Raw genomic sequence first — 143,496 nt, 5'->3', positions numbered from 1 at the left:
TTAGCCTTGTCATGAGAACCTGAAATTTGTCTGATTTAGCATTCCACCACATAGTTTCATGTCATATATTGAGAAAGCAATCTCTAAGTATGAAATTTTTTTTGTTATGTTTCTTCTCATATTAGACTATAGTAATCACCATTAGTTGCTTTACCATTCACTTCATTTTGAAATCAATATTATTTGCTTATTTGAGTCATCACAATGATCTCTTTTCAATTCAAAAGTATTTATGTAATTACATATGTTTTGTATTAATGTCACAACTAGTAAATAAACAATATTATATATATATATAATATATATAGTAAGTACTTATTAACTTGGCAGATCTTCTAAACAAATTCAAACAACTTTACACAACTATCAGATCTCTCTATGTCCATATAAATGTTGAAAATATTTCCACAAATCAGGTCATCGAACGATAAGAAACATCGGTTAAATATTTTAAATTACTAAATTTATAGTACCACAATAAATCAAGAAAATGCAGAATTCAGTCAACAAGTTTGCACGCAGAAGACCATGTTCATTCAGCTAATGGCTAATTGGCTCATTTAAGCAAAATTGGCCATCAAATTAGAGAAACTGTGAGATTTTGTTTCAGAACTTGGGAAGACAAGAAATCTTGAAATGATATCAACAACAGACAATGAGAAGGATAGTTGTCAGAATTATGTTATGGACTATAGAAATCAATGTGAATTGAGGGACATGATGGAAATAACAAATATCTTCATTCAACCTAGTTCACTTATTCAGACACCTTTCACATTTTAGTTTTTCCAAAGAAAGAATTAAAACAACCAATATCTTATAGACAAAAAGTGGATATATTATTGTATGTTTTCCATAATTATATGCCTAACGATGATGATAATTATGATTGTTAGCAATAAGAAAATATATATATATATATATTTGTATATATATATACACACACATACATATATATATATATATATATATATATATATATATATATATATATAAAAGAAATCCTGATTCTTCAGCACTAGGAAAAAAAGAAAAACTTGATCCAGAAAAATGTAAGCTAGTAAAGTGACTTGAACCTCCAGGCAATTTATAAGACAATTATATAGTTGATGCACAAAATGATTCATTCTTCATCTGACATTATTTGTATGTGAGAGAGAGAGAGAGAGAGAGAGAGAGAGAGAGAGAGAGAGATCAAAGTAAGAGAGGTGAAATGGGGAGAGGCAAAATTTCAAGAAGGCATTATGGATGTCAAAGACCACAAGAAGAAGCATCCTACTGGAGGTAAGCTTAGACAGTCTTCATAAAGCCATGTCCAAGAGAAAAGACTGATTTGAGCTTGGAAATTAGACTAGTAAAGGAAAAGGAGAAACACTAAGTTGAGCGATGGAGTAGTGTAGTCACACTCAATGTTGCACTCATGCAAGACAAAGGATTCAGTTATCTACAGCCGAGTGATCTCTTTTGTCCAACAAACACACTGTGATGGGCCACAAAAATGGGGATGTTGCATCAAAGCCATGCAAACAAAAGGGGAAAATATTGAAGCACAGCAGAAGTTGGACTGCTCATTCACCTATCCATATCCAAAGAAAAAGCTTTGGTAGGGAGGACAAGCACACCCCTTAAAGGCAATAGGGAGGTAGCACACCCCCCCACCCCTCACTAGATGTTGACAACCCTACTAGCAGCATTCATAGAAGCTATAGTTGCTAACAGTCATGATTAGCTCTGCAAGTAATTAAGAGAAGTCAATTCTTCACTCTAGAGAGAAGAAAACAACAGTATCATAACATAATGAAATAGTAAACATGTAGACACAAAAGTTGTAATAGATTAATAAAGAGAGAAAAGAAAAAAAATTTGACCTGCATCTCCTCCACCATTCACAGCTTACTTAGATTCTTGTTGTCTCCACCTCTTCAGATCACCCACATGCTGAGGCAGTAAACCAGAAGAAAAAGAAGGTACCAAAGACCCAACAATCCAAAACAAATCAACAACACAATGAAAGTTATGAAGACACCTTGTTGGTCTGTGTCTGGATGCACCTCTCCCTGTTCCTTCAAGAACAAAATCTCTGGAAGAAGAAGAAGAAGAAGAAGAAGATACAGCAGTTCCATTCTATTCTGTGAATCCATGACTCTTTCGCCTTGCGCTGGGGATTGATTACATCGGATGTAGAATGATGTCACTAATGCGATATGGATGGCGACCAGAGACAAGCAGGTGGTCCTCCGGATCATACGGAGTTGGAGTCACGGGAAGCCATGAGAAGGGTAGATGGATGATGGGCCAACGCCGCCGCCGCCGCCGCCGCCACCTTGAGGTCTACTGCTGAGGCTCTCGTCCCCGCCTCCATCGTTCATCTTGCTCCCGAATTGTGCCGCCATGCCAAGATTCAGATACACCATTCTTGAATCCAGGCTGAGGCTGCACGCAGCTATTTCGGGATTCATCCGTGGGTAGATGGCCGCTCTCGGGCTGTTTCCGGCGCCACCATTACCTCCACCGCTATTGGCTTCCTCTCGGGACATCACCAGTGCCGCGGACTGGACTAGCTCGAGACACAGCCTCAGCTTGTTGGGTTCTATGTGCGACAGGCCCGGCACGGCGCCCTTGAAGAGGAAGTCGGAGGTGAGGGTGCGAAGAATCTCCAGCGGGGTCACGCCGTCGACGGTGCGAACGTTGGGATCGGCGTGGTGATCGAGTAGGACGGCGACCATGTCGGGGCTCACCATCTCGGCGGCGATGTGGAGCGGCGTCTTCCCGGTTGGGCCGGCGGGGCAGTTGACGTCGGCCGCGCCCAGCTCGAGAAGAGCCTTGACCACCTCTCGGGTACAGTTCTCGACGGCGTAGTGGAGGGCGAGCGCATCGTCGAGGTTCAGCCCCTCCCCCATGACCATCAGCTTGACAAGCTCGACGTCGGAGGAGTCGAGGGCGCGGCGCATGCGGCGGATCTTGTGGTGGTGGTCTTCGAGGTCAGCGGCTGGGCCAGCGACATCGATCTGGTGAGGGTGGCGTGCGACGAAGGAGGGCCGGCGGGCGAAGGAGGACTTGAGACGGAGCTCCTCGATCCTGGCGACCACGTCGATGGGGAGGTGCTTCGCGAGCACCTCCGCCGGAAGGCCCGACTTGGCGACCAGGTGGGAGCAGGTGGCCCAGAGCTGCTGCATGTCTTGCTGCCGCGACGCCATCAGGACCTTCATCACGTCCTCGATCGACGCTTTCTCCACCATGCTGGCCAATTGCTTCTGCACCCACCCACCAAAACTAAGACTCTGCCACAAGCAGCTCTCCATCAACGTATGATTGGATTGTGAGTAAGGAAATTTTGGCTGATCGCCTTCATAAAATATAGGAAGAGAAGGACGGGGGACTGATGGAGCTGTTTATTGCGTTGTAAGAGAGCAAAACGGCACCCAATTCAAGAAATCGGGAATGATGCATGAAATGAAATGTGACAGCAAAGGAGGTTGATGCATGGGGAAAGGGGGAAACCCTAGTTCACCCGATGGGTGATAGATGGTCGGATTCGTGAAAGAGGCGCTCATGGCAGTCTCTGTAGAGGGCGTCTTTCGTACAGTAAAGAGAAGCAGGACTTTGTAGCAGCAGCAGCAGCAGAAGAAGAAGAAGAAGAAGAAGCAACAGTCCATAGAGACAGCCACATGATCGAGGAGGAGAAGTGAACCGTGATTTAGACATGATCGATAAGGTATTTGGGAGGATACCTCGGTGATCTGCTCCAGCTGCTTGACACCGAAGGAGCGGGCGGCGGCGAGGGTGTCGAGGGCGAGGTCGACAGCGGCGGCGCAGTGGGTGTGCCAGCAGCCGCGGTCGCCGCAGTTGGGGCGGGGCTCGTGCTTCTGCGGCACCACCGACACCTGCCCACTGTACAGGAACTGCAGCATCAGCAGGAACACCTCGTAGCTGACCGAATTCACCGGGACGACGGCCCCGCCCGACGCCCCGGGGGACGCCCCGCCGCCGCCGCCCCTCGGCGACGACAGGAGGCCCGGCGGCGGCGAGTCGGTGCCGCAGAAGAAGCTGCGGAAGAAGAGGCTGCGGGCGGCCAGGATGCAGCGGTGGGCGTGGACGAGGCGGCCCTCGACGCTGAAGGTGACGTCGCTGAAGGCCTGGCCATTGATGAGGAGGTTGAGGTAGTCCAAGGAGAGGGACTTGAGTGTCTCCTCCATCACCGACTCCCTTCCTTCCTTTTCTCCCCTTTGTCCTGTCCTCTTTGGTGTCTCCTTGATCTCTCCCGTTCTCTAGCTCAAGGTTCAGATCATATATCTGCTTATGATTCCGAAAGAGAGACTAAGATCTACGGGGATGAATATGAAAGATGAGAACAACGAAAGCGGTGGTACCAAGCGAGAGATAGAGAGAGAGAGAGAGAGAGGGCTTCTCCTTCTGACCTCTTAAATCTTTTCACATCACCTGCTCCTGCTCCTGCTGCTGCTACTTCTGCTCTCTTTCCATCTGCCTATTTGTGTGCTTCTGATGGGATGAGATGAGGTTTTTGTTCCTTGGGAGAGAGAGAGAGAGAGAGAGAGAGAGAGGGAGAGGGGAAGAAACTAAAGAGAGCAATTTGGATGGTTGTGCTGGGTGGCTGGAGAATATAAAATAATGGAGGTGGTAAAAAGAGGAACTTTGAGAGATAGATATATATGATGGCAACTCCTGCATGATCACATGTGATGGAAGAAGGCATATATGTTAAAAGCATCTTATTTTACTTAGAATCATTGATCAGATTAATCTACTCACATCAAAACAACTCTCCTCAGTACTATATCCCAAAAAAATATTCATGTCAAACCAATCAATCCCACTAATTAATTTACACGTTTGTCCGTATCCTTAGTTGGGCAATCTGATGCATCTTGTCAATATTTAACCCCCATTTTATATGAGTTGATCATCCTTTAATCATTAGACTCACAAACTAAACATGTCGATGGTTGTTTATGACAGCAGCATTCCTTGTTCACAGTAAACTAAAGCAGTAACTGTGGGAGATGATTCATGTGAGGAAGACTGGCACAGACATGTTGATGATAAGTAGATCAGATCAATCAGGGCTAGAATAAGCTACAAAACAACACAAAGATGGGCCAATCAGACCCCCAAGATTTGCATCCTGCACCGAGCTCAGCTATCCGCCCTCGGATGTGCACCGGGGAACCTTTCCCATTGAAGGGTCGACATCAAGCATGCCCCCACAAACCCAACAGTCGAGAGATATTCTCAGCTCCAAACACTGCATTGTCTGCCCCACTCCGAGATGGATCTGTCCATCAAGCCTCGCCCATTCTCCTCCGACTCGTTGAAGTCGCCTTCCGCGCCACCGCCTCCCACTGACTGCAACAGCCGATGGACCATGTCGGATCTCTCATCCACTGCATGTGAAGCGAAGAGTTACCCCGGCTTCGGCTTGCAACCTTGTTCCAAGCCCCCAATTCCTTTCGGCAGACACTGTAGCGGCTGTTGTTCGAGTCGAAGGGTTAGAGTCGGGAAGGAGGGAGGGAGGGATGGAGGGAAAAGACTGGATCTTACTGAGAGGAGCTCGGCATCGTGTTTCGCGACGGGCCGGCTGTCGTTTAATTGCCACTACAGTTATGGGGACTCGTGCAGACAGGACAGGGAAAGGGACAGCGGCCACGGCGATGGCGTTTGCCACGACACCATGCACGCCTTGACCCTGCGCCAGCGCCGCTCGCGTGCCGAGGACTCGCACCCCCTCGTGCGAGGCTACGCCATGGGAAACCAACGGTTGTGCTACGCGTTGGAGAAGACTCGTGCAACGAGAACTGATCGAGGAGAGAGGAGAGAGGAGAGAGGAGATATGAGGAAGGCAGTGATTGACGTATCGCTGACAGTCTTATGATTCGAGGTCTGGGAAGTGACAACTTGACTTGTCATTCCTCTCTTCTCCACCATCTCATGCTTTGTTGCTTACTGCTACGGGCTGGTCTGTGTGGTGGAGGCGTTTCTTCTCTTTCTCTTCTTCCCGCCGCGTATATACGAGGAAAGCTGCATGTCTCCTATTTCGTACGTGCATGTGAGATACACACACGTACGCCGGTACGTGCAGGGTTATCTTTAAGCATTAAGCATTATAGGAATTGTTGGGAAAATATGAAGTGCAGTGACAAATTTTAGTGGTCTATAAAACAAGATTTATGCAAAAAAAAAAAAAAATCTTCACCACGAAGAATTTAATTATGGATAAATCAGATTAATTCTTCCATTATAAAATAACTAGAGGATAACACAAGAAAATTGAGTAAAAAAAAAACCTCAAATATCATCGATCAATTCATAGAGCATGGTGTTCAAATCAACATACGTAACGATCGATATATCGAACAATCGTCCAATCTTTTTTTCTCCCCTATTCATCCTTTTTTTCTCTTCTCATCTAACACGTGTATTAGGGTTAGGGTTATGTATTTAATTAACCCTATGGGTCCCATTACTAAGAATTGGAGATAAAATCCCATTTACATGTAAAGATGATATTTTATTGGAGGTAGATTTATTCTTCCACCATTAGCTTTAAATTTTCTTCTTTGATATTAAGATATGATAGCTATGGTTGACTATTTAATTCTCTACCCAAACTATTCACTAACAAAAAGCATTCATATTGATGTTGAATGACATCGATATGTGTTACTGATACGGTGATAATGTTGCCAACTTGCAACCAATCATCTTCGATTTGTCACATCATCCCCATATGAACTGTTAAGATACACGTAGCTGCTACATCAATCCACATAAATGACACTTCAATGAGTACCTACGAGCATAATATGGTCGGTCTGTTGATCATTCACCCATTAATCCTGATGAAGATAGGCCAACCTAGATTGAGAATATCTGAAGCTTCAGTGAACACGACTGAAACCTGCAACTTTGGAGAGCCTAATGAGAGGAAGATACATGGAAAATTAAGCTGAGCAAGTGGCTATTATATTAAGCTTTAATGAGATCCAACTTTGATCGACAAGGAAAGATCGTCGAAAACTAGCTCGTGACAAAGAATTACTTGGAAAAACTTTCATGTTAAAGAAAGAAACCGTAAGAATTAGGATTTGATTATCGTATACATAAATCTCTATGCTTTAATTTGGGGGAGGAGATGAAAAAATAATTGAGTTCTCAATGAATGAGAGAAAATTATGTGATAGGAAGAAGTATAAGTAAATTTGTGCTTGGTTTTAGATTAATTTAAAAAACTAATAATGTGAAGAATTTGATGTTTCTTATGAATATTAAAAAAAAATCAAATCTATATCGACATTTTAATCTACCAACACGTTTTTAGTGGAGTTTCTATTTGACTTAACACGTCGCATGGAAAAGTCAGCATTTTATTCATTCATCAACTACTCTATCATCAAAGTCAAATTCGATGTGATCAGTCCAATAAAATTGGTGATGATTGGTTTACCGACATGTACTGCCGTTTTGTTCACGCCAGAGGATGTGAAATCTTTATCCATCTATCTATCTGTCTATGTACTTGGAAATGAGACAAGCCAGTGGTTTCCTTGTCTCGAGGAGGAAGAAGAAGATGAGAAGTGGGTTGCAGGTACCTTCGAAACGAAGGCATCTTGAGAAGATAACACGATCTAACATCCGAGCTGTGATCCAAAAGTAGAGATGCAGATAGCAGTAGGGCGATGGAGGATGCTGCTAAAACTGAGGTAATATGTCGGGGAGTTATCTGTGCATGAAAAGGGAAAGGAAACAAGTGCCATCTTTCGGTGCTGTTCTGGCCATTCCATCAATAGGACCTTTTGGTTGACAGAAACTAATGAGGAATCCATAAGATAAAAAATGGCAGTAGCTCTGATGTTTCATATAACACAATTCTATGGGTCTTAAATCTGAACAGGCACAAGGAATCAATGAGGATGATAAGATGGTTTGAGAGCCAACCAAAGTGAGAGTTCCAACACTTCAATTGGAGCATCTTTTTAGGGAATAGTATTCCACTGCACCCACAGTGTTCTTTGCTTGCATAAAGATTAACCTAACATTAATTTGCATTTGGTCACAGCATTGAAGTTGTGAGTACTTTATTGTTTTTTATTTTTTTTTCAAGTTAGGATATTTGATACAATGTTCAGTTGTCTTCAAACTATCAAACCACAAGCTCATCATCTCCAAGTTCTTCTTTCCTATGGATAAATATCAGATGTGGCAAACACAATTTCTTGAGCTGTCATTATCAAACAGCACTCAGGAAATAGTGTTTTCACTTGGTGACACTCAAAGCAACACAGTGTCGATGGGATTCGTGGACAAAAGAACGACTATTGTTGATGCAAATTGCCAATCCCACTTGACGAGCATTTAATAATACATATATAGATATATTAGAAAAGACCATCAGCTCTTTGCATAGATACCTCATTTAGGAGGGATTGCCATGTCATCCAGAAGCTTCCATTTAAGCGCATTGCAGTTCAGCACAATGTCTGTAAACAACTGGGATGATGCACACAAGCAGCCTTCTTGCTCACTGATGCTTGTACTAATTCAAGCACATTAATCCTTTCCATCTTTGATGTCGACACTTGGTTGCCAATGATGTTGCTGGTGATGGAACAACCTGAGCTACCGTCCTCACACAAGCAATATTTGCTCATGGATGTAAGCCAGTAGCTGCTGCGATGAATGCAATGGATCTGAGACGTGGCATTTCGATGGCTGTCGATGCTGTGGTGACTCCTTTGAAGAGCAGAACATGAATGATTAGTACCTCAGAAGAGATAGATCGCACAATATCAGCTAATGGAGAAAGAGAAATTAGTGAACGAATTACAAAAGATATATATATGTATCTATAATCTAACTTTTTAATATTTATCAATATAGAATTATCCTCTTACTTCTTTTTTTCAATATTTCTTCGCACAAATATTTTTTAACATTCTTCCGCGATTAATACGGGGCTTAATTGTTTTTCTCTTACTCGTAAAAATAAGTAGTATGATCAATTTTATTCGTACCGTAGTGTGACACACCTTAAGCTTGACCTTTGTTACATATGTTGGCTCAAATTTTTGGATACCATGTTAGAAAGCAATTTGTTATAGTAGCCTTCTCCTTGCTTTCTTCTATTATCCTACTACTTTAAAACCCTAACCAATACTTTGTTTATTTTCTAAACTGCCCCTGATATTTCTTAAAATATCACATATTAATATCAACCATTTCTTCCCCTTAATGTGTTGTTCGATAACACCCATAGTGTCTCTAAAATACTCCAACTTATCGCTTTGATACTGCCCTAGTGAAGATGTTTACTACTTCGATGGAGTTACAATATTTCACTTGAATTTTACCTTCTCAGAAGTGATGCTTGAGTGCAAAATGTTTGGTGTGATTGTGGCTTATTATCACAAAAGATCTCTGTTCCTTTAATTTGCTTTTCTTCAAGATCTTCAAGAATTCTTCTCAATCAAATTGCTTGAAAAGTAGCCATAGATGTTTAAGCTCCAAGAAAATACACTTGCACACAAGAAAAAAATCCAATTGTATATCTACCTAATCACTATCATAAAATCCGATTAGCTTCAGGTCTTCTTGCTTAAAATTTTAGCTCCAAAATAAATTCGACTAGGATTATTCATGAATCTAAAAATCATACTTACAGTAAATATAATGTCTAGCTTGTAGCTGTGAGGTATAACAAATTACCAATCAAATTTCCATAAAAAGGTCATCGATCTTCTTTCCTCCATCTTCTTTCTTTCTTTAGTTTTTTACTTACTAGTAAGTAATGGTGTTGTAACATGATGATGTTCAAAATATTAAGCTTCATGAGAATCTTGTCCACATAATTTTTAAAAAAAATAAATATATTATTTTCCTCTCGATATATCTCAATGCCAAGAAAATGTTTTTATCATTCTCATGTCACTCACTTATTTCATATTTATTCACCGTATCATTTTAGTTTATTGCTTCCTGTAAACTCTAAATCATCAACATGAAGTAAAATAATGATTATACCTGAATTTTTTTATATTTTGGTGTATAAAGTAGGTTCACTTTTACTTTTATTGAAGTAGTGACAATCTCACTGTACTTATGAAATTACAGATAGTCAAGAAAATAAACTAAGTATTAGTTAGAATTTTAAAATAATGAGATTATGAAAGAAAACAAGAAGATATTATAATTTTATATCGAATAAGAATAATTATACGTTCGTATGTCTTTTTCCTTCTCTTCTCTTAGAAATCAAACCTAATATATTAGTCCTATAAATTTAATATTCTTCATCAACACTAATCACTGGAATCAGTTGGGGATGAAAGTTAAACTATAAGTATTATGATTCCTATAATTGCTTTTAGCCATTAAATCTGTGTGGTTCTGTAGCATCATTACTATCTGATCAACAGAAGCATTGTCCATTGCTTAACAGCTGTGCACTCAACTCACCAGAGTACACTAAAATGAATGAAGAATGGCTATCTGAACTAACTAGAATGTGACTTTTGTCCACGATATTTTTTCCAGCAAGTTTAATCTTTTCTGAAATGAGTGATTAAGGTTAAATAATCCTTTTTATTTGTAAGAGTATGGCTGGACACATTAACCTTCTTCAACCTCAATATCAAATATGCATGAAAAGAATTTGAAAGATGACATTACAATTGATGTCAGATTAGAATAGAGGAGTTAAAAAGAGAATATTCAGAATCTGCAAGTGTTACTGTAAAACTTTTCCAACAATCACTAACATATTTTTTAAACTCTAATAACTTTTTATTTGGAAAAAAAGGTAAGAAGTGCATTAAGACAAAGATAGTTTAATGGTAGAATAGAAAACCCCATAGTTTGAGAATGCAGATAGAAACAACAATCATCTCATGACTAAAACTCATATTGATGGAACATTAAGATCTTCTTCTCTCTCTCTCTCTCTCTTTTAATTTTGAACTTTTAGTTTATTGTGAACCTTTTCTTTTTGATTTGTGCAAGAATCTAAATTTGGCAAGCTATCAGCGTACAGGTTGCTACTATTGAAGCACAAGGAGCTGTCCCCCATACAGCCAATCACAGTGCAACAGACACAGTAACAGGGCACAGCTGAGACATTAAATTGCAAATAAGGATAAGGAGAGGGAGCCCCTCCCTTTTTTTCAAGCAGTTCGACAATCATTTACCAGCAAAATCGAGAATGGCTGCTGCTCCCAGTGTTCCAGACACTGTAGCACTAACCTTTTCTTGCATATATATTTGTCAGGGGTCTCAAGGCAATGGGGTACGGTGGGGGACAAGACGGACTCATTATTAATGGCAATTGCATGGGGTTCACAAGCCTATGAGGAGGACACTGCACCAAACCTAGTCTTTGCCCATATCATTTTGGATTGGAAACACTTCATCTCCTTCTGCCTCACTAGGCTTCGACGCAATTCGAGCTGCAAAAGCCATTAGGGTTGGGCGGAGACATCATCTCCTCTTCAGATCAAAGTGTCCAGCTGATGGTTCAAATGGCCTCCACCTGCTGTCCACATTTCCAATGCCCATGCACCTCAGTGTTGTACCAGGAGGAGGACTACACAAGAACCAAATACACATTCTCTTTGAAATGTATGATTAATTTAGCATGATTTTACTATTGGTTGTAGCTTAGGTTCATCGAGATTTTTCAAAATATTTTTGGTACTCGAAGAAGTATGATAAATAAATATTAGTCTGAATACCCCCTTTAATTAGTTTCCGATGAATTCAATAGATACTCAAATCCAAGTTCAATTACATAAATAATTAATTATACTAGTTTGAATTTTAGCTTAAATGAGCAAAATAATTAGCCTTTCTAAATATATAGATACATTTATATATTGAAATATATATATATATATAAGAAAATAGTAACCCATTAATTCTCACGACATGTTGTGCCTCTATCTACATAATGTATAACAAGTTGAATGTGGACCACATATGCTCTTTAGCATGTTTTAAGGAGAAAATTGGATAAGACTAAGTAGTCTAAATCAAAGACGAGACTGAAGATTCTACTTACTTTGTTGACGCACTTGATATTTTATAAACAATTATATTGTCACTTTTTTATATAAATATTACATAATTTTAGACTATCTTTTTGCATGAAATAGTATGTTATTGTGCTACTATTTTTCATACATGCTTGGGCAAGCATATATATGACCGACCTAATGAGTTGATTCCACTTGTGCAATTTGGTGGGGACATGACTTGACCTAAAGTTCCAAAGTGTGATGATTTCTTGCCCCAACTTTAGTGTCCACTATGAGAAAAATTAATGAATACAAGAAGTTGTGAAAAAGCATTGAATTTGTTTTCTTCTTTTTTTAGGACAACAACAAAAATGTTTATAATGTTGTTTTGTATATATATATATATATATATATATATATATATATATATATATATATATATATATATATATATATATATATATATATATATATATATATATATATATATATATATGCACAATGCAAGAGCATCTCATCAACACAGACTATTTTGAACGTTCACTTATAATAGTTGCTGGCTTCTTAGCCATTACAAAATGATGTTAGGGATTTATTGTTTTAACTTTAAACTAATCATAAGTTTCTTTCCGAAAGAGTTGATGGATAGTTTGCTTTATCAATATTTTGTCTTTGTTTTGTTTGAAGAAAAGAACTGTTAAATTTAACGACGGTATGATTTACAAATTTTTAGGGGTTTTGGGTGTTTTTTTTTTTGCTTTTGTGCATCTAGAAAGATTTGGTTTATGGAGATTGTGGATACTGATTTGAGTCAACTCAGTAGATGATGATCTAACTTTCTTATTTAGTAATTATTTTCACATAATGAGCAATTTGGTTATCTCTTTATGAACCTAAATAAAAGTCAAACCGCTTAATTATTATGATCATGTTTTCCACTCTAATAGCATTAGAGATTTCTTATCTATGCAAAAGACGTTACATAATCATATCTTTTTATTTTTCATAATATTTTTTTGGTACAGAGTACTAAAAGAAATAATATTTGTTGTTTCTGTAATAAGATTAACATAGTTTTTGATATATTATTGCTATTATTATGGAAGAAAAGAACTCATAAATCTGAAGAATGAGTTGAACATAGAAAAATCCGATGAATCAATTAATGTTGGTTAATATATATCAATGAAACATTATGATGGTATGGTTTTATAAGAATGAGTTGGACAAATAATTAATGAATGAAGAATTAGTTCTTTTCTTCCAATAAATCAAAGAATGAGTTGGACTAATCTTTGTGCTTGTTATTTTTTATATTTTTGGATGTGTACAAAATATGCTCAAATCGATAATTTTTTTTAAAATCAATTGTAATAATCAATTAATCCGGAGTGGTCAATTTTATTTAAATTTAGATCCTATTAATTTTCAACATTTAATTTACTCAAGCTGACATTTTTCTTTTTCGACTTAGCTTCCCATTTTCCGCATTCGAGAAAAATAAACTTATTTGCACAGCCAAATGAAATTTATTTCTCTTTTTTCACCATTTTTTTTCCAAATTAAATGTATCATATGGAAATAGAAAATCTCTCAGAAAGTGAGGCAAATCCACTATATTTGGTTGCTTTTGTCCCTTTTTTATGCATGTAATTGTTTATGATGTTAGTATTTTTGCCATTTAACTCTCCCAATCACTTAAACCATTGCTGAATTTTATTTATTTATTTATTACTAGATTTTAAATAAAAATACAAGGAATTTTTTATTAAAAAAAAAAAGATAAATGATAAAGACGAGATTTAAACTTACAATAAATTGTCAAAATCTAGTCTGAGTTCTTTGTCATTGAACTGTTGATTGAAACTCTAGCTGCCATTAATATCCTTTAAAATTATGTTATCTGAAAAGAACATCAAGAATTTAATTATTTTTAATTCAAACTCCTTCATATTTCAGGATCTTACTCCCAAGTTCTCTGTCATTGAACTGTTGGTTGAAACTCCAGCTGCCATTAATATCCTCTGAAATTGTGTTGTCTGAAAAGAATGTTAAGAATTTAGTTACTTTGAATTCAAACTAGCCAAAGTATATCACAATTAAAAAGGGTCAACCTAAGTCTTGGGATGGTTATTAATGAGTGGTATATGTGGTGAATCTTATTTTATAAGAAATATATACATGTCAAGGATGAATATAACATTACAAACATACGTTAATAAAAGACATTACCACAACGAAATTCCAAAATGTATCCTTGAGAGTATGACCATTGCGATATCTAAAATGAAAAATGACATTTCAAGATCTGTGAATTATTTACAGAGTTTCGTGATTGGATATTTAACCATAAAATAAGTTACAGCTAAGGGAAAAAGGAAACAGAAGAGGGAAGTGAAATATATAGAATTATGCATTGGACATGAAGATTTGCTTGTCTACCATATAGAATTTATAGCCTCAAGATGTGCTAGCACATTTTAAACAAGTTTGAGCATCAATGGAGCAAAGGGATTTGCTTCTAATAACGCATAATGACACCTACAAAATCATAATCATCCAAAGACTAGGGAGGTACTCAGTACTCCAGCCCATGAAGTGAGCAAAGAGGAAAAAAGAGCCATATTTCAACTTGGATAATGTGTCCATTGTAACCTGTCTCTCACCTTCCAATGACTGTCTCTTATACTTCGGGGAACTCCTTGCCATGTTATCTTCCTTAACCTCCAACCTCGAGGCTATAGCTGTAGCATTTAGCTTCATCATCATATCCCAGTGTCATACCTAGCTGAAATGCCACGAAGTGAAGGCAGAAGTACTGTCCAAAGCAACTGAAAACCTAAACAAAACACCATACTGTTTCTTTCAGCCCATCACAAGTGGGTTATATAAACAATAGATACAGAACAGTCGAACAAACATATGCTATAGATAACCAAGAAGACAATTATCTCCATCTTTTACTAGATTAGATAGAGAAATGCATATAGACGAGCGATCCCATATACACATCCAATTAGCTTTTAAATAATGACAAGTAAAAATGTAATAAGCTGATTTCATAAAACACCGGGCAACCTTAGAAAATGGTAATATGCAATTCAGATCTTGTGGTTAGATGCAGAAAACTTACGTACAATGGAACCCATAAGAATATAATTATGAGAAACAACCTGACCATCTAACAGCATCGGCATAAGCAGAGCAAAGCTCCAAGTTTATGACAATGCCAAATGTACTGAAAGCAGAAGCACAGATGCTGGCAAGGAGAAAGGTGGAGTTTGTTGGAGGTTCTTCAAGTGAAAAGGGGAGGAAAGACAAAATAAAAGGTTAACTTGGCTCGTACAGCCCCCACCATAAACCAACATGAAGTAGTGAGCATGTAATAATAGTCCTAGAGAGTCAAGACATCAGAAGAACATTTAAAGAACTTTACGTCATACACATCTAAAAAATGGCCCATTAACCCAAAAGCACAAAATGGACCAAGCAGATGTTATTGTAAAATCTTTTTCGTAAAATTCAAAGGATGGCATCGCACTAATCCATGAGCACCACAGGAGAATACAGCAATGCTAATTCATTTCCAACATAACCAAGCAAACAATTTCCTAATAGTAATAAAACATAGAACAAGACGAATTGTAGACAAAACAAGCTGACAGCTTTTTCAGTAATATAAAAATAATCAAAGAACGATAAATACCATCAGCATCCAGGTTGCATTCTCAACCTCGTATGGTTTGGATTTAATAAATCTATAATTGAAGGAGCCCCCAATGTGCATGTCAACCTTGTGATCATCTTTTAGATGAGTCACCAGATAAGGAATGTCACCGGCAACTGTGCACTCAGATCCAGCGTACGGACAAGTGTAGGGTCTGAATGTGCATTGTGATTCATGTTTTAGTTTGCAGTACTATGGATATATACCCAAACAACCAAAGTTTTGGTACTTGCAAGGCAGTTCAAGAGAAGATGCAACCTTCTCCAATGCAAGACACCTTATATTGCCTAGCTCATGCCTGCAAGTGGGGCATCGACTGTGAACTCTAGGTTTGCATCCAGAACATAGAGTATGGCCATTTGAGCACTGCATACAACCACAAAAGAAGATAGCATTATAGGAGAAAATCCAGGTCACATCATTTTTATCATCTTGTAACTCAAATGCCAAGTTTGTCTTTTACATGAATGCTGAGTGTGAACACAAATGAGCAAAATCAACATATATAAAAAACAGAAAGTAGCAAGAAAATATTTCACAATTTTTAAATACAATTACGAGTTCCATTATGTGTTATTTCACATAATGCCTTCTAAATATAGATTTTACCCCCTGGATTAAGTAAAATAAAGAAGAGAAAATTCCAAATTTGGAAAAACGGAGACCAGTACATTAGGTTCTCACTAATGCAGTCAATGGAGGGTCAGGCATAAATCTTATGTTGTGATGCACAGGCTTTCTATGACTTAAATCATTGACACGATGCTCAAGGTCTAGAGGTATTTTTGTCACCTTTAATGCAAAAAGACCAAAATATTAGTATAACTGTAATCAACTCATTTCCCCATTATCTAAAAATCTCTTCTCCAAGACACTACCCACCATCATCAATGGCAACAAGAACTTGGAGTTGTTATACTGAAAGGTTGGTGTGTGAATTGTAGATGACAAATTAAGAGGTCATTGTAGTCACATAGTCAGGATCATCCAGAATGATTGGATCCCATTGATTTTCATTCAGGTCAATCCATCCAGACAGATTCAAGAACCAAAAATTGAGGATATTGTGCTACCAATCTCGGCCCCGAATGACCAGATCCAAAGAAACTTTTCATTTAGACTGTGTTTTATATATTTCCTCATCAAGATATTAGTCATCTTGAAATACATGTGCACCCAACTCCTGCAACCATCACCACACAATATTAGACATCCTCAAATATTTAGTACAAATTCTAGTAGTACCTCATTGGTCTCCAAAAAGCTTGGCTGTTCACTAATCTGAAATCTACAATTAACCTGCTCTATGATTGTTATTATCAACTATTCTCATCTGAAACCTACAATTCACCTAACTTGTGTTAGTTTCTATGTGCTACACTAAGCTTATAATCGACATTCAGTACCAAATATGTGCCAAGCACAAGCTCCCATGCTACTTACACAATAGTAAGTTTTCCCATGTACTACCAATCTACCAGACCATATAGATTACACACCAAGAATCAGTTGCAAAAAGTTTAGACATGATTGGTAGGCACAACACGGGTAGCACAGCTCGACTCATGGTACAAGTGCAAGCATTCCATTTCTAAGCCAATATCTTGGACACAAACATATACCAGTCAAGCAATACAACCATCCCCAACTGAGCTATATAAAACATGAAAATCAAGGTTATCTCTAATATGTTAATCATATATGTAAAACTAATCTATGTTTTCTGCTACTGCTTTATGTACCATGGAAACAAATGAGTCAGCTTAGACATTGATCCCAGCACATTCCTGAACAGAGATGACATTTTTTTTTTATCTTATAGATGTACAGATGAATTAATCATCATCAACATTAGGATCAAGTTACTCAGTCTGATGCTCTAGTTAATCTGAGAGTGCGAGAGAGTCTCCGTACAGTATGAATGTGACAAAAGTAATTGATGACCACAATACAGTTCCCACACTTTAGAAGCCGCGACCACAAAATTCAAAAGAATTCTCACTCAAGTGAAGCTTAGCAATGCCAGAAAACTAGGACATTCATGATTCAATTAGAACGATATAAGAGTATACTACACCAAAAGGGTGAAATTTGATTCATACAGAACATATATTCAAAATAGCATGCTCAATCTACTTCATTCAGCTTGACAATACGAACGACTAATTTTTTTTAGAACAATGAAAGAAATTTCTGTTACATCAAATGGCATACATAATGCTAGACTCAAAAATGAGACCCATTGTTTGTGCAATAATGCACTGATCAACCCGAATGTCTCAATGAAGACATAAGAACGACTAATTGAAGTTGTTCGACTACCTTCTTGTCTGTACACAACCTTTTCACCTAGGTCGTTTGGGGGTGTATAACAAAGCCAAGCGGGCAAACAAAGCAAGCTCTTAATTTCACTTTTATCGCTACAGAAAAATAGTCCATCTCACCTCTGTTATTACAGATAAAGAAACGTATGGCATTTTGAATTAAAAAAAAACAAATTATATGTTGAGAATAACGTATGTCCAATTTGATGATTAGCTAGTGATCAGCAAGAAAACGGCAAGCATCAAATTAGAAGACTCCAACAAGAATCAAATGAGGCATCTGGAAAGCGGCAAGCAAGTGATCGAGTAGTACAACCATGGAGACGGTCCACGTCCCCCTAGGTTTCTTGAAAATGAAGCATGAAACGAAACGGATTGGCGTTTCTTTACGCTATAAACATCAAAGAAAGAGAACAGACATCAGATCCAATCAATAAATAAGGGGGAAAAAGAGCATACAGCAGGACATGAGCATGTACCTACGAACTCAACTACTGCGCCGTCGACAATAAGTCCTTTGAACAAAGACTAAGTTTGATAAATGAAGCATCAAAACCCACAAAATCCAAAACGTTTCCTTCGAGAAATTGCAAAAGAAGCTCCAATACCAACAACGAAACATGAGAAATCTTCGGAATCGAACACGAAACCCTAACAGCTCACAACTTTGGCCCCAAAAAAACCTGACTTTTGAACTCATGAGCTTACCTCTTAAAGAAAAAGAAGAAGGACGAAATCAAGAACAGCGACGACGACGACGACGTCGAAGCCAATCTTCCCTTCCCCTACCGATGAACTCAATGCCAGCCGCTAAAGCATTTCCTTCACCCCACCGCACCATCTCTCACCCACACCGTCTCGAAGAGCACATATACCTCGCGAAGCGAAGACTGGCGGTCTGCTGTCCCATTCTCTTAACCGGTACCGGTGAAGACCTTCGAATACGTTTAGCGGCAAAATCCACGTGTTGCGTTGGTGGTGCGGGACCCTACCTGTGATGAGCGTTAGATCTCGATCCGACGGCTAGGATGCCCATTGGTTCAGCTAAGTGTAAATTGATGCTTCATTGCACTCAACCCCCCACGCGTGCAACTTGTTTCGTCCTCGCTTATCCGTTGTCGCATGCATCGGCAAATCTGGACTTATCATTCTGACAGCCATCGCTATTAGCAGTCCAGCAAGAAGAACACAGCAGGCACAGAATGCATGCATGCATGCACGCATCCTCCTGCGATCACAAGGCTGTCGCTCAGCTCTTATATCGAACTCATACTAAATATTTAATTTAATCGATGATTTAAAAATTTTCATTGATGAACCATATATTTTTATATCAACATCATTATAATTGATAAGGATAAAATCGTATGAATATGCTCATCATCTAAGACAGATTCTAATTCTTCACGACTCTACAAGTGTACCAATCGTCGATCGATTAAATTATCCCTTATCAATAATTAAATAATAATATATTTAATTTATATTTATATTTAATATTTAAAATTATATTATTAAAAAATTATTTGAAGAAAAAATATAATATTGATTGAAAACATGAAACATGGGAGATTATCTAGCATGATTAAATATGTTCAAATTTTGAAGTGCATGAGAGGAAAATAAAGTTGTTAATTTGATTGATACAATTTGCAAGAATATTTAAATCTGATGTCACATAGGTAACTAATAATTATATTTTGTTTTGTGCTCCGTTCTATATTTATATCTTGTTAGATTTATGTGAAATAGTATTTTTTTTCAAAAAAAAAAAGTCTAACATAAATGTCTAGTATGTATTTAATGTACATTAAAAAAATATTTTTTAAAAAAAATTACAAGGTCGTAATTTCTTTAATGATATGCTAAGTTCACTCATTCGAGAGTCAAATATCATTCTACAAATTTATACAAAAATATTAGTATGATGATCACTTATCAATTAATAAAGGTTTGATACCTCTTACTTACCTTATGATCGATTGACTATGATAAGCATAAATAATATCCTTAATAATTTCATCCATTCCCGAGTTTCTCTTCGATATATAAAAATATTGTTAGGGTTTTGTTTGATTTATTTTTATTAATTTCATATTCGTTCACTAATTAATTTACTTATTTGTTTAGTTTAGCAGAGAAATAAGAGTAGAGTTATGCCAATAAGTTAGTTCTTTTAGTGAATTATAAATTTCTTTGTTGGGGTTAATATTATTTTCTTTTTTTCTTTCAGCTATAGAGAATATGAATATTGACACTTTAAATTAACGTAGGTCAATTGGCCTTTGTCATACATAACAATGTGTCTAAATAATAACAAGCCATAACCTCCCAACTAATCTGCCTTAAAATATGTATTACTATTTCCCCTTGCCTAATTATGATATTTATATCAAACTTATTATATATCAAAGATTTTATTTTAATGGCTAAATACCACCAACTAAATTTCCAAATCTAAGATTAGATATCAAGAAAGATATGAATAGCTACAAACAAGACATGTGAATAATGCATTCCCATTGATAGAGAGTTAAGTAGTAATTAATTCAATCCATGGCCAAAAATATCAAACAAAAAAAAAAAAATTTTTGGGATAAGTGACAAATATGTGTTAGTAATGAGTCGGCACTAATAGGGAGGGAGGGGTGAATTAGTACAGCGGTAAAAATATCGATTTCAGAAAATCTCTTTCGTACGATTAAAACCAATCTCGGAAGATGTTAACTTGAAAGCATATGCGAGTGTAAGCGTAGTAAAAACATAGTAGGGAGGAGAGGTAGTTTGCTATAAAAGTAAATTGCTCAAAGTAAATGCAAACCAAATTTATAGTGGTTCAGTCATCGTGACCTACATCCACTCCTAATTCCTCCTCCGTTGAGGCCACTAACATCCACTATCGGTCTTCTTTCAATAAGCAAAGATCAACCACTTTTTACAACTCTTTTTTCTTTTCCTGGGTTTAGGAGATAACCCTTATACCCCCACCTACTCGTCTCCCTGCACCGTGCACCCTGCATTGAGTGGTACCACTACTCAGACTAATGGCACCATCGCTTGACAGCCTCTCGGAGACTATGTCTGGGCGATACCACCACCTGACATAGTCTCAGAGACTATGCCACGACGGTGCCATCTATTGGGTCACTGTTTGAGCCTTTCATTAGGCCCAACACAATTTATACATGGGCCCAACTAGCCCCTAATTGGGTTGGCCCAATTCCAATTTCAATTATATGCTAACTACGAAATTTAAGACATTTACTAAGCTAAACAAGTCTGAAAGTTTAGGTTTCTTCCGGTGAGCTTCCGACGATCTCTCGACAATATTCCAGCGGACTCATAGCAAGCTCCTAAACTTCACAACAATCTTTTTTGCGAGTTCCGATGAGCTTCTTTAGCAAGCTCCTGGACTTATCGATCAATTCTAGTAGAACTTCCGACGAACATTTGGACATCCGATAAACTCTCGAACTCCCAACGAAATCACATTCTTGACTCTGGGACTTCATTTACTTTATGCCTTGCTTTCGTAGTTAATCTTGTATACATAAAACCTACTTTGATCTAGATAATTAATACTAAGCTAATCAAATATTATCCGGTATATCATTGGTTTATCGACGCCTCGTCCGATTGTTCGACGCATCGTCCTCTCTCGTAGCCTATTGCCCAATCTGCTAGTTGACCTCCACAACTTCGATTTCCTTAACGCAATATCCGTTCTTTTTGGCCCGATGTGCGAACTCATGGCCCGAAGCCTTCTATCAATATGTCGACCGATCATTCGGCTCGATATCCAATTTTCTGACATGTTTTTCTCCGATCCAACATGATTCTTCCTACTTTAATTGTCTCTCTCTGATCAAAAGCATCCAGCGTCACTCAAAACACATATTAAATCATAAACACTATCAATTTATTTCATTATAAAAATTTAAGATTTAATAATATAAATTTCGAATAAGTGGGATTCGAGCTAATAATTTTTTAATGATCTATCATAATTTTTACTATCTAATTTAGTTGACATATTCTAAAATATATCAAATGAAATCTTAAGCTGTTAATAGTATTTAGTGAGTGAGTTTGGTACTGTCTCATTCCACCCTTTCCCTTTGACATATACAATCATGAAAACCATGTGAATTGAAAAACAAAACTTATAATAAAATTACAGAACTTAAAAATATGATTATAAGTAGAAAAATAATTGTTTAAACTTACACAAAACTAGCATTAAGTCTTCTGGATATTAAATAAAAATAATAAATATGAATCTAAATGTTCTTCAATACCATTGAATTAAAAATGTTATATTGCCATTTTCTATTCCAACTTGGATTGAGTCATGTTGCCAAAATAAGAAGCTTTAATTGCTATTAAATTAAATCAGGCGGATTATTGAGCAAGATTGACAATTACAAAGATTGTGATACCATTGAAGGCATTGATTGGGTATTAAGATGCAATATTGAGTCCACCAAAGTGTTATGGGGTTATTAGCTATCAAAACTCCAGTAATGTGGGTTATAAGCCAAGGAAAGAATACTTGAAGTGTGTAAATCATATAATGTCATCAATGTCACACCATCTCAGCTATTATTGTGATTGATCATAGAAAACTATATCATATTATTTTTATGCCAAGCTATATCATACCATGATATGCCATCTAAAATGACAACATCAACAACAACAGTTAATGTAATGAAAACTCAAGTGTATGTTGATTTTGATCACTTAATAAAATAAAAGCCACCATAGAAACAATTATCTGAGAAGATTAAATCCATTTGCATTAAACCTATTGCCAAATAAATATTCATGATAGAAAAACAAAAAAAGGAAATCCATATGAGACCAAAGAACTTCACCTCATTTCCTCCTTTGTTCGTTTGGGCATGGAAATTGGATCATGGATTTTATCATCACTATCATAGTCAGTATTGCCTTTGCAAATGGAGCAAAAATATATAGAAGAATAAAAAATCATAATTAAAGTTTTGGAGAAGAAATTTGAAACTAATTTAATGGCAACATCTGTCCTAAGCCCCAATAAAAAAGATGAAGCATTAAGCATAAGACCCCTCAAATTGATCACTAAAACACTATTAATTAAACTAAGAATATTGTTTACTTCACTTCTCTTTCATCATTTTGTTGTTATTTTTTCCATTGCAGAAATAATTTTGCAATAATGGGACATCAATAAGATGTGATTTATTGTAATATCCATGCTTCATTAGAACTATTTTATATAACAATAGCAAATACAAAAGAATAATCAGACACTAACATAAAAAATATTCAATAACCACATCTACTTTTAGATCAGAAGACAATAATAATTTCTTATTTACCGCTGATTTGAAGTAGTTTAATTAAGCTATAATTCGCCGAATAATTTGATACATGAAATATAATATTAAAAAGTTGTGCCGAAATATAGTTAATAATAAGATAAAAAAAATCCCGTCATTATGCAATTGAATATTAAGGCTAAATTATTAAATAACGTCAAATTAATTTTACATGCAACATTTTTGGTAACCATTTCGATTTCTTAATTCAATTTATCGTAAGATAACAATATTAATTCTCACAAATATGGTATTTTTTTATACTTCACATATACGTATTATATACGACGTATATTTATGAGACATACAGACAAGACATACGCATACTGTACAAAATGTTGGATTACCAATCGAACGGCGGTGACTTCGTACCCCTTAGTAGTGTTTTGGTGGGCCCCTGGTGGGTCCCAGATAATGTACGGTAATAAGCCAGGTATTGTTGTGGTAGGGGAGGCGAGAGTAACTCAATGTGAAAATGGACCTCAAAACCCTAATTCTCCAACGTGCCGTCCTCCCTCTTAAAACCCCGACGAAGAGTCCCTCCCCGCTCGCAGCTGCTCCTCTCTCGCCTCCAATAACGCTCGAGGCGAGGAAACCCTGCGGGTTTTGATCCGTGGCAGCATTGGAAGAACCCTGGTCGGATCTATCGGGCCATGGCGCTCTTCCTCCTCTTCGAGTCGGCCTCCGGTTACTCGCTGTTCCACGCCTACGGCCTCGACGAGATCGGTCAGAACACGGAGGCCGTCCGCAACTCCGTCCTCGATCTCACCCGCTTCGGTAAGGTCGTCAAGCTCGTCGCTTTCCACCCCTTCTCCTCCGCCCTCGACGCCCTCAACCAATGCAACGCTGTCTCTGAAGGTGAGCTGAAACAGAATCCAATGTTTTCGTTATTATTTTTTATGTTTATAGTAATATATGGAGATTATTTGTGCGATTTTAGGGCTTATGACCGACGAGCTTAGGAACTTCTTGGAGATGAATCTTCCCAAGGTAAAAGAAGGGAAGAAGGCGAAGTTCAGCCTCGGCGTTGCGGAGCCGAAGGTTGGGTCTCAGATATTTGAGGTGACCAAGATTCCCTGCCAGAGCAACGAGTTTGTTCTCGAGCTCCTTCGTGGTGTGCGGTTGCACTTCGATCGGTTTATTAAGGACTTAAAGGTTGGATCTTGTTTCTGAGTCAGGGATGTCTTCCGGTTGTAGCTTGAAGCTCGTTCTGATGGAGTCTTGTTTCTTGTTCTTTCTGTGTTCTCAGCCATCGGACTTGGAGAAGGCTCAACTCGGGTTGGGGCATCGTTATAGCAGAGCCAAGGTGAAGTTCAATGTTAATCGGGTGGATAACATGGTCATTCAGGCTATTTTTCTCCTTGATACGTTGGACAAGGATATTAACTCCTTCTCAATGAGAGTCAGGTGTGTTTTATTTCTCTTTTTGTGTATAGGAGTTTCTACTTCGATGCAATATCGTCAATATACAGAGGTCACTGTTCTATTTATTGTTCTGGAAATCTCCGTTAAAAAATGGGCTCAATTGATAGGCTGGTTGCTGAATATAGATAGACATAAGGTCATCAGACGACTTTCTCATGATTTTAAAATAGCCAATCAGGATGTTAATCTTCTCTCACAGCAGTGCCAAGCTTTGTCATGTGTCACCTTATGTTGAAGCTTATTTTGTTTAGTATCCTGAAAGGAAAATCCTGATATCTAATTGCAACGACATCTCTTAAAAAAATGTTCTGATTGCAGTAATATAAATAAAAGTAGAATTTACGTGACTTAAGTTGTAGCTACATTGGGCCATGTTTCCAACCAATGGTGGATTCCTAAACTCACTGGAAAGATATGATTCAGATGATGAGTTGGCTAGCAATTTCTTTAAATATTATTGTACTAGAAATTTTGCCAGAAATTGTGGGACTTCTATGAATTTTCACTTCACATGGTCCTAAACTTGAGCTGCTTCAGTGTTCTGGCTGAAACAATAGAATTGGACATGGTTGTTAATTATCTGGAATTGAAGCACTTTTGGACCACATATATTTGTTTTTTTATATTATATTTTATCCTTGAGTTTTCTTGTTTAACCAAATTTGTTGTCATTCATTGTGAAACGGCCCCAATTTTATGCTGTTGATTCAGTTTTATCCTTCATGCAAGCACATCCTTTTGCTTTCTGGTGAACTGCTTCAATGTTACCACAGTATGTTTTTTTTTTCGTAGAACATGTACAAGTTGTTGGGACCTTCATGCCTGGCATTCCTTTGTACACCCATCATCTTTCAAGAATTAGATGCCTTGTCATCATCTGTATGATAAGATATATGAATTACCATAGGTTTTAACATTTTTAAGTCAAGCAATTGCTAACGGCTAATGGTGAACTTGTCATGGTTGTTGAGTTAAAGCATTTAGGGACATTGTTTCTTTTGGCTCGATCTGGTGTCTCCTTCCCACAATCAGGTATGGGTGGATGTTGCTGAGTTTCAATATGAAAACACTCCAAGTTGATCCTAATACCATAAATCTTTTGTACAAAATCTTCTATACACTAATTTATTCTATTCAAAACTTTTAATGTAAAAAAAATGTCAATATTGTTTCATGAGTGGTGATTGTAAAAACTCGACTCAAAATTGAAAAAATGACTTGTCAAACTACTGAAAACAAGGTCCTTTGCAGAGTATCAAATGAAAAATCATTTGTGAAATTATTTGAAGTCAATTTTTTGACGTTACCATGATTGATAAGAACATTTTGTACATCATTTTTGGCATGTTATTTGCATGCTGAGCCTTTGATTAAATTGTGCCTTGTATAAAACTGTGCTTTTCTATCAGTCTAAGTTATGTATTTTAGATGACACTAGCATTCAGGAATTGAGGAGTTCCATTCCTCGTGCTTCTATGGTTGGGACAATTTGCGAGGTGTCAGATCGTGCTTTGACCTCACTAATTGATTTTAGTCGCAAAATGGCTCTGTAACTATTTACCATTTTGAGTTTAGATTCTCTTCCGTTATCTTGATTTTGCTGTTTCAAACATAAGCAGGTTACTTCCAACTTCATGAGATCAAACTTTCTGTCTTTAGTTCCTGAAGTCAGCTATATGCTACTTGGTTTGCTTAGGTCAGCAAGTTGCTGCCTCATGTAACTTAGAGGCACTTTTTGTAATGCACTTGAGGGCTCAAGTCATTGGTTTAGTTCAGACAATCTGCAGCAGTATGCATGAGAAAAAAAAGGGGAAAAAGCAGAACTTTGATCAATTTCAATTAAAAATTTAGTGAATGTTAAATTTTAAGATCACCAAGTAGACAGTGCTGGTAGAACACTGATTCATTAGAGAGAAGAGAAGTTGAAGGATAAGTAGAAGTACTAGCGAAATTGGAGTAAGCGGCTTGTAGCTAAAAAAAGTTGTTTTATGAATATGACTCGAAGATTCCTTCACTCTTTAGACAATCTTATAAAAAAAAGTCCACCGGGTCCTAGTTAGAGTCCTCAAGCAACTGGCATTCTTTTAACAGAGATAAACCCTTTTTCTGACATCCTTTAAAGAAGCTGTAGAATATCAAGCCATATGCTAGTTGTAATTGGCAACTTGTGATGATATATGATAATTCTTTGAAACTAGTGCTTATCATATTTCTTATCAAGTCCTTTTTGGGAACATCCTTCCGGCCCATGGAGGTTTATAAAACATGAAAGATGACTGCCCAAGTCAGATGTGAAGATATTAATGCACTAGCGTATTTTTAGATGAAAATTCTTTTCCAAATGTTGGAGGCCTTGATGAGGTTCTTTAACCAACCTTTCCAAGTGTGGGAAAGGTATCATACTAAGATGAGAATCACTTCAGATATAACTAAGATATCATAATTATTTGATCTTCAGCTAAACTCGCTTCTGGCAACCTTTGAGCTCAAGTTGTTAGAACTCTGGACTTCAATTGGCTGGACCTACTTCAATTTTTTGTTCCAGAGTAATTATGGAAACTCAGGTGGGAGCAAATACTGCAACAAAAATAAGTATACCTGTGGCATTTCAAGAACTTTCTCTCTTTAAATTTGCCCGTAGAAGAGAGATGATATGATGAAAGACAATGTTAAAATTGTTCAGAAAAATTAAATCTGGAATGTTGAAGAAAGCAGAAATAAATTGACAATAGCATGCTAGTGTCTGACTGCCTTTTGTTTTTAGCATAAACAACGTGAACTTCGTGGCATCGTATATCTTTAAGGGTCTAATTCTCCCTTAATGGTAGCAAGATTCCAGGACACCTCCTCTTGACTGGCTTCTGTTTCTTATTTACAGGTTTATGACTATATTAACTAAACTACATTTTGCAGAGAATGGTACTCATGGCATTTCCCAGAGCTCATGAAGATCATTAATGACAATTACCTGTATGCCAAAATTGCAAAGTCTGTGGAGAACAAATCAGACCTGACCGAGGATCATATTCCAGAATTAGCTGACATTGTTGGTGATGAGGACAAAGCAAAAGAAATTGTAGAAGCAGCTAAAGCATCCATGGGTAAGAATCAAGATTGATTTTCTTTTCTAATTGGTGTTATGCTTATTTAATAGTTATGGTACCTATGCAGGGCAGGATCTGTCTCCGATTGATTTGATTAATGTCCAGCAATTTGCTCAGAGAGTTATCAATCTTTCTGAATACCGGAAAAACCTGTACGAGTATCTTGTTACAAAAATGAATGACATTGCACCAAATCTGGCTTCTCTTATTGGTGAAGTTGTTGGGGCCCGTTTAATATCTCATGCAGGAAGTCTTTCCAATCTAGCCAAGTGTCCTTCATCTACTCTCCAAATCCTTGGTGCAGAGAAAGCACTTTTCAGGTTCAAATTCTCTTCTTTTTGCCTTATTATCCCCTTCAGAAGGCTAGCACCAGCCTCTTATCTTCTAAATAAATGCATCTCATAGTTAATACAATTTGGCCATTATCTCTATGAAAATTATTGAGGCGAGTGAACTTCTTAAAATTTGGTTGGAATGATAATGATCATCTTATGTCTAACTATTTTCTATATTAAATTGACATGTTTTTAATGGTAATGTTGTAGATGAGCATGATCAGCAGTCATGCTGCAGTCTAAAAAATCACCTATTTTTCCCTCATATTACAGAGCCCTTAAAACTCGAGGAAACACTCCAAAGTATGGTCTTATCTTCCATTCTTCTTTTATTGGCCGAGCATCTACAAAGAACAAAGGTCGTATAGCTCGCTATCTTGCAAACAAATGCTCAATTGCATCCCGCATTGATTGCTTCTCCGGTGAGTCTTAAGTTGGAATATCTACTTTTTCACTGTAGTCTGGCGTGCTGTTATTCTAACATTAAAGAAATGCATTTAGAGGTGAATACCTCTATTTTTGGACAGAAGCTCCGAGAGCAGGTTGAGGAGAGACTGGACTTTTATGACAAAGGCGTTGCACCTCGCAAGAATGTTGATGTGATGAAAGCTGCCATTGAGAGTACATTGAACAATACCTCTCAGGAGGATGCTGGTGAGTATCCTTTGTTGCAATAATATTGTGCATCCTGTCAAGTAGGTACCACATCTGGTAAAGGAGAATTCATGCTGTAAAAGTTTATTCCTTTTTGTGATGGGAAAATCTCGGCATTGTTGCAGTAACATCTATCTTAATTATGGGGTTAGTTATGAATACCAAATATTCGAAATTTGGGTGGAATCTTATTGTGGGAATTGGATTTGCATTTTAGTAGTGTTTATCGTGTGCTTGGTCTGATGCATTCATGACTACTAAATTCTGTGTATGAATGCAGATGGACTACAGAAAGATGAAGCTTCCACGAAGAAAAGTAAGAAGAAGAAATCTAAACGTGAAAATGTGGATGGTGAATCCATGGCCGAGGATAAATCTCTTGAGGTTGCTGCTGATGGAGATGCTCCTATTGAGCCTGAAACTGAAAAAAGGAAGAAAAAGAAGCATAAGTTAGAGGAGCAACAACAGGAAGAGGTGCCACCTAAGGTGAATGGTCATGATACAGAACAAAATGGAACTCCCAAAAAAAATAAAAAGAAGAGTCATGAAGACTTGGATAATGATGGTGATGTCCAAATGAGGAGTGAAGGAACCAAGAAAAAGAAAAAGAAAGTGAAAGCCCAAGGTGACTAGTTGCTGTTAGAAGAAGCTGGTAAAATCTGTGTTTTATTTTCTGATCTAATAAGCCCTCATTTTTCTTAAGAACACTTTATTCTTGTTCATTTGGCTTCTTCAAGTGTGTCCACTCTCTTTGCACCATGATGAGCTGTTGAACCTGGTGGGCTTATGCGTCAAAACAATCTGAGATTCATGTAGTTTTCAGTTTCTATACATCTAGCTGCGCCCATGGGTGTGGCTTGGTGCAATCAAGTTGTTACTGCTATTGGAATCACATTGGTTTTGCTTCAGCCATACTTTGCATGTTTCTTTGAGTTGATTTGGACAGGTTCAATCTGATGATGGAACCACTTCAGTGAACATGTTCCTCGCAAATTTCCTCGGCAATCGAGTCCTCAAACATTGTTGATTATGTTTATGCCATCTGAAAGTCTAGCGATAAAGGAGTCCTTTATGAATATGATTGTATGTGATTCTAAATGCCTGTGATTTAGACCTTCTCTTATTTTATCCCTGATGTCTTTGGTTATACATGTAGTTCTAGTTATTTTATCTGCAAGACCAAATTTGCATTGCTTTTAAATTGATTTTGTAAATGAATGTAATGATTTCCATTTTTATTAGTGTAATTTCAAAATGTCCATTGCACATCAAATTTTCACCAGGTGGATAACAACATGTCAATTAAATTTGTATATTTTTGTAAATTTAGGATCTTTGAAGTATAATTTGACACGTTCTCTGGTTGATTTTGTGAATGTAACCATGAACTTTCAGCACACATGGTAAGTAATGTTTTCATGTCAAATCTATATGTATTTTTATTTGTTGATGATTTTAGGAATTTTTGAAGTCCAATTTGATATGTATTTTTGGATGAAGTTCTCAAATTGATTCTATAAACGGTCTGTCATGTTCGTTCGATTATTAGTGCAATTGCTGAAATGAAGTCCATTTCACTTCTCATGCTTACTAAATGTGGGTAATAACCTATCAACGATTAATTTATACTTTTCTATAATTTGTAATTATTTTAGACATCTTTAATCATAATTCTATACTTTTATGCAATCTCATTCGTTTATAGTGTAAATGACTTACGACCATTGACACATCTGCTTGAATTTGCTAAGGTAACATTAAAAAAAAGAAGAAGATATTTATTTTTATTAATTTAAATTTTGAATGAAAAATATTGAAGAATATTTTAGGTATTTATATGTGCAATATCTAAATTTTGTGAGGGATATATGCAATATTAAAATTACAAGGATAAAATATGATATTTATAAACTTTGAAGGAGTAAATTTAATACAAAGTAGAGCTTGCAGTTAGTTTACTATCCAAATATATAAGAATAAAGGGACTAAAATGATATCCTAACGCCGAAAAGTAAACTACAAAGTACAGTTTGCAGCCCACTATGCAAATAACAAAGGATAAAGGGACTAAAATGAAAAATAGAAACCAATGGTCGACCCTTTGCTACTTATCGTCTTCCCGCTTCTTTTTCCCCAAATCGCTTCGCCAATTTCAAATCCCACCAGAAACCCTTCCCCCCTCCTCTCTCTCTCTCTCTCTCTGACAGAGTTCCAATGGCTCCCCCCTTCGTCTTCCCCTCCGATCTCAAGGACCTAGAAGATGACTCTGACGGCCTCTCGCTCCGCGTCCAGTTCCCCGTCGACGTCGCCTCCCTCCGTCCTTCGCAACTGGAAGAGCTCGTCAAAGGTCAGCCGTCCTGTCCACCAGCTCTCTCTGCTCCCTCGATAAAAAATTCGCAGTCTTGTTGATTTCCTTTTCGATTTCGTGCCCAAAGGCGTCGCCTTCGACCTATCCGATAGGGAGCTCTTCTGCATCGAGGAGCAGGACGTATTCGACCGCGTCTACTCTCTCGTCCGCAGCTTCGCCGTCCTCCCCCCTTCCTCCAAGTTCAACCTCGTCGAGACCCTGCGCTCTAACCTCAGTGTTCTTCTCCCCAACGTCGACTCTCTCTCCCGCGCCCCCCATTTCTTGCCTCCGTCTCCGTCCTCCCCAGGAGCCGCTGCCGACGCTGTCCCGGACATCGCCACCCGCATTGCCTCCCACCGGAATGCCCTCAAGATCTACAGTTTCTTCCTCCTCAACATCGCCCTCCTCGAGGAGTCCTCCAGCTCTTACTCCTCTGGTGCCAGCTCCAAGGTACGAACTTGCTCCCAACCCTAATTTCTCTTGTGCTCGTTTTGCTGTTTACTGTGGGAAAAAAATCGATTTTTTCCGTTACTGGATCAGGTTGTGCAAGGTCGGAAGAAGAATCCTACGTATGCATGGAATTGGGAGGCGCAGAGGAGTCGAATCATCAATTTGGTTGCGAACTCTCTGGAGATTAATCTCACTTTGCTCTTTGGATCAAACGATATTGATGAGAGCTATCTCTCATTTATCTCCAAGTAGTCACTTTTTTCCAAATTAGAAGTAGAAAAAGGGTGATGATTTCTATTTTAAAGAATTAGATCATTTTTGTAATTATAATGAGAACGTTCCATCATCGTAGGTGCACTTTCAGTTTATATGAGAATCAGGCTTTGTTGAAGGATGCAGACACCAGAGAAGGCCTTGGACGTATAATAGGTACTATTGCAACGAAGCATCAGAGAACTGCACAATCATGCGCATCAATCCTCCACTTGATCCATAAGTTTGACTACACCGTTCCCCACCTTGCGGAGTTGGTTGCTGCAGCTGAGAAGAAGTATGGCGATGGATGCCTAGCTGTTGCCCTTATTAGGGAGGTTGGTCGCACTGATCCGAAGGACTATGTGAGGGATGGTGTTGGGGCCGAGAATATAGGGAGGTTCCTGGTTGAGCTTGCTGACCAATCTCCGAAGCTTATGTCCACCAATGTTGGGGTTCTAGTTCCTCATTTTGGTGGGGAATCTTTTAAGATTAGAAATGCTCTTGTTGGTGTCTTGGGTAGGTTGGTTGCAAAGGCCTATAAAGATGTGGAAGGTGATGTTAGTTCCAAGTGTCTAAGGTTGAGGGGAAAGCAGGCTATGTTGGAGATACTGCTAGAACGATGCAGGGATGTGTCGGCGTACACGAGAAGCCGGGTGCTTCAAGTTTGGGCAGAGTTATGCGAAGAACATGCCATTTCAATTGGCCTTTGGAATGAGGTGGCAGTGGTGGCTTCAGGAAGATTGGAGGATAAGACTGCTATGGTTAGGAAATCAGCACTCAATCTGCTTATCACCATGTTGCAGCATAACCCATTTGGACCACAGCTCCGTGTTGCAGTCTACGAAGCGACATTGGAGAAATTCAAAGAAAAATTGCTTGTAATGGAGCCGTCCAACACTTCAGACGATACTTCTGAGGCTGACAATTTGCATGCTGGATCTTCAGTGGAGCAGGGAGAGAGTGTTAGTGACAGCTGTTTGACATTTAATGAAGAGCAGCAGGGTGAAGCTGCAGCGATTCCAGAAATAGGGAATTTAGAACAGACCAGGGCATTGGTGGCCTCGCTTGAGGCTGGTCTGCGGTTCTCACAATGTGTCACTTCTTTGATGCCAACCCTTGTTCAACTACTGGCTTCTTCTTCTGCAACTGATGTGGAGAATACGATCCTTCTATTGATGAGGTGCAGACAATTTCAGATTGATGGCTCAGATGCATCACTCCGCAGAATGCTGCCATTGGTAATATTAAATAACAACAACATATTCATATCTTTAGATTTATATTTTTTTAAAATTGATTTTGAATTCAGATATCCTGAGATAAGATATTGTTATTAATTGTTCCAGGTATTTTCCCAAGACAAATCAATATATGAGGCTGTCGAAAGTGCATTTGTTACTATATATATAAGAAAGAATCCAATGGAAACTGCTAAAAATTTATTGGACCTGGCGATTGATTCCAGTATTGGTGATCTTGCAGCTTTGGAGTTTCTAATTAGTTCTTTGATGTCCAAAGGGGAAATTTCTATGAGTACAGTATGCACACCTCTCTTCTCCATGTAGAATGCTTTTTCTTGCATCTTAGCTTGAACAGAGAATAGAAAAAAAGAATATTGGAGCTCATGCATATGGGAATTGTATGCATGCATCACAATGCTTTAACCACTCATCCATGTTTGTATTATTTGCATTTGCTCATTAATTTCGCTAGCTTATGTTTGTCTTCGATGAAATATGTTTTAATACTTTGATTGAGATAATTGGAGCTTTACAATTAGTTATTGCTAATGAGAGTTTCCTTTGTTTCTTTTATAACATGCAATTTCAACTTTAATTTTGAAGTAGAGAGTTAAATAATGAGAAGTCCTTTCTTTACCTCATGTTTTTCCAATATTCAACTATGGAACATGCGGAAAGGGGGTAGTCACGGATAAGCAGCGGGTTTTGTTTCTCTCCATGTTTTTCTTTTCAAATTCAACTAGGACATATAGTTGAACTAGAGAAGATCCATGGAAAAAGAATGAAATAGATTGTTTTGCTTAAAGTGACACAATCTACATTATGATGATATGGTTTTGTTTACAGTTTGCACATCAAAATGCTGAGTTCCAATAACAAATATGTTTCTACTGCTTAATTGGCATATATCATAGTATAAGCAATTTGGCATTGGCGATTGATGCTGACTTTGGCACTCCGCTAGGTGTTAATCAGTGTAAAGGTAATGGAAGCAACAAATTGTTTATAGGTGATTGATGTTGACTCTGTTTAAGGTATGTGATTGAATAAGAGTTGAAAATTTTGACATTACCAACTATTTTGGGTTTGACTACATGGATGTGTACAACAATATCTTTATTCGATCAAGGGCATTCTTTTTCTTAATTATATCTAGCAAAATTTCCTCATATCTGCTTCTATCTCAACTCATGCAACTAATCCTAATTGAGTCACATTTTCTAACCCCAACATCTAGATCAATTTCATTTTAGGTGATCTTCTCATGTCATTTTCTGTTGGTCTACACCTAATTGTTTACAAATACAAACATTTTCTTAAGTAGATTAACATTCTCTTCTGAGCTACATATGTTTTTTTAACCATCCAACAGTTTGATCTATAAAGCTTGTACAAGGATGATAAAAAAGGAACAAGGTCAAACATGACACTTGTTGGTGTTTTCATAATTCTTGGGTGATCTCAACTTATGTATGTCAATTACACCTAAGTTCATAAATGCTTCCCTGCATGTCTATATTATTATGTTTACATGTTCAATACACTATCAATAGTGAAGTAAAAATATCTAGCACAATATTAAAGATAACATCCTTTTGGATTTTCTTTTTTCATCCCATGGGAAGACTAGTTTATTCATTATTATTTTTTGGTCTTTCTTTTGCCTATAGATCTCAGCCTTATGGGACTTTTTCATCTTCAATGTCAATGGAGTAGTAGCAGCACAAAGCCGTGGCGCTTTGTCAATTTTGTGTATGGCAGCAAAATCAAATCCAGGCATTCTAGGTTCTCATTTACAGGATATTATTGATATTGGTTTTGGACATTGGGCAAAGGAGGAACCTTTGCTTGCAAGAACAGCATGTGTTGCTCTTGAAAGATTGTCTGAGGAAGATAAGGACAAACTCAGAAGCAGTAGCAGCAAGGTTTTTGCTGCTCTACATAGCTTAGTAGCTGGTTTCTGGCTTCCGGACCATATTTGGTATGCTGCTGTTGACAAAGCCATAAGCACCATATATTCAGTTCATCCATTGCCTGAAGCTTTTGCTGCTGATATCGTGAAGAAGTACCTCAACTCTGTTTTTGGTTGCACTGCAAGTGATGAAATGCTAAACGATGTATCTCTTGGACCCTCCAACTTCATGTCCACAGTGCCTACAGCAAAGCTGGGCAGATTCCTTTTTATTATAAGCCATATTGCACTGAATCAGTTGGTTTATATCGAGAGCTGCATCAGAAGCATTCAAAAGCAAAAATTGAAAAATGAAAAGTTGAAGGTTGAAAAGCAACAGGTTAATGGTGGTTCAGCTGAAGTAGAGGTGAAACTTCTGTTACTGGAATTTCTTTATTTGAATGTTACTTCAGTGAAAAAAATCCATTGATCATTTTCGGCTTTAAAAATTCCTTGACTTAAAACTGTTTTCTGAGGATTAGGTTTTCTTAAAACCCTTTTCTGGTAATCACAGATGCAAGGTATAAATGCTGAATTGGGACTTGGTGCATCTGAAGATGCAGTAATCGATTCACTTTCAGAAAAGGCAGAGAAAGAAATTGTTTCTGGTGGATCTACTGAGAAAAACCTCATTGGATATTGTGCTCCTTTTCTCTCAAGGCTATGTAGAAACTTGAATTTGATGCAAAAGGTGATTAAGCTCAAATTTTCTGCTAAGAGCTTCTTGGTTGGAGTGACATTATAGTTTAGTAAACAATTGTAATATTGTATGTTTGCTAGATTTATCTCTTCTAACTTGAGTTGTGTTCCTGGCTGTACTTCAGTTTCCTGAACTGCAGGCTTCTACAATGCTTGCTCTATGCAGATTAATGATAATTGATTCAGACTTTTGGTAAGACTTGAATGTATCTTCATACTGTACATCTTCAATTTATGCTGCTTGCAATGTATTTGATTGTCAAATAATTCTTTTTTTAGTGAATCAAATCTTCAGCTTCTGTTCACTGTTGTGGAGAGTGCTTCATCAGAAACTGTTCGTTCCAACTGCACCGTGGCTCTTGGAGACCTGACTGTTCGTTTCCCGAACCTTCTTGAACCTTGGACTGAGAATATGTATGCTCGATTGAGAGACCCTTCAGAATCTGTGAGGAAAAATGCTGTATTGGTGCTGTCTCATCTCATATTGAATGATATGATGAAGGTGCTGAGTCTTTACAAGTCCTTTCAAATTTTTTTCCTCTGCTCTAATTGAACTTATTATCGAGGATTTTCTTAGGTAAAGGGTTACATATATGAAATGGCTCTACGGATTGAGGATGAAGACAAAAGAATCTCAAGTCTCGCTAAGTTATTCTTTAATGAGTTGTCAAAGAAAGGTTCCACTATGATGCCTGGTGATTTTGCTGATAGATAACATGCTGTTCTTCATTCTTATCTGGTTATGCTTTTCTATGTTTGCAGGAAGCAATCCAATATATAATCTACTTCCTGACATCCTCAGCAGATTGTGCAATCAGAACATCAAGGAAGAAGATTTTTACAACATAATGCAGTTCTTAATTAACTCTATCAAGAAGGTTTGCTTGCTTGTAGTGATGTTAGATACATGTTATTCATTTTTTTTAAAACTTGGTCTATATAATTTTCAACAGGACAGGCAAATGGAAGCCCTTGTTGAAAAGCTATGCAATCGGTTCAGTGGAGTTAGTGGTATGCTTAGCTGCCTCTGCATCTGTAATCATTATTTAGTCTATCCTTTTGTTTCTCTCATATTTATTCCTGCCAATTAAGAAATTTCATATCATGGATATCAATCATCAAAATGTTCCAATGATACACATCATTGAAGAATAAGAAGCAGCACTTTTCTGTCAGTATCATGCATCTTCACATGAATAGATGCAACAAGATAAATTACAGTTCATGTTAGTGTTTACTTTTGTTTTGATTGGGCATGTGGACTAAGGTCACATGTTATCTTTTTGTTTGCATGATCCCAATAAGTTTCATAATGATAAATTCATGACTTCAAACTTGGGCTGAGAGTTCAAAGCACAACTTTGGATGCATTTTCTACTAACATTAGTATCCTGATTTGTGAAAATCTTTTATGACCTCCTATAACCAGGGGGTTAGGCTCTTGGTGGTTTGGGATAGAGCGCAGGACATCTTTTAGAAATGTGTCCACTGAACTAGGACTGGTTGGGCTCTTTGGGATGGGTTGAGTTGGGTTGGTCATGTTGCCACACAGCCAGCCAGCTGTGGCTACTTAAACCTTTTGTTTCTGTTTTAGATCATATTTTCATTCGACAAATAGGTGACAGTTAATTAAAGTAATTGAAGAACTTCACAATCAATTGGTTAAATCTCTGAATATTTTGAATAGTTTATTGAACAATTTGTTCTTAGCTTTTTTTAGTCTTTGTATCTCAATGGATTGGTTTGATGGTCCATTTGGTTTGGATGCCAAGCAGATAATATAGACACAAAGTTTTCCTCAAATTCTAGTTTATCATTTTCTAACTAGCTGGCTGCTATTCTGTTCATTTCCACACATTTCTGTTTTTTCTGCACAGCCTAAATCAAGCTGTGGGCTCATGAGGATTAGTAATGTAATAGAATGACTAACAGATTGAATTTCTTATATTCTGGAGGGTCACTGGGTGGCTGTTTTTTGAAGTTGACATTGAGAGTAGACTGTTTGGAACAAAACAAATCTTGCTTTGGGTCCCCATTCTTTCCTCTTATTTGACTTATTTTGCTCTGACATGGAAGTTGAAATTTGCATGTTGACCAGGCCTTAATCTGACAATGATTTGGCTTATTTGCTCATCTCTACAGAACAAAGTAGGGAAGTAGAGAGAAAGAGAGGGGGTGAGAAAGAGAAGTGTGAGATAAGAGAGGAGAGTAAGAGACTAGAGAAGACACAATTCTTTTCATTCAAATTTGAAGTAAGTCATCCATCGACATGTTATACTATTTACAAGGGTTTAATAGCCTTAGTAAAATTAATGAAGATAGTGACTCAAGAGGAATCTTCTAGGCAATTAGTATACCTTTTAGAAATTCAAAAATGTGATTTCTAGGATACCTAAACAGTAAATAAGTGCACTTAATATAAAAGGAATCTCTAAAAAGACCAAAGGACTTTTCAATTTTTAACACTACTCTTGGCATTCTTAGGCCAACTAAGTGATGACTTTTTGTTGATTTCTTTGCTTAGAATAAGCTTTTGTGAATTTATTTATATAGCTAGATGATTCTCCATCATTCTTCCTTGGTAGAAAAGAACAAAACCTTTGAGAGTGATCTGTAAGGTACTTATCTAATAAGTCTATTGCAAATTCACAAAGTTTCTCTAAAATAATCCAAATGGCATCGAAAGTTGGATGATCACACCACTTGATAAGAAAGTGTTGAGTTATGCTAGTAATAAATGTAACAAAGCGGTTATCAAGAATAGCCTTTACGTTATTCTTGTGTTATGGGAGAATCAATGTTTTGGAAGGATTGCCATATGTAGAAACACTGGTAAATAGAGAATGAGGCTTAAAAGTACCATGATTTGGAGTTAAATCCTTCATATTAAAAATTGGACTAATATTTAAGTCGAAAGGCAAATGGAACATATGTGCATTAAATTTTAGTTTTTGGATAATGAGGATAGGACCAATGGCTCAGGTATACAACTTCTTGAATGAGTTTTTAGATAATCTTTTAGGGTGAACGCGAACCAAGACAATCGCTAACTTGAAACTTTTGACTTCTACAGTGTGCATTGGTAGCAAGTTGTAACTTTCATTCCTAATAACAATTTAATGTCAAATTTTAACATACAAATCATGAATATATTAAGCAAAGGAGTGGGCTGGTTTTTGAGGCACGATAGTTAAGTGAAACAGTGATTTAAAAAGCGCTAGGCGCCAAGGCCCAAAAACGCCCGAGGCGCTAGGCACTCACCCAGGCGCTCGCCCGAGTGAAACGAGGCGCTAAAATATAAAAATATATAATATAATTATTTAAATAAAAAAGATGCTATTAAATTAAAAAAAATCGAGTACAAAATCGCAATGTCATATTAATAAAAAGTCTCAAAAATCAAAATAATAAAATTTTACATCAAATCTATTGAGTTGCTATGTACACTTGCCATTTATTCTGAAACCTAATAGTAATTTTAAATAAATAAAAATTAATAGTATTAAAATTAAAATAAGATATTATTAATCTAATAAATAAAAATACTATTATTAGTATACAATTAGTGGTATACTATTAATATACTGTTAATAGTATAGTGAGAAGAGTGTGAGAAGACCGAGGCTACTGAGGCAACGACAGCGGGAGTGGGAGTGGGAGTGGGAGCGGCGAGCGACGACAATAGCGATGAGCGACGATTGTGGCAGCGGCGAGAAGTCGACGAGCAGCGATTGTGGCAGCGGCGAGTAGCGACAGTGGCAGCAGAGAGTAGCAACAGTGGAGAAGAAATCTCGACGTCAAAATCGCGAGTGTTAGGGTTGGGGAAGTCGGGGAAATCGTGAGAGAGAGCCTATCGGTGATTTAGTTGGTTCGATTGAACCAACTAAAGCATGGAGACCGAACCAGATGTAAAACACTGGTTCGGTCGCCTGGTTTAACTCGGGCGCTTGCCCGAAGCGCCCGATGCCTATGCTCAGGCGAGCACCTAGGTGGCGCCTCGTTGAAGCGAGGCGCTTGGACATGAAGTGAGGCGCTCGGGCCTCGCCTCGCCTCGCCCGAGCGCCTAGGCGAGCGCCCGAGCGCCGATTGAAATCACTGAAGTGAAAGGGGTGCAAGGTCAATGGGTTTGTGAAGAGTATAGTTGAGGACAATTTCAAATGTGTTTATGATGGTCTCCATCTTGCATTTCTCGATAGATGTGAGTAAAGTTTGGACATTAGATATACTTTTGTTTAACCGCTTGAATCCTATGACCTTGACACTCATGATATGATTGCATAAATTCGACTAAGGGCACTAATAGTTTTGTTTTGAGAGCTAGAACAATGCCTAATTATAAAAGAGTTTTTGTTAAGAAATTTAACCCACTTGGCATGTTGGGCATTTAATTTCTTTTAGGCATTCAAGTATCTTAGGACATAGTGGTCAGACAACAAGACAAACTCTTGCGACAGAAGATAATGTTGCCAATATATAAGACATTGTACAATTGTGTAAAATTCCTTGTGGTAGGTAGAAAAATGTTGTTTTGCATCATTGAGTTTCTCTTTGGAAAGACGATAAGCTGACCTTCTTGACTTAGAATTCCTCCTATGCCTCTACCAAAGGCATCACAAATGACCTTAAAAGATTTATTACAGTAAAGGTGCCTAAGAACAGGAGTTGTTGTTATTATTGTTTTGATTTCAGCAAAGACTTTGGTAGCGCCAAGATCCAAGAAAACTTATCTTTCTTTAGGTAATTAGTGATAAGTGCCAGGTGCCATAATAGAACTAAACCCTCTAATGAATCTCTTATAGAAAGAAACTAATCCATGGAAACTTCGAACCTTAGAAAAAAAGTTTTAGGCTCAGACCATTGTAAAATGATGGGGATCTTTTCTGAATCAGTGACAATACTTTAGGCAAAAATGATGAAGCCTAGGAGTAGGACCTGAGTTAACATGAACGAGCACCTTTTCAGATTCACATAGAGCTTAGCGACTCGAAGGGTAGTAAGAATCTATCGAAGATGTTCTAAATGATTTTTTTTGTTTTTACTAAAGATCAAGATGTTTTTACTAAAGATCAAAGTATGCAATACCATATTGGTGTTTCAAGGTTGGCTCGGTACGGTATGGTACCGTGTACCAAGCGGTACATCAGGGTGTACCAAGCAGTACACCAGGGCGTACCGAGTTGTACACCTAATTTTAAATATTTATCTATCTACTGTAGCATTGCAGCATTGTACAATGTAACACTGTAGCACGTTAGCGGTCCGTGTATCGGTATATCGTCGGACTGGTACGTACCGCCTGTACCGGATGGTACCATTCAAAATTGCATACCATGCGTAAAAGTATATGACAATAAATTTGCTTATGTAGGGTTGTGAAACTTCGTTAATGAAGCACATGAAGGTGCTTAGGGAATTTGATAGACCAAAGGGCATGACTAGCTATTCGTATAGGTCATCTTGAGTTTTGAATGTTATTTTTCATTCGTCACTAGGTTTAATACAAATTTGGTGGTATTCGCTTCTTAGGTCAAGTTTTGAAAACCAATTAGGTCCAGCGAGAAGATCTAGCATATCCTCATGTTGAGGACTCAAGCAGTAATACTTTATTGTTATTTTGTTGATCGCAAGGCTATTGACACACATCCTCCAAGACCCATATTTCATAAGGGTTAATAAGGCCGGGACAATACAAGGACCGAGGTTGTCTCATAAAGTCTTTAGCCAAAAGTTGTTCAACTTGCTTGTTTAACTCGGCTCTCTCTTTAAAATTCATTTTATAATATGGGACTAGGGAGCTATGTTCCTGGGACAAGGTCAATAACATATATTTCTCACAAGGGTGGCAGCTCACCAGGTAATTCCGAGGATATGACATCTAAAAATCTATCTAATAATGATTTAACCTTAGGAGTTAGGTCAAGAATAGTGCAATGACAAGAAATTTCTCTAGCAATGATGATCACACAATACTATTTCAAAAGATTTAGGATCCAGCAAGTGGAGTCCCTTGGTGGTTAGGGTTTGTGGGAGAGACTTAGGAGTTCTTGATTTGTCTTTTTTTGATGGTTTTGCAGGTCGTAAGATGATGGTTTGTCTTTGTATCGAAAGGCAAAGGTGTTTTCTCTTTCATGATTGGTAACATCAAAGGTATACAACCAAGGTTGACCTAAAACAATGTGGGCAACTTCTATTGGTAGGACATCATAATAAATCTTATCTTGGTAATCGTTCATTTTAATTTGTACTATGCATCTTTCGATCATGGGTAAAGTGGTTATGTCAAACCAAGTTACTTTTAATAGGGTTGGGTGTGACTTTATCTTGAGTTTTAGTCTCTCGATAGTAGACTTTGAGACTACGTTCACAATGCTACCCTCATCCATAACCAAGTTGCTAGTTTTCTTCTCGCTTCGGATAAAAGTATGGAAGATACTTGTCTTCTTCCATTCTTTGGAATCACTAGTAGTAGAGAGAATAATGCAGACAATATTGACATGAGCATCTTTAATTTCTAGTTCATTTTTATCACCTAAGTAGGCTTAAGGTTTAACTACTTAGTCTACTTCCTCGATTTGATCTTCTAGTTCTTGTTTTATGGTAAGGGTACATTAAGGACAACGAGAGATACCTTTATTATTGGCAATAATGATTCAATATGAACTAGTTTGAAAATAAATGATTGAAGGAGGTGGACTATTCATGGTTGGGTCAGGACTATTGTTAGTAGTGGTGATTTTTGGCTTCATAGGGTCACTACTTGGGGTGGGTTAAGAAATAGTTCTATTGTCGAGAGACTGAGAAGATATTCAATGAGTTGGATAGAGTTTGAAGTATTGCTCAATCTCAAGGGCTTATCGAGAAGTTTCCTTCATGGTGTTAGAAAAACTAAGGGAAACATCTCGTTGGATATCAAACCTCAACCCATTAATAAATCTTCGGACAATAATGATTTGGTCCTCTTCTATTTGACACATAAGTAAAAGTTTCTTAAATCGAGTCAAATACTCTATCACAATCAAATTCAATCATTTAAGATTTAAAAATTATTCGACCAGTTGGCTTTAAAAGTAGGTTGGTATATATTTTTTCTTAGGTTTTTATTTCATGACTTCTTATTGAGTGATGGGAGGCTCTCGATGGTGTTCAAGACTAACTTGGATATATTGTCAATATTTCCTAACGGATCCTACCAGTTTTATTTTTTTTGTAAATCATACATTTTCGATATCAATCATTCTATACTACTCAAAGTAATCCTCTATGTTATCTAACCAATCAACAAACACATTTGGGTCAAACCTACCATTAAAGTTTGGCATATCCACTTTAACTCTTCTAGCATTTCCCCTAAATTGTTAGCAAATCGAACTCGTTGGCCCATTACTTGAGTTTTGGATTTCTAGTAGGTTCTAGGAATTTATCATTAAGGTTGAAAGCTTAATCATCAGAAATTGTTGGAGCATGATTGTGAATAGGTGCCCTATAGGTGGACCTAGTATTTGTTCGAATAGGGGCTTGGGGAGTAGATAAAATTCCTTGATTTGAAGCAATGGATTGTGGAGAATGAATATGTTGTCTTATCGACTCATCAATCTCCTCATTCATGAGTCATTTTTTGAGGCTTTAGACAACTCTTAGGACTTGGGTTATCTGGTCACATAATTGGTTTAATATTGTGTCATAATTTGTTAGTTTGGTCCTAAGGGTGTCTACATCACTTTGTTGGTTTTAAGATTCATCATGATTGTTTTGGTTTTCACCTTACGTAGTCATGATTCTAATACTATCTACAAATTGCCTTTTGGTAATGAGGTTGTTAATTGTTACAATGCACAAGGTAGAAATGCAATGATTCAAGTGGATCTCTCTTAATGGCAAAGAAGTGATAAAAACTATGATCTAATAAATTTTCAAATAGAAATATTAGAGAAGTTTTCAAAAATTGCTAAGCATCGAGAGCTAAGTGGTCCACCAATTCCGTAGGCATAGTCACCCCAAAGTTGAACTCCACACACAAGGGATCGACGTTAGAGGTGCAAAGATATGTGAGTGACGTCGTTGTAGATTGAAGCTACTAGCCGTGATTTAAAAAGCGCTAGGCGCCAAGGTCCAAAAACGTTCGGGACGCTATGTGCTCGTCCGAGCGAAGTGAGACGCTAAAATATAAAAATATATAATATAATTAATAAATATAATTATTTAAATTTTTAAATAAAAATATGCTATTAAATTAATCTAATAAATACAAATACTATTATTGGTATATAGTTAACAGTATACAGTATACTGTTAACAGTATATTGTATATTATTAATTGTATACTATATATTATTAACGATATACTATCGAAAGAGGAGAAGAGTGTAAGGGAAGAATCGGAAGATCGAGGGTGTTGACTGAGAAGAGCGGGAGCGGTAGCTGTGAGCGACGACAGTGGCAGCGAGCGACGGGAGCGGCAAGCGGTGACAGCGGCACCGGTAGCAACGAGAGCGGAAGCGGCGAGCGAAGACAGTGGCAACGATAGCAGCGAGCAACGGAAGCGGCGAGCGAAGACAATGGGAGCGAGAGTGGTGACAACAGCAATGGTAGCGAGCAGCGGCGAGCAGGGTTAGGGTTGGGGAAGTCATGCTGATATCGGTGCTTTAGTTGGTTCGATTGAACCAACTAAAGCACCGAAGATCGAACTAGACCTCAAACGTTGGTTTGGTCGCCTGGTTTAACCTAAGCACTCGCCCGAAGCGCTCGGCGCCTGGGCTTGGGTTAGCGCCCAGGCGGTGCCTCTTTGAAGCGTGCCGCCTGGAAATGAAGCGAGGCGCTTGGGCCGCGCCTCGCCTCGCCCGAGCGCTCGAGCTCTTTTTTAAATCATTGGCTACTAGTTGGGGGTCCAATGAGGTGTAGGGCAGGTTTTTTGATGGGCTTTAATGCTAAACTGATATAGAATACAATAGGGAAGTTGTGAGAAAGAGAGGGAAAGAGAAAGAAAGAGAAGTGTGAGATAAGAGAGGAGAGTAAGAAACTAGAGAAAATGTAATTCTTTTCATTTAAATCTGAAGTAAGTCATCCGTTGACAAGCTCCACTATTTATCAAGGTTTAGGAGCTTTAGTATAATCAATAAAAGTAATGATTTTGAGAGTAATCTCCCAGGGAATTAGTATGCCTTTTAGAAATATAAAACGAGACTACTATGATACAGTGATTTAAAAAGCGCTAGGTGCCGAGGTCCAAAAACGCTCGAGGCGCTAAGCGCTCGCCCGAGCGAAACGAGGCGCTAAAATATAAAAATATATAATATAATTAATATAATTATTTAAATAAAAAATATGCTATTAAATTAAGAAAATCGAATACAAAATCACAATGTCATATTAATAAAAAGTCTCAAAAATTAAAATAACAAAATTTTACATCAAATCTATTGAGTTGCTCTGTACACTTGCCATTTATTTTGGAACCTAACAATAATTTTAAATAAATAAAAATTAATAGTATTAAAATCAAAATATTATATTATTAATTTAATAAATAAAAATACTATTATTAGTATATAGTTAACTGTTAATATACTGTTAACAGTATAGTGATAAGAGTGTGAGAAGATCGAGGCTGCTAAGGCAACGATAGCGGGAGCGGTGAGCGATAGCGTGAGCGGGAGCTACGAGCGGCAGCGAGTGTGGGAGTGGGAGCGGGAGCTGCGAGCGGCGACAACAACGATGAGCGACGATTGTGGCAGTGGTGAGTAGCGACAGTGGCAGCGGCAGCAGAGAAGAAATCTCGACGGCAAAATCGCGAGTGTTAGGGTTGGGGAAGTCGGGGAAATCGTGAGAGGGAGCCTATCGGTGATTTAGTTTGTTCGATTGAACCAACTAAAGCACCGGAGACCGAACCAGACGTAAAACATTGGCTCGGCGCCTGGGCTCGGGCGAGCGCCTAGGCGACGCCTCATTGAAGCGAGGCGCTTGGACATGAAGCGAGGCGCTCGGGCCTCGCCCGAGCGCCTATTGAAATCACTGCTATGATACCTAAATAGTAAATGAATACACTTAATACAAAAGGAGTCCCTAGAAAGACCAAAAGACTTTTCAATTTTCAACACCTCTTAGAATTTTAAGGTATAACATTTTGTTGAATTTTTTGCCTAGAATAATTTTTTTTGGAAATCCTTTGTAAAGCTAGATGATTCTCCATCACTTAATATCAGAGTTTTGTATTGATATTAAATGCTGACATGATGTCTCAAATGACGGATATCTGATTATGCTTAAACATGATAGATGCTCAAAGTTCTTGCATTGCAGATCAGTGCAACCATTAGATTCCACTTGCTTTTCCCTGCCCGAACTTCCAGTTCTAGCCTTTGCACATGTTGAGGATACATAGAGAAGCTGAGTTGTATGATTGATTAGTTATTTTGTTTGTATTGTTTAATTGAAGGGTTGATGTGCTTCTCAAATGTTTAATGATGGAGACATTAAGTTTTAAAATATGATTGCATCGCATTGTGGTCCTACAATCTTTTTCTTAGATGGTGTTTACATTATAAATTTATGGTATTTTGACAGTATATGGAATGAGTTTTACTTACAAAAAAATTGTTTAATGGTTGTCCTTGTGTTCTGAGCTGATTTTGTTATTTCTGAATACTGTTGAGGAATCTAGCTCTGTTTTTGTTACAGATGTTAAACAGTGGAAGCATATTGCTTACTGCCTCTCCCAGTTGACATTCAGTGAAAAGGGATTGAAAAAGCTTGTTGGGTCTTTTAAAGCATATGAACATTCTTTATGTGATGATTCAGTGATGGATCATTTCAGAAGCATTGTGAGCAAGGTAATAGCTTTCATTTCCTCATAATTCTGGTAAATATATTACCAGTTAGCAAAGTTATACTAGAATTCTAAGTTGGCAATCTTGCTAATCATTTATGTTGAGCAATTCTTGCTATATTTTAATTATCGATCACCTTTTAACATATCAGTGCAAAAAGTTTGCAAAAGCTGAGGTTAGATCTTGCATTGAGGAATTTGAAGAGAAGCTTAACAAGATTCATACAGCAAAAAAGGAACAGGAAACCACTGCTAGAAATGCCCAGGTTCATCAACAAAAAGTTGGCAGCCTTGAAGGTTTCCTAATTAAGGAGAAAAGTGTTGTTGGAAATACCAGTGAAGGTAACTGCCGGCCAATTTCTTCTTACAGTTTATGACTATTTTGTTTAATTTTATCACTGTTTTCCCTTATTGTTCATTGTTCTTTGATTTTGTAACTTTATTTGTTGAAATTTTTTTTTATCAAGAATCTCAACCACAAGTGTGATTTGGTATGATAGTTGAAAGTGCTCCAATTAACCACGCAATGATGAAAAAATAAATTCATTTCTCATGTGATATTTTAAATGGATTGTACAACCTATAGGCTTGTTGGAACCAACCATATAGGTAATATATTTCCCAGAATGGCTTTTAGTATGAGCAAACGGTCTGCTAGTCCATGAGTCTAATTCCACATGGTTGACAAACATGGTTTATTAGATTTCACAAATTCAATCATTGACTTGGCATTATCGCTGACTTTGTTTCAGGACTTTCTAGCGAATGTAATCACCGGACAATATCTTCTAGAATTTCTTAAAATTTTATTCAACATTGTCACTGGTTTTCCTTCATTGTTCTTTAAACTTTACTACTTCAGCTATAAATACTTTTGATGAAGAGTTGCAACTACAGGTGATATGCTGTACAGTAGTTGAAGTAAAACCTTATTAGGATGGAAAACAAGACGCATAAGATGATTATTTTTTTCTTTAAAATCTTTGTATAACCTATTGGCTTATTGGAATTAATGCACTGTGCAAGATATGAAGGAAATTAAGTTCAGCGAAATTAGCTTTTAGTACAAGCAAGCTGCGTTAGTCCAGATTCAATTTTAGACGGTTGACAAAAACATGATCCATTGGACTTTCATAAATTTTGCAATGTTGACTCGGCATATTCATGAACTTAGTTTCAATGCTTGTTGCAGTTCTCTGTACTCTACTGATTTTTGCTGCTAAATCAACCAATAGCTTTTGTTATGCCAACAGATAAAAATGTTTCTGCCAAGGAGGGTTCGCCCGAAGCCAAAGATACAATATCAGAGGAAAGTTGTCTTTCTAGCGTCATGAGAGAATGTGAAGCGGATGGTATGGAGGTTCAGTCTCCACAAACCTTTCACAGAGGTGATTCAAATACTTTATTTCATCAAATCATCACTGTTTGTTAATCCCCGAAAACTGATGTGGATGGACATGTTGGTAGGTGTTTCCAAATGCAGTACGAGGAAAGTCAAAGGATCAGCAACACAAGATCACAAAGACAATGGTTCCGTAAGACGACGAATCCGCTCCACCAGGAGGTCAAGTTCTACTGTTTTGGTTTTTTTCTTTTTGAATCGATTGTTCTATTTCAGTGCTTGTTTTGACTTCTTTCATATTTGGAACATGAAATTGATAAACTTCCAAAATGCAAGTTCTGCCACAATAATGGATATTACAATAAGAGGAAGAAAATATCTAGTATTTTTCTTCTTTTTTCTCTATTTGGTTCCTTATCAACTCTGATCAGCATCTGTTATAGCAGGATGGATCCCTACAAATTAAATTACAAATGATCTAGGATAAGCTTATCCATCATAATTACAGTCATCACTAACTCAGTTTCTCTTCATCTGAGTGCAGGTAGCCAGTTCAGCGTGAGAGGGTAATCACACAATTCCTGCACGTCAGGAAGCAAGATGACTTTCCTTGCATGCCACTGCTTCAGTTCTTCAAGGTTTGTCTTTGCCATTAAGTCTTGTGTATTCTGAAATTTCAACAGATGCTGTATTAGATATAGGAAGATATATCATATGAACATCTGTCGTGGAGTGAAACCATCTGCACAGCTGTAAACTTTGGAGATGCAAGAATGAAAACATGATACTAGGTATGTAATATAAACAAGGAGTGGTAATCCAAAAAGGGAATTCTATGTAAGTTAATTCCCACCAGTGGCAAGGGTTTACTTAACTATGATGCCTTACAGACTCTGCATTTTAGCCGACATCTGAAGACCCCAAACAGCACTGTTGATGTCGAAGAAGGTTAGGATTCAGTGAGAAGCCAGCCCCATGGGGGGACAGAGAGGGTCATGCATACATATCACATACATGAAAGGTCCACTGAAGCTTTAAACCCCAACGTGTATGATGTGTCCATGATGCATATTATATCATTACATGCCGAGTTCATGTGGCATAATTATTTGTTTGTATTTTAAAATTTTTTGGCATAATTATTAAATGGATTGGTTTTATGTTGGATGTCTTATTATGACAATCTTATTATGTCCTTTTGATTCCCCTCACTAGTCAATGATATTGACTTTTAGAGAAAATTTAGATGTCATTGTGTCTAATCTAAACTTGTCAATATATATATATATATATATATATATATATATATATATATATATATATATTCATGAGGTTTGAAGTAGATGTCGACTGAAAAGACTAATTATTGTTAGATGGAACATCCAAGACATCATGGTTGTGATTTAAAATTTGACATATGTTGTTCATGCATATGCGATGGAATTAATTTGTAACATCATGATTTAGTTAGTGAAGATTTAAATTGATTTATAAGGAATATGATGGGTTAAATGGCTTATTAACTCGTGTGGAATATGAAGTAATGTTATAAATTACATAAGCTCAAATTGATAGCAGTACATTTTTTAAGTCTTCGACATGAGACTCTACTAAATGACGACTTCATAAAATAATGTGTCCTTTGGTTTCGTTTATGATTTAAATTATTTTTTACTTGAACCTGTTACTATGCACAACATTTGTTTGATGAGTTGACTAACTCATTGACTTATTGAGTTTGAAGCATTTATCCAAAATACTTAAATTTGAATTAATAACAATAGATCTGTCTAATCCTTATAAACCTATTTTATTTTTTTTCTTACTTCTAACGTGAGACTAAATCTAGTTATAGAATTAGTGTCAAGTTGCTAAAGGCATACCTGCAAAGTCAAGATAGCTAGAGACTTGTGTTTGATGGGGAGAAGTGATCATATCATATCTAAAAATTCAAGGGTTTGATGACTCGAAAGCAAGTTTAGCATGAACATGAATGGAGATCTCAATTTGAATCTACGACGTGATCGACGTTTGACTATCTTCTCCTTCAAATAGACATGAAAGTCATTTACGATTTTATCAGGTACTCTAGGAGTGAGTTTTGTATAGAACAAGGATCGAAAGTCGAGCAAGCCAACCACGAGAACTCGAACCAAAGAATTAAAGCCGCATTGGGCATAATTCTTTTTTAAATGATTATATATATATTTATATATACTCAATTGTGTTTCCAATTTAAAAGTTTGAACACCATTGTTTTTTTTGTACTTATGTTACAATATAGAGTTAATAGAAATGATTGTATCTAAGTACTTTTGTTTTTCAACCATGGTAAATATTGTTGTATCATTAATCAATTATAATGTTATTGTGCTGATGAATTCAATCTCTTCATATTTTATGCTAACAAATGAAAAGGATGGTATGGATCATCACCACCATCCTTTTCTTTCTTTTTCCTAACCAAATATACTTTGTAGTCACTTCTCTTTCTAACACCTAAAAAAAGGGTGGCTGATTGCCTTCATGTCTCCTTCCTTTGCCCCCAACCTTATAAGTTCCATTCTCCTATATATCAAATGCACACTAATTGCATTGGCCCATGGTATGTTTGTAGATCCATTGAGCTTGATTACTTCAATGACACTTGTCCTTTTCGAGTGGATTTCCCATCCTTTGTTATAGTACAACTTTACAAGTCAAAATAAAGCCAAAGACAGAGAGAGAAAAACTAGAGATGCAAACCTTAAACCTATACATGTTGAGCTTGACCTGTTTAGATTATTGATTTTGACGAAGTTGGAGCCATATATTATTGCTTGGAATGGGTCATGTGGCACAGGTTACATCTATTTGGCTCTATGTAGTACGCATATCTTGATTTAACTTGAGCAATTATATGTTGGGGTAAAATCTCCAAAAAGGTTGAAGCTTTTGGAATGCTTCACTATATGCAAATTATGCTTCACTAAATGCTTCAAACCCTCAACTATGTATTTTATATGATGAAGGAGCATTAAGATCATTGTAACCCTAAAGTTCTATTCATTTGATTCTTCTGATTATTAGTCTTACTTTCCTATGACTTATTATTTTCACAAAGGGTAGTATTCAATATCAAAATGTATCATTCAGAAAGTCAAAATTTGAAGTCAATTCAGGTAACTTATCTTCCCTTTCCACCTTGCAATGAATCAACCATCACCTTTAAGTAGTCATCAAACTCCATCATCTTCCAGTTTAAGAACTTGAATCTTCTTATTGGTGAAACAAAACAAACACTTTGTTACTGAAGTATCAACATTTTTATTTAAAAAAAAAACATATTTTTATGATGTTCCAATCACAGGATTCAAGAATTATAGCAATAGAAGCAACAACAAATCCTGATAACAATTCTAGGATCAACCAAGAACCAATCTACCTTTCACTTTTATTTTCTGTAAGATACATGATGATTACAAAAAGAGCTTTGTCTGATGAGATGTCCCCATTGAAAAGAAAATTTTTGTTTTTCAATAGTGCAAAAAGAGATTCTAAATGTTTGGCATTTCACATAATTATAAGATCACTTTTTTTTTTTCCTCCCTTGAAGCTTCAATTTATACAGTAATAGATAAATAAAGCGGATGTGGACCATCAAATAGTATCATAAAAGCGATCGAAACCGACAGTAGAAGAGAATTTTACACAGTCAACACTTGATTGGTTACCATATAATTTTTTTATAAAAGAAACTTTTAAACTACCTAAAATATCCTTTATAATTTATAATTTTTGCCAATTATTTGAGTTCTCATTTCCTCAACTTAAAACTAGATAGGCAACCATAAACATTGCCAGCTTACAATTAGGTTGGTTATATGTATAAATGCTGCTGTTATTAAGGACCCATTCTTATGGTACAAAGTTTTTTACAGAGCTTGAGAAGTCTCTCAGTTATCTTCCTACTTGTGCATGATGCATGGGCTGCATGCCTTTTCTTGTTATTGATATCAGAAGGTGGTCTCTAAAGATTTGGTACTCTTTATGCCATCAAAGTATGCCAGACATTGAGATGTACCAGTTGTACCCACTGTGCATGATATTGCATCCCTTTCATAATTATTGATATCAGTTGTGAAGATACAGGAAGTGGTTGTCCAAAGATTTGGTTGCTTATTAAATTGAAATCCTGTGGCAAACTGGACCATCAAAAGATATGTGTATATATATATAGAGAGAGAGAGAGAGAGAGAAAGAAAGGGATGGAAAGAGAAAGGGAGATGTGCTTAGGAGGCAAATCTGGGGAGGTCACATGGAATTGCCTCCCAGATAGGTGTGGCATGGGATGGTGTAAAAGAGTGGGGCCCAGGTGAGGTGAGAGTATCACAATCCAGGATTATGTGGTGCACCACCACCACCAGCACCACCACCACCACTGCCACCTAATTCTGAAGCCAGCACCAGCATAATAAAACCCCTTCACCACTAACTTGTCCCTTGGGACCCCCCTAATTCCATTCCCCATCTCACCCTCTCACACTATCCTCACCAATCTCATAACTTTGAGGAATCAGGAGATATGCGAGTCCTCAGTACAAGATTGTGAAGTGAGAGAGATTTGGACATGGGGAGATTTGTGTGATATTTGGTCAGATCTTGCCTCCCATGAGGTGGGATTTGGTGGGTTAGAAGGTGACTTGTATTTCATTACCTTGCTTGGCTTATAGACAGAGAGAAGGTGTTAACCAGGCAAGGCAGAAACCAAGGCTCCATCCACCTCTTCTGCTTGCATCTTCTCCACCTCTTTGGCCCTTGCTGCAACTGTTGTTGTGTGGGGAGGAGAAGAAGTCCATGGCTGTGGATGCAGAAGCTCAGTTCCATGTCCTGGCTGTGGATGACAGCCTCATGGATAGAAAACTCATTGAGAGGCTCCTCAAGACATCTTCCTTTCAAGGTACCAAAACTAGCAATCCTTGATTTGTGCCATAAGGCTTCTTCTATCTCAAACATGTTCATGGTGGTGTTGCAGTCACCACTGTGGATTCTGGGAGCAAGGCTCTTGAAGTCTTGGGGTTGAAGGAAGACCAGACCAGCACACCAGCTCTCTCACCAGAACACAATGTAATCCATTTGGTCTCTTCTCTCTCATGGATCCTCTTGTTTATGTTCTTAATCTTTTTTCTTTTGTGTGTCTCTGATGAAACTGTGATGGTTGTGATTCTTCTTACAGGAGATTGAGGTGAATCTGGTAATAACAGATTACTGCATGCCTGGGATGACAGGGTATGACCTCCTCAAAAAGATCAAGGTAAACAGTTGATGCTTGGTTCATATCTCCAATATGCACATTTTGTTCTCATGGAATTGTTTCAAGAGATTTATGAGGAGCTTCTTCTCTTGCTCTGATATCAGGAGTCATCATCTTTGAAGGACATCCCAGTGGTGATCATGTCATCTGAAAATGTACCTTCCAGGATAAACAGGTGAGAGGAATAATGATCAGTAAATTCCTTCCTTGTGGTGGCAATACTTACCAAGATGAACTGACTTCTCTTAGAAAACTTGCTTGACTTGTGATTTCTATTGATGCACCTAGATTGGATTAAAATCTTAAATATATAATGCATAAACTCTAGTTAATTCAGTCAGAGAATTGAAGAAGAATTCTTCAGAGGTTCAGAGGAATCTTTAAGACATCTTCCTGACACCAAGAAAATCAAAATTCAAGAAAAGAGATTCATCAATTCCTGATCCAGAAATTGCTACTACTCTTCAACTGATTTTCCACATTACATTCTGAAATGGATGTTATGATATAAAAGTTAGCCAGAAAGATGCCTTTTTAGTGTCCATGAATGAAGGAATTGCATTCTGATGTGATGGGGCCAAATAGTAGATATTCTCACCAAGTGAATTGGTGAGATTTGATTTTTCTCAATAACCTTCAAAGATCAAAAGAAAGAAGAGCAGATAAGAGTTCCTTTCATAAATTAGACCTGTCTAATCTCTTTGCTTGCCCTGATTGAGAAACTTGTGGTCCTAGGAATTTTTTCCCCAAGAAAAAATTCTGTAATAGGAAAGTTGCCTAGGTGTAATCTATTCTGTGGTCAAATCATGGAAGGATTTACAGAAATATCCAGTCCTTTCTGCAGCATCGTCAAACATATCCGTATCTTGCTCAATATTCTAAACTTGATATGATGAGATCTGTAACTTTACATCTAAGATGGAATTGATTTGTATTTGAACTGCTCACAGATGCTTGGAAGAAGGAGCAGAAGAGTTCTTTCTGAAACCAGTACAGCTCTCAGACATGAGAAGACTCAGGCCTCACATACTAAAAGGGAAACATAAAGAGCAGCAGCTTCACCAAGAAGAAAACAGCAACACCAACCACATCATCATCAGTAGCAGCAATAATAACAACATGAGCAACAAGAGAAAGGCCATGGATGAGGAAGTTTTATCTGAGAGGACAAGACTAAGATTCTCTAGCAGTAGCTTAAATGTGATATGAAAAAAAAAAAACTTCATTACCTAGAGGAGGATGCTTCTTAATTCCTTATAAAGTCCTTTTGAGTGCTGCCAGAAAATTAACATGATCGATCATACCTCCATATAATGCCAATTTTGCAGTAATAGAAGATATCAAGAACCAGGAATGTAAATAGTGGAGAATAAAATTATGCATTAACGGATAAAGCTTCATGCTGAGATCTCTTATAGTTTGAATTCATAGCTAAAATGACCATAATTCTTCCCTGAATCCTGATAACAAAAGAAAAAAAGGAACCTTGAAGGGAAAAGAGTTGTCTAGGATCTAAAATGATGCTACACTTGCAAAGATTATAATCTTATCCTTGATTCAAGCTTTACTCCATGATTGAAAACTGTAATTTCTGATCTCTTGTACCAGGAGAGTGATGGAAATATCAGCAGTAACAGGTTTGAGTTGGCGTGCATCTTTTTATTGCACAGGAGCACCAACACAAAGCAAAAGAAACCAGAGGAAAAAGATTTCTTGGAAATCTAGACTTTGTAGATGCATAATGTTAATGTTGATTTTGGTTGTCTGACACGTTAGGGAGTGCTACAAAGTCAACCCAGTTCAGGACCACCTTCTTCACAAGTTCAATGTCAAGATTTAAAGTGGATTTGATCAAATGATCCACAAGAACTAAGCTGCACTCAAGTTAAAATGGTTGTAGAACAAAGTGTATTAGTGAATGCCAAATATGCGAAAGCCTTTACTGATCATACCTCGGACCTTTTTATAGGTGATTCATGTAACTACCAGCATTTAATGGATAGTTTTACTACCGTGATGGGCGGTTTCATGGGGTTTCATCCAAACGTCAGGCATTAACCAAACATGAGGCATCACCTGAACCATCAGACATTACAATTAGGATGTTGCACGCCACTTAATGTTAAGACACAAGTTTGATTGGTCATCTGACTTGGTGTCGGAATAGCAATGACATTGCACCCAAATGTTCTTATGTCAATCTCCGTATATCACTTAATGTTTGGAGTATTTTGATGACTCGAATCTTTGCTTTAGACCACTCAATCTAATAAGATGTAGACTGCATCCTAGCAAGAGAAAATTGCCATAGTTACAGTTAAAACTTTGTTATGGTAAGGATTGGTCCAGAGATATATGGTCTTTGGATTGTTGTTGAATTCACAATGTCTTTTTTCAAGTCAACCAAAACTTTAAGCTAAAGATTGAGTTCTTGATTCATGCTTTGGAAACAAGGACTCCTAGCAGACCTCTACAGGAAGATCTCAGTGCAATTACCTAAGGAATAAATTGCTTCGATAGTTACAAACCAAGGGCAAAAGGAACTTGTAGAAGAAACCCCAAAAGGAATTTGTAGATTAATTGAAGATGTCACTTAGTAAAGATCTTGCTTGATAACAAGGTTTTGGGATCGAATCCATCAATTGCCTTTGCGAAAAAAAAGGTTGGAATAATTTCGGATTCATATCCTTTTTTACATATTCAGGACGACTGACTTGCTTAAACTGCTCCGGATACCCCTAAATCGAGTTTGGAACAGATTTAAAGACCTAGATAATTAATCAGATTTGGACGTTTTATGAGATAGGGATCACATACTGGATCAACTAATATACATAAATCAGGTTTAATGCTGTTAATAGCAGTTGAGATGAGTTCCAGCAGAAAACAAAAAAACACAAAAGTGAGATAGGGATGATGGTGGATTGGGTCTTTCAAGTGCTTGGACCTAATGAGAAGCTAAAATCAGGTTTAGTTTTCTTTAATAAGATTAAGGACATATTTAAATAGAAAAATAGATACTTGAGTTGGATCCAAAAACCTAGATGCATAAAAGAGTGTCCAAAGAGTACAAGAAACACATGCCAGAAAACCCATAACAACTAGCAGAAAAGGTTAACAAAATCTTTGTGCAGCCAAAGAGGATAATAAATTATCACAATCTTTCAAAATCACAAAGGACTTCAACTCTCATGATTTGCCCAAAAAAGATGCTACATTAAGAAATGGCACATACCTAAGCTTGGGAATTGAATGAAGAGGTTTCTATAGCAGTTCCCAACAACAGCTGACATCTGCAGAAGCTTAAAAGATCTCTTTCTTAATAGAATACACAAGTAGAGTTTTCCATGCCATGATATCAGATAACATCCAAATAAGCAAGAAATGTATATATCTCTGGATTGCCATGACAATTATGGCATATGCTATAGAAGTTTCCTTTTATTACTCCGTTGGGTTGACGATGCCACATCTTTGGTGGAAGTTCTAAATATAAACAGAACTGTTTCAAGTAGCATACCACAAACCATTCCCAAGAGGCCTCCAGCTGCATTCTGCAAATGTAAACTTGTAAGGTCTGTACGCTGTCTAGACACTTGTCAAGGATAAGGAAAAATAACCCATGTAATATTTTAGGAAGGAAAGAGTTTTTTTTCTCTGACTACTTACCAGTGCAGCACTATGATTAAATAGAGCTCTGAAAGCAGCAAAACCGACCAAATAGCCCGTGAACATTATCAACACTACATGTAGACCTGAGCAAGGAAAAAGAATCTACCTTTAACAGTTCTTCGTCCTTTGTACTCTCTTTTGTGAATGTCCAAAAATAAAACTCATCTGATCAATTTTCTCTAAACTTGGTAGGACTTAGGCTTTATATTATCAATCTGAACCAGAAAGCTAAGGCAAATTCATTTTTGCATAATGGTTTAACAAACTATAGGGAATATCATTCCTAAACAAATTGTGTTGCAGATATTTGGTTGCAAGGTTAACAAATGATTCAAAAAGACAAATGACTGAGAATTAGTTAATTTAGCTTTCACATCTGGCTATTGTTGGAACACATACTGGTTGAGGCAGGATCATGTTTAGCTACATGAAAAAGTCTAGGTTAATTTATTTAGGTTACTAGACATTTGCACCATACATATCAACTAAATCCATGATTATTGCAAATAAAGAAATTATCCAATATTTCCCTATTAAGATCGGAACCAATTATTTCTCATTAAAAGTTGAAGGCTAGCATTTTATATTCTGGGCTTCAAAGAAGTTTCAACTCAGTTGAAGTTCCAAATTCTTTATAGAAAACAAAGCCAAATTCAATATACTTTACTAAAGTTTTGGAACATTTATGTACAACAAAACTGTTCAATAGATGGCTTTCTAATAGTATGAAAACTTTTAATCATATACAACTTAAAGGTGATTAATGGTTTGGTATCCTTGTTACCTGGGCAATCGCCTAGGCTTCTAGGCTGCTGCTCAGGCATTAGCCTAGTACATCAAATAGGCTAGGCTTCTCGCCAATTATGAGTCAAATAGGCAAGGGCTTTTTATGGACAAAATATTTTTTCAACAACGAATATGAAAATTTAATGATACCCTAGCAGCTTAATTTATGGGAAAAACTTGCTGAAAATCTCTTTAATTGGTTATGGAACTTTCATCATAGGTGAGACATCTTGGTTAGCATAGTCGATAAGGTTATACTTGAAGAACTTAACCTTTCCATTGAGCATAACTAAGATACTAGGGATGGACACCTCACCAAAAACATAAAAATTTATTCTATAGAAAACTACGCTTTCTAATCCACATGGAGCATATGAACATTAGCTTTTGTCATGACTAAAACAGGGCACGTAGCTAGATCAATAAAATTTTCTTCTTTTCTACAAATCTATATGAGTGTCTGGTGCACTTAAAGAAGTTCATGAGCCTTAATATCATATTATTCAGAGGCTACATGCAACAAAAGTTTCTTAGAAGATTAGGGATAAACCTCTCTTTAGAGTCAAACAAATTTTCCTACCATGGATATAAAGATGAAAACCCTATTTGTCAAATTTCAGAAGAATAAATATATCAAAATTTTCCAAATACTAGAAGAACAAAAAAGAGATCAATACCAAATCCTATCTGATCTTTATAGGAAGAGAAAGGCTCTGCAGCCTCTCTCTTGGGCGCAATGTCCTTCACAAGCTCCTGATACTCCCTTCTCTCCGCCGATTCAGCGAGCTTCTTGAGTCTCTCCTTCAGCTCTTCGCTCTACCAATTTCCACACGGAGTTCAAACCTTGAGCAGGACCCTTACGTCAGAAAGAAAGAATTATCCAACCTTTCACGGGCGCTCACCTTCTCCCTGGGCTTCGGGCTCGACAAGACGAAACCGGCGCCGGCGAAAAGGCAGCGGAGGGCGGGGCGGTCGGCTGGGCGGAGGGCGGACCAGATGCTCCTAAGAGACCGATAGGGCACGGTGCTGTGCGACGAGAGAGCGGAAGCGAGATCTCGAAGCTCGTCAGGGAGGTGACGGACGTCCTTCGCGGTGGAGACGAGGAAGGATCGGATGGTGTCATTGTTGGCGACGACGAGACCAGCGCCGCCCGTGTGCGGTGGTTCCGCAGCCATCGGATTCGCCACAACCCGCCCCCAGTTGGGAACCGGACATGGATAAATACGGCCCATGGACTTGTGGGGAAAGGAGCGTTTCCGTGGAATCTGATGGAAATAGTACGGGCAAATGCTTCTCCTACCCACCTACCTTACTTATTGCGCCACCTGCGTCGTGATTGGATTCAAAGACAAGAACAATATTGGGTCCCATCTGAGGCTGCCATAGCCAATGACCAATAACAAGGTGGGTGAAGTTCAATGGTGCGCCCATTTAAGTCTATCACAAGGTGGGTAAAGAAAGAGTTTTCTTTACCTATTATTTATTGACTAAAAAAATTATCAATCAACTATTAATCACTAGTGAGGTAGAATTCTTAAAGTGATATTAATATCCTTTATAATTTTATTATGATTATGAAATATTAGGAGTGATTTAGGTATTAATATGTCTTTTTAACTCAGGCAACATAACATTTCCTACAATTAATCATAATTAATCTGTCTCTTCTTTATGGATCTAAAAAGAAGGGTTGCATGTAAAGGACCTTAATATTTTGAACGATATCAGAATGAATCTAAATTATATTTTTCTTGTTCTAGTGATAATAGCATGAGTTTCTTTTCAAGAAAATGGTCAAGATAAAATTGGATATATAACCTTATTATTAATAATTAAAATCCTTACACTAGCAAATATCTTTAATATATATTGAATAAAATTTTAAACTCTTAATATTTACTATCACATCAATATTAGACTAATATTTTAAATATACAAATTATAGATCATATACTAAACTAATTTTCTAGGTGTAAAATTTAGGAGTGATGTTTGGAAGCCTCACCTGAAGTTGGTAGAACTGATATTTTAGATATAAAAATTATTAGATGAGGTAAATCAACATTTATGGACCTTATAAGTGGATCTAGTGCTAAGATTAGAGATGAGAGCTTCTGCACACTTCAAAAGCAAGAAGGTGCTTCACCTGCTAACAGCAATCAATCCAGTTTCCTCTACAACACAAACTGATTCATCTATGGCTAACCAAAAAAGAAAAAGCAAAAGGAGTGTGGAAAGGAAAAGTGATTTAGTTTCACCCTGAGATGATCTAGTTTCTAGGATCTAAAGCAACCACAAGTAACTATTATCACTGCAAAAATAATAACACAGTCTGTTATTTGATTAATCGAGGAAATTAGTCATTCCATGAGAAGGCAGATCCAAAAACTTTAGAGTTAAGGCACTCAAATCTGACCATTTTAATCTGTATTCATAGCATACTAACCACAACATGGAGAACAAAAAGAAAAACTAATTAGCTGTCTATGCATGGTCATTGTAGATATAATACAAAGAGAATTGATGTGGGAATACATGGGTCATACTGCGTTAATAAAGTGGCACTTACAATTCTTGTCTACAAATTAGTAATGTGGAGAATAATTCAGTGTCTAAAAATGCAAATAGCAGATAGTAATATTGATATGATATCAAAGATGTTCCCCTTTATGGGGAACAGTAAATGCATCAATTCACAACTGATGTCATCGAATAGATTAATTATTTCCATGTTTGAAAACCCTGGAAATTATCAAGCAGTACAACAAACTAAGGGAATCATAGGTTTCTTTTATTACTATAAAAAAATCACCAAGCACAGCTTGCTGAATAACACGAGAAGAACACTCATAGGTTTTACCGCAAAATATTGTCAATCAAAAAACACAAAACACTTCCAATTCACCAATGACTGTGATCTGGAAATTCAACATTTGTTCTGAAGACGAAGGGTGAAGGCCTGGAGCGACAGAAGCACTTGCTTCAGCCGTTCTCTAATCTCAGGATCAATTAGATTTCCATCACTGTCAAATTTTGATGGAGGCTGGAATGCATGGACAAACAGTTCTGGTTTGTTGATGAAATGAAGATCCAGAAAAACTCCAACCTGACGTAGATGGTACTGAGATCTTCCTCCTCCAAAATTTCCACCAGCACTTACAATAGCAGCAGGCTTGTCCGCCCATGCATTTGGAGCTCTTGATGCCCAGTCAATAGCATTCTTCAAAGGACCTAAATATATATAAAAAGAAGTGAAGAGAGATGATATTTCATCATAACTTATCTATCTAGATCAGTATATACTGCCAAAGGGAGTGGTGATGCCATACTCATAAAGGAGGATTCTCATTGCATGAAAGGTCAGTAGGATTACCCAAAATACATAACCCTAGATTCAAGTGAATGCAGATAGTCAATAACAACTGATGCTAAGAGGAAAAGCAACATCTCGAGTCCTCGAGAACCCAGTGCTATTTCCATATCATGAGTTTAAAGTGCTATTGATAATTTGATATATCACTCGAAACCTCTGTTAATTTCTAGACAATGAGTTTTAAGTGCCTTTTAAAAACCAATTATACATATAATTCTTTTCACCAGATCAGATATCAATTTGAGACATAATATTACAAGAGTTGCGATTTATACAAAAAATTACATCCTTTAAAGTCTGAAGAAATTGATTCTAATAGCTTGTGGATGCCAATTACTAAAACAGCATGGTAGAAGTTCTACTTCAAGACATACAACCACATAAAATGTCATCAAATTTGTTCCTGTCACAATCTGCTAGTCGAAGCCCAAAGAGAACTCTAGCAAATAGAGATCTGCTGATCACTCACTAGTGATGTTTCTAGATCGCTTTTGAACTGATATGAATAACATAACAAGAGCTTGGAGGAAGAATTGAGATTGAAGAAGATGAGAACTACAAAGAGGAATACGTATCCAAAAAGAGAAACAACAATAACAAGCAAATAGAAAGAGAGGCATAATCAAAGAGTATTCTCTGCTCAGGTCTGACTGTTAATTAACTCAGAAACTTATCCAACCAAAGATACACCTGAAATAACTCTTGGACAAATAATACTAAGGTTGATTAATTCAAGACTTGGTGAAATTTAATAATCTAAAGATTATTTCACATGTGAATTCATTTCATATGTACCACTGACTATATTCGAGAGGCACATGTTGACATAGCAAAGGTTGAGTACACAATTGCCCCAAACAATTAATTTGAAGAAGTCCAAGAAAATACTAAGAGGAGAAAGATTGCAGATAAGTGGTTTAAAATTTAAACACTATCTACTGAAGTTTAAACTTTAAATCCTATTTAATGAAGCATCTTATCTTTCAGAATTTAATTCCTATTGACCATAGCTTTAACCAAATATGTACCTAGATATGACAAATAAGCAGCAACAAAACTAAAATTCTGATATTAAATGCACCCTGAATTAGCCACTAAAAATAAGATTAAATATTATGTGAAATAACCATGTTTGACTTAATCTAGACTATTAAGATAAATATGGTGCATGACTTGACACATTCCTAAACTATGCAAAAATGTATAGTGACTAGAATAGAATTTATATTTTAGTTGCTTCAGAAAATAAACATAATGGACCAAAGGTCCCCTTTTCTCAGCCACACAATGTGAAAAGCATATGGAGTGCACGGAGTGGCAGAAGGGTAAGATTTAATATATGATGACTGTCTTATGTCCTCACGGCCGTATAGCTACCTGATGAATTGGTAATAGTACATTGTGAACTAAATATGCCAATAGAAATTCAGAGTATCAGCAACAAAAAAGATTATAGTTGTAGTATGCTGACTACATACACAGCAAAAATATGGCACAATGTTAGATGATTCATGAAGGAACATCAACAACAAAAACAGGGACATCTAAGCTCATGCCGGTTGATGCTACTGCATGTCAGACAAATAACCAACTGCACAAACTAGCACCAACAGATGCACGTATATATGCATAATAAATGGGTATGCACGGATGAGATAAGCAAGTGGAAGTACAAAGCCTTTTCTTAATCTTTTTTCATTTGTTTTCATTTTTCTTTTCATGGTTGACTTAACATGAAATTGTCTATGATTTGGTATCAAAGTATATGCTATAACAGAAATCAAGGTTAAAGTAGTGATTTCAGAAATCACTTGTATCAAGGTTTTAGATACCAATTTGTTATTGGTTTCAACCTACAAAACTGAAACGGAACTGAGATACTATGTGGTACACCAATGTGTGCCATCCAATATCACTAAAAGAATATGACAAAAAAGAAGAGAGATACATTAAAGAGTACTGAGCTATATCGTTCTATACCATTGCTCAGTTGGACCGGTAATTTAAACCACGTTCAACCTTGGAGTCAGATATGTTCAGTTTCTGGCTAGGCATTTTGTATGCATATTACAGCTGTCATTGACAGCTACAAATTTAACCAATACAGCACTATAATTTAATATCGACTTCATAAAGCCACTTCACAAAACTGTATCTTGCAATAATTTAGACAAGGTACTTAGACTATATAAAAAAACGAAGGTGGCTATTATATAATATCAATTTCATTAGGAAAGAATGTAAAAGTTGACTTCTTGGTTCTGGTAAAATTGAACTCAAGCATGGATTGCAAGGTAATGATAGAGGTTGGACAGGACAGCAAAATTAAGAAAAATGAAATAAGGCTATACAATCATGGAACCTGATAATGAAACAAAAAATTGGTAGATATTGTTTGAAGTTTCTGTCTTGTCCATGTGTGACGTTCTATCCACCTTGGCCCTAACCCATGGTTCCAACATTTCATTCCTGAAAAAGGTGCCTCACTGCGTGGACCATGTAGGTCACATGTTTCCTATACATAATGTGCCATCTGTGTACTTCTTATGTACAACCACAAGAGAAATCACATTAAAATGTGCAGAGAGTAGTTGGGAGGAGAAAACAAGAGGGCACCTTTGTGAAAAATCAAGAATTCAAATACCAGCCGGATCAGTACATATACATATCGATCAGACCACGACCAAGGACTGGAAACCACAAAATATGGCTCGGCAGCAAATAATATTAATTTCCTGATTCCTTTTTCAATTATATAGATGATACAGATCGGCAAAATTGTCCGGTATTCTGGTACCATAACAGTCGACAGGATTCACTATCGGTGTACTACCGAGATTGTAAACCTTGATGGTAAGGAAACCTCGTCGAAGAAGACAACATCAGCTAGATGGGCCAATTAGAGCAGCGGGACATCATGGAGGCATACAAGAGGGCGAGTAAATTGTTTCTGCTAAAATTTATGATTTCGCATGAAATAAACACAATGGGAATTTTTCTTTAGTGCTATCAAGGAGATAATTGAGTTCTACAAAGAAAATTAAATCAGGTTCAATGACAGGCTCGTCAAAGTGGCATCAAACAGTCAATTCACGAAGAATTTACATAATTAACCAGAGTCCAAGCATAAGAATCGCAAACGAGAGAACACATCCTTTTCGGAGAAGGCGATCTACACAACAATCAAACGGGCTACAAAGTAGGTAGGTTACCGGTGAAGGAGTAGTTATACTCGGGGGAAGCAAAAAGGAAGGCGTCAGCTCCGCGGATCCTCCGCCGGAAGGCCTCCACGGGCACGGGGAACTTGCCGTCGACCTCGAGGTCGGTGTTTAGGAAGGGGAGGGGAGCGATGTCGACGTACTCGATCTTCATCCCCTCGATGGACTCGTCGCACAGCTGGATGGCTGCAGAACAACAATAATAGGGAGAGGGAAGCAGGATCAACGACTTTCGAGAGGAAGGGGGAGGGTGGCTTACCGGAGCGGATGAGACCGCCGTTGAAGGAAGCCCTGCGGAGGGAGCCACAGAGAGCCGCGACTTTGATCACCGGCTTCATCGCCAACCCCGCCCCTTCCATCTCTCCCCTCTCTCTCTCTCTCCCTCGAATGCAGTTGCTGTTGCTAACAAAAAAGCCTCCTAAATAAATATATCATCCTCCCATGCTTTTGGACCACCTTTGATCTTATTCTCCTCGTCGCATTTATTCGACATTTTTTTTAATGAATTACTGCAGATTTTTTTATGCAAAAAATATTCTTATAAAAGAGATAAATTGGTCTCATTTATGACGCAACAGTTCTTGTGCTTTGACTCTAGAAACAGTTCTTGCTTCCTTTAAAGATCTACCATGAAAAGTATGTATAGATGTATGACTTGTATACCATACCGTTGGTATACTCACAATAAATTATTTAGATTTTTTATGTATTGCGATCAAAAAGCAATCATATATAATATCTACTAATTTAAATATTTACTTTATTTGTAAAATGATAATATTTTTCTACATGTCACACGTCATATATATTTTTTAATCTTTTTTTCATATCATATGTTATATTATATACATAATAATTCCTTATATAAAAGTCTGGATAACATTTTTTGTGGACTTAAATGTCATCCCATGTATCATGTCACGGGTTTATATACTAATATATTATCATTATTCACATAATATTTATGAAACAAAATTTATTTTAGCAAAAATATTTTTTTCTAGTTCTCATAACCTCTGCCTTAGTGGACTTAAATAAAATTCCTTAAAATCCATAAATGAGATATAAGCCCAAGAGAACTATAAAGAACCTAATTTAAAATTAATATTATATATATAATAAATATAAATACTCATGTCAATATTGAACTATTATAAATCATTTTGGAAAACCATGGCCCATGATTTTTGATACATGAAACTCAATAAAATAAAAAATCATTTGACATAGGCAATCATCGCCTCACATGCCAAATAAAATAAAATTAATACTTAAAACACAAGATTCATGGTACTCAAACAACTTACTAAATACATGCTTAGTAAAAATTTAATAATATGATAATATTAAATCTACATGTATTTACACAAAATATGAACATTTGTTATTCACTTAATAAGACTAATATTTCAAGCATAACATTTATTCATACAACAAATAAATGGATTCTAAGCCACTAAAACTAAGTAGGTTTATTTTCATCCTCAATTCTTCACACGAAAGTTGGAGTGTTGCTCTTGTGCTTGAGATATCAATGATTAGCTAGAATCTACTGGTGCTTTAGTGCTAGAAGGACTAATAATTTTCTTAAATATATCCACCACACCGTTCAAAATTTTGAACTCAAAATAACACAAAGGAAAACTGAATGCAACTCCATATCCATATATCATGAAATAAATTATTCTACAAAACTTCAAAAATTAATACATATAATGAGAGAGAGAGAGAGAGAGAGAGAGAAAGAGAGAGAGAGAGAGAGAAAGAAAGAATAATATAATTTTTAAGAAAAATATTGTTAGTGAACCTTTACGTCGTGATCGAGGAGTCAGTACGACTTGGTCTGATCCCGGATGTACAAGATCACCCACACGTAGACTTGGGGTAGCAGAAGTATGAGTCGAGTCGGGTTGAGCTATGAGTCTTGTTACTTACTTCTTCGTTGTCAGCCCCTACACATAGATCAAGGTTGGGAGGGAGATTTTTCGACTCAACCCCTCCGAAGCTTAAGTTAGCGTTTAGTGGAATAAGACTGAGTTGAATGCGCGAAAATCCTCCCCCTCTGAGGGTTAACTTTTATACATGTAAGGATGAGTTGACCGTACAAGATCAATTAATTATGGCTTATTTCTCAAGCAATTGGTTTAAGCTTCTTTACGAGTATCGATCAATCTGCATGGATCAACGTCACATGACGTTGCCCGAAGTTTTCCGGGATAATTGTATCGTGATAATGTTGTTTGTACGAAGGGGGTGATGAGCGACTGCTCATCACGTATATGCTGCGTATCACATCGGACTTAAAGTTTCACGTATGTATCATTGTATCTGTTTTGTTTAGGTCCACGTGGATAATATCGAAATGTGGCCTTTCAGATATAATAAAAAGGTTTTCTTCCTAATAAAATATTTTATGAAAGATAGACAAACAAAAGGAATGGGATCCCTTTGATCTTTCCTGATGATCACCCGAACGACTCTCTCCTTCTCTTATGGCTAACCGTAAGCTTCTTTATATAGTAAAAATATTTATTTACCCCTAATTAAAATTAGGGTATCGTCGTTGCACGGCCTTGGAATCCGTGGCTCTCGCCGCCTCTCTTTAAAGCTCATTTAGATCTTTCTTTAATGCTGCTTTCCTGCGCCTTTCTTCCACTTCTATGCATTCTGGGGAGACCAGCTGGGCCTTCTGCGTCCTTCCTCTGCCCCGCCTTCGATATTCTGATCACAAGCATCCAAGGGAAGCTCGAAGTCCAACTCCGGCCCTCTTCTCTTCCGGTCATCGTATCATAGGTCACAGAGCAGTGAGCTTAGACCTGTTTTCTATATAATCCCTGTCGGTCGTCAGTGGATAGGTATATCAGCAGCAGCAGCCGCCTCGTTCCTGCCATCTGTTGTGCTGCGAGGGGAAGTGAGGTTTCATGGGCACGGCGACGGACACGCCCGCACAACAGTCAACCGCCGGCGAGGTGACGGCCGACCAAGTCCAGGCCTTGCTTGAGGTCACTTTTCCTCCACTCTCTGTTCTTAAACTTTGCTTTCATCTCTTCTTGCCATTTGAGGCGTTTCGTCGAACACATTGGATGCAATTTCTCTGTCATTATGTTTGTTACGATTTTCACCTTTTTGTGTATTTAGGGCAGTAATTTTCATCTTGTAACCTGACTTCGGTGTCGATTATTGTTTCTAGGGTATCTTTTTGTGGTTTAGTTGATAAGGGATCTCTATGTCATAAGGAATGAAGTTAACTTGGACAGTGTGGATCGTGATGTATGTGAATGGCCTTTAAGAGAGTTCAAACCATCAAAGGGTTTTTTGTTTCTTTTGGTCTGATTGTCATATGAAATAAAAAAAAAGAAGAGTATGTTCATGACACAAGTATGGTAAAACTCTACCAGAGATCAGGTTACAGTGATCAAGCTGTTGTCTGAACAGTGCATCTCACATGCTTTTGTCATCCACATGATGCATATATTGCTAAAATCACGCTTGTTCATTTAGAAAATGAAGCTGATGACTAGTAAGAATAACTGAAGATCTTTTTGTGGGTAGGTCATATGTGAATGCATTTTAGTTCGAGTAAATTACATACAAAATTGACATAAGCATAATTTACTATGTACTTGAAGGAACTTGTGACTATTAATTAACTGCAGCAATAAAACCAGAGTAACAGGCTTCATATCAACGAAAATAAATCACTGATGAGCATTATAAGATACATAAAGGAAAAGCAAAAACAGCAGGTGAATTTATTAAAAGAGTTGGTCATTTCAATCGATGAGTAATTTGGATGGGTAGTGCAAAAATCTTAGTTTTAAAAATCAAGTAAGAATAAGCAATAGCAGGCTTAATGCCAAATCTGAACTGTTGAATCGTTCCTGAGTTTGCTCAATTGAACTCTAGTTTGTTGAATACCCATCTCATTTACTTCTGGCCAATACATTAATATCCTCTTCGCAAGCAAAATTGCCTATTTTGATTTATCCCTATCCAGTTATGGTTTCATATTGATATCATTTTGATTTTTTCTTAGTCAATAGTTTATGATGTACTATTTCTGTCCTCAAATATAGGAAAATTGCCATTGGAAACAATTTATATATTAGTTCTTTTATTTTCTTCTATTTACTTAAAAATTAATCACTTCTCATAATCTGTTCACTGTGCACTAACTAATTGTCTATTCCAAATGGAGCCTAAACTTATCATTTGGCACATTGTATCTTTTCTTTTATGACATACTATCTTTTAGGTTGCAATGATCCTTTTGTCATTACATGCCATAAAATCTTTGTGAGAAAGAACTTGCTAAACACAAATTTTTGTTTTCTGCCTTTGCAATTTATGACTAGTATGGATCACAAAGGCACTCTCTTGACTTTCGAGGCTGCACTGGAGCCTGATCATATCTGTGGATTATTCCTTGGTGTTTGCAGTATAGAGATCAATCCATTTTATGATGACATGAAATTGTTGGTGGCACTCCTTTAAAGAGACATGTTGGACCAATTGATCACCAATATTTGTGGATTATCCCTTTGTGTTTAAAGTAGAAAGATCAATCAATTTTACGATGACATGAAACAGTTGGCACTCCTTTAAAGAGACATGGTGAACCAATTGATCACCTATTCTGGTGAAGCGCAATATGGAACCGACTCTAGTTCTGAAGGACGCCAAGCATGAAATAACTATGATTCACATTGTGAATTCACTAAATGCTTTAGTATATATCACATCATAGTAGACTGAGTAGTCCTGGCTATGACCTTAGGATTGATTCAGTTGCCATTTAATTGTCTCAACGTTCATATATTCTAGTGGCTTGATAATGGTGGGATTTTTTGGTCTCCAGTGGTCGTCTAAGGTTCAAGGCTTTAGATTAAATTTGCTGATTGCTAATAGCTTTTAGAAATGGAATCACCACCAGCTAGACTAGATTATTGAATTGGCATGTTGTATAACAATGGAATAAAAGTTTAGAAGAGTAAAAAAATCAAATAACACTAAAAAAATTAAGTAATGCACAATAGAACTGGAAAATTAAGGAACTTATAAAAGAAAAACATTTCTAGCTAAAAGATACTATAAACTTAGTCAAGATCACAACCCATAGTGATTAAGAATTGTCTACGGTGATCAGTATGGATTTATTGGGATTTGAGCATCTAGGTCAAATGAACTAAGAACCAGTTATTACAGTTTAGTTTCATTTGTTTAGAATTGCCCGGATAAATTAATCTGTGCCATTTTTCATTGTAGTCTTTCTGACTTGGGTCCATGCTGAACAGTTTGAAACCTTAGATCAGATAACTGTAATAAATTAGGATATTCAGATCGAGGTTTTTAATCTCATGCTATACCAATGTACCGAGCTTTGCACGGTACGGTATGGTACGATACGACATATCGAGTGGTACGCCAGGGCGTATTGAGCGGTACGCCTAAAATGAGCATAAAACTCTCCTTTTTGGGCTTTGAGGAGTAGCCTTGTGTAAGGCTCGCAATTTCGGTTCATATTGAAACGTCCTTCCGTTAATATTGAATTGTCTACAAAAAAAATATTTGAATTGTTAGATTATTTTGTATACAACTTAAATTTTAAGATTCAAATGAATTAAGTAATCACATGTGTAGATATACATATCTCTTATTAAAAAGTTCCTCTTAATCCTTCCAAATTAGCCTCTTAAATTTGATTCAATTCACAATTCGTTGCTTTATTGAGTTTATAAGAGTGAAAATGTAAGAATAAGAGAGAGAACACGAGAAAAAAATGAGTTTGAGAGAGTTAAGAGAGTGTGAGAGTGAAATAGAGGGGAGGAAAGAGATTAAAACCCCTTAAGGAGGCCTCCAACAGTCAAATTGACCGTTGGAACATTGTTACCGATCGTTACCACTCGGTTCAGGTCGGTAATGGTCGAAATCAACCAATACAGGTTGGTAATGGTTGAATTTCAACAGTTACTGCCCGGTACAGTCCTGTATCGCCCGATACGAGGCCAAATGCCTGATACCACCTGGTAGCAGGCAGGCCGTGTGACGGTCTGTTGGTGGACCGGTATGTACCGCTCGTACTGGATGGTACGATACTGTATTGCAAACATTGATTCAGATAATAACATGATACCTTGATTGCAACTTCTTATGATTGCACAAAAGGCCAAATATTAGCGGACACATGAATGGTTAGTGTCAATCTAATTTGGTTTTAGTTATGAGAGGTTTCATGTTTTAGACATAGGGTCTAAGCTAAGCATACACAATAAAATCTATAAAAGGTCAAATCCTCTCTGACGCATGATTGGATAGGGTAGATCTTATGTGGTTTTAGTTATGAGAGGTTCGATGGTTTAGACAGAGGGTCTAAACTAAACTTGCATGATATAGAATCTGTGTAATACAATGATTTAAAAAGCGCTAGGCGCCAAGGTCCAAAAACGTCCGAGGCGCTAGGTGCTCGCCCGAAGCGCCCGGTGCCTGGGCTCGGGCGAGCCCCCAGGCGGCACCTCTTTGAAGCGCGCCACCTGGAAATGAAGCGAGGCGCTCGGGCCTCGCCTCGCCTCGCCCGAGCGCCTAGGTGAGCGCCCGAGTGCTTATTGAAATCACTGGTGTAATATAACAAAAAATCTCATGTAAGCATTTGGGCATATAAACATTTGATAGCTCAAAATCTTTATGCTTTCATCTTATGTTTAGTTAGTCATTGCATATTAACAACAATTATCTCACAACAAACAATCTGGTACTGTTTGATATTAACTTTTCAGACTTTTAACTCTGTCATGGCTGTTTTCTTGATAAATATATATTGCGTCATAAGATCTTTTGTTAAAACAATTCAAATTGAAGATACTAACCATGTGCTTAATATGGAACTATGTATTCTTGCCGTCATTTTGTTTTTTGAAGTTCTATAGCTCTTATCTTTCTCACCTTAAAGATATATATACTTTTGTTCTAATCGTCGTCAGCACTTTGTTGAGTTTATTAGTAAGTTACTTTCTTTTTGCGGAAGATGGCACTTTGTTTCTGCTGCAGAAGATAATTAACAGAGCATTTTTTTTTATTGTAGCAGGCTGCTAGATATGATGACTTGGAAGATTTGGTAAGCATACTTTCGGTGGGCATTTCTCCTAATTCCAGAGATTCTCAAGGAAGAACAGGTGTGATCTTTAATTCAAGTTTAAAATGTTTTTGATTGGTTAATATGAAAAGTGTTGACTTTACCTTTCTGTTTATACTTTTGTGATTGATGGTAACGACGGTCTTAGTTCATTTTCTTTATCCATAACTAGTAGGAGTTGAAGATTATGTTCATGAACATAAAAGTTGTTTGATATAAATTTCTATGTTACAAAATGTAAATATACCTATTGGCATATTTCAAAGAGACTTAGTAACCAAAAGTTCTCTCTGTGGGTTAGAGAACCAATTATACACAGGTGCCCGAGGGGTTGGTTGCTTTCTAGGATGAGTCTGCAGGAAAGACTAAAAGGCTCCTCATTGAACATGTATCCAGTTCTTGTAGGTTTACTCTCGAAACCTCGACATAGCACAACACTTGATCCGTGATACTGGAGCCATCAAACAGCTCTTTTATTTATTAAGATGGATCCTACAAGTTTATTGTGTGCCTTGCTTCCTTTAAAGATCTACCAGTAGCATCCAATGTTCAATTTTTGTGGCAAAAAAGTCGAGGAACCAGTGTGTAAGCTTGATTCATTTATTTGTAGATTTGTAGAGTATTAAATATGTTTGGCCTTCTTTGCTATATCACTTCTGTTCAATTGCCATAATCTTGGATTGTAAAATTATCTTGGTATAATCAAATGGGTTGATCTTTTGAAGTGGATCCTACTCAATATGATAAATGAAATGTGAAAGGATTAAGAAAAGAAGGTAATTTTGGTTAAATTCCTTCTGTACCTAAGCACATTGAGGTGCAGTACAACCTGAAGACAGATTGTCCTTAAACTGCAAAACTCTAACTACAGCTCTCATGCAATGTTCCTTATGTTAGCTGTTTATTTTTACTTTTGAATTTAAGCCAACTTCATTTACTAATTAAACAGTCAAAAACTATAAAGTATTATTTTGCCTCTAAAAGGCCAACATTTTATAAGAATCTAAAGAATAGTTGTATAAGAATTCGAATCACATAAAGTTGTTTTAAACAATCATATAATTAAATTCTACATTTTCTCATCAAATATTAGTCAATCAACAACTTCGGTTGTAGTGTTCAAGTTGCTTGAATGTAATGAGTGTGGTTGGGAACACATTTGAAATATGTATTGAGGGCCTAATGCATATTTCAAATGTGAATTGATGTTTGGTAAATTTTTTTCAAATCACATTTGGTTTGGATACTGTATTGTAAATGCTCAAATGTGGATGCTACCTTAGGATAGCATTAGCATTTCTATATTTGTGGAATGCTAATGTAATTCTTCAAATTTCCAAAGTACCCTGTGATATTATTTAAAATCAGAAAATTGTCAACATGATTTAATGACAAACGAACATGATTTGTCGTCTATAAGGTGAAACTTTATTTATTTATTTTCAAAAATTATTTTACATTATTCATATGATTATATTTTTTATGTATTATATGTTTCGTCATACAAATTTTTTTGTAAGATTACATACATTCATTTATTTATTTACTTATTAATTTAAATAAAAAATATGTATTCATTTTTGAATAGATATTAAAAACATTAAAAGGGTAAATTTGTTATATAATATTTAATAGACTTTTGAAATACAATTTTACCAAACAACACTTATGCTAATTCACATTTAAAATACAGTTTTCATCTATTGTTTATCAAACACTCAAAGCATTTTACAACTGTAGATTCACTCCGAATGCATATTAAAAATGTAAATATGTTGCCAAACATAGACAATGTTCTTCACATGTGTATGTATATTTACATGTTATCCATATGTTGAAGATAGTATGAAGATCTTAGTTTTCTCAGGTTGAAGTTTTCTTGGGGATTATTTTGTGAAGCACTTGTCTAGTGTTGGCTAGATTTTTGCCCCCATAAATTCTACATATATGACTGTATTTTCCATATACCTAGAATTGCAAATTATACACTTCTCAGCCTCATTCTAATCAATACTCGAGGTAAGAACAATGCTGAAAAGGAATGAAGGATTATGAGGCTTATGTTTAGTGGTAGAGTACATCACTGGCAATAGCTTTTAGTTAATACTTCATAGCTCATGTCCAATGGAGCATCTTAATAGTAATATGTGATAAACAGAGTTGTGATGGAAGTTATGAGAACCGGGTTCTCAGATGAGCACCATGTCAATAACAAGAGAGATCAGTGGTGAGAGGTGGTAGATGTGGGGACTCATACCAGGTGAGAGTAGATGGGTCATTACATTACTTCACTTGAAATGAAGAAAAATGTGTCTTTTGGGAAGAAAAAATGAAATGAGACCTGTAAACAAAACTGAAAATAGACCATCTGTAAGTGGTTGCATCTTGCAAAATCATGATAGACATACACAAGTATGACTACATTAATATATTTGCGAACATGAAGTTCAAAAGTTATGCTATACAAATGTTCCCAACCTAAAAATTCTCAAAACATCTAAATTTTTATCAGAGCTTACATATAAAAGGAAAATAGTTAAATCTGAAAGAGATTGATTTAGTGTCACAATATCTGTTGCTTGTAGGCATTGAGTTGGTATCCAAGCTTGCACCGTGCATCACCTGTACTGATGCTCTAAGGCTTCCTAGAATTTTGAGACCAAGTGCATCATTTGTGCTGCTATATCTTTGGGCTTTGTTTATGACATCAATAATGAATAGATGATCATAATGAAAGGATATTCCACAATGGTTGTGTTTTCTACCTGTTGTGTGCTATTCTGCTTTAGCTTTTTGTAATTAGTCTTATTGACTCTTTGGTTCATCCTAAGAGAAATTATGCCACTAGTTGCCATGGTTTAGTTGGGATTCTCTTATCCTCCTGGTTGGTTCGAGCTAAGTCAGACGACTTCTTTGTTTCTCCTCACTGGCTTTTTGGTTGCAGTAATATTTCTTGAGCAACTCTTATGGGTATTTCCTGCTTCAAAGTTTGCCTATTTAGATCTGCAATGATTAATCAGTTTTGTACATAGAGGCTATAGTCTCATCATGAAGCTCTGCTAATCTGCTAGTCCAATCTGCTGAAACTGGATTATGTCTGACTTCTCTCTACAAAACTTTAATATGTTAGATTATGTCGTAAAATTTTGTTACAGATACATTGAATCTAACTTGATTTCTGATTGGTTTGTTAATTGTGGGAGTGGCATAAGTTTGGATAGGGCCCATTTAAAATGGAAAATCTCATGTATTTTTCTCCTATTTCTCTGCAGGCCCTCTAAAATTGAACCATTGTTCTTCTATGACACATATTTTAGTCCTTTTCTGAACATAGACCATGGATGACTATAAAATTTTTCGGTGATTAGTTAAAAATGATGTGTACCTTTTGTCAAGATCCTCACTCCTAATTTTTCACTATTGTGAGAGTCATGGTTCTGGTTTTCCTAATATTTGACTTCCATCATTGTATATGGCATCTTCAATATTTTGTTTCATTGCTATGAAAATCAAACTTCTTGTCTTGGTACTGTTCTGCTTGATGTTCTCCTGGAGTAACTTTGTTTCTCTAAAATGAATTTTCAGCTCTTCATATGGCCGCTGCTAATGGGCATCTTGAAATTGTCGAATATCTTATTCAGAACGGAGCAGTGAGTAGTAGTATCCGAAATTTCTGATTACGAATTACCATAACTAATAAACTTGTCACTACTAATGTTGACTGCTGTCTTTATTTATTTTAAAAAGTAATCTTTATCTTTTTGAGTAGTATGTTAATATTCAGCAGCTACGAGTTCTCTGTTTTTTTTTTAATTTCATTTCTTCAATTAAATTATGAGTCCCAATCATCTTTTTTCATTCTATTAAAAATCTCTAGTAAAAAATTCATCATTTTGCTTATTACTGAAGATGATGCATGAATGCCTTATCACGTAGTTGTGAGAGCTTATTAGCATTATTTGGATATCACATTGTGGGAGCTTATTTGGATAGTAAATGCGAGAGCTTATTTCGATATCACGTTTTCTTAGTCACTATGTTTGAACTATGAAGGTTTTGGCTCAATTAGCATTATTAGAGTTTGCTATTGCTGTCACTTACCATGTTTGATTAGATCTAGGATGAATAAACTATTGGTCAATTACAATCTGTCAAGTATTTAACATTAAGTTTACACACAAACATGGGCACCAATTTGTTCAGAATTGTAATGCCTATTTCTTTTGGAGCTTGATGGCATGCTTCTTTCTTTTTTCTTTTTTAATGAGGATGCCTCCATGAAGCAGGATTTGAATGCTTTGAACTCTGAAAAGAATTCACCACTTCATTGGGCTTGCCTCAATGGACACATAGAGGTAAGGGATTCCTATTTGGTGATTATTGATCTTTCTAGTTTATTATTGTTGACCACTGATCAATAACATTTTGTAAATGAAACCAAAAAAAAAAACCCCACCAGGTAGTCAAACTTTTGATCCAGGGGGGAGCTAGCGTAAGTTTGCTAAACAGGTAAATTTAGTGCCACCTTCTAGAAATACATTCTTTTATAGAGAGATTGACCTGGAATCTACTTTGGTTCTTTCACAATGTTGCTTTTGCTTGCTTCCATGGCCGTTTGGCAGCCATGAGAGGACTCCAATGGATGAAGCTGTGAGCAGAGGAAAGATGGATGTGATCAATGCAATCAATATGACGGTAGCCCAACTCGAACTTGATGATGTTAATATATCTTAGCACACGAGCTATACTACAAAAACTTCCTAAAACTAGTTTCATAATGCAAGAAACTAGTTGCTTGCACGAGTCAGGAGTTTCTTCTTATGACAAATGCATCATGTGAATGATCTTTATCTTGTTTCGCCTCACTATTAAACGAGTTAATATGTTTCATTATAAAATCTTTGATGTGATTGATAAGCATGAATTATCAAGACATTGAGTTCAAGCGAACCTTGATCTGACCCACTGGGCTTTGAGGTGTGTGTGATGCATTCTCCCGCAGGAACTTTTATGCTCTAGATAATGGTAGCCATGCTTCTTGGATCCACTTATCTCACATATTGTTGCTGGTCTGGCAGGCTTTTGATTGAGAAGAACACTCACGGTATAACAAGTCAGAAATTTCAATCAGAAGCGTCTTTGGCAGAAGAGGTAAGCCAGGGTGAGATATATATATATATATATATATATATATATATATATATATATATATATATATATATATATATATCAGTAATATGCATCACTCTTAAGCAAATAATTTGCATGAATAAAGCCAATGAACAACACTAGAAACTTGGTTTTGGTCATCAACTTGTGTGGAACACTGCTAAATCAATTTAACGGGAGGATTCTTAGTCTAAAGGGAGCGAATATTTTTGGTTTGTATCATGTGTGTAAACTTTTAGATAATTTAATTATAATGTATAGTGGAAGATGCTAGGGACCCCACCACGTATTCTTTCATGACGATTGGAAATATATTTTGTACCTACGATAGTAAGATATCTCCTTAGTATACGCCAAGGAAAATGACATTCGACAAAGAGAATGGCGTATCGATAGGAAATAGCAGTCTATAGTTTAACTAGTCAAAGTGCAATTTATGATGCAAATGGCAGCGCCTGATAGTGGCGTTGATTGTGATAGAAAATTAACTTGAAAGAATGGTTACTTAATTTTGTTGGATTACATGGAGCCATCCTGTCCCTTGAATTGACGTGTGGATGTCCTACATTTCTACCCATCGTCAATTTGAACGAAACTTCCTGATACCCAATGCATTACTAGCTTTTCAAACAATTTCAAGCATTAGTGATATAAGGAATTTTAAAAATTATTATATCATTTAACATGGAGCAACCAGGATTTGTCCATCGAACACGGCCTACGATCTTGTGATTTATGTTACTATTACTTCGAATTAACGCCTATATGTTCTAGGATGGTTTCCATGAAAAATCCCACATTTTGAGCCTTTTCCCAATAATGTCCACCTCACTTTTAATTTGTATATTACTATTTATAATCTCTTTTTATTATTTTATCTTAAAAACTATATACATGACGCACGACTCAACTGATCTCACGTTAACATCATGCAAGATCCTGATAAACTTTTGGAAAGGGACTAAATTTAACCAATCCACTAAAACTGATGCCACTTGGTCACGACGTCTAGGAAGCAACTCCAGCCAACTCTATAAAGTCCCGCCAGAGCCTTTCTCCGGCTTGCAGTTCCCACCTCCACCAGCCTCCGCCGACTGCAGGAGATGTCACAGCCGAATGAGCCACCGACCGACGAGGAACTCAAGGTGGCTGCCATTCTGTGTGACCTCTCCAACGATTCCCGCAGCAACTTATCCCTCCTCGCCGGCATGCCTAGCTGGAGCACCAAGAAGCCCCGCACACTTTTGTCATAAATCGCCTAGCAACTTATCCTTCCTCGCTGGCATACCTTCCTGGGGCACCAAGAAGACCCGCACTCGTCGTCACAAACCGCCTACTCACTCTCCCTCCCCCTCCTACTCTTTAAGTTAACCATCCGACGGCCGACGAGGGGAGGAGGAGATGACTTCGGCGCCGCGCTCCCCCAGCCCCCTGACTACATGATCACTAACTAGTGACTACATAAGCAGAAACTACATGGCAGTATAAGTTTCTGAATACTTTTAATCAATTCCTGCTCATGTAGCCATTGACGTCATAATCGTTCTCGTTCTGCTTGTTCCTCTGCTTCTCTCTCCCTGAAAAATCATCGTTGCCACAAACGCAAAGTCATAAGCTAAGCAATCAGTAAAACAAAGTTTCTTTTCAGCTGCTGAAAGAAAAAAAACACAGCAAATTCAACTACACATATATAACATTCCTATCAGGGCAGAAAGCTTGTCTCAACAGTTGGCTCCTTCCCAAGTTTCCCATAGCCAAACTTCTTTCCACGTCTTCACAGTGCAACGTGTAATAATCACATGAATGCCTAATTAAACAAAGATAAAATCTATCCTTGTGAAAAGAGAAGTAAAAGGAAGAACACCACGATAACATGAAGTCCCACCCGATCACAGACGAAGGTAGATTGTCAGAAAGAAATATACATGTCAAATGAACAACCCAATTGTAAGCATAGTGAATCATAACCTGCCATTATCAAATTTTTATTAGTTGTCTGTATATAACATGCTTGATGCTAAATGCACAAATCTATATGACACAGTGAGAAACGCTTCAAATAACCCAGTTATATTCAATCTCAAGTATCCTGATGGAGTGTCAAAAGAAGAATGAAACAATGTTGCTAATAACAGAGTAATCAAAAGTAAAAGAGAAAGTAAAACCCTAATTGCAGGATCCCAAATTCACATTCTTGAGCCCCACTCACATCGAAGCTGTTTGATTGAACACTAAACATCACGATAGTTCAGATCCGGTTATAGACATCTGAATCGAAGTACCCAATCAACTAACGCTCATTGCTGAACTACCAGGAAAGGCTTAAATCTGGAATTTGCCCAATCAATTTTACAGTTCATGCATGCAATGCATTCGTGTACATGATGTACTTTACCCAATCAATTTTATAGTTCTGGCCAATTCATGCATTCGATGCATGCATGTACCTGCTGGAATGCCAAGTCGACACGCAGCGTAACGTTTGAACATGGAAGAGGAAAGCTTTATTACGGGTCGCTCCAGAACCGTCCATTCTGTCCCGCTTCTCAATCTCGTCCGTCGCGCGCGTCTTGATCAGGTCAGCAAGAGATGCGAAGTCTGTGCGTCGGACGCCATCGGTTCCTGCTAAGAACGCCCGCTTCCCTCCTCCCCATCCTCCGCAGGAGATCTAGACCCAGCCGCGCAGCTGCAGTGATGGTGACGCTGGTGGCGACCACTGCCGACCCGGCCTCCGTCGGTTCCGTCTCTGCCTTCCTCGCCATGCCCGGATGGAACCCCGGCCCTTCCGTCGCCGTCAGTTCCCCTCCCATTGATCGCCAATTCCTCTTTCTTCACCTTGTTCTTTTCGATTCGTGCATGCACGGTGTCTCTTGATTTGACTCTTCTTGCCGAAAACGTAGGCCGGGATGGAGCGTTTCGCGAACGGGGCGGTGCGCCTGCTGAAACACCACCGGGGCATCGTCGAGGAGGACGACCTGGACCGCCGCTGGGAGGTGGCCACCGGCGAGCACGTCCACCTGTCTAGTAATATTAGAACTAGACAGGTAATATTAGAAAGAAATGTAACCAGGTATGTAGGGTATGTAGCTCTGGCACCTCCGATGTATAAATCCACCTGTCTTAACTCCTCTCGCGCTCTATACCTCTTGGGATTATTGTCGAACCTTCGTCCTCCCCACAAATAAGCTTGCTGGCTTCTTTGCCCGCTTGTTCTCGTCACTGGATCTTTTTTTTCCTTCCCAGAAATCAGTAATAGCGGTTAGGCACTAATCATGACTAAAGCAAATATCAGTAGTAAATAATCATGACGCACGGGACGGGGAGTTCCTCGTCCACACAGGAGGCCAAGGTGCTAATTAATAGTGGTTAGGCACTAATCTTGTAATTTCCAAGTGCTTGGTTTTGCCCATGTACCCAGTTGAAGTTCGAGTCATGGAAGGGATGAGTGGTGGCTGGGGCTGCAGCTGAAAAGAAAATATGGATCAACAACGCTCCTACCGGCTTGCTGTATGCCCATAAAAGATCTGCCACAATGGTGGAAGTATGACGTCTTTTAGTTTGACCAAAGCCCGAAACATTGAGAGGGTAGACTGGAATCACATAGGAGCTGTCAAGGATGTATGCTTGGGAAATTAGTAGATTGCTATAACCAAAATGTAGCCATGGTTATATGTTAAGCCTTTGTATCCCAGAGATTAATAGACTGCAATCACATATGTTCCGAGAGACAGCTAGCAATCTGAAAGTGTTTTTCTTATCCTGTCCAGTAAGTGTTTGCTCGATGTTGCTTGAATAATATGTTCCAGATGTTTGTGATTCGTAAATAAAAAAAATTAAGTAATGCACAATAGAACTGGAAAATTAAGGAACTTATAAAAGAAAAACATTTCTAGCTAAAAGATACTATAAACTTAGTCAAGATCACAACCCATAGTGATTAAGAATTGTCTACGGTGATCAGTATGGATTTATTGGGATTTGAGCATCTAGGTCAAATGAACTAAGAACCAGTTATTACAGTTTAGTTTCATTTGTTTATAATTGCCCGGATAAATTAATCTGTGCCATTTTTCATTGTAGTCTTTCTGACTTGGGTCCATGCTGAACAGTTTGAAACCTTAGATCAGATAACTGTAATAAATTAGGATATTCAGATCGAGGTTTTTAATCTCATGCTATACCAATGTACCGAGCTTTGCACGGTACGGTATGGTACGATACGGCATATCGAGTGGTACGCCAGGGCGTATTGAGCGGTACGCCTAAAATGAGCATAAAACTCTCCTTTTTGGGCTTTGAGGAGTAGCCTTGTGTAAGGCTCGCAATTTCGGTTCATACTGAAACGTCCTTCCGTTAATATTGAATTGTCTACAAAAAAAATATTTGAATTGTTAGATTATTTTGTATACAACTTAAATTTTAAGATTCAAATGAATTAAGTAATCACATGTGTAGATATACATATCTCTTATTAAAAAGTTCCTCTTAATCCTTCCAAATTAGCCTCTTAAATTTGATTCAATTCACAATTCGTTGCTTTATTGAGTTTATAAGAGTGAAAATGTAAGAATAAGAGAGAGAACGCGAGAAAAAAATGAGTTTGAGAGAGTTAAGAGAGTGTGAGAGTGAAATAGATTGAAATAGAGGGGAGGAAAGAGATTAAAACCCCTTAAGGAGGCCTCCAACAGTCAAATTGACCGTTGGAACATTGTTACCGATCTGTCACGGACTTAGCTGGTTTTGCCTAAGTCGTGCGGCACCCTTGCGTGTCCGTCCGCAAAGGTCAGCCTCCCCCGAAACCTCCCCACGGTCCCTTAGGACCTACAAAAGAGAAAACGGGTTAGAACGAGCGCCTCGCTCGGGATTCACAAGCAAACAATCCAGGAAACACTTCATTGACAATGCAAATTACAGACAGGCTTAACAAGCTCCGAACAGTTGCACAACAAAGGGGTAAAATGGTCCATTACAGACCGAAGATCTCTCACGCGTGTCCACATGACACAACCTTTATTTACAAGCCTACAAGGGGACTCTTAGCCTTCGGCAGTCCCTCTACATGCTGTTCAGAGCACGAACAAACCAAAAGACACGGACATACATAAGCATTACATCAAACATCCTGTTTTAAAGTTTGTCCGTGACATTCTCCCCCACTTATTCCTTCGACGTCCTCGTCGAAGCCTTTGTCAACACTGCAACTGCTTGCCTTTGCTGATTCTTCGATCTTCTGCTCCAGGTGCAATGCGCCTCTTGGCTCCCAACTGCTCTTCGCTGTTGTTTTTGAGTAGTCGAACCTTTGATCCGCCATGCTGCTTCAACTCACCAATGACTCTGACTCTGGTGTGGGGTTGGTTGAGTTGTGTTGATCCTTATTGGTTCCTGCGGATCCTCCAAATGAAGGAAAAGACCATCCTTACTGCGCCAGTCTCTCAAAATTCCACATGCTGCTTGAACTGGGTGGATGCTTGTTGGAGCTTTAACGAGCATCCTCTCGCAAACTTCTGAAGTTTTGGGTCCTTCCTCCACAAAATTTGTCCATTGACTCTTCTTTCGTTTAGTTGTCACCTCCAAGTAGGTTCGCATCACTTCCGCTTTCGATTGACATTTCGTTGGGAAATGAAGCGGACAATCTACTCTCAGTAGCACTGATCACCGTTGGTGAGGATTTGACAACTATTATCTTCCATTATCTTCGAAGGGTCTTTGAACCTGTGCAGAGCTCCTCTGCTGGATAGATAAGAGAATAGGGGTACTCGGTTTCGCCCATTCTCTTAATGGTTGAGAAGGCAAGAGTTACTTGACTTCGCCCGCCTCCTCGAGGTTGTACTTCATGCATCGAGCTGGTTACTGGTCTTCGCCTGCTCTTTGCTCACACTTCTGAAGCACTTGAAGTGTTTGCACTCCTTACATTGAGTTAGTTACTGTGATTCGCCTTCTCAATGCCATCGAACTTCTGGAATGCCGGAAGTTTTCACCCCAACTTGGAGTAATTCACTGATAGATTTGGTCGCCTCTGGGATTGTACTGTCTTCTCCATCAACCCTGCCGCCTACTCCACTGAGTAGCAAAGGTACAGCACCGCGTACTGCCTGCTTCGTTCCTTGGTCGTGCACTCTTGCATGACCCGAAGTCCTTCACTTTCGGCTGTCTTGATGAGAAGCACGTTGACACCGGTCTTACGAAGTTCCTTGGCCTCCGCCCTTCAGCCTTGTCTCAGTACATGAAGTTTGCCTCTGCGTACTCCACCTCCTCGGCCCCTTTCACGACCAAGCGCTCTCCTCCATGAGAGCAAGGGATCAATGACTTTCACGGAAGTCCCGCCTCTGCGGTACCATGGCGCTGTCATGCCCATGGCCCTACTATCCGTCGCTTCGCCTCTGCATCCCTTTTCTTCACGATCAGTAGAAATGTCTCTGTGGCACTCCTCCGAGTCCACCTCCATTCTAACTGACGCTTGATTTTGGGTAGCTAAGTCCCTCTGGACTCGTCGTCGCTTCCTCGCCCTTTTCGACCCCCTGCTTCAACACCTCTGTGTTCTCCAAGCAGATCTCCTTGGTCGACGGAAAGACAGACTACAACTCCCATGCACGGCCTCTGCCATCATGTTGTAGAGTTTGCACCGATTCTGTTCTCCTTAGCTTCCTTGGTAGCAACGTCCGCTTACTCGACCTTGTCCTCTGACTTGTCGGGCTCCCTTAAGCGAATAAAGCTCTGGAGCAGTCCAACTCTCCAGCTGCTTCGATCATACCTCCGCATGATCAAGTCCCTCACGGGACTTGCTGGTCCTTGCATTCGAACTTCTCCCTTGGTGGAACACAGCCCCCATATGCTGATGACCAAGGCTTTCACCCGATGCAAGATTCGATGCACGCACGGAAGACCCGCCTCTGCGGTACCATGACCTTCACTCCTTGAATCCATAGCGCTTCTTACCGTCGTGTTGTTCACCGAAGTGGAGCTTCCAGTAGCTCCCGATCATATCTCCATATGATCCAGTCCCTCACGGGTTCGTGTCTATCGCATTGCCGCGAACTATTCCACCACGATCCGCTGCACCATGTCGCCTCCTGGTGATATCTCCATTGCATTCTGATCCTTGTGGGGTGAACTCGAATTGTGAACCCTCCATGTGTGGCCTCTGCCAATACATCGCAGGGTCTCCTCCACTTTCGACTTTGTTCGCTCCTTTGGCAATCGACCTTCATCCACCCACTCTTGGGTCACACCTAGATGAAGCACCGCTCTAGGACAGTCCGTCGCCTAGTAGCTCCCGAAGTCCACCGACTTCGCTGCAGTTAGTGCACCATTGTCTGGATCCTGGGCCTCTGCCCCTACCAGCACAATCTCCGCTGTGCACCGCTCTAGGACAGTCCGTCGCCTAGTAGCTCCCGAAGTCCACCGACTTCGCTGCAATTGGTGTACCATTGTCTGGATCCTGGGCCTCTGCCCCTACCAGCACAATCTCCGCTGCGCACCGCTCCCTTCAAGCAACTTCATAGCAACACTGTGGCATATTCTTCAAGAGTACCCGCCTCTGCGTCCTCTTGCCCCGTGCCAAGGCCTTCTGAACTGAACTTCGCCTCCGCAAGTTGAGTCGCCTTGGTTCCTCCGTCAAATGCTTCTCCGAGATAAGGTGCATGTGCCCAGAAGCTCCCTTCGTCTTTGGCACCATGCTGGATGAGTCCGCTCCATCAGAAAGAAAGACCCATGGAACAACATGATCCTGCTCTTGCCTCTACAAGAGTTCATGTCCTTGACCTCTGTCCAAGGAAAGCTGTGCGCCTCCGCTCCATGTTCCATCTTCTATGCCGGCTCACTTCATACGGCTTGGGTACTTCGCCAAGTTACACCCAAGTTGCTCCGCTCCTCGTTTCTGCATTGAGTTGATAGTGGTCCTCGCGCCCACCATTCCACGGGTCAGCCCTCCCTTGAGTCCGATCTCCATATCGACTCCCAGTGTGCCTTCATTTCTGTTGCTTTTGGTCGCTCCCCCACTTGATCTCGCAATGCATCCACCAATGCATTCTCTCAAGCGAGATCATGCGACGACTCCTCGCCGCTCGCTCAGTCCGTTGAGCTTCATGAAGTGTTATTTGTTGAGGTACTCCTCCTCAACATGTGCGGTCCGTTGCACATGATTCTCCCTCTGGAGTGCCGGGATTTATCCCTCCTGGATATCTATCCCGTTGGAGCAACATTTCTCTTCGATTCGGAGACCACCATCCCCTTGGACTACTCCAATTTGCTGAACAAACTGCGCATTGTTCTGCCTCTGCAAATGCACTTGCTAGATTGCGACTCCACGTCAATACAGCCCCCACTGCGCCCCTCAAGGCCTAGCAACATGCTGAACTTGCTGCACACTTCAGCCTCCTATGGATGTATCCTTCGCATGCCGAAGAGAAAGTTTCACTGCTCCATGGCGCCGAGTTCCGGTCGCTTTGGGATGGCCACGAACAGTCCGTCGTCCGCATACAAGCCCTTGCATGAGTACCAAATTCTTTGAGTTAGCAATTCCCCTCACCTCTGTAAGCTTTGCACAACTCTTTCGGTCGCCGAACAACTCATTCCACCTTACATGGTCTCAACCTTTTGCCAAGCGCTTTGCTTGCTTTGAGCACCATCAAGTGTTGTTGTCAACGTTGAGCCGTAACTCAAACTCAGCCATCCCAACCTTTGTGTGCTTCAAATTCCTCTCAGCTCGTTTGTCCTCGTGGTGCCTCTTGCGCAAAGGGTTGGCCATTCCTCTGAATGCCACTCTCAGATGCCCGCTCCTCTGAGCGACTCCTTTCCCTACATCTCCATGTCCGTTTTACCCAAAACGGTCGCGCATGCTTGCTGCCCTCAACGCAGCCCCGCAAGGTCCCCCACGTTTGCATGCCAAGTGTTTCTATGAGTGCTTGTCCCGCTCTGATACCAACTGTCACGGACTTAGCTGGTTTTGCCTAAGTTGTGCGGCACCCTTGCGTGTCCGTCCGCAAAGGTCAGCCTCCCCCGAAACCTCCCCACGGTCCCTTAGGACCTACAAAAGAGAAAACGGGTTAGAATGAGCGCCTCGCTCGGGATTCACAAGCAAACAATCCAGGAAACACTTCATTGACAATGCAAATTACAGACAGGCTTAACAAGCACCGAACAGTTGCACAACAAAGGGGTAAAATGGTCCATTACAGACCGAAGATCTCTCACGCGTGTCCACATGACACAACCTTTATTTACAAGCCTACAAGGGGACTCTTAGCCTTCGGCAGTCCCTCTACATGCTGTTCAGAGCACGAACAAACCAAAAGACACGGACATGCATAAGCATTATATCAAACATCCTGTTTCAAAGTTTGTCCGTGACAGATCGTTACCACTCGGTTCAGGTCGGTAATGGTCGAAATCAACCAGTACAGGTTGGTAATGGTTGAATTTCAACAGTTACTGCCCGGTACAGTCCTGTATCGCCCGATACGAGGCCAAATGCCTGATACCACCTGGTAGCAGGCAGGCCGTGTGCCGGTCTGTTGGTGGACCGGTATGTACCGCTCGTACTGGATGGTACGATACTGTATTGCAAACATTGATTCAGATAATAACATGATACCTTGATTGCAACTTCTTATGATTGCACAAAAGGCCAAAAATTAGCGGACACATGAATGGTTAGTGTCAATCTAATTTGGTTTTAGTTATGAGAGGTTTCATGTTTTAGACATAGGGTCTAAACTAAGCATACACAATAAAATCTATAAAAGGTCAAATCCTCTCTGACGCATGATTGGATAGGGTAGATCTTATGTGGTTTTAGTTATGAGAGGTTCGATGGTTTAGACAGAGGGTCTAAACTAAACTTGCATGATATAGAATCTGTGTAATACAATGATTTAAAAAGCGCTAGGCGCCAAGGTCCAAAAACGTCCGAGGCGCTAGGTGCTCGTCCGAGGCGCTAGGTGCTCGCCCGAAGCGCCCAGTGCCTGGGCTCGGGCGAGCCCCCAGGCGGCACCTCTTTGAAGCGCGCCACCTGGAAATGAAGCGAGGCGCTCGGGCCTCGCCTCGCCTCGCCCGAGCGCCTAGGTGAGCGCCCGAGTGCTTATTGAAATCACTGGTGTAATATAACAAAAAATCTCATGTAAGCATTTGGGCATATAAACATTTGATAGCTCAAAATCTTTATGCTTTCATCTTATGTTTAGTTAGTCATTGCATATTAACAACAATTATCTCACAACAAACAATCTGGTACTGTTTGATATTAACTTTTCAGACTTTTAACTCTGTCATGGCTGTTTTCTTGATAAATATATATTGCGTCATAAGATCTTTTGTTAAAACAATTCAAATTGAAGATACTAACCATGTGCTTAATATGGAACTATGTATTCTTGCCGTCATTTTGTTTTTTGAAGTTGTATAGCTCTTATCTTTCTCACCTTAAAGATATATATACTTTTGTTCTAATCGTCGTCAGCACTTTGTTGAGTTTATTAGTAAGTTACTTTCTTTTTGCGGAAGATGGCACTTTGTTTCTGCTGCAGAAGATAATTAACAGAGCATTTTTTTTTTATTGTAGCAGGCTGCTAGATATGATGACTTGGAAGATTTGGTAAGCATACTTTCGGTGGGCATTTCTCCTAATTCCAGAGATTCTCAAGGAAGAACAGGTGTGATCTTTAATTCAAGTTTAAAATGTTTTTGATTGGTTAATATGAAAAGTGTTGACTTTACCTTTCTGTTTATACTTTTGTGATTGATGGTAACGACGGTCTTAGTTCATTTTCTTTATCCATAACTAGTAGGAGTTGAAGATTATGTTCATGAACATAAAAGTTGTTTGATATAAATTTCTATGTTACAAAATGTAAATATACCTATTGGCATATTTCAAAGAGACTTAGTAACCAAAAGTTCTCTCTGTGGGTTAGAGAACCAATTATACACAGGTGCCCGAGGGGTTGGTTGCTTTCTAGGATGAGTCTGCAGGAAAGACTAAAAGGCTCCTCATTGAACATGTATCCAGTTCTTGTAGGTTTACTCTCGAAACCTCGACATAGCACAACACTTGATCTGTGATACTGGAGCCATCAAACAGCTCTTTTATTTATTAAGATGGATCCTACAAGTTTATTGTGTGCCTTGCTTCCTTTAAAGATCTACCAGTAGCATCCAATGTTCAATTTTTGTGGCAAAAAAGTCGAGGAACCAGTGTGTAAGCTTGATTCATTTATTTGTAGATTTGTAGAGTATTAAATATGTTTGGCCTTCTTTGCTATATCACTTCTGTTCAATTGCCATAATCTTGGATTGTAAAATTATCTTGGTATAATCAAATGGGTTGATCTTTTGAAGTGGATCCTACTCAATATGATAAATGAAATGTGAAAGGATTAAGAAAAGAAGGTAATTTTGGTTAAATTCCTTCTGTACCTAAGCACATTGAGGTGCAGTACAACCTGAAGACAGATTGTCCTTAAACTGCAAAACTCTAACTACAGCTCTCATGCAATGTTCCTTATGTTAGCTGTTTATTTTTACTTTTGAATTTAAGCCAACTTCATTTACTAATTAAACAGTCAAACAACTATAAAGTATTATTTTGCCTCTAAAAGGCCAACATTTTATAAGAATCTAAAGAATAGTTGTATAAGAATTCGAATCACATAAAGTTGTTTTAAACAATCATATAATTAAATTCTACATTTTCTCATCAAATATTAGTCAATCAACAACTTCGGTTGTAGTGTTCAAGTTGCTTGAATGTAATGAGTGTGGTTGGGAACACATTTGAAATATGTATTGAGGGCCTAATGCATATTTCAAATGTGAATTGATGTTTGGTAAATTTTTTTCAAATCACATTTGGTTTGGATACTGTATTGTAAATGCTCAAATGTGGATGCTACCTTAGGATAGCATTAGCATTTCTGTATTTGTGGAATGCTAATGTAATTCTTCAAATTTCCAAAGTACCCTGTGATATTATTTAAAATCAGAAAATTGTCAACATGATTTAATGACAAACGAACATGATTTGTCGTCTATAAGGTGAAACTTTATTTATTTATTTTCAAAAATTATTTTACATTATTCATATGATTATATTTTTTATGTATTATATGTTTCGTCATACAAATTTTTTTGTAAGATTACATACATTCATTTATTTATTTACTTATTAATTTAAATAAAAAATATGTATTCATTTTTGAATAGATATTAAAAACATTAAAAGGGTAAATTTGTTATATAATATTTAATAGACTTTTGAAATACAATTTTACCAAACAACACTTATGCTAATTCACATTTAAAATACAGTTTTCATCTATTGTTTATCAAACACTCAAAGCATTTTACAACTGTAGATTCACTCCGAATGCATATTAAAAATGTAAATATGTTGCCAAACATAGACAATGTTCTTCACATGTGTATGTATATTTACATGTTATCCATATGTTGAAGATAGTATGAAGATCTTAGTTTTCTCAGGTTGAAGTTTTCTTGGGGATTATTTTGTGAAGCACTTGTCTAGTGTTGGCTAGATTTTTGCCCCCATAAATTCTACATATATGACTGTATTTTCCATATACCTAGAATTGCAAATTATACACTTCTCAGCCTCATTCTAATCAATACTCGAGGTAAGAACAATGCTGAAAAGGAATGAAGGATTATGAGGCTTATGTTTAGTGGTAGAGTACATCACTGGCAATAGCTTTTAGTTAATACTTCATAGCTCATGTCCAGTGGAGCATCTTAATAGTAATATGTGATAAACAGAGTTGTGATGGAAGTTATGAGAACCGGGTTCTCAGATGAGCACCATGTCAATAACAAGAGAGATCAGTGGTGAGAGGTGGTAGATGTGGGGACTCATACCAGGTGAGAGTAGATGGGTCATTACATTACTTCACTTGAAATGAAGAAAAATGTGTCTTTTGGGAAGAAAAAATGAAATGAGACCTGTAAACAAAACTGAAAATAGACCATCTGTAAGTGGTTGCATCTTGCAAAATCATGATAGACATACACAAGTATGACTACATTAATATATTTGCGAACATGAAGTTCAAAAGTTATGCTATACAAATGTTCCCAACCTAAAAATTCTCAAAACATCTAAATTTTTATCAGAGCTTACATATAAAAGGAAAATAGTTAAATCTGAAAGAGATTGATTTAGTGTCACAATATCTGTTGCTTGTAGGCATTGAGTTGGTATCCAAGCTTGCACCGTGCATCACCTGTACTGATGCTCTAAGGCTTCCTAGAATTTTGAGACCAAGTGCATCATTTGTGCTGCTATATCTTTGGGCTTTGTTTATGACATCAATAATGAATAGATGATCATAATGAAAGGATATTCCACAATGGTTGTGTTTTCTACCTGTTGTGTGCTATTCTGCTTTAGCTTTTTGTAATTAGTCTTATTGACTCTTTGGTTCATCCTAAGAGAAATTATGCCACTAGTTGCCATGGTTTAGTTGGGATTCTCTTATCCTCCTGGTTGGTTCGAGCTAAGTCAGACGACTTCTTTGTTTCTCCTCACTGGCTTTTTGGTTGCAGTAATATTTCTTGAGCAACTCTTATGGGTATTTCCTGCTTCAAAGTTTGCCTATTTAGATCTGCAATGATTAATCAGTTTTGTACATAGAGGCTATAGTCTCATCATGAAGCTCTGCTAATCTGCTAGTCCAATCTGCTGAAACTGGATTATGTCTGACTTCTCTCTACAAAACTTTAATATGTTAGATTATGTCGTAAAATTTTGTTACAGATACATTGAATCTAACTTGATTTCTGATTGGTTTGTTAATTGTGGGAGTGGCATAAGTTTGGATAGGGCCCATTTAAAATGGAAAATCTCATGTATTTTTCTCCTATTTCTCTGCAGGCCCTCTAAAATTGAACCATTGTTCTTCTATGACACATATTTTAGTCCTTTTCTGAACATAGACCATGGATGACTATAAAATTTTTCGGTGATTAGTTAAAAATGATGTGTACCTTTTGTCAAGATCCTCACTCCTAATTTTTCACTATTGTGAGAGTCATGGTTCTGGTTTTCCTAATATTTGACTTCCATCATTGTATATGGCATCTTCAATATTTTGTTTCATTGCTATGAAAATCAAACTTCTTGTCTTGGTACTGTTCTGCTTGATGTTCTCCTGGAGTAACTTTGTTTCTCTAAAATGAATTTTCAGCTCTTCATATGGCCGCTGCTAATGGGCATCTTGAAATTGTCGAATATCTTATTCAGAACGGAGCAGTGAGTAGTAGTATCCGAAATTTCTGATTACGAATTACCATAACTAATAAACTTGTCACTACTAATGTTGACTGCTGTCTTTATTTATTTTAAAAAGTAATCTTTATCTTTTTGAGTAGTATGTTAATATTCAGCAGCTACGAGTTCTCTGTTTTTTTTTTAATTTCATTTCTTCAATTAAATTATGAGTCCCAATCATCTTTTTTCATTCTATTAAAAATCTCTAGTAAAAAATTCATCATTTTGCTTATTACTGAAGATGATGCATGAATGCCTTATCACGTAGTTGTGAGAGCTTATTAGCATTATTTGGATATCACATTGTGGGAGCTTATTTGGATAGTAAATGCGAGAGCTTATTTCGATATCACGTTTTCTTAGTCACTATGTTTGAACTATGAAGGTTTTGGCTCAATTAGCATTATTAGAGTTTGCTATTGCTGTCACTTACCATGTTTGATTAGATCTAGGATGAATAAACTATTGGTCAATTACAATCTGTCAAGTATTTAACATTAAGTTTACACACAAACATGGGCACCAATTTGTTCAGAATTGTAATGCCTATTTCTTTTGGAGCTTGATGGCATGCTTCTTTCTTTTTTCTTTTTTAATGAGGATGCCTCCATGAAGCAGGATTTGAATGCTTTGAACTCTGAAAAGAATTCACCACTTCATTGGGCTTGCCTCAATGGACACATAGAGGTAAGGGATTCCTATTTGGTGATTATTGATCTTTCTAGTTTATTATTGTTGACCACTGATCAATAACATTTTGTAAATGAAACCAAAAAAAAAAACCCCACCAGGTAGTCAAACTTTTGATCCAGGGGGGAGCTAGCGTAAGTTTGCTAAACAGGTAAATTTAGTGCCACCTTCTAGAAATACATTCTTTTATAGAGAGATTGACCTGGAATCTACTTTGGTTCTTTCACAATGTTGCTTTTGCTTGCTTCCATGGCCGTTTGGCAGCCATGAGAGGACTCCAATGGATGAAGCTGTGAGCAGAGGAAAGATGGATGTGATCAATGCAATCAATATGACGGTAGCCCAACTCGAACTTGATGATGTTAATATATCTTAGCACACGAGCTATACTACAAAAACTTCCTAAAACTAGTTTCATAATGCAAGAAACTAGTTGCTTGCACGAGTCAGGAGTTTCTTCTTATGACAAATGCATCATGTGAATGATCTTTATCTTGTTTCGCCTCACTATTAAACGAGTTAATATGTTTCATTATAAAATCTTTGATGTGATTGATAAGCATGAATTATCAAGACATTGAGTTCAAGCGAACCTTGATCTGACCCACTGGGCTTTGAGGTGTGTGTGATGCATTCTCCCGCAGGAACTTTTATGCTCTAGATAATGGTAGCCATGCTTCTTGGATCCACTTATCTCACATATTGTTGCTGGTCTGGCAGGCTTTTGATTGAGAAGAACACTCACGGTATAACAAGTCAGAAATTTCAATCAGAAGCGTCTTTGGCAGAAGAGGTAAGCCAGGGTGAGATATATATATATATATATATATATATATATATATATATATATATATATCAGTAATATGCATCACTCTTAAGCAAATAATTTGCATGAATAAAGCCAATGAACAACACTAGAAACTTGGTTTTGGTCATCAACTTGTGTGGAACACTGCTAAATCAATTTAACGGGAGGATTCTTAGTCTAAAGGGAGCGAATATTTTTGGTTTGTATCATGTGTGTAAACTTTTAGATAATTTAATTATAATGTATAGTGGAAGATGCTAGGGACCCCACCACGTATTCTTTCATGACGATTGGAAATATATTTTGTACCTACGATAGTAAGATATCTCCTTAGTATACGCCAAGGAAAATGACATTCGACAAAGAGAATGGCGTATCGATAGGAAATAGCAGTCTATAGTTTAACTAGTCAAAGTGCAATTTATGATGCAAATGGCAGCGCCTGATAGTGGCGTTGATTGTGATAGAAAATTAACTTGAAAGAATGGTTACTTAATTTTGTTGGATTACATGGAGCCATCCTGTCCCTTGAATTGACGTGTGGATGTCCTACATTTCTACCCATCGTCAATTTGAACGAAACTTCCTGATACCCAATGCATTACTAGCTTTTCAAACAATTTCAAGCATTAGTGATATAAGGAATTTTAAAAATTATTATATCATTTAACATGGAGCAACCAGGATTTGTCCATCGAACACGGCCTACGATCTTGTGATTTATGTTACTATTACTTCGAATTAACGCCTATATGTTCTAGGATGGTTTCCATGAAAAATCCCACATTTTGAGCCTTTTCCCAATAATGTCCACCTCACTTTTAATTTGTATATTACTATTTATAATCTCTTTTTATTATTTTATCTTAAAAACTTTTAATATTTCTGATTTATCTTTTTTTTATATAAATAAATAAATTTAATTTAATTTATAATTTAATTTTAATAAATTCTTTTCATCGTTTGTGTATAATTTTTTTCTTTTTCTTTTTCTCATCTTAATCATCGGAGTTGACTTTAAATGACAAAAAAAAAGAGAGGAAAAAACAGACATGATGAAATGCGTTGAATCAAGATCGAAAAGAAGATAAAAAAATAAATTTTGTTGTTTGCTATAATAATTTAATATTTTTAAAATTATGAATAATTAAGAAGAAGACATTATCTTTTTAGGTTGATTGTATTAATATAAATGTTATATTTCAAACCTTTGCAAATTGCCTAGTAGGGTGATCGCATTAGGTTGACTATGTAGCTTTCGTCTCATCGTCTTATCATAATAGCCTCCCCCTTTGCAAGGCCTCGTTCTCCTTTCACTCCCTTCTTGTTGATAGTCGTAGACAATAATGAGATTGACCTTGTTGATGTTAAAGATGTTCGAGAGGAAAAAAAGACGAAAGTGATATGGTGAAAACAATAAGGCCTCACAATAAAACAAAAGTATCAAGATCTCACGAAAGGAAAGGAGATCATCATGATCGTGATGTGGCATAAGTGACCATAATAGGATTAGAGCAACAGATGGAAAGGAGACGATCGTGATGTGGCACAAGTGACCATAATAGGACTATAGCAACGGGACAAAAGCGATGACAAAAGATACTTAAGATATTGGAGAATAATAGAGATACCAAATAGGAACATTAAAAATTGAACCAATCATCCAAGAAAAGACTCATAAATCACCCTTTAATATCTATGAACATCTCTTCCCTTGGACCATAACAATACTTTCCCCTTCCTATCGTGGGAAGACCATAGCAGCTTGATCTCATCCATTCATTTGCTATCTGTTTTATTGTGGTGAGGCTGCTGTATTCCAATTTGTGACCAGCGAAGGGGAACTCAATTTAATGAGTTCATCTCGCTCCCGCTCTATTATCGTACTATGAGAACACATGGTTACCAAACTGACGATGCCCCCATCCAATCCAAATCCAATACAAGACTAGGAGTTCGCAAAAGAAAAATAAAAACAAAACAAAAGCACTCGACTTAATTCTATCAGTTAATATCTTGTTGAGATCCAAAATGCTTAATGCGTCAATTTGAATACGAGTAATTTTGGATATGTAATCTTTTCCGATTAAGAGTTTAACGTCTACGATTAACCCTTTTCTTACTTGAGCTCCTACTAATTCTACGGATGCCTAATACTAGATCGACTTTGATAAAATAATCAATCTTTAACTCATTGAGTCAAAACCAGTGAGCTCGAACTTGGGAGTGTCATCGACAGCGCTCTCAACCAATGGTTAGTAATGTTGGATCTCATCAGGAACAACTAAGAAAAAAGAGTTACAACAGTTGGTGTTGGTTTCAGACCAACAAAATCTCAAACTTCTTGAACAGTTTGCATCCATGAGAATAAACCAACAAAAGATTCAGAATGTATAGTGCTTATACACTAAAACGCAGACAGAAGTAGATTTTAAAGCAGTTTTTTATGATTAGGATGAACCAACAATAACTACTTCCTCAGATCCTATCTACCACCAAACAAAACAAGTGTTCAAGAACTGCACTAGTATTTTATTGGCTTCCCTGTAACCTAATGACAACAGGAACTGAACTTTCAGTTCATGCATTTACCATGAGTTTAGTTCCACACTTCCAGTCAAACATGCCCTAATAGAATCTAGAAACACTCGATCAGATGATCAGACATTTATAAAGCAAGTGAGATGTATTTAGGGAATTGAGATATGAGATGGATCAGCTGGCACAATCATCTTAACTATGAACAAGAAATGAGAGTAAAGAGAGACGCAAACAACGCAAAAGAATATAGGATCAGCTCCCATATCTTGCTCATTCTATTTTCTTGATTAAGCCAGACAACAATATCATAGCATGCACAACATATCATAAACATAAATATTTATGCATCAAATCGAATAGTAATAATTCCTATAAATTGCTTTTTCTTCACTTATATTTCAGTTGAAGAATAATTGCATATCAGATTGCATAGGAGTTTTGGCACTGGGTTGCCCTTTTAGCACAGCAAAAGAAGGCACTTAAACAACATGATACCAAATGGGAGTATGTGTTCTCAAGTATATAAGCTCATGTTAGGTCGATAAAACCTGACCGGTCCAGGTCCACATGACGAGCGTTGATTATTATGTGCTCCCAGACACATTAAATAAGCATGCACTTTAATTGGACGGTGTCCTAATGAACATGTTATATTGTTTAAGCAAACTGTAAGGAAAGATGTCCACAGTTCAGTCCACTATCTGAGATCTATGTAGTTTTTTCTAGTACTAAACATTCAAAAGATCATTGTATGAAATTTGATGCATCATTTAACTTTTATCTAAAACATGTCTCAAATGTCATGATGGTTGATTACCCCGTAAATGAACCTGGACACCGCATGCTGGTTGATTTGTGAAGTGAATGGAAATATAGAGGTTAGTCTCACTCTCTCAGTGATGAAATTAACTGTAAACTCACTTTCATTACTTAACTGAGCAAAATTTCAAAAGAGTAAGCAACTATAAGTTCATTTTGCTTCAAGCAAAGCAAAATTTTGAAATGTAAGAACAACAATAAATTACATAAGAAAAACATGGGCAAGTTAATATTGAATTTAGACTAGGATGGTAAAAGAAATAAACTAGAATAATGTAAAGGCACTATATCAACATATGCAGCAAGGTAGTCCATTAAATATGCCAACCACTTCAGATCTGGAAATAAGAAGCATGGTAAAAATGAATACCGTAGGAATCCCACTTTGCAAGCTTATTGATATCTAGCAAAACATTTAAAATGCATCTCCAATTCATCACCAAAAACCAAGTCGAACTCACAGGTCCTAATAAGTTCCCTCTAGGTTGGTGCCCATCTTAATAATGATACAGTTTGTTTACAATGTAATATCATTCCATCACAGAGTTGTGCGCTAAACATATATTACCGATTACTTTTATCGGAGTTCTAATAACTACCTGGAACAACTTGTTATCTAAAATATCATGTTCTACATGCCTACAAATTATTCCAGAAAAGATATACTTGTTCTTTCCTGCCATAGCATGTATCTTCCAGCACAAAGCTTGGCTATTAATCAAGGAACAGATTCCTCCTCCAGCACAAAGCTTGGCTATTAATCAAGGAACAGATTCCTCCTCATAATGCTATACATATGACTGGCAGTTGTTTGACTTACAGATGCAATATTTTTGGTGCCAATCATGCTTCCATTCAGCAAATTTTATTACTATTCATGTTTGATTTGCTGCCGGCCAGTGTCCGCAAGGTCATCAATCTTTTCTTTCTATATTAGTTTTAAGCATATATGATGCTCAAGGTTGCATGTTCCAGAAGCTGTCCCAATGTAGCATATATCATGATTCTATATTGTTGAGATCATTTTTTTCTGCATATACTGAGCAACCAAGAAGACTAGATCATTATTTGTCTCAAGTAACAAATTTAGCTACATTATAATCTCTACAAGAAAATTCAAGGTTCATTAACAAACTTAAGTTAGAAATCCATTCACAAACAACAAAGGTCACATGGATTTTCATCCACAAAAAAACATTGAGCTCATTTGTGCTTATACCACTTAACCAACAAGTAGTTTTGAAATCAACATGATGTTTTCAAGGCAACAAAGGGACACAATAAATGCATAATTCTTCAAGGTCTGGAGACAACATCAGAAGTTTATATCAGGAAATATAGAATTTGCACCTATGTATTGCAAAAAGTAACTCATCTCAGTGCACATTGGCATCATCTAATCGTGAAAAACAGCAATAAGCAACCTTGTTGGTTAAAACATTGTTAATTTTTGTCAAATATGAGAACCTAAAATAGTTTTCTTTATCAACTTCATGAACTAGAGGATGCACTGCCTTTAGAAATAAGTAGCATCAAGCTTTTTTGTCTGAGCTGAGTTTGTGGCAGTGCATTTATTAGTAAAGTAGCATGACTTACCGATTTCTATCTAACACACACAGGTATCAGATTATAAAGGTGCCCAAAACTTACCTATATGCATATCATGACATTTTATCAAATAAAATTGGCAGGCTGCTGAGCCACTTATCATACTGAAGGTAGAAACCCTTAACATTTTTGTCCTTAAAAAAAAACCATCTTTGTCATATCAAGTTCCGCAAGAGATCAAGAATTAAACTAATCAAGCCATAATTCTAGTCGAAAACATTTGTTCTAGAAAATTAGAAGAGTGTAAATGTTGAAATATTCTGTTATTGCTAGAACTGGCAAATGCAGGAGGAGATTCTGGACAACTTACTCGACTTGAATGTATAGCCAGTCCGATTGACAGAAAATTCGGCGTTCATGTAGATGAACTACATATCTAAAGAGTCTAATAGGAAATAAATGTAATATATTTCGTAAGTTTATGATTCTTTGTTGAAAACTGGAGATGGTAAATGAACAAAGAGAACTTTCATCGCTTTGTCTTTAATACAGGTACCCTCAATTTCATGAATGAGTGAATGATGTTTTATTGATATCAGATATCTTTGGATAAAACACTACCATTGTATAAATGAGCTAAGCTCGAAAACCAAAACTGCAGAATCAATTTCAAGCTGGACTTGTAACAATGTCTACAATGATCATTTTGACATCAAATATAATCATGACGATAAAACACCTAACTTGGTTACCTGTATAATGAGACAAGCTTAATCAAATATAATCATGCTCGGAATTAGTTTAAGCAAAGTCTCAACCGAAGGTGAGGCATGCTCAAGATCAAATTTTTTTTTCCTTTTCATGCTTATTAGTTGGTTCATACAAGAGCCAAATAAATGATCAGGTTCATACTAGTGCATTCCAAAAACAAGCTACAAAAACCAGAAAAGTTGGATCAAAGATTGGGAACCCATGTTTGAATCTAATTATGCAAAGAAACAAAGAAGTCCATCTTAATATTGAACAAAGGATAATAAGATAGAAGGCAATAAAGATTTGTTTACCATAAGCACATCAAGAAAACCTAATTCCATGATTAAAGAGCCAGTCAGCAGAGAGAGAGAGAGTGTGTGTGCGTGTGCGTTCAAGATGATCAAACGAAAAGGACAATACACGAGATTATACGATTAAGCTACAAATACAATTAAATAATGCAAGCACAGCAATACATTGTGCAGCTATGATGAGGTTCACAGGCAAGAGTTGATGGGATGGCAAAAAGAACAGGAAGAACAGTAAACCTGATGCCATATCAACACCCCTCGGAAAAGAAAGCAAGCAGTAAAAGCAGGCCATGTTTCACTTACGGCCAGTCGACGAACCGTTCTACCCATTGCTCTGATGGAGAAAGCGTCGTTCGGATGCAAGTTCCAATGCAGTGCCCTACAGCACCCACACCCACTCTCAACACACCCAGCAAAATTGAAAGGCATGAAGCCATTTATAAAGAACACATCCTCCCACCATATCACATGAATGAAACAGTCGAGAAGAGGGCGCAGGCTCCCACCCTAATGCAACTGCGTTGCACCACTTTTCTTCCTCGAAATAGAAAGCATATTTGGGAGAGAAGTCAAAGAATAGAAAGCCCCAATCACCTCATAGCAGTGCAACACTGTGTTGCACATGGAAGAAGACCGGAAGACCGGAAGAGAGAGAGAGAGAGAGAGAGAGAGAGAGAGAGAGAGTGAGGATGCAACAAATAGAATTATTAGAACGAGAAATAATAGTCTCTCAAGTAGAAAGAAGAAGAAGGCGAGTCGATAGAGAAGACACATATGGTTACAACATGTAGAACCAACCAACCCCTCACGGCCACCTCCGGGCATCCATGGTCTCACATAACACAAGACGACGACGTTAAAAAAGATGGGATTGTTGAGCTCAGTGAGAGGAATGGGTGCGTGTGTGAGAATGCTGAGGAGGAGTTCAGTTCATTTGGTTACCGTAGTTGGTGCCTCCCATCAATCCACCGCTGCCTCCGAAGACGTCGGAGGGAAGCATCGGCGACGACGAAGAAGCGCCACCGTTTCTGTTCCCGAGGTGCAGCTCCGAGATGTTGGGAATGGCGTCCTTGGCGTCGTCGGCGTGGCTGCCGCCGTCGTCGAGGCCTTGGTCGTAGAGGAAGCCCTTGAAGACGCGCCCGCCGATCTTGACCATGGCGTGGTAGGCGTACTCGTCTTCGCCGTCGTCGATGGATGTGACTCGCACGCACTTGAACACCGCCGGGGCTCGTACGTGCGCCGGGAGGCTCTCTTTGACGTTCGCGTCTGAAGGAGAGGGAATAAAGGAAGGGTTTTTACGCGTGCGTGGTTGAGCGAAGATTTGGAGGAGAATGGAGTGGTTGGGGCGTTACCTTGGTGGCTGGAGGTCGTGTCGAAGCTACGAGGAGGGGTGGTGTTGGAGGTGGAGGTGTGGGAGGCGGTCCCGGTCTGCGAGGCCACGAGGCGCGGCTTCTTGGGCGCCGAGGTGGAGGCGGAGGAGCCCGCGGCGGCGGCGGAGACCTGGCGCTCGCGGCGGCGGGCGGCGGGGACCCAGGTGCTCTTGACGTGGGTCGAGCACTCGAACCCGCGGCTCTTGCAGCACGTCCGGCACCTCCGGTGGCTGCAATCCTTCTTGGCCTGGTTGCCGCAGTCCTGGCACGTAGACGTCCCTCCCCCCGCGGCGACGGCGCCGGCACCCGCGATAATTCCGGTGGGATCGAGCATAGGCACGGGCTTTCTGAGGTAATTGGAGAGAGTGACATTAGGGTTAGGGTTGCTTCCATGGGCGGGCGGGAGGTGGTGAGGCGGCTGGGGCAGGACCGGCTGCCAGAGGTGGATACCGCCTGGCTTGGCCCGCGCAGCGGGGTTGTCATCCTCGACAAGGCACGGCGCAGCGGCGAGGAGGGGGATGATGGGGTGCTGCTCCGCCGCGGCAGAGGCGAGCAGCGACTCGTGGTGGTGCTGCTGGTGGAAGGACGCGGCGGAGGCCAGCACCACCATGCCCATATCGGTAGGTATCCCGTAATTAATGTCTTGCCTCCCACCACCGCCCCCAGCCGCGGCCGACGAGCCAGGGCCAGCCCACACTACTCCCCCACCGCCTCCGCCTCCCCCTCCCCCTCCTCCTCCGCCGCCGCCATTAAAGCCGAGGCAGAGGTCGTCGCCTCTGGCTGTGGCGGCCGAGGGGGCCACCCAGTCCGCGAACGCGCCAGTGTCGGAAGGGAATCGCCTTCCAGAAGCCACCCCGGCTGCTCTTATATCAAGAAGAAGAAGAAGAAACCAAACCTATCCCTCCTCCCCCAGCTTATATACTCCTTTCCCTTCCCCCTTCCCTCGTCTCTCCCTCTTCCTCTCCCTCTCTCTCTCTCTCTCTCTCTCTCTCTCTCCTCACACCTACCTCTGACTCAATCTCTCCCTCTATAATTACCTGCTATATATCCTCTATAATATCTGTCATCCATGAACTGTATCTACTCCTCCTCACTTTGTTTTGCTTACATACATATATAGGGGGTGGTTGAAGGTTGGAGAAGTAGAGAGAGAGAGAGAGAGATGGAGAGAGGTGGGAGTGTGGCTGTGGGGACTGAAAATTCCTTCTGGTGGGGAGTAGTACCTTCTGAATCACTCTCCTTCCCTCTCTTTTCTGCCCTTCCTTCTTTCTTCTGTCTCACTCTTTCTGCCTCTCCCCCTATTGCCCAGTCCTCTGGATGCCCTCCTTCTTTTCCCCTTCCCCTTCTCCCCCTCTTGTTGTCATCTCTGCTGCCGCTGGTGGTAAAAGCTAACCCCCATCGCACCATCTCCCACCTTCCATTGGCTGTTTTGTCCCTCTCAGTAGCAACAAGAACCACGGTCACGTGACGTGGAGTCGGGGGCCGTGAGGTGAGACGAACCCAAGCAGCGTACACGACGGCCCGGAGAGATCGAGGAACCGGAACGAGACACATGTAATCATTGCGCCCGGACCCGTCCCTGTCCTCTCCTCTCCTCTCCTCTCCTCTCTCTCTCTCTCTCTCTCTCTGCCCTCTCACTGTATGTTAAAAAGAGAAGAGAACGCCAGGCTCCGGCTCAGCTTTTAGGCCACTCTTATCCCCACTGGCTCCCATCAATTCCACCCGCTTCCTCCTCGCAGTTATTCTCTCTCGATTATATTATAGGCACCTCCCTCCTCCACTAGCTGCTTCCCGTCCTTGCACCCCCCCGCCACCCCCCCCAAAAAAAATGAGCGAATATATGCTGGCCATGGCCGAAGCTCATTGTTAATGGTGATCGGCTTCAAGCTTTCCAGCAAAAGCACATGTGTGTTAGTATTTTAGGGACACATCATAAGATGGAGGAAGTCGGTCTCTGCGTTGCGCTTGCCGCGGCCAAAAAACCATGTCGTCCAAACTCGGAACACGATCTTTATTACTCCCTTTGAGCCAGCCATCGTTATGGCCACGAGGTGATCGTCGCGGATCACAGGGTAAAGGTCTCTACTGTATCCGACGCGGAGTCATTGTAATAAACTACACGAGGGAGTCCGTCAGTGGCACAGCATTATTGGTGGTGGGAGGGGATGGGCCCGAGGAGGAGGAGAACCGCGCACGCCTCCCTCCGTGAAATGAGCATGGATTGTCTGTGCGCGCTGGGGCGGCTCCGCCTTCTAGAGCACCGAGCTTTGAATCCGTGGTCCTCACCGGCCCCTCTTTAAAGCTCATTTAGATCATTATTTCGGGTTGCTTTCCTGCGCCTTTCTTCCACTTCTATGCATTTTGGGGAGACCAGCTGGGCCTGCGTCCTTCCCCTGTCCCAGCCCTTTCTTTTGCCCCTCCCAGTTCTTAAAGCCCTTCGATCTTCTGATCGCAAGCGTCCAACGAAGAATGGGAAGCTCGCAGTCCAAGTCCGGCCCTCTCCTCTTCTGGTCATCATATCATAGGTCACGCAGCAGTGAGCTTAGACCTGTGTTCTATATGATCCCTGTCAGTCGTCAGTGGATAGGGATAGCAGCAGCAGCAGCAGCAGCAGCGGCAGCAGTGGTAGGCCTTCTTCTTCCTGGACTTGCTTTATGGCCTTCACTGCACTGCCAGAATGTTGGGTGCTCAGAAGACTTAGATTTCTGTTGCTGCACATGAAACAAAACCCGGATTCCATTCATGAGCATGCACCGATCCGAACAACATCGAACGGGAGATGAATGATGCCATGCATGTGAGAGCAACGCAGCTGCAGCAGCTGCTGCTGCTGCTGCTGCTGCAGCTGCCACACATGGCACCGCTTGACATCTGTGGCTGCCACACCCAAACCCCATGCGACGACCGATGTTTCCCCTCCCTTCTTTCATTGCTCCCCCAAGGAATCTTTGCGCCACACACACACATTGCATGTGTCATCTCTACTTATCCGAATCTACATTTATCAGAAGCTTTTCCTTAACCTAAGAGTTTAGGTCGTGGGTCAGCATCAGTGTGTGCACTTGTGGCTATCCTACTCTCTTAGCCATGTGGGTCACCGCTTGGCTTCTCTCCAACTTGTGCCTCCCACATCAAGTTTCCACCTCTTTCTTCCCTTCCATCTTATCTTCTGACTCACCATTAAATTGCCAGCATCTCCCTCTTTTACGTTTGGTTTTGGTCTCCATCTCCATCCGCATTACACCTTCGACTCATCGTTTTATCTCCGCATACGAGATCTGTCCGCTTTTCTGAAAGCTCTTACGAGCATCTGATGTTCCCATGCTAGGATCAAATCAAATTTAGGGGAGGAGTAAGACAGACTAAATCTTAGCTCTGTGAGACTAATCCCCCACACGGATCTTGATAATAGCGTCACTTGGAGATAGACTCAGACCGAATGGTCCTTATCAACAAATTACCTGGCAGAAACACACTTGGATCCTGAATCCACCGATGCAGTGATGCTGAGTATGCCTTCAGCAGCAACATCAACCGGCAAAAACAAAAAACAAAGAAGAGAGAGAGAGAAGATGACTCCTCGACATAAGAACAATATCATGCATATTGCTTTTCGAGCTTACTCTGCAAACCTTTCTTATCTATCTATTTACTTTGTGATGATGAACCAGTCAGTGTATGCGTTCATGAGTGAAGTCGACGGTCACTCGACCATGCGTCTTCTGGTTTTGATGAAATGCTTTCTTTTACTGTTTACATTTCCTACATATATTGATTGCCTCCCACATCTTAATCCACTATAAATACCTTCTTCTTATAAGTTAGACATGGGAGAAGCCTTGTGTGGAAATTATCAAGTTTCCTGAACTTTTTAAGGCCAAAGAATCGATCACGAATCCAAAAGGAGTCAACTACTACTACTACTACTACTTTTACTTTGATCAAATTAACTTGACTTGTATTTGCAGGCCTGAGTTTGAGAGTATGAAGAAGCAACAACTGGAAGAATCTTTAAAGCAGCCAGCAGTTGATGATGTTGACTGCGGAAAAGAAGCTGTCACATAGCAGCCATGCATGAACCGACCAACCTGCCGTAGAGAAGAATCATAGGAAAATAATAAGCCAGCATTAATGGAAGAAATTAAACAGTTCCAGGTCTAAAAGATGAAGTGCTGAAGCACCAAACCCTATTGTCGAAGGTGCGAAGCAGCCTGCAAACAAAATGGTGGAGGTTGCTGAATTTATAGAAAAATGTATATAAAAATGCCAAAAATTGGCAAATACAAAAACCATGAGTTCATCACATCCTTCTCTCCTCTCTATCATGATGATTCGAGCTTCGTCTTCGAAGGAAGAAGGTAAAGGTAAGCCTTTGTTTCAGGTACACAGTACTTGTCCTCTAGTTCATAAATCCCATTACCCATCTCTCTCTCTCTCTCTCTCTCTCTTTATGTAATATATATATATATATATATATATATATATCATAGGTCTCACAAATAGGTGGATCCCATACATTGAGTAGCCATCTCCATCAGCCACAAGGACAGTAGCTTCAATCAGATTACTGTCCATGGAAGAAAGGCAATGCAGTTGCTCCACAAGTCGTGCCCTAACAACAGGGCATCTCTAGTGGAGGACCATCTTTCACATGGTGCAATGACCATAGCAGTAGCAGTCACATGATTAGCTCCCGTAACCAGCGAGGTAAGTATTGATTGACATACAGATACCATACATCTGTGCGGATGATGATTTTTAGGACCGAATTGGTTTGGAAGAATGAGATGCCGAGTGCAAAGTTTCTGACATTTGCCATGCACGTACGTATTCATGCATGTTGAGGACGGGGTTACGTACCTCATGATGTGTGTACGTAACATTTTATGTTTATATTGGTGGGAAGAAGAAACTTGTCTGTGTTTTTTCTCTCCAATCTGATTCCTTTTCATGTGTTTTTTCTTATGGTTTTGGCTGGTCAATATCTACTCACTTTCTTCCTTCCCATTTATATATTAATCTTTTTTCCATATGCACCATCCCAATGACAAAATATGCTCGATCACTCTCTCTCTCTCTCTCTCTCTCTCTCTCTCTCTCTCTCTCTCTCTCTATATATATATATATATATATATATATATATATATATATATACTTTAAGAAAACACATTAGAAACACTCTTAAACGTGCTTGTTGAGGTGGATTGGCGATGCGTGGAATAGGATTTGCTTGGGTAGGAAAAAGGAGTTGGGATGGGATTAAGTATGTGAGAGTAATATCGTAGGTGAGTGTGTTTGTGTGATGTTCATACGATCCGCCACAATGTTAGGATAGGAGGGGTGGAAAGCTCGAAACTTTGGTTTCCACTACCACTTTGGCAATGAATGCATGGGTTTCTGGTCCCATGTGGGAAGGCTACAAAGCATGTCTCCCGCTGCCTTATCGATGCTTTTTGGGGCTCGAGGAAGAGAGAAGGTTGAGAATTTAAATTGTTGATCCGTACTCAAGTTGTGTTTGGGACTCGTTTTAGTATGTAATAATTTTTTTACCTTTTCCAAATTTCATTTCTTGTCTGTTCATTTTAATTGAAGCAAAGAAGCATTTGATAAAAATTAGGGAGAAAAATATAAGGAACGAAAAGAAAATTCAATCTTTCTTTCCGTCTATTATGATGTTATTGGTGTCAAAATTTTCTTTGATCATCACAATAATTTCTTATAATAGTCAACCAATGAGCCATCCTATTTATTTATTTAACTTGTTTAAACATAGAAGAGATATTTATATTTTAAAAATAAGATAAAATTTTAAAAATATTATTGATATTATTTTCGATGAACGAATGAAGGAAAAGGCTCTTCCTTTTTTAGGATCCTTTCAATCTCTCACAAAGCAATGCCATTTCATGAGTTGGATCAAATAACAATCCATGTTCTGATCGAAAGTTGTATTTATTTAGTACACACGCCTCAGTTTGATGCGATTTCAACTTTTAATATATATATATGTATATAATTAAATTAGAGAATAATTTTATTTAGCATTTCTTTTTTTGCGTTTATGCATATGACGAGTTCTTTAGAAAAGAAATCTGATCACAAGAATATATTCATATGGGATCACATAATGCAAACGTGTTGCTGTCATTAGTAGCTTCTCTTTTTTTGGACAGTCAGTCCCTAATTCTCGTAGATAGATATCTCTCATCTTCCTCGAGTTGGATGGTGAGGTCTCACTCACTGTGCGAGTCACAGTAGGAGGAGGAGGCACGAGATTGGTGAGTGGGGTGCTATCAGCCTGACCTAATTCTGTCATATCAACGTGACAAGACACGAAAGCAAGCAGAAAAGAATCAAAACTTGAAAGCTATCCCCATCTCATCTGCCGGATTCTTGAAACCCAACGATCAAACAGACGTCTCGTAGATAGATAGATAGATAGATAGATAGATAATATGTGACTTTGTAAGGTACTTTGATCTTCTCTTTTTCTTTTTCTTTCTTTCTTTCTTTCTTTGGTTTAAGCATGATGGAAAGTGAAAGAAGATTTTATTTATGTTCTTATCATTTTATATGTTTATTTCAAGTTAAGAAATCAATTATCTCACAACATCCGATCATAATAAATGGTGTGAAGGATCAAATAGGAACGGCATCGAAGTTAGCATCGCTTCTGAGGTATTCGACATTTGGTCGAAGATTATATCGCTAGGAAACTGCCTCGGATGTACAATTTGTAGGTTGTGGTAAAGCTGGATATATTATAATCGAAGACGAACACAAGTAAGTATACTCTCAATCCCAAGAATATTTCTTTCTTTCATCAATCAAAGAATAAGAGGACGTTCACATGCGCACAGGCAATTCTGCCTCACTTAACTCTTAAAAAAGGAGAAAGTTTAAAGAAACTTATAAGGTCGGAATATAGTTGTCGGTATCGGAGTATTTTTTAATTACAATTATATGAGGCTTTTCGATGATAAATAAAATAAGTGATGAAGATAATAATTAACTGAACCTTCCAAAAAGATCTTACGCTTATGATAAGTCATAAAAATCCTTTTCGGTCGGATTAGTTGTCACATTTGAAAAAGATGTTAGGATAAACTATCAACATCTTTGCCGATTAGATTAGCTGACACATTTTAATGACAAAAACTTGTATTAGATCTAGCAAAATTATATTTCCTTCCCTATAAAAATGCATAGTTGAGTAGGCAACGAACAAAAGATTCCAAGATTATTATTATTATTTTAACAACATTCAAGATAGGTGATGGTGGATTTAGCTTTATCGTTTAAGATGTTGGTGAGGACATTAGAATCAGATTCAACAATGGTATATTTTATGGTGTTCTTTCGATCGTTGCCCATTGTCGATGCAGGAAATCAAATTTTTTGCATGAGATATCATTGATGTATATGCAATCATGTAGCATTTCCAGATGCCAGAGCTTAAAATAGTGCAACTTGTGATCGAAGACCTTTTACGCCGAGCAAATTGCAACTCCTGTTTCTTTAATGGAGGACAAATTTGAATTTTCTTTTTTGGGTTACTTTATTTGTCATTTTTTTAGTGTAATTATTTGAACAAAAGTGAGCTCAAGTGACTTCATTTTTCATTTTAATTTTTTTTTTCGTTTTTTTATTTGCCAGAATTTTTTTTTTCGTTTTTTCATTTTTCATTTCTGAAGTAGTTATTATTATTATTATTATTATTATTATTATTATTATTATTATTATTATTGTTATTATTATTTATTTGGTTCGGGTAGCAAATAAAACTTGGATTGTTTAACCGTCAGTTGGATTGCTCGTTTGGATCCAAAACTTGACAGTTGAATGCATTCACATCGAATTAATAGCCCATTCTGTCGGGTGAAATGTCTATTTAATTCCAAAAAGTGCCCGTTTCTCTTTCTCTAGAAATAGTTGCATGACATCGACTCTTCTGAGATATCCTATTCAAACATAGACATGAAGATAAAAACACTTTATTAGACCACATTTTGTGTCACCCTATTCTTTTTTCTGGCAAGATTGCATATATCACATATATTCATACTACCTCCAAATTTAACTTTAAGTGTGCATAACGCTAGAAAGCTAAAAAAGAAAAAAAAAATCTATGTTTTTAGGTATTAAAACTAAACATAGCAATATCAAAGCTCGGATTAATATTGAAAAGCCCACAACCATGTTAGAGAACATGAGGTCAAGTAATTGATTAAAAATAGTAAAAAGTGCATTTGTTATATTTAATAACTTGTAAGAGTTTATCAGACGGATATTAGCAAGAGTGATGCATATAGAAGATTTCAAACATTTGGAGGGCGTATATTCGCACTAATAAAGTGTATAAGACAAAATATGCTACTTCCAGACTTTGAAACGATAGATGTAAAGCCCCTTTAAGTTACAGCACCACAAAGAGACATGAAGTCAAGTTCCACAAGCTATCAAGTACATTGGTATTGTATTCAAGACTAACTGCTAAACAAATAGCAACCAGAACCAAGGGATGGACTGTACTAAGGAAGATACAACTCTCTCTCTCTCTCTCTCTCTCTCTCTCCATCACACGTGATGAGAATAAGGAAACAACGATACCAAAATTTACATTCCTGCAGCAATCACCACAAATGCAGCAAACCTTACCCAGAACAGGTTTCAGATGCAAAGAGGACTATTATGCATGGCAGATTGCACAAATCAAGGATATACAAGTGGGTGTGGCTACAATGCCTTATCTGGGACTGTTGTTCCAAGGAGGGGAGGATTTGTACGCCAGACCTTGTGAGGATGCCCCATGGCTCAGATCAAGGCTATGGAGCTGCTGCATGAGTTGCGATCTCCGCTCTTTGAAGAAATCAAGACGGGTAGTCAGTTCCACCAGAGTCGAAGATGCCACTAGCGGCTGCCTTTGATGTTCAGCACCCTGATAAACCCCCCCACCCTTCAATATTTATGGGAGATCTAGAAATTTCAGAAATGGATTCGCTTACCTCGGTGGCCTTGGGCATGCTGTTGCTAACCACGCTGGGATTGGCCTCTGATGGCATGCTGGTCGATGCCTCCATCTCCATACCTCTTGAATCATTCAGACTTGCTTTATCTGCAGCATTTTTCCTAGAAAGCTGTTTGGAACCAGGATAAGGTGGCATTTGAGGCTTGATGCTCCTCCAATCTGTTGCTGATGAGCTCTCCTGCGATGATATAGTATATGAGCTACCATAATTACCAAACATACTTAAAATTCCAGAATGATGGCATTTTAAAGTCTTCATTTCATTTTTGACAAATTGAATATCGAATATAAATCCTGGATTCACTCCTTACTAATAAAATCCAGAAATCAGTAAAAATGTCTCCTTGCTAAAAGATGTTTAAGCCACTAGGGACCTTCATTCCCCAAAAAACATGTAGGCAACAAAAAAATTACCATGTACAACTTTGTAGAATCAGCTGTTGTGGTTAATCTTCTCAATGTACAAGAGCTTCATGATGCACAATGCAGGAAAAAAGATCCCAGAGTGGCCCACAAATTACATCTTTAGATACACATTGTCTAAAGTTATAGATGCACATCATACACCATTAACTACAAAACCAGAACATAGTTGAGATTTAAACATGGATGAAAAATAGAGCACTACATGTCATGAGTTGAGTTTGATATCTTATTTTATTTAATATGTTAGCTTTATTTACCTTAGTTTAACCTCTTTGTTGTTGAGGTCCTCTTGTCACCCAAGGTAGATAAGCCTTTAGTAGGGGGAACACATCCCAACATTATACGCAGAAGAAAAGGGCCAGGAAAAAGAGATAAAAAGGAAATGGAGAAATTAAACAGTAATTATAAGCTTAGGAGAAATGGGTTCAAAATTAAAAGCTTAGCATTTAATATATAATTGGGACCTTTATTTACAAGGACAAAGATATAGTAGATATTCTAATTAACTACATCAATAGTATTTTTTTTCTTTACTGTAAAAATATAAAAATTTCTTATATATACAGATTATTAAATTTAATTCTAAAATTGAAATTTCATGGAGGACTTGAATTTTCACTTATTTTTACTATGAAAATCAATAATCATAGGGTAAATAACGACTAATGATTAATCAAATGCTGTTGTGAGAGGAATTTGTAAAATAATGCAAGAGAATAAAGAGTCTATTAGACTTGCCTCACTTCTTTGTTTCTTCTCATGGTTGCAAAAAGCAAGGCTCATATCAAAATCTTGTTGGACAATCTTCCTGCAAAAGATATACAAAATTGTGGTACCAAGATAAGAAACATGCTAAAGTTACAGATTAAAAAAACTTTTTGCAACATAAAATTAAAAGTTGACTGCATTTGGATAACTGGATAGGTGTACACAAGTAAAAGAAAAGTACTATTGGTAATGTAACTAGAAATAATGTCACAACCATCCGATAACATGAACTAAAATAAGTTTAATTGTGTGGCACATATTGCTTAGAAGAGAAGATTGGACTCCTTGTACTGCAGATGCAAGATGGGCAATCCTCTAGACCATTAGTTAAGTAAATCAGAAATGTAACCACTAATCTTAGTTACTGGGAATACCCCTTTGTAACCATGACCTATGGTTAGTGTTTTCCTACATGGTAAATTTGTGTTCCAAATGAAGATGGTGCATAATCCAAATTGTTATATTTGGAGATCCAATATTATATAGATCTTTAGCCTTGCTCACTCAAGAAAACATTGACCAAATGAAAGGTATAGCTTTATTGTACATAAGGATCTAAAAGACAATATTGTCGATGTGAAGAGAGGCAGAGATAGGATCTTAGTAATTAAAATTTGTGTTACGTAAAGAGATAGTGAGTATAGTTTTATAAATTTGACATGCCCAAAAAAATATTCATATGAAGTTTATGTGCAAACAATATCTTACTGCTGTAGGAGAGGTGCTGGAAGGTGCTGATATCGGTCACAAGCATGAGGGATCGATCCATACTGATTTTGGCGTTGCTGATTAAGTTGGAGATGGAGCTCTGCAACCTTCTGCTTCAATCTGGCAACATCTGCTTCAGCAAGAGCGATCTCCTCAAGTTCTGCCCTTGTCTTCACAGAAAGCAGCACATTTTTCATAATCCAATATATCCTTCCAAGTATTGGTACATTTATAAAACAATAGACATACCTTAGAATCCATAGTCCGTGAACTGGAGAACTGTCCAGAAGACATGCTCAAACCAACCTCCAAAGCAGCTCTAAGGTCTCTCTCAGCCTGTAACTGCTCTTGTAGTCTTGATACCTAAAGAAAATTCACTAGTCAATAACACTAGTTCTTCAAGGCATGTAGTGCCACTATATATAAGAACTTATGTTTCAACATAAAGCAACAATAGCTATCATTAAAGTTTGTGTTCCATACAAAAGTAAAATTATGTTTTCTATAATGCCAAGCAGATACAAGTCTGATGAGAAAATTAAGGTCTAATTTGTATACAGTCACAGTTAGAAAATGTAAGCTCTTTCCTAAATATTCACATAAGCTTCATAGACCTTTTGACCTTTCCAGAGTTCTGGTCACCTGCTCCTGGAACTTAAGACCAATCCAGCAACAAGCCCCTATTTTGCTGAATAGGTCAAAAAAGACTATAAATTGAGGACAAGGAAAAATTTTAAATTAGAATCATTAAATGATAAAAGGTAATTATTTAAATGGACGTATCTGTTTACTAATGGTTAATAAACACACCAAACATACCAAAGAAATATTTATACCAAATATTTATTTTACCCTTTATAAGTAAGTACCACCTTAACTTCTACAAATGTGATCATTTCATTTTTTTTTATCTTAGTAACTTAGACATGCATACATCATTAGCAACACAAATATTTTCCATAAATAATTTCCTAACTTATTTGATTGCCCAACAATTTGATCCATAAGGATAGTTGCCTATATATGTAACACCCCGATTAGCCTTGTATATGAAGTGGATAAGACTAAGATTTACTTATAAGAATCTGATGGGTATACTATTGTCAACTTTAACTCAAGCATTTTGATCAGTAGTTTAGGTTCAACGAAGTGAAAAGGTCAATTAGCTTATCAGGCCCGGGTCATGACATTTGGGATCAGAGCCAAACCAGTATTGGGGCATGGTCGGGAGGCTTGAGCCACCATTGGATTACGTCTCACATGCACCATGCAAGGGTTTGATCTGAACTATGTTGAATCTTGATGAGGACGTCAAACCCTTAAGTGAGGGAGATTGTAACTCCCCAATTAGTCTCACATCGGAAGTGAACAAGACTTAAATTGGCTTACAAGGGTTTGATTGATATATTATTATTAATTTCAGCTTAGGTATTTTGATCAGTGGTTTCGATTCAATGAAATTGACAAACTAATTAGCCTATCAGGCCCGGGTTGTGACAATATAACTACAGTTTCAAAGACCGATTGGACTGGTATCTACTAATCGGTATTGACCTATTTGGTGTGATTCTCTTTAAGGATTTCCAAAATTGCTCAACTATGATTCTTTAAGTCTACACTTTGGTGTAGTACATTGATGTGAAAAATAACCTAACTAAAATTTAAAGATTGAAGTGTAAAGGTGAGCTTAGAATTTGTGAATAGGAAGAGATTAGAAGTTGGGAGAGGTAACTAAGGCACATATCTAAGAGGACTAATTGTTTCTTCAAAACTTATTGTACATATAAAAGACCATAAAGGTTGGCTCCCCAAAATGTAAAATGAATCAGACATTGTTGAATCCTTCAGCTTGTTTGTTGTACTTTTTTCCATATCATTGGGTCTTTATTTGATCTAGTTTATTACCTCTCAAACACTAAATGCAATGAGGTTTTGCTTATAAAACACATACGAGACTCAAAATTTTGCTCCTCATAACCCTGATGATTGGATCCTTCCTTTATACGTTTGGGTCTTACCTCACTTTGAAGTACCTAACATTTTAAAGAGGCATAGTTGTTTAGTAGTTCTGAGACTAACAAATATTATATTAAATATTTTAACTTCACATTGAATCTTTTACAAGATCCTCATCCTAGCCTCTTAGAAGAAAAATATTAACAAAATATTTACTCTTACTTTCTCATTGTCGAGTATAAAATTTTTTTAGCAGGCTAAAATGCAGTCTATCTGGCTGCACATATGCACGAGTAATTATATCCTACATAAGGCAATGAGGCCTTGATAAAATGTTCAATATGTGCAATATATAGCAAATTCACAATCACAAGTTATTTCTTATAACGTATCACAATGAAAACCTTTAATGTATATTTAATCTTTGCATATTTTTACCTATTACTTCAACTTCAATGTATATGCCTAATTTATACTTAACGTTGTTATATATATTTAACTGAAATTTACATGAGGTTGCCAATGCTTCGGAGTACCACATATACACTGGACAGTACCATGACCCTGCCATACTGTGGATGCTTTTGAAAAAATGGTTTTTCAATACTAGTCACTAATTACAACAAAAGTATCTTGCAGCTCTTATTGAGACTCACGAATAGTTTTGCGCCTTTGTATAGCCAATTTATATCATTCAAATATACCATCATTTCTACAATTCCACCAAAATTTATAAGCATAATCATCAATGGACAAGGGAAAGATCTTAAGGACAAAAGTGATGTTACAATATGAGAACATGTGAATCCATTTCTACTTGCTGCTTGAAGGATCAATAATCTGACATAAATAAGCAATTTTATGTAAGCCAATTTAAAATCCAAAAGGAAGAGCTCATGCACACCATAATAAAAGATAAATATACTGAAAAGCAGCCAAAAAGCAAGTCAAGCACAAACTGCTGCCAGAGGTGCCAAGATATTATGAAGAATGATATATATTGAATAAGTCATCACGATTAGGCCACATCCTTGAATCAAAATGTATTATGCCAGGATGTTGCCAGCTTGTCCTTGTCCATGCCGATCCATAGAAAAGGTGCCAGCATGTGGCTATCCCAATTGTGGCCTGTGTCAACTGGCACAGGAGCATGCCAACCAGAATAGCATGGAATCATGTCATGCCAAAAGGATGGCAACATACCTCCATCTGATGAAACAAAAACTCCTAATCTTATTTAATGTCAATGAAGTATTTTTTTTATATAAAACAAATGCATACTAACATAAAAGCAAAAAGGCTCTATTGTCATGTCACAGCTTTAAAATAATTCATGAAGTATAAGATGCATCGATCATACAGAACACTGAAGAAGAGTAGGCTACATAGTGGTTTTGGGAAAAGCACATACATCTTGCTCTAGAGCTAATCGACGCTCGTGCAAAGCCTGCTTTCTTCTTTCCAAACTTGCTTGTAGAATGGCATTGCCTTTTGCCTAAAAAGTATCATCACACAGTCTCAGTAATCATGTACACAATCTTCATCCTGTCAAGTATGCTATGCCTCAGAGAAATTTTCAACTCATACCTCTTTAGCTATTCTTATTTGAAGGTCATTCTTTGTGAGCTCAAGCCTTTGAATAGCAAGCCTATCAAAGTTAAGTTCCAATTAGCAGTCGAAGAATAGGCTCAGCAGGAAATTATAAGCCACTTTTCGATAAATGTTTCTATTAAAGTATGTGCTAAACATACACTAACACATATGTGGGTTCCAAAGATAAACCCTTAGAATAGCAAAAGCAATTTTTTAATGAATTACAACAGATTTTAGCATTTTCTTCTAATAGATTGTCAGTTCAAGGCTAAATCAATTTTGTAATGTCTATAATTCTGAATTACTAACAAAATAATTATAAAGACATACCAATGAGAGAAATAACAAGAGAACAGAAATTAAATATAACACATAAAGTGTCTATTCTGGCAAATATAATGCAATATATAATATAACATTGTGTCATTTTAAAATTCAAAATATTTCAAGAGTGCAATAGAGAACTTACTCTTCTTCTCCAGAAGAATCGACTTGTTCGAGTGGCTGATTCTTTCTGGCCTGAAATATTCAAATAAATAAGTATCATATATAAACATTTATAAATCATTCCTATCCTCAAGTTTAATAAATAAAAACATTGTCTTAAAATCAAGGTATGCAATACCGTACCGTACCGATATTTCGAGATTAACTCGGTACGGTACGATACCGGTATACCGAGCGGTACACCAGGGCATATCGAGTACTGTAGCGCTGATACAGTGTATTACTGTAGCACTGTAGCGATACCAGGCGGCCCGTATACCGGTATGCCGTCGGACCGGTACATACCGCCCATACCGGACGGTACCATTCGGTACTGCATACCATGCTTAAAATTATAAATGAAAAAAATCAAAAGTGGAATAGAGAAACATGTTCTGGACAGTTTTAGGCCGAGGAAGATTGATGATGCTTTTATTCTGACTCATCATAATCAAAGTGAACTTATCCATGGTAAGCATGCAACAGTGAAAATAACCAAAATTTTAGAAATTCTTATGTAGTCTTCATTGCCAACTTCATATTTGACAAGCTTTAATGGATTAAACCACTTACATTATTGCGGCCCCAAAAATTAGTGCGCTTCATATGTGTGTGCGATCCATTCACTTTACTAGAGTATCTATCTACACTATATTCAGCTACATGAGCTGGTAAAGAATTTCCTGGATGTAGGGAAGATAAGATTTCTCCCATTGACATGGAAGATTCTTGCGTAGGTAAGACATCAGAGGCATCCTTCTCAGCCACTGACTTCTCTGTATTATTGCTTGTCAAAGATTGCTCATTATGATGAGCTTTCGAATCCATAACCAATTCTGTCTTAGTTGCTGAAGATTGATTAACTTTTGGAGAATCAGGCTCTGAATCATCACCAGCAAAAACCTGCTTTAAGCAAGCAATAAAGAAATTCAAATAAGTTTCACACCAGCAAACTGGAGTAGACAAGTCATATAGACAGCATGGAACTAATCAAGTAAGACAATGAAATCAAGACAGGTCTGTTACCATGAAACTCTGAACAGTTCCCAACAACAATTAAAGCAATATCTGGAATCAATTCTTATTTGTTAGCATAACAATTGACATGTACATTACAACATAAAGTGCACTATTGTCAATTCAATAGAGATTGTATTCACATTTATATCAGAAATTGCAAGATCAAAATTGAGTCCAGGTTTGACAAATGGCAGTACAGTTAAATCAGACAGATTGGATTAAATGGATAGGTGGGATTGAAATCAAGGTTCGCAATACCGTACCGTACCGGTATTTCGACCTGGGCTCGGTACCGGTACGGTACGGTATACCGAGTGGTACACCCAGTGCTACAGTAACTGCTACAGTGCCTCGGACCGGTAACCGTCGGTCCGCATAGCGAAAACTTGTCGGACCGGTACGTACCGCCCGTACCGGGCGGTACGGCTCGGTATGGCAAACCCTGATTGAAATCTCCCAAGAAAACAATTTAAAAATTAATAAATAAAACTTATAAAGAAAAAATATAGAAAGACATTAGAAATAAATAAGAATAATCAAAATAAGAGACAGATAAGTAATAAACAGGTAAAAAAAACAAACTATTTGTCCCCATCGGTGTGATTGTATTTTATACTACAAATAAAGTTATGCAGAGGAAAACAGAGTTCATCTTTGATTAAGCCCTTGCATTTTTAATAAATACCCAAAATGTCTTGCAAATAAATTAAAACAGCCACTTGTCCATCAGTGTTACCTATAGACATAGAAGAGTCCAATATGAATGTCAATCCAAGTGTATAGCTCAACAAGCTAAAAAATAAATAGGATATTAGAATATCTTTGTTGGAATTTCTTTACAATATCCAGCTAATATACAAAACAAATGCATAAAAAAGAGAAAAGAAAATTTCTATCAATATTTTGTGATAAATTATTGGTAAAAAATAAATGTTTCTATATATAAGAAATTCAAATAAGTTTCACACCAGCAAACTGGAGTAGACAAGTCACAAATACAGACAGCATGGAACTAATTAAGTAGGACAATGAAATCAAGACAGGTCTGTTAACATGAAACTCTGAACAGTTCCCAACAACAATTAAAGCAATATCTGAAATCAATTCTTATTCATTAGCATAACAATTGACATGTAAAAGAAAATGGCATCTAAAATATTGTATAGAAGTTTATACTAGTAATTGAAAGAGCCAAGTTAATTTGGTTTTCTTGTAAAAGAACAAAATGGTCCGTATAGGTTAAACCACCAAAACTGGCTTTAAACTTGTTTAATTTTGATATAGAGTGATCCATTTATGTTGAATTTGAACATCTTTAGTCAAAAACAGTTGAATTTCTATGGACCTTTTATCAACTTGATTGAAGATATTAATCTGCCCAACTTGAGCGATTTCAAGTTGTGACCTTTCTCAGATGCAATTTCCACATTGCTGTGAAAATTCTAGCCAAGGAAGTGAGGCAGCAACAAACTGTCGATGTCAAGAAGGAGCAAGTGAAGGTAACTTTGTAGCATCAAGTAGTAATTGACAGGCCTGGTTTTCATCTCCCTTTTATCTCTCCCCATTTCTTATTTGAGAAGAAGGTCAAAGTGACTTTGTATTTATGAGCAGACAGTGATAGAGACTGAGGCATAGCAATGCAGATGCATCACTCTCTAGGAGAAGGCAGAGCCACCTTTGTGGTGGCAAGAGTGTTGACAACAATAGCAACCAAACAATAAAAAATAGAAAACTTTAAGGCAGTGAGCAGGAAATGACTGCAACTGTCACATAGCAATGGGTGTGGCAAATCTTGTGGCAGATAGTCTCCTTCCCTTTCTCCCTCCTCTCACTATTACAAGTGGCCGTGGTGGTGGCTGTTGGACCTATAACTCCCCCTCCATGATTTGGTATTCATCTACCAGAATAAACTGATTCTTTCAAGTATCAACCAATCCCAGAGAGTTTCGCTAATTCCCGATTGATTCTGGAAGATTCCATCTAATTCTGGCCATTTTCAATAGCAATTTGAGCACTAATCCATAACAATGGGATTTCTCAACTATAAAGGGGAAGATCCTTATGTAGATCAGCTTATACTGATATCGATCAGGGGATATGGATAAAGTATGAACTAAATCTTAATCTTGCATTGTGGCTGAAGCTTGCTTCTATCTAAACACTGATTATTGCAGCCACCATAACATAATATCATGCCCTTTGGCTACTACATAGTGAAGACTCACCAACATCTGAGCATTACGTAACATGTCAACAGTATTCATTTCTAGGATGCAGGATGCAATGCATTTGATTAATATAAGGTTTTAAACCCCAGTCTGATACTGGTTCCGACAATCTGTCTGACAGATACATGGCCAAGACTCTAAAAAAACCGGCCTATAACCAAAGAATCGGATAACAGTCAGTATGGATACGTACCAGTTGTTATTTTTCGGTCCTTGGTCGGACCGGTAGCAGACCATATAGGTTAATACTAGTCAGTATATCTGTTCTTTTATTATTCTTTTCTGGTAATACCAAGCAGAATGGGTCAGCTGATAGAATGGTACCATACAGATTCAACCGGTTACCAAGACTGGCACCAACCGAGATTTTTTTTTGTCAATGACTACCCATATAACAGAATAAACTAATAAAAGAAACTAATGATATAATAAGCAGTACTAAGTTGCATTGTCCATTGTTGGTGCTTGGTCGGATCAGCAAATTAGTCAGTACATTGTCAGTGCTCGGTGCTTGGTCTGATCAGTATTTTAAACCATGTAACTGAAAATAACAAATACAACACTTCTTCCTTTAGAGAGACCTTTCCCATCCTAGTGTTATGCTCTACTTCAAAGCTAGCATATACAATAACAGTGAAAAAGGCCAACCACACCATGAAGAAGAAACTAATATTAGTTTCCTAAGAAAAACAATGCATTTTCACTAAAACTGAACTTCCAGCTAGAAGATACATGTTTAATCATCATCTGTCAAATGACAACCACTACAGACTTTTGACTTCACATACTACTAGAGCCACCTGGTCAGTCAGCACAAGCACATACACAGGTCAGCCCACCCAAGCAGTGCATACAGAAAAGCAGATAAAGTTTGCACACGAGCACACACAGTGAACAAACAATTGAGAGCACATAAGCAATAACAGAATTAACTCCTTCCTTCACTTTGCACAAGTTAGTAAACGGTGTTTATAATCGAAGTCATCAAGCATTTTACAGGACCTACACGCAGACACGGATATATTTTATTGATGTACCACCATTCTCCAATGTCAGGAAGTCAAAATCAACCAACCAACAAAATTTCAATAACCACTGGCTAGTGCCAGTGATTTAAAAAGCGCTAGGCGCCAGTGATTTAAAAAGCGCTAGGCGCCAAGGTCCAAAAACGCCCGAGGCGCTAGGCGCTCGCCCAGGCGCTCGCCCGAGCGAAGCGATGCGCTAAAATATAAAAATATAAAATATAATTAATAAATATAATTATTTAAAATTTTAAATAAAAATATAAAAATATATAATATAATTAATAAATATAATCACATTAACAGTATAAATCTGCTGACGGAGAAACGAGGAAGCAGCGGCGAGCGACGGCAGCAGCGACGGCGAGCGGCGGCAGCAGCGGCGGCAGCGGTGAGCGGCGGCAGCGGCAGCAGCGGCGAGCGGCGACAGCGGCAACGGGAAAGGGAAAGGGAGCGGAAGGCGCGAGCGGCGGGAGGCCTCGAGGGAGGCGCGAGCAGCGGGAGGGCTCGCGGGAGGCGAGAGGGCTCGCGGGAGGCGCGAGCAGCAGGAGGGCTCGAGGGAGGCGCGAGCAGCGGGAAGGCTCGCGGGAGGGCTCGCAGGAGGCGCGAGCAGCGAGAGGGCTCGCGGGAGGCACGAGCAGCGGGAAGGCTCGCGGATGGCGCGAGCAGCGGCAGCGGGAGCAGCGACAGCGAGCGACGAGATCGCGATCGGGATCGGCAGCGGCAGCAGGTTAGGGTTGGGGTTATATCGGTTTAGTTGGTTCGATTGAACCAACTAACAACCGAACCAGGACCGAACCAGACCTAAAATTCTGGTTCGGTTTACCCAGGCGCTCGCCCGAAGCGCCCAGCGCCTGGGCTCGGGCGAGCGCCTAGGCGGCGCCTGATTGAAGCGCGCCGCCTGGGACATTAGCGAGGCGCTCGGGCCTCGCCTCGCCTCGCCCGAGCGCCTAGGCGAGCGCCCGAGCGCCTTTTGCAATCACTGGCTAGTGCAAGAAACTATCAGCAAATATTACGGTAATCTCAGTTCAAATAATTTTTTCAAGTAATTATATATGACAAACACAAATAATAATCAGTTATCTAAGTCTGGAGCTTCAGATGCTGATTCTCAAAGTTACAACTAGATTCAGATAAATTAGTTGGCCCAGAAGTTTACTAATAACATTGCCAATGCTGGCCCCGAGCCTGAATGAGAAAAATGAAGAGTTGCATTAGGTCATGGACAACCAGCATAAAACTATGTCATATCTTATGAACATGAATCTTAACTGATTTTAGTATTGGCTTTTTATATATCTCCATGATGACAAAAGATCTATATAACCGACCCCAAATAGTTGGGACTTATGGCTTTGTTGTTATTTGCTGTCGTCGTCGTCGTCCAGAAGTTTACTAATGTTATCTAAAGGTTCTCATGAAAAGCCAATATAGTAGCAGAGATGCAGCAAAATACATTGTTTATGTTTCCAAAACAAAAATAACTGGATAACGGTATAACATTAAGGCCACGATTGTTACAGTTGGACATTACAACAATCAGAAAAAGCCACATCATTGTTTAAAATCAGAACAAGTGGCAAGCCATGTACCACACTTGGACTACCCGAAAAGGGCCATTTGGGTTCAAGATCATGATCGGACGAGCAAACACCAGCCAGTACATACCAGTCTCATAGTAACAATCCTTCCTCTATGTTAAAATCTTAGATACCAGATCCATACTGATTGTTGGCATACTGAAATATGGAGGAAAGGAAGAAGAGAGGATAGGAGAAGAAGAGAAAGAGAGGATGCGGCAGAGGGAAGGGGGAGGAAACAGAGGAAGAGTATCCAGGCATATGGTGGTTGGCACTCAGGCAGGCATCATGAGAGGTAACGAGGGGTCGACCATATATATATATATATATATATATATATATATATATATATATATATATATACCAATTGGTATGGACCAGTCCTAGTGGTATTTAGAACCTTGCCCTATACTATTCACATTACTCTGGTGACATACTGAACCAATTAATGCCACAAACTGTAGCAAAATTTGATTAAGCATATGTATCTAAATTGTAAGTCAGTAAATCTATACAAGTCCACTCTCTCTTCGTTCCCCATATGGAACTATAGCTGCATGGTAAGAGAATGCTGCGATGTGGAATAAACAAGGCACCAAATGTCCTAATTCCTAAGCTAGTCCCCTAATAACATATTGAGAAGCATGAAATCATGAATATTAACAAAATGAATGGTACTCAGACACAAACTAAAAACTTGGCTTAAAATGCATATTTTGCTATTCACAGACCTCTTCTAATATAATACAAATAGTTAGAGATGGTTTTATCAAAAAAATTAAAGAAAGGCACAGATTAAAATTTTCATGGTCAAATATTCAGAATTGAAATGATTGAAGAAGCTAACATAGAGATACAAGCTAGAATGACTTTTGAAAATCAACTATCACACATGCAATTTAAAATAATCAACAATGAGCTAATCTCTCAGTTTAATCATAGAAAATCTTTTATTCTATAACCAACACAGAATCAATGTTTTTCAAAGTGCTAGGTTCCAATGTCCCAAAATACCCAAGGTGCTATGAGCCCACCCGAGCGAAGCAAGACGCTCCAAAATATTAAAATTTAAAAATATATATTACAATTGAAACCTATGCCAAACAGGGTTCTACTGATGGAGATCTATGCTAAATAGTATTAGCAATATGGTGCTAAACAGTTCTAACTCCTAACTAAGTAATAGTGCACCACCTCAATATGATGCAGCAAGTTAATCGAAATGAGAAAAAATGGATTAAAAAGATGAGTAACTGATGGCTTTGGAGGAAGGTATGGGAAGATAAGGGCAGAGGGCAAAGCTACGGACGAAGGCGGATTAGTTGGTTCGATTGAACCAACTTGCTTGTTCAATTGATCTAGGCACGAACCTCGACCTATCTTCACTCGGGAGATCACTCGAGGTGCTCGATGCCAAGGCTCAAGCAAGCACCCAGGCAACGCTTCATCAGAACGCCTCGCCTTGAGGTTTTGCGAGGCACTAGAGCCTCACCTGGCTTCGCTCGAGCACCTTTTGAAAATATTGCACAAAACATGTAATACAAAGAGAGGGTATGAGACGAGAAAAAAAAAAGAGAAAAAGAAGAAGGGACAGCAAAATTATCAGAAGTTCCAAAAATTGGTACCAGTTACAGTCCAGAACAGTTTAATAATGGTCTGTTCACCGCCTGATAAACCTGATACAGTGCACTTGCAATGCAGTATAGCCCATATCAGACTGAACCGGGCACAATTTCCATACTGCACCACGATTGATTGTCAAACCAATAGATACTGAACTGTACTAACAAGCAGTATTTAAACCTTGCAGATAATAAATGTATTTCTGGTTGTAAACTACAAACGTACATGAATTAGAAAGACCATAAATTAGAAAGCAGTTTCTTTTGCTTCAGCCTTTAAACGAACAGTGATGAATATAAAAAGATAAGAAAGCACACAACAGAAAATAAATGCTACATGGATATACAAATGTCTAGCAATAAAAATTATAATAAATCAAGAAAAAACCTTGCACTCATAAAGGTCACTGCCAGCATATCCACTGCTTTCGCTCAGTTTTCCACTAAGCACACGTTCATCATTATCATCATCCTCCATGTCAGGTTCTGCATCATTTTCTGCATCATGATATCCATTATCTTTAACATCTGTATTGACATCATCTATGGACTCTTCACTGCCAGTGTCTCCAATCTGAGAGTTGGATGAGAGAGAGCATCTCCGTAAATTACAATCCTGCGAAGAAGATAAAAGCTAGATTAAGACAAGTCAATATCCAAATAAATAAAAGGGGATAAATGGAGATACCATTACCTTATTTAAGTAACAATAGATTGTTAAGGGGAAGACGATAAACAATGGCTAGCTAAACAAAAGCAAAATGAACTAAACATAATATGCAAATAAATGATCAGTTGTTCTCAGTTACATGCTTCTAAGTGGATACCAGAATATTGGACAGGAAAACAAATCCATAAGTTCACAGTATCTGAAATTTAGATATCTCCAGAGTAAAGTTTATCAAATATTTTAAAGTCACTAAAATTCACAAGTACAGGGAAATATATAGTTCTGAGTTCTGTTGCTCAGAAAAAGAACAAGTTTGATAGAAGAGCATAAAAATTGATAACAAAGGAAGAAGTGAGCAAGAAATTCACTTGAAGAAAAGGTCAAGTTATATCTTTATTTCAGCAAATCCACTCTTGGCAAAATTGCCTAAAGTATCTGTATTGAGTGCCTCTAAACATTTTTAAAGAAATAAAGGCAGCTGGTATAGAATAAAGCAACAGTTCTAGTGCAAACATGTGTACCGGTCCAATGAACTATTGGATCGGTAGCATAGACCACAGTTCATGCCGGCATACCATGTTTTGGTATGCTGGCACATACCAGACCCGAACCGGGCAGGCCGGGGAGTGGCACGAATCCGACACCCAAAATGTTAAACCATAGTTAAAAAAGAGATGACTTGAAAATATGAAGGCAGGCAGATGAAACCTAACATCTACCCATTACATATACATAATGATATGTAACTTTGAATATCTCGACACCTAATTTTTTGTTTCAAGAAAGGAAAACAATGAGGTGATGTAAAGAATAGAAAACAAAAAAGATTTCCAAAATTTATGACTGTAAATTTTGGGTTCTTGACATATGTTAGAATATAAGAAAATTTTACATAATAATTTCTTTCTTTTCTAATTGTTTCTTGAAATTTATTTTTACAAAACATACATTCATATCCACCAAAACTCATCTCCCCAATACATATCCTCCAATCCATCTGATTCAATCCAATGCAGATTGTTTCTAATTTTCCAACTAATGGATCCTGATCATATTTCTCTTTTTTGACTTGAAGTTCAAAAATCAAACTTTGAAACAAAGATAATAGCATGCAAGTAATTTGACTCAACAATAAGTCAGGGTCATACATCAAATGCACTTTCATACTCCTCCAAGAGAGTTGTGATAATAGCCTGAGCATTATTAGCTGCATTTGCCGCTGCCAGAAGCTGAGCAGAATTGTCACCATTCATATCAAAGTCATCATCCAGCTCACATTCCCCAGCCAAAAGTGGTCTCAGTAAAAGAGGTGCCATGCAAGCAGCAACAGCAGATGGAGTCATCCGATTCTCAGCAGTATGAGAGGCAATAACATGCATCATTTTCAAAATCCTAAGAAACAAAAGCTTGCATTGTAAGAATTAACTATACATCTTGCAATCAAAACTTCGATCGATGACCAAAAAGATGGAAGATTGAAGGATAATAAAATTTTGAATCAAAATATATATAGCTGATTTAATCAGCAAATGCTCATACAGTAAACAAATTAATATATCAAAACTAACACTAACTTGAAGACTGTCATAAACCAAATTGAATGAAGCAGAAGCACCTTGGCACTTGATAATCTAGAACACAAAGTTACTTATAACCATAAAGCAGAACAACAGCCTTTGGAGATCTAGCACTTACCTAGGTGACTGACGTTGCGAACACGTGAAGAAACAAGGGTGACACATAACAAGACCCAGTTTATGCAGCAAATAATTGCTGTTCAGGTACATCTTGCCAATTCTTATTAGCAAACTGATCACCTTGTAAGGATCAACTACAAATATAATTAACAAATGCATATACATGGTCTTGGAGTACCAGTGAATGCCTCTGTTGACAGAATCATTCATGTTAGTGTGACTCCAGATAGGAAATTGACCACATAAACATGATCAATTAAACAATTGACACAATTCAATTACTCGTTTTTTTTACAATTAATTACTCAATTAGTAATACCCCCAAGTCCACTCCTTCACTATAATGAGTGAGAGGGAGAAATGTAAATACTATCATTAAAGCAGTCCAAACGACACTTACTATAGCCAATTAGCCATATGAATTATGTCTCCTATCTCTGTAAAGAAATTATTTCATTATTGATAAATAATCATAATGGAACCAAAGGCACAAAGTCAAAATAGAATTCTGATTTAACAGTTAGTTATTGATGAACCGATCTAATGAATCTACTCATAACAAGATTACAAGATTTCTCATAACCAATGGCAGATGTGCATCATCCACTTGATGAGGATCCAACCAGAGAAACTGCTGCCACCAAACTGGGTTTTGACCAAGTATCCTACTGGCTGCCTTATTGATCTCCAAAACTTTTCCTCAAGGACATGGCACAGTCCAAAAGTTCAAAGCTTACCTCAGTAAAAAAAAAAAAAGGGAATAAAGATACAACAAATACAACTCATTTAGGAGCAGTTAAATTCTCCTGGAAAATATGTTTATTGAGAGATTTGTTGCACATCTATAGAAAACTACCAACATATATCTAGGCTAGCCAGCAAGACTAATAAGTTAGATGGCTCTGTCATATTAAAGTTATCTCTTTGTATATCCAAAATATCACTAAGACTTGGGAAATTCATCAGTTGATGTACATTATAAATCAAATTTTAATTCTTGTCCTTGAATATGGTACTAAAACTGATAGTGGGTGCCTCTTTTCCATATATAAACATGAAGTTAAAAACTTGATGTAGATATTTAATTATTTATTACTGGGCTTATGATATAAAATGGCATGCTTTGGTCCCATTCTTTTCTGCATGAGATATTTTTTCTTCACATCCTTTTAGGTTTACAATATTGTTTCATCTGAACCAAGAAAACATCAAGAATTCAGTTAAGAACTTGATGAATTAATTGCACAAGGGATCAATAATATTGATGATGATTTATCCATGGTCTTGGGACACCATAAATTGAAAGGCACCAATCTAGAACTAACATGCCGGTGTAGCATGAGAATAAAGATACACAATTTAGGAGAAAGACACAACATCAAGCAGGCAACAACCAGCATATTGACCCATACTCTGGTTTTCTGCAAAAGAACAAGCACGGCTTTAAATGGTTCATTATCCAACTCACCTATTATAACATGCATGGCAAAACTTTGGTTTTGCAGATAAATAGAAGGATGTATACTCATAACTACAGTTAACATAAAGGTTGACTAGCAAAAAAATTAAACCAAGGAGTGCATGCAAAGATTCTGTTCTTAAATGCTTTAAAAAAAATTACTTCAACATCAAACCATTAAATCAAAAGAGGAGAGAAATGTTCACAGGAGTCCATTTTTAGGCACAACCTAACATCTCTTTGATCATCCATATCCTTGGTACTTATACCAGTACTAATATTTGATGGATGCAGACTTGGCCTAAACAAAGCATTGTTACTTTAAACCATGCCTGCATGCCCTGTTGCTTATAAGGAAACATGCCCTGATGCTTCATCAAATATCATTCCATACATGATGCTAACCAAGAAAACTCCCTCCTAAAAAGCCTACAAATGATCCTAAATTTCATTTAAGCACATATAATAGCAAAATGTAGGCAAATATATTAAACTATGTAGTATGTACAAGGTTCACAATACTGCCCCGTACAGAATGGTATGGACGTTATTTACCGACTCAACAATCTCCTGGTATACGGACCAGGATAAACTGGGTTGTACACTCAATATAAGGCCTGCACTATCCAGTGCAGGGCCCAACTGTTTGCTTGGTACAGGGCTTGTACCATCCAGTACGCCCAATGTAGGGCTTGTACCACCCAGTACATGCAGTATAGGCCTTGTACCACCTGGAACACAAGGTGTAGAGGTTGTACCACCTGTTACGCTCAGAGTAGGGCTTGTACCACTAGAAACGCCCGGTGTAGGGCTTGAACCACCTGTTATAGGATGGTACAACCTTAAAATGGGCAGTTTTGTTTCTTGTCAGTATTTTTTCAGACTTTTTCTGAAACTCGGTACGTAATGGTGTACCAAGTGTTGATATATTGGTAGGAACGGGTATGGTACCAATTCGAGTCCTCACAAGTATTGTACCGGTACACAAAATTACGACCCCTGACTATGTACATCCCATTTAGATATTCCATGCCTCCAAAACTCAGTGCAGACCAAAGTTTTTTAAGACCACATCAAGCTTCAATAAACAATACATGAACTCCATCACAGGAGTTTATTGACAAACTAGTGTATGGAAATGCTAGTAATAACCCTTAACAAGTTGTCTCTAAGAAGTTGTACAGTGTAACCTAAGAGAAAAAAAAAGAAAAGCACAAGCAATGAAGCTTTAACTGTACTAGCATGTTCAATGAGCATCGTAAAAGAAATTTGTAAAGCTCAATTGCACTGAACAGCAATAAAAAATTATGCATCCAGGAATAGTTAGATGATCACAAAAGTAAACAGAATCAACCTCTGCAATAACCTCCGATTTGGTTCAGGAAATGTCTCGGATATTGCAGAACGCATAGCATTTATACGAGCCTCCTTATGTTCCAGCCCTATACAGGTATAAGATCAAGGCAAAAAAATCAACACAACACAGAAAAAATGAGCAAAGCAAATATGAAAATGAAATAAACCAAATACTATGGCTCATATATAACCTACAAATTTCCTAGATTGAAGAAAGCATATGACAACAACGATCATGAGAAGCATAGTAGTTTGTTATTCAGTAACTACCAGCATGGCATAAGAATGTTTCACGGAGTACTAATGTTAGATAGGCATTAAAAGCAATAGGTTTTCAACAAGTATGAAATAATTATTGAAAACTTATGTTTCCAAGGGAATCTATAATTGCTTTTTAGACAGCCAAAAACAGGATACAATTAGAATTATGAAAACTACCAGCATGGCAAGGAATGCAATGTCAAGTACAACATTATATCAGTCCTCTCAGATTGGTAGATTATATCACTATAATGGATAAAGATAACTTATTGACACAGCATATGACAATATTTGAACACAATAGCTTGATCCCAACTTATCTGGATGCGTAGATACTAGATAGGACCAATTTGATCAAAAGAGTAGGAAAATGTTAAACTAAACATCAAACTTGAACCCGAAACACCGAATTGAGTACTAACTGGATCAAGCCAAATGGTAAAATTTAGACCATTTATCTAAACTGAATCCAAAAGTTCCAGCTAAATAGCATAAAATCATCAAAATGGATTAGTTTTGCAAATTGATTTGTTTCAAATACTGGGGCTAAATAAAATGAAGATTTTGTGACTGAACGAGTTGACAATGGCTTGGTGCGCAAGAGTAGGAAGCAGAACATAATCCAAAATTGCCTATGAGTCAATAATCTATTTTTAATAACTAAGAACTAATAGTCTATTGCATAGGTTGCAAATGATATATTTTAATGCTTCGAACCTTGAAGATAGAAAGAACAAGATGGCCAAAAAAAATTCTATAAAGTATAAACCATAAAGATGGGTTAGGCTACACTGTTATTGATTAACTATTTTAATCTCAAAAAGTGTACCTAACATCTGCATTCATCAAGACAAAAATGTGTCATTCTTATCTAGATCTCAAGTACTTATCCAGTAGGAAAACTCTACCTCATACAATCTTATCTAAATTTCAAATCAAGTCCACTCCAATAATTATTTCTATAACATATTTGTCTACTGATTAAAAAGATCATACAATCCCAAAACAAAATCTTAAAATGACAGCATCATCTGAAAACTACTTATTTGGATAACTACAAACGGACATACTATAAGCTTCCAGCAAGGCAGTACAGCAGGATGCAGGAACTGGAGATGACGGTAGCTCCCGAAGAACATACTGTGGTGTTCCATAAATGTTAGTTATGGTTCTTTCAGGTATTGACTCGGAAGAATAGAAGCATAAGTACCTTCACGCAATCACCAACAACATGGGCATCCTCGTCAGCTGCAAATTCAGTCTTTCCTGACAGAAAGTTAATAAACCAATATTAACACTAATGTATAGTTCAAGGACATAACATTGAGTACCAAAAGAACAAGAAAAGAGATGAATGAAAAATAGTTCTAGATATGCCTAATCTGTATTATCCTATGTATTCAGTCCGCATCTGCCACAACTAAAATTATGCAACTGATACAAGAACACAACCTTGCTCATATTCTTGGATTCTTCGATCAACTTCCTCAACATCAGCTGCTTGCCGCAAGATCCCCTCGACCTTAATACCTACAAATTTAATTTGTATAACTGATTATCTAGCTATTAAAGATCAGCATCAACTGCAAAAAATTATATCCATGTTCCTGAGACTGAATGGATTCTGCTTCACCATACAACTGAGGGGCATAAGCATACAGTCAAAAATAGAGAATTTAGAAAAGTAATGGAGGTCGTAAAATTAAAAATCCTGTACAAAACCAAAGAAAAAATTTATAATCATTCAATCGGAAAAAGTTCTTGGCAACAAAAAAAATATGGTGATTAACCACAATATATCAGCACAATTCCTCATGGTGCAAAAAAGTATGCAAAGTGTATCTAACTGTACATCCAGTTTATAACTACATGAGCATCAATGCAACTCAATAACCAATCATGGAAGTTGGAACTGTGTTACACTAACAAGATGACATGCTATCTTCTCATCGGAAGCCACTTCAAAATTGTAAAAAACTTGCATCGCTATTAGTTGAATTGAACAATTATCCAGAAATTTTCTATCCACTTGCTAGCATGTGTGTGGTTTGATAGAAGCATAAAACATCACATGTCAAGGTCATCTGAAGCAACCCATTTGTGCTATGCACCAGTACAATTTGGTCCATGCCACTCCATAATGCACCACCTCGCAAGCAAACACCAATATGATGCAATACCAACAAAATGACTGGCATGGAATTTCTTTCACTAACACACTGTGTACCACATTAATCTATAGCATGACAACATGAATATCATGAAAAACAGTCATATGTTCTAAGTTTCCAGCAAGGCAGTACAGCAGGATGAAGGAACATATATCTTGATTTTCAATTTTGTAAACCAGACTAAACAAAAAAATCTGAATAAAATTGAACCAGATGTGGCATGTTTCAGTTCTCCTTTTAACATTTTGAACAGTCCATGTATGAATATGATCTTTGAGGCTCCTTGTGTGCCATTCAGTCACAGTTTAAGTGTTGTTTTGCTAATCTGTGTGGCACTTTTTTGTACATAAAAGAAGTCTGCCTTCTCAAACAGTTGAAAGGGAGAAGTGCCTTGGCAATACCTACATGCATACAAAATTTTCGGACCAAGGGGATACACAAGCAATATGCAATTAATCTCATGACTTTATTGCAAATATAAACCTTACAACACAATATTGTACTGCATGAGTCCCAAGAGAAGGAAAGCGAAACCCATCACCTGGATCTCTACATGAGGATGAAGCAATCATCTTAGTACTCAAAGCCCACCCCTTACGTACTACACATGCACAGCATGCCTTTATGTCACCCAAGGGATTCCTAGGTGCTGAAATGGTTGGCATTTTTTAATTTAGTTCCATCCATGATCAGTTGTTAGTGCAATGGCATGGGTAAAATCCTGACGCAGCTTGATAAAATAACCCCTTGCGACACTAGATAACAGACATTGTACAAGACTGTTATATGCATCTATACATTCATTAGGGACCTGTGCTGCCAAAAAGCATTAAATTTCATGATTCCAAAGATCTCTAACAATTTGTCACATCAAACCTTAATCCTACATCTAAGTTAACATACATAATCACAGCCATGCTGTAGGCGATGCATGTACCTTCTACATTAGACCCAAGCGTTTTGGAATGACATGAGGTAATGGCATGTACAACAAATATCCAATTTAGTCATTACTACCAAGGTTCGTAATACCGTACCGTACCAGTATTTCGACCTGGGCTCGGTACCGGTACGGTATGGTATACCGGGCAGTACACCCAGGTGTACCGAGTACTGTAGCACTGCTACAGTGCTACAGTGCACTCGGACCGGCAATAGATGGTCTGCGTACCGACAACCTGTCGGACCGGTACATACCACCCGTACCGGGCAGTACGGTTCAGTACGGCAGACCCTGATTACTACTACTTAGCATAGCAATATAATCCAGAAAAAAACTCGGTCATTATCAGAAAACACAGATGAGAGTGTTGACTGCAATATTGATCATATGAGACTTACCATGCTTCTCAAGAAACCGTAAAGCTTTCTCTAAAAAGGATGGGCCCCCATCAATATCTTCAAGTGCAAGCAAAATTGGCCTACCAACAACCAAAGACTTGATAGGACGCTTGTCTCTCCCTACACATGATGCAGAACAGTAAGTCGACGGATGGAAGTAAAAAATTGGACAGAGTCACACTACTACTAATTTGGGTCTTCTTTAGTCTATGTCATGCTACAGAAAGTGAGAGCTTGCAGTCAATGGAACGAACAATATTCGAATGATCCTTCAAAAGTATCGGCATTGTCATTACGAAATATCCCATTGTGTCCCATCACAAGAGCAGCATTTGGAGCTTGTGCAAGTGCATGCTCAAGAGCCGTTTTCCATTCAAATAAATCCTCCAATGATTCCGCCTGTACACCCATAATTAAAAATCTTATGAAGATTAATGAAGATATATTGTTTAACAAGAAAAAGTGAGTTGGCAACCCTTCTGGAATATTCATCTAAAAGGTGAAAGAAGATAATTAATGAAGCACCTTAAGGGTAAATGCCCGACCATCACGTCCATCAGGAAACAAAACCGTTAGTAGCTTCTTATCTTCTCTAACGACCACACTACAAATATAATTTGAACAAACATGTCAATGTATATGAATTACAGCAAGATCATTGTACAAAAATCATAAACAATAAAATTTACCTCCCCGAATTGTTTAGGTCAATACCACCCAAAGTAAGATTTACTTCACCACCTCTTTGGGGTAATGCACGCTAGAACATAACCACATTACAACAAGCAACAGAAATAACAAGTTTTTATAAACCATACGGTAAATAATTTCATGGAAAGCAATATCAAATGTATCGAGTAGAAATAATCAAACATACAGGATCATTCTTGAAAAAAACCAACGATGTCCTTGTGAGAATAAACCAACGCCTCTTCCATGACTTCCAACCTATTCCTGCAGATCAGTATATATATATCAAAGTTCCAGGGAAAAGGAGAAGAAACATTATAAAATCAGAAATTATCACTAACAAATAAAAGGCAATTAAAAAAAAAATTCACAATGACCAAATAGCAATCTGAACTGTGATCTGATGGAATCGCCTTCTTCGCATCACCTTACTCTCAAAGCTCACTCAACCAGGCCTTCCTTGGAATCTGTTCCGCCCACGACCTCCCTCTCATCTCCCCCTCTTTGATGGATCACCAAGGCCCCTTTGTGACTCTCTACTCAAGGTAAAATACTAGCTGGTCGAGCACCACAGCCCCACACTACCTCCTTGATGATCCTATATATCAATCCAATCAATCTCATACCTGATTATGAATAGAACTACCCTCAACGATGTGAGATGGAAAGATTTCATGATTTGAATAATCTCGGAGGAGTGGAGCTATCATCACAAACCAGATAAGTAACACCTCTCTCATGATTGATCCGTCAAAGATATTGACCTAGATCATTACCTTGTTGCTCCTCTCTCTCATTATATGATGTCAAGCCTCTCACTCCCTACCTCCCTTTCTCTATGACTCAAACTTGTGGCCCTTGCAATCTATTTCAGCGATTATCATTAAGAGCTTATTTTATAGTGTTCTGCTTTGAGTCTAGGTTTTGGGGCTTTTAAGCCCTAGGTAATGCCCTAGGATTGATGCAATGTGTGATGCTGAATTATCATCATAGTAAAAGCAGGCCTTGAAAAGGCTGCCAGAATTACCATGATTACTATTCCTGCCAACCTAACATTTTTGACAATGAAATAACTAATTAAGAAACAGAACCAGAATTAGTTCTATCTAACTTCATAAGGAGGTGCACTTCAAATTTACAGAGAATATCAGAATAATCAAAGATGATTTGGTTGCTTGAATTAAAATTGTTGAAATCCACAAAAATATCTATGAGAAAAATTAATATGCACTATACAGTCAGAAAATTTCATCAAGCACAACATCAGCGCAAAAAGGACATAACTAACCTTTAGATGAAATAAAAAGCGGTCCACTTTTGAACACCTGCAGAGGCGATCAAAAGTTAATGACAGAAAAGCAAAATACCAATTTTTCCAGATCACTCAGAAAGATAAGAATAACAATCAAAATCATTACAGTCTCAAAGACAGTATTTGAGCTTCCTTAAGAAAGTCCAATATATATGGACATAAAAAATGATAAATGTATAGTGGTGTAATACGAAAGTTCTAAACAAAAGAACTTGCTCAAAGTTTTACTAGTCATCAATGTTACACAACTAGGACGTACAGTATCATTTAGGCATATATGGTGTTTAGTGTTACAAATGATAGTTCAACGTCAACTGATATGCATTATTGCACAAGGTTCTCAGACATAGCACATCGCAACAAATAAGATTCCACTTATGGAGCAGGCCCAATTTGGGATACAACTATAGATCAATATTTGTCTAAAACTATGAATTTTAACACATTCAAGGACTCAAAGTATTGTTTAGTCATTTTAATGGCATAGTCTAACTTTTGTTAAAAAGGTTCATCCATCAATATCACAATGAACGTGAACATTTCTAACTCATGCTAGTATTTCACCGTGTGACTATGCATCCTGTAAACAGCAAAGTATAATGTTCATGCATTAATTGAACCTCACACACAACCTCCCTTCTCTGATCTTCTCCATTAAACTTTATTGAATAATTTCCAATTTTCAAAGACCAACTACAAAAGGGTCTAGAAGCAAAGGTTCATGCATGGCTCATACAACATGTTGTGGTTCCTTGCAAAAAAGATGGTGTACCGTCTCTCTAACGACGAAAGCATATGCTAGCATGTCTGAAGCCATCCAGTAATCCACTTATAATTTGCTTTCTCTGTTGTGGTTAAGCAGAATTATGTTAACAATTTCTTGAGTCAAATTATCTTACCTGGGAGGCATAACCACAATTGTACCTCCCTTTTCTTTGAATTTATTAATCTCAACTTGCTTATTTGTGTGTATAGCAATAAACAAAAAAGTTACCCAACTTAGACTAGCAAGCTATAGGACAAGCATTAATAGACTACTCTATGACAACATAGATGTATGTATTATCATGGAAAACCTGTTGAGATTTACCTTTGGATAAAATCCTATAAAGACAACGTGAAGAAAGATATGTAATTCCACAAAGGATACCATTACACAGGGCATAAAGTGTAACATTTAACAGTCTTAACTTTCCCCAAGGACCAAATTTGCTCTAAGTAAAAAAATATGGTAATAATAGCATGCTACTATTCGGTCCTAAGTGAATAGAAGCATATGCAGACACCGCAAGGAGTACAGCTTTAAAACTTCAACAACCATAACAGCAATAACCAAAAAGCAGAAAAGTAGCACAGATCGAAACAGCGATGAAGAGCAAGCATACGGTGTTGGGTGCTACAGCTCGATGGCGCTCAAACATCGGTGCGGCCGCCGGAGCCGACGACATCGCGCGCCGCTTCCCACCAGGCGAACCCGGGGCATCAGATCAGGCACTTGGGCGCCCCCTTCCCTGCCAACACCTCCGGTCCAAGCAAGAAATCAGAGGAGAAACAGACGGAAAGCAGTCCGCATTCCCCCGCACGTGACGGCCGCGACGCGCAGTGGATCGACTCCGAAGCCCTCAGGATTAGGGTTTCGAGCTGCGAGGCAGTGGTGAAGAGAGAGAGAGAGAGCGAGAGAGGGGTGGGATAGCAATGATGCGGAGTGGACCAAATGCCACCCGTTGTTTGCCTTGTAACGTAATGGTAGACACCGCAGCGGCACGGTCTTCCCCCACCTTCACCTTGTAAGCTTCTTCCACAAGCCTTCTCCCTGTCACTAAATAAAAAGAAGGTGGTAAAAGAGATAAAGAAATGGAGAGGTTGTGTGTGCCCCCATTAAATGAAGAGAGGTTTGATTCTTACTTCACCTACTGCCACTGCCTGCGTTTGCGTTGTGAGCTGCAGAGAGAGATCGAATGAAATATTGGTTTTGACGATAAATTTTTTTTACTTTTCTATCCTCCACAAATTTTGAGAGTTTTGTACATCATTTATTTACCTCCCCCAAATAACATTTATATGTCACATGTCACTCCACTCCATATGAGGTGGGTCCCTCTATAATATATATACATATATATATATATATATATATATATATATATATATATATATATATATATATATACATATATATAATTTGACATATTTGAAAATTTTAATTAATCATTAATATTTTGAATATTTTGAATAAAAAAATTAAAATATGTCGATTATGATTGATGTCATTTTTCAAAGGAATTATAATGCTAACAATAAAACACACATCAGGATTTACTTTTGCAACAAAGGAAAGCTAAAATACCACTAAATAAATTAAGAAGGAGAAATATGTAATTTTGTTGGAAATCAAAAGTAGCGTCGAGTGTGTAATATATAAACGTGCGAAAGCTGACTCGGCGTCAAGGGTGGTTGCAATGCTGAGTAGGTGAGTCGGACGAGACAGGAGGGAAGAGGGTGGGGCCCAGCCCGGATTGGCTGGTTGTGGTAGAAGCCTCATCGTTGCAGGGAATCCTCTCTGGTCATTTGGTTCGGTTGGGGTACGACTCGGTTCGTCGTGTGGGGGGACCCGAACGCCGACCTATTATTTATCATGGACCAACGGAACACCTGTGGGGTTCACGTGGGAGGGCACAAGGCGGCACGTGCGACGCGACCCCATTCGAGCTGGCCGTCACCCTGCGCCATGGCATGATGGTTTCCGATGACATGAATCACGGCGGGATGCGAAGTCATGCGATTTTAGAAATAATTCATTTCTAATTTATTTTTTATTTTTGCAGTCATGCAATTTTAGAAATAATTTGAGGTATCGAAAATTCATTTCGTGGTGGTTTTTATTTTTTTTCATTTTTTTGGGTTCCTTTTAATTTTCTATTCATCCTTTATTTCAGATCAACTAATGATTGTGATGGAATAATAAATATAGACACTTGTCTTTTTCTTCTTCTGTTCATCCCCACTTTAGATCAACTAACAAAGTGTGTTTGAGCTGACGAGATCAGATAAATATGGATACTTCTATTCATCCTCGTTTCAGATCAACTAACAATCGTCGTCTTTGACCTGACGTGATCAGATAAAGATAGATACCTAAAACATGATATTTACAAGATAAAGATAGATATTTACATGCATCATGTGACAAAATTGAAAATAGATACTGATATAAAATAAATAACATAGTTAGAATAGAATCCTTTAGCTTCTGTTCATTAGAATGGTTTGATCTGCTAGATTTTATCTATAATTAAGAACCTACTATAAGCACTTTTTGTAGTTAATTTTTGTTTTTAAAGTATCAATTAGTGTCAAATTTTCCCACACACACACAACACACCTGACCTAACATGTTAATAGATGGTATCATCACTTAAAGGATATATTTTATGATGTCTATGCTTTAAAAAACATGATATATGATATGCTACTATCATCGGTCTTCAAAATCCAAGTATATACTTTCAAACATATTATTATGCATCAAGTTCTTTAAAATACTAATTGAAGTATATAAACGAATGGATACATATATTCAATATGTTTTTCAATAAAAATACATCGTTCTTTGATTTAATAAACCTAAAGTGCTAGTGAACTTGAGATTAAGTCATGATAATAAGCATCTATGTGAGGACTAGAAGAGACTTTTACATTGTGACCAACCTTAAGTATCTCTCGAGATTTAGAATAAATTTAATCACATTCAAAGTAAAAAAGTTTTAGATTTATATATCATGTATGTGAAGGATAATAATTCCTTATGTATGAATAGAATAATTGATAATTAAGTAAAGATAAAAATCAAAGAAAAAATTATACTAAAAATATTAAATACATAAGAAAGATTGAATGATGAAATTAGATTGAAACATTTCATCTTAGTCAATTCAACTTAAACTCGACGTTAATTGCTACAACACTGAAATTATTTTAAGAAAAGAAGAAAATAAAATAAGTAAAAAAAAACTTAGAGGAGGTTTAGTGAGAATGAACTCATGTCTCTTAAAGCAACTCACCAACATAAGCTCTTTTTTTTTTTTTTTTTACTTTTGACTTTATCTTTCTCACCATTTGATATGACTTTAATTTGATATTGATACATAGTGTTTTGAGTGTTCCAAAATGAGGTACTCAAAATTTTTTATTTATTTTCTGTAAAGAGGTTTTGTTCAAGATAAATTCACTCTAGATTATGTTATTTTGATGTTTTAAAAGATTCTTTTATGATTATATAGGATTTGAAATTGAGTGAAACTAACTCTATGCACTAGCTCTAGAAGTTTAGACAATCTTAATTCAATTTTAACATAGCAGTATAGGTGATAGCAGTTGAATTGGAAGGGTGCTTTAGTCTCGTTAGAGAGGACTCTTATCAAAAGTTTACTACAAATCATTCGTTATATTGGGAGTTATGAGTAATTTAAAATAAAAATTTTTTAGTTTAAGTATAATATAATTGTATGTTCCAAATTTAGAATTGGGAGGGTACTTTTTAGTCTCATTAGAGAGGACTCTTATTGCTACAAATCATTCGTTATATTGGGAGTTATGAATAATTTAAAATAAAAGATTTTTAGTTTAAGTATAATATAATCCTATGTTGGGAGTTATGAATAATTTAAAATAAAAGATTTTTAGTTTAAGTATAATATAATCCTATGTTCCAAATTTGATATGTTTTAACGACTATGGCTATTCAATGAAAACCTCATTTTAAGCTAAATCATATAAGTATAAACTTAATTTACTGTAAAATAACAGTTATCATGTAGAGTCAAATATATTTTGAAAGCATATCTTTAATGGTCATATTGTTATAAGCTTAATAGATGTTTGAAAGTATGTTTTGGAAGATAAGAATATAATAAGTTTAATATATGTTTAAAAATATATTTTGAATGATAAAATGGTTATGAGCTTAATATATGTTTGAAAGTATGTTTTGAATGATAAGATCAACCGATGTCAATATGTGCAATGCATAAGCCTAAAAATAGATGAATTGTAATGAAAATAAATGATATGCATCCATATATTATCACATGTGGTATAAAGAGTATATGAATATAACGTGTTGTGTAGAAGTGCATGGACATGCTTATTTGCATAGTACATGGATATGATATGACATATGATGCATGTATATATTATAACATACGTTGTAAAAATGTTCATATATATATATATATATATTATGACATACGACATAAGTTTAGGAATATATTATAATTTGTTGTTGCATGAATTAAATTTGCTTGGGTGTGTTAGAAATTATTTGAAATTAGAAATTTATATTATGATGTTGCACCTGTTATAAAAGATTTATATATTTATATATATGATGTATGATGTGTAAGTGTATGTGATGAGATGTAATATGAAAGTTCATAGAGATAATGTGACTTCTTATTTTATATACTATGAATTATTTTCTTGTAGGTATTTTGACTCACTATAAATCAAAATTTTGTATATCTTAAAATATTATATATATATGACATATAATATGAGAATATACGTATATGTTATAATATATGATATAAAGATTAAAATGTGCTATGATTTCCTACCGCTTGTGCTTTGATCTACTTGTGCATATAAGTATTATGACTTATTATACATCAAAATTTATACCACATTGGTATGCATATATTATATTAACAAAGTGGTTATAAGGAGACGAGTTTATAATGACTTTATGCTTTTGTAAATACGTACAGCGTGTGATGTTACGATATGTGACGTGAGAGTTCATGAGCAGACTAAAAATTTTCATTACATGTACTATAATCTTCCTTAGCACACATGAATTATGATTTACTTTGAATCAAAGTTGTATCTCTTAATTATATATCTAGCATGTTACAGAATTATACATTACTAAAAAAGGAACATTTAATACATCTAATTTAAAAAAGATTACAAACATAATATGATGCATGCCAACCTTAATATATTAAATTAAAAATTTATACTAAATTATCACTTATTATAGATCCTATTTTACATATAAGAACATGATTAATCCATCCATATGATAGGAAAAAATAAGATCAATTATAGATTCATGCTAAAGTATATATAAATGATGACCTATGTGAACACTCTTTTATGTACATGAGTTAAAAGTAATAAATGCATATGTGAGTTGTGAATATATATTTATGGCGTCAAAAACCAATACAGAAAACTCACCTTTTTGTTTAACTAATTAACATATTATATAATTATCTACTTTTCCGTTGTACTATTATTGATAACATTGATAAATATAAATATAAAGATGATATCCTACTTTAATCATATATGGCGGTAAATCCATTCACTCCAAAGAAGAACTAGGTTAATTATTTTAACTTAACAAGACTAGGATAGCTATGCTAATAAGCTAACTAAGCCCAATGTTTAGTTGCCATAAAATAAAATAAAAACATGGGGCAAAAACAGGAAGTTCACTCGATCCACTCTACAAGAAATAAAAGACAAGTTCAACAAATATAAGAAAAAAAGACAAACCACACTCAGAAAAGGAAAAAATCACTAATTATAGTCATAATTGAACTAAGAAGAAAATGTCACCAATCACTCATGAAGGCTGAACAAAAATACTCGCATTCTAGTCTTACATCATAGAAAATATTAAGAACCAAAGAAAGACGTTGCAAACCTGGATGAAATGTCACCGTACAACAAATATTGAGACCAATTCCGAAACCTGATTCTCTGAAAATATCCAGACTTTTATGGAAAGAGGGGTCTGGATTGCTGCTCCACTTAAGTAGCATGTGTGACAGGTTGTCGATCTACAAATGATGCTGTTAATTACAAAAAAAAAAAAGGTGACAGTGTTTAACAAACCAGGAAAACCAAAGTTATACACTGACTACACCAAGAGAAGGAATGCCTCAGCTCCCTTATAATCTGACACTCTGCCTTGTCTTGATCATTCGCTTTAATGAAGCAACCCAGACATCGCACTCGTTCCAATAGCTTCTTGCCATGTCCACCTGGCACCATGAAACAATTTGTCAACCAACAAAATACTAAGCTTTAGTTGGGCACTATAGATTGCGAGATATTCAATTAAGCAACATGAATAGCAATATTAACATGATAAACTTGTCTAGAAAAACAATTAAACCAAAACGTATTGACATATTTCACTAATTTCTTATATTGATAGGGTTCACTAAAACATCCTGTTGGTACATGTGAGATTTGGTGCCATTGTAAGGTCACTCCTTCGGGACCTTGATATAACCAGGATTCAACTCACATAAATCACCTCTACTTGCATGGGTAATAACTGTCACTATGCCCAAACCATTGATAGGGGCATCATGCACTAGGCCGCCGCTTTCACATGCTTAGAAATAATCAGTAAATAATCTCAAGTGGAGAAGGAAGATGTTGCTCAAGTGGACTGTATTATTTTTGAAGAATAATTGGACATGTCCAACTCAAAAACAGTAACAAAACCTGCTAATGATCTCATAAACCAAAGAGGAAAAGTTAAAACTGCAGATAGTTTTTGTTAATGCTTTCTCCTATCCTTAGAGAACCCTTCATGATTGATATACATTGGCAGTATGCTTCCAGAGACAAATGTAAAAGTAAAACAATAAAGAATGAACCTAGTGCAGAGGAGAAACAAAGTCATAATAATATGCATACACTTAACTTCCTCCATGTAGCTTATGAATGAAATAATTATAAAGTATGGATGAAGATGGTTCTCTCCCTAGCAGCAATAATTTTCTAGTAAGTGACAAGTGTACCTGGACGTGTAATGCACCAGCAAAATCCCTAGCATCCAAAGCCTGGCAAAGCTGAACAAGCTTAGTAGCAACATCAGGAGATGTGTGCCCGCTATTAAGTTTTGCAAACAACGATCCAATTCTCCTTGAGTTATCCTCAATTTCCCGCTTTTTAGATGGATTTGCATGAGATCCTTCAAGAGCTACTGATGTCTCATCATATAGTCTGGTCAAAGTGGTGATAACAGGCTTCAATTCAGCTGTAAGGGCACACAGAGAAACTTGCATGTTAGCATATTTTAAATTGTGCAATTCATAGTGTTATCACATAACAGCTTATGAAGGGAGGTGGGCATAGACACCAAAATTGTAAGAATATATACACATCATGAAGAGCACAAACAAAGACCAAGAACCTTAGATATCAGTAAATTTAAACAGACCAACCACACACAAGTATTACTCACCAAACACTCATCGGAACACACTGAAAGATTGATAACTATCAATGAGCAACTAAGAGACTTGAAGAGAGTGAAAAATTAATGACCAATAAAAAAAATAAGAGATTATGCAGGAAACCTTGGGAGCTTTCACTTTCCATGAGGCTTCACAACATAAAGAGTAGGAACTATATGGGCATATAGTGGGCCAAGCCAAGGCTCGTCCATACAAAACTCTGGCCTGTTGCAACTGCTTGTAAGACCTGGCTGAATCAGGCATAAGTCAAAAAAATTTAGGTGCAGCTTGGAAAAAGCCAAAGCCTAGCACGACCCAGCTGGATGACTCAGAGTGAAATAAAACGTATTTAATTCCAAAATGAAAAAGAAAAGGCACCAGTGTAGGAGCAACCCTGCGACTCTGCTGTTCCACTACACTAACAACTATGACATAGGTAGTTACTACCAACATTTCCCCTATTTTCGCATCATTTTCCCTCTTCCTTTGTTGGTCGAGGACAAGGTGGCTACAGCAGCAGATATGATAGGCATGTAGGAGCAAAGGGCAGAAGTACACACTGGGCCCCAGCTTTGTCCTTTGTCAAAGTGGGTGTGATGCAAGGAGCTTGGCTCATTAAGTGATGGAGGCAATGGATCTATCTTGGGGAAGCCACTGACATCGAATTGAGAGCAAATGCAGCAACCGACAGCAATTTTTGACAGGAAAATAGCTGCACATAGTGCAGCAGGAACTTGAGGACTTGGTCTTTTTTGTGCCTCGAGGTCTAGGATGATCACATTCTCACTATAATAAAGGCTTTGCATAGATTGAGCCAAGTTAGGCCAAACCAAACCGTGATCCAAAAGCTTAGTTGAGCTAATTTGAGCAGGCTTGATCATGAACCAAAAGCCCAAATGGATTGGCACTAACCTAACTATGATGCAACATGACTCATTGGACCTGACATAGCTTGGTCTCATTTCCAGCCTTGCAACAACAGAAATTTAATGCCAAAATAAAAAACTTAATACAGTAACTCCTCTAAAAAAAAACACTAGTAATTTTAAATTTAATTCAATCTTTACTTAAATATTTAACTTGGCATTTGCATAAGCACGATTGCATGACAAAAACAAAAGCCATAATATCCCAACTACCATGGCAGGTTTATCTGCAGATGGATAGTAGATGTGAAAGATAAGCTTCTGTCTCTGTTTTTCACTCCTTTGTCAAGCAAAGGTGTCAGTTCCTTCTTCCCATCAAGCATCAAGATGCATGAAATTAAACACAAGAAGCATAAGATATTCGTGATAATCCATAAATAGCTGATCAAGCTAATAATAAGAGGTCAAATGCATGTGTGGTTAACAAAATACAAATGTCAATGTCCACATTTTCACAGGCGAAATTATATAGAAAAGCATTACAAAAATACTTTAGCTACAGAGAGGTTATAAGTGAAACCAACACAAAATGAAATAAATAATTTTGAACATTCAGAGACAAGTATTACCAGGCACATTTGATGTATCAACCGTTTGTACTGTAGGTGGAGGAGCTGATGGAACAGCCACTGACTGCACTTGTGATGCTTTTGTTGGGCTTGAAGGTTGTACAGGACTCATACCAGGCCTCAGAGCAAAATTGGGATTGGGAACTGGCACGAAACCCCTTGGTGCAGAGCCAGGTGCAGCAGGTTGTGCAAATCTGTGCCCAGTGGCGGCTGCTGGTTGAGATGTACCAACACCATGTGAAGCAGGAACTGGAGGTCCAGGTTGATTGACAGGATTGGCAACACCCTACAGAAAGAGCGTACAAAATTAAGATTAAACAATTGACCAAAATATGTAGCACATGGCAAAAAACATACAGACCGGATATAGCTGAGAACCCAAGATAGGTTGCTGATAGTGTCCCACATTTCTAAGGGCTGCAGGGGTTGCAGGAACAAAGGGTTTTATTGTTGGCTGTGCTGCAGCAGCAGGTGGAGCAAAATTTTGCTGACATCAAACAAGATTATTACTGGTGGATTCATGAAA

General features: G+C 37.6%; 11 protein-coding genes and 1 long non-coding RNA gene across 20 annotated transcripts in view; 5 read left to right on the top strand and 7 right to left on the bottom strand.

The window, feature by feature from the left end:
• Positions 1-2,008: 2,008 nt before the first annotated feature.
• Positions 2,009-4,582, bottom strand: LOC135623164 (BTB/POZ domain and ankyrin repeat-containing protein NPR5-like). Of its 2 annotated transcripts, none has more exons than XM_065125778.1 (3): positions 4,419-4,582; positions 3,732-4,293; positions 2,009-3,281 (listed from the first exon to the last, which is right to left on the bottom strand). In XM_065125778.1, exons 2-3 carry the CDS (start codon positions 4,194-4,196, stop codon positions 2,259-2,261), a joined length of 1,488 nt encoding a protein of 495 aa, XP_064981850.1. In that variant the 5' UTR covers positions 4,197-4,293; positions 4,419-4,582; the 3' UTR covers positions 2,009-2,258. The 2 variants fall into 2 exon arrangements, with proteins under 2 accessions (XP_064981850.1, XP_064981851.1); XM_065125779.1 differs by having other exon boundaries at positions 2,009-3,254; positions 4,419-4,574.
• A 9,272-nt stretch (positions 4,583-13,854) lies between these two features.
• Positions 13,855-18,907, bottom strand: LOC135623163 (uncharacterized). Of its 2 annotated transcripts, XR_010491280.1 has the most exons (4): positions 18,783-18,907; positions 15,730-16,116; positions 14,690-14,862; positions 13,855-14,062 (listed from the first exon to the last, which is right to left on the bottom strand). It is a non-coding gene; the product is annotated as an uncharacterized LOC135623163 (long non-coding RNA). The 2 variants fall into 2 exon arrangements; XR_010491279.1 differs by lacking the exon at positions 13,855-14,062 and having other exon boundaries at positions 14,398-14,862.
• Positions 18,908-23,945: 5,038 nt separating this feature from the next.
• On the top strand, positions 23,946-29,863 carry LOC135623162 (nucleolar protein 56-like). Its single transcript, XM_065125777.1, has 8 exons — positions 23,946-24,295; positions 24,378-24,592; positions 24,687-24,844; positions 27,776-27,963; positions 28,034-28,286; positions 28,575-28,723; positions 28,803-28,955; positions 29,236-29,863. The coding sequence occupies exons 1-8, from the start codon at positions 24,091-24,093 to the stop codon at positions 29,586-29,588; spliced, it is 1,674 nt and encodes a 557-aa protein (XP_064981849.1). The 5' UTR covers positions 23,946-24,090; the 3' UTR covers positions 29,589-29,863.
• Positions 29,864-31,109: 1,246 nt separating this feature from the next.
• Positions 31,110-49,318, top strand: LOC135623316 (condensin-1 complex subunit CAP-D2-like). Of its 2 annotated transcripts, none has more exons than XM_065126135.1 (17): positions 31,110-31,302; positions 31,391-31,752; positions 31,843-32,000; positions 32,105-33,245; positions 33,354-33,545; positions 34,919-35,566; positions 35,714-35,890; positions 36,024-36,091; positions 36,178-36,400; positions 36,476-36,575; positions 36,661-36,776; positions 36,852-36,909; positions 46,573-46,724; positions 46,873-47,062; positions 47,956-48,108; positions 48,188-48,284; positions 48,607-49,318. In XM_065126135.1, the coding sequence occupies exons 1-17, from the start codon at positions 31,170-31,172 to the stop codon at positions 48,608-48,610; spliced, it is 3,972 nt and encodes a 1,323-aa protein (XP_064982207.1). In that variant the 5' UTR covers positions 31,110-31,169; the 3' UTR covers positions 48,611-49,318. The 2 variants fall into 2 exon arrangements, with proteins under 2 accessions (XP_064982207.1, XP_064982208.1); XM_065126136.1 differs by having other exon boundaries at positions 47,974-48,108; positions 48,607-49,316.
• Positions 49,319-52,196: 2,878 nt separating this feature from the next.
• Positions 52,197-54,646, top strand: LOC103973898 (two-component response regulator ORR10). Its single transcript, XM_009388570.3, has 5 exons — positions 52,197-53,001; positions 53,077-53,168; positions 53,278-53,355; positions 53,460-53,530; positions 54,306-54,646. Exons 1-5 carry the CDS (start codon positions 52,899-52,901, stop codon positions 54,562-54,564), a joined length of 603 nt encoding a protein of 200 aa, XP_009386845.2. The 5' UTR covers positions 52,197-52,898; the 3' UTR covers positions 54,565-54,646.
• Positions 54,647-56,649: 2,003 nt separating this feature from the next.
• Positions 56,650-59,083, bottom strand: LOC135623161 (uncharacterized). The gene is made up of 4 exons (XM_065125776.1): positions 58,716-59,083; positions 58,491-58,629; positions 57,025-57,110; positions 56,650-56,909 (listed from the first exon to the last, which is right to left on the bottom strand). Exons 1-4 carry the CDS (start codon positions 59,043-59,045, stop codon positions 56,781-56,783), a joined length of 684 nt encoding a protein of 227 aa, XP_064981848.1. The 5' UTR covers positions 59,046-59,083; the 3' UTR covers positions 56,650-56,780.
• A 1,500-nt stretch (positions 59,084-60,583) lies between these two features.
• LOC135623160 (NAD(P)H:quinone oxidoreductase-like) lies at positions 60,584-64,890 on the bottom strand. Its single transcript, XM_065125775.1, has 3 exons — positions 64,664-64,890; positions 64,399-64,590; positions 60,584-61,044 (listed from the first exon to the last, which is right to left on the bottom strand). Exons 1-3 carry the CDS (start codon positions 64,761-64,763, stop codon positions 60,740-60,742), a joined length of 597 nt encoding a protein of 198 aa, XP_064981847.1. The 5' UTR covers positions 64,764-64,890; the 3' UTR covers positions 60,584-60,739.
• Positions 64,891-66,952: 2,062 nt separating this feature from the next.
• Positions 66,953-76,494, top strand: LOC135623159 (ankyrin repeat domain-containing protein 2A-like). 2 transcript variants are annotated; one of them, XM_065125773.1, is made up of 6 exons: positions 66,953-67,406; positions 71,486-71,573; positions 75,119-75,183; positions 75,802-75,888; positions 75,993-76,042; positions 76,156-76,494. In XM_065125773.1, exons 1-6 carry the CDS (start codon positions 67,326-67,328, stop codon positions 76,265-76,267), a joined length of 483 nt encoding a protein of 160 aa, XP_064981845.1. In that variant the 5' UTR covers positions 66,953-67,325; the 3' UTR covers positions 76,268-76,494. The 2 variants fall into 2 exon arrangements, with proteins under 2 accessions (XP_064981845.1, XP_064981846.1); XM_065125774.1 differs by having other exon boundaries at positions 67,178-67,406; positions 75,820-75,888.
• A 2,744-nt stretch (positions 76,495-79,238) lies between these two features.
• Positions 79,239-92,273, top strand: LOC103974180 (uncharacterized). Of its 4 annotated transcripts, none has more exons than XM_065125769.1 (7): positions 79,241-79,495; positions 79,603-79,746; positions 87,261-87,351; positions 90,898-90,962; positions 91,581-91,667; positions 91,772-91,821; positions 91,935-92,273. In XM_065125769.1, the coding sequence occupies exons 1-7, from the start codon at positions 79,292-79,294 to the stop codon at positions 92,044-92,046; spliced, it is 753 nt and encodes a 250-aa protein (XP_064981841.1). In that variant the 5' UTR covers positions 79,241-79,291; the 3' UTR covers positions 92,047-92,273. The 4 variants fall into 4 exon arrangements, with proteins under 4 accessions (XP_064981844.1, XP_064981841.1, XP_064981842.1 ...); XM_065125770.1 differs by having other exon boundaries at positions 79,242-79,495; positions 87,264-87,351; XM_065125771.1 differs by having other exon boundaries at positions 79,248-79,495; positions 91,599-91,667.
• A 6,300-nt stretch (positions 92,274-98,573) lies between these two features.
• LOC135623158 (protein LATERAL ROOT PRIMORDIUM 1-like) lies at positions 98,574-101,549 on the bottom strand. Its single transcript, XM_065125768.1, has 2 exons — positions 99,803-101,549; positions 98,574-99,716 (listed from the first exon to the last, which is right to left on the bottom strand). Exons 1-2 carry the CDS (start codon positions 100,434-100,436, stop codon positions 99,376-99,378), a joined length of 975 nt encoding a protein of 324 aa, XP_064981840.1. The 5' UTR covers positions 100,437-101,549; the 3' UTR covers positions 98,574-99,375.
• Positions 101,550-108,129: 6,580 nt separating this feature from the next.
• Positions 108,130-135,035, bottom strand: LOC135623156 (rho GTPase-activating protein 7-like). Its single transcript, XM_065125766.1, has 22 exons — positions 134,600-135,035; positions 133,191-133,227; positions 132,090-132,166; positions 131,902-131,972; positions 131,738-131,816; positions 131,467-131,611; positions 131,213-131,332; positions 129,153-129,230; positions 128,911-128,966; positions 128,771-128,840; positions 127,438-127,525; positions 124,076-124,319; positions 122,646-122,873; positions 115,359-115,688; positions 114,769-114,818; positions 114,294-114,354; positions 114,118-114,201; positions 111,000-111,113; positions 110,751-110,920; positions 110,013-110,082; positions 108,826-109,026; positions 108,130-108,758 (listed from the first exon to the last, which is right to left on the bottom strand). Exons 1-22 carry the CDS (start codon positions 134,660-134,662, stop codon positions 108,567-108,569), a joined length of 2,628 nt encoding a protein of 875 aa, XP_064981838.1. The 5' UTR covers positions 134,663-135,035; the 3' UTR covers positions 108,130-108,566.
• Positions 135,036-139,789: 4,754 nt separating this feature from the next.
• Positions 139,790-143,496, bottom strand: part of LOC135623155 (protein transport protein SEC31 homolog B-like) — a 24,576-nt gene continuing 20,869 nt past the window's right edge. The window contains exons 19-23 of one of the 2 annotated variants that reach the window (XM_065125765.1): positions 143,332-143,457; positions 142,971-143,256; positions 141,038-141,276; positions 140,138-140,266; positions 139,790-140,062 (exon numbers count right to left, since the gene is read on the bottom strand). In XM_065125765.1, the coding sequence (XP_064981837.1) occupies positions 140,174-140,266; positions 141,038-141,276; positions 142,971-143,256; positions 143,332-143,457 (744 nt within the window). In that variant the 3' untranslated portion in view covers positions 139,790-140,062; positions 140,138-140,173. Of the gene's footprint in view, positions 140,267-141,037; positions 141,277-142,970; positions 143,257-143,331; positions 143,458-143,496 lie in introns of both variants that reach the window. The other variant, XM_065125764.1, reaches the window with a different exon arrangement.

The sequence above is a fragment of the Musa acuminata genome, chromosome BXJ2-9 (genome assembly GCF_036884655.1).
Source record: "Musa acuminata AAA Group cultivar baxijiao chromosome BXJ2-9, Cavendish_Baxijiao_AAA, whole genome shotgun sequence".
Classification (NCBI taxonomy): Eukaryota; Viridiplantae; Streptophyta; class Magnoliopsida; order Zingiberales; family Musaceae; genus Musa; species Musa acuminata.
Note: the sequence above shows the minus strand (reverse complement) of the source record. Positions and strands in the feature narration are given on the sequence as shown.

Coding starts and splice junctions, on each gene's coding strand:
- LOC135623160 (XM_065125775.1), bottom strand. CDS start 64,763: ATGGAAGGGGCGGGGTTGGCGATGAAGCCGGTGATCAAAGTCGCGGCT. Junction 64,591..64,663: donor CGGCGGTCTCATCCGCTCCG/GTAAGCCACCCT, acceptor GTTGTTCTGCAG/CCATCCAGCTGTGCGACGAG. Junction 61,045..64,398: donor GTATAACTACTCCTTCACCG/GTAACCTACCTA, acceptor ATATATATTTAG/GTCCTTTGAAGAATGCTATT.
- LOC135623158 (XM_065125768.1), bottom strand. CDS start 100,436: ATGGGCATGGTGGTGCTGGCCTCCGCCGCGTCCTTCCACCAGCAGCAC. Junction 99,717..99,802: donor CACGACCTCCAGCCACCAAG/GTAACGCCCCAA, acceptor CCTCTCCTTCAG/ACGCGAACGTCAAAGAGAGC.
- LOC135623162 (XM_065125777.1), top strand. CDS start 24,091: ATGGCGCTCTTCCTCCTCTTCGAGTCGGCCTCCGGTTACTCGCTGTTC. Junction 24,845..27,775: donor TCCTTCTCAATGAGAGTCAG/GTGTGTTTTATT, acceptor TACATTTTGCAG/AGAATGGTACTCATGGCATT. Junction 28,956..29,235: donor TACCTCTCAGGAGGATGCTG/GTGAGTATCCTT, acceptor GTATGAATGCAG/ATGGACTACAGAAAGATGAA.
- LOC135623156 (XM_065125766.1), bottom strand. CDS start 134,662: ATGTCGTCGGCTCCGGCGGCCGCACCGATGTTTGAGCGCCATCGAGCT. Junction 132,167..133,190: donor GCTTTTTATTTCATCTAAAG/GTTAGTTATGTC, acceptor ACTGATCTGCAG/GAATAGGTTGGAAGTCATGG. Junction 131,333..131,466: donor TGAAGGATCATTCGAATATT/GTTCGTTCCATT, acceptor CATCATGTGTAG/GGAGAGACAAGCGTCCTATC.
- LOC135623159 (XM_065125773.1), top strand. CDS start 67,326: ATGGGCACGGCGACGGACACGCCCGCACAACAGTCAACCGCCGGCGAG. Junction 67,407..71,485: donor AAGTCCAGGCCTTGCTTGAG/GTCACTTTTCCT, acceptor TTATTGTAGCAG/GCTGCTAGATATGATGACTT. Junction 76,043..76,155: donor AGCGTAAGTTTGCTAAACAG/GTAAATTTAGTG, acceptor GCCGTTTGGCAG/CCATGAGAGGACTCCAATGG.
- LOC103973898 (XM_009388570.3), top strand. CDS start 52,899: ATGGCTGTGGATGCAGAAGCTCAGTTCCATGTCCTGGCTGTGGATGAC. Junction 53,169..53,277: donor CTCTCTCACCAGAACACAAT/GTAATCCATTTG, acceptor TTCTTCTTACAG/GAGATTGAGGTGAATCTGGT. Junction 53,356..53,459: donor ACCTCCTCAAAAAGATCAAG/GTAAACAGTTGA, acceptor CTCTGATATCAG/GAGTCATCATCTTTGAAGGA.
- LOC135623164 (XM_065125778.1), bottom strand. CDS start 4,196: ATGGAGGAGACACTCAAGTCCCTCTCCTTGGACTACCTCAACCTCCTC. Junction 3,282..3,731: donor AGCTGGAGCAGATCACCGAG/GTATCCTCCCAA, acceptor TGCTTGTGGCAG/AGTCTTAGTTTTGGTGGGTG.
- LOC135623161 (XM_065125776.1), bottom strand. CDS start 59,045: ATGGGCCGTATTTATCCATGTCCGGTTCCCAACTGGGGGCGGGTTGTG. Junction 58,630..58,715: donor GCCCGAAGCCCAGGGAGAAG/GTGAGCGCCCGT, acceptor GGAAATTGGTAG/AGCGAAGAGCTGAAGGAGAG. Junction 57,111..58,490: donor TAAAGATCAGATAGGATTTG/GTATTGATCTCT, acceptor TTCCTTGCTCAG/GTCTACATGTAGTGTTGATA.
- LOC103974180 (XM_065125769.1), top strand. CDS start 79,292: ATGCGAAGTCTGTGCGTCGGACGCCATCGGTTCCTGCTAAGAACGCCC. Junction 90,963..91,580: donor ATCTTATTCAGAACGGAGCA/GTGAGTAGTAGT, acceptor TTTTTTAATGAG/GATGCCTCCATGAAGCAGGA. Junction 91,822..91,934: donor AGCGTAAGTTTGCTAAACAG/GTAAATTTAGTG, acceptor GCCGTTTGGCAG/CCATGAGAGGACTCCAATGG.
- LOC135623316 (XM_065126135.1), top strand. CDS start 31,170: ATGGCTCCCCCCTTCGTCTTCCCCTCCGATCTCAAGGACCTAGAAGAT. Junction 36,401..36,475: donor TATTGAATGATATGATGAAG/GTGCTGAGTCTT, acceptor GGATTTTCTTAG/GTAAAGGGTTACATATATGA. Junction 48,109..48,187: donor TCCACAAACCTTTCACAGAG/GTGATTCAAATA, acceptor ACATGTTGGTAG/GTGTTTCCAAATGCAGTACG.